The 144,179-nt window shown below is 42.9% G+C and overlaps 11 protein-coding genes across 12 annotated transcripts; 2 read left to right on the forward strand and 9 right to left on the reverse strand.

The window, feature by feature from the left end:
• Window positions 1-31,184: 31,184 nt before the first annotated feature.
• Window positions 31,185-32,048, reverse strand: LOC128405316 (taste receptor type 2 member 40-like). The gene has a single exon (XM_053371841.1). It carries the CDS (start codon window positions 32,046-32,048, stop codon window positions 31,185-31,187), a length of 864 nt encoding a protein of 287 aa, XP_053227816.1.
• A 3,895-nt stretch (window positions 32,049-35,943) lies between these two features.
• Window positions 35,944-40,120, reverse strand: LOC128405317 (taste receptor type 2 member 1-like). Its single transcript, XM_053371842.1, has 3 exons — window positions 39,913-40,120; window positions 36,094-36,436; window positions 35,944-35,999 (listed from the first exon to the last, which is right to left on the reverse strand). The coding sequence occupies exons 1-3, from the start codon at window positions 40,114-40,116 to the stop codon at window positions 35,944-35,946; spliced, it is 603 nt and encodes a 200-aa protein (XP_053227817.1). The 5' UTR covers window positions 40,117-40,120.
• Window positions 40,121-55,139: 15,019 nt separating this feature from the next.
• On the reverse strand, window positions 55,140-56,051 carry LOC128405318 (taste receptor type 2 member 8-like). Its single transcript, XM_053371843.1, has one exon. It carries the CDS (start codon window positions 56,049-56,051, stop codon window positions 55,140-55,142), a length of 912 nt encoding a protein of 303 aa, XP_053227818.1.
• A 6,731-nt stretch (window positions 56,052-62,782) lies between these two features.
• LOC128405319 (taste receptor type 2 member 8-like) lies at window positions 62,783-63,715 on the reverse strand. The gene has a single exon (XM_053371844.1). It carries the CDS (start codon window positions 63,713-63,715, stop codon window positions 62,783-62,785), a length of 933 nt encoding a protein of 310 aa, XP_053227819.1.
• Window positions 63,716-67,845: 4,130 nt separating this feature from the next.
• LOC128405320 (taste receptor type 2 member 8-like) lies at window positions 67,846-68,757 on the reverse strand. The gene has a single exon (XM_053371845.1). The coding sequence runs from the start codon at window positions 68,755-68,757 to the stop codon at window positions 67,846-67,848; it is 912 nt and encodes a 303-aa protein (XP_053227820.1).
• A 3,989-nt stretch (window positions 68,758-72,746) lies between these two features.
• On the reverse strand, window positions 72,747-73,651 carry LOC128405321 (taste receptor type 2 member 41-like). The gene is made up of 2 exons (XM_053371846.1): window positions 72,940-73,651; window positions 72,747-72,817 (listed from the first exon to the last, which is right to left on the reverse strand). Exons 1-2 carry the CDS (start codon window positions 73,649-73,651, stop codon window positions 72,747-72,749), a joined length of 783 nt encoding a protein of 260 aa, XP_053227821.1.
• A 5,627-nt stretch (window positions 73,652-79,278) lies between these two features.
• Window positions 79,279-80,190, reverse strand: LOC128405322 (taste receptor type 2 member 8-like). The gene has a single exon (XM_053371847.1). The coding sequence runs from the start codon at window positions 80,188-80,190 to the stop codon at window positions 79,279-79,281; it is 912 nt and encodes a 303-aa protein (XP_053227822.1).
• A 13,989-nt stretch (window positions 80,191-94,179) lies between these two features.
• Window positions 94,180-95,031, reverse strand: LOC128405323 (taste receptor type 2 member 8-like). The gene has a single exon (XM_053371849.1). It carries the CDS (start codon window positions 95,029-95,031, stop codon window positions 94,180-94,182), a length of 852 nt encoding a protein of 283 aa, XP_053227824.1.
• A 16,962-nt stretch (window positions 95,032-111,993) lies between these two features.
• Window positions 111,994-112,932, reverse strand: LOC128405324 (olfactory receptor 2A12-like). Its single transcript, XM_053371850.1, has one exon. It carries the CDS (start codon window positions 112,930-112,932, stop codon window positions 111,994-111,996), a length of 939 nt encoding a protein of 312 aa, XP_053227825.1.
• A 7,375-nt stretch (window positions 112,933-120,307) lies between these two features.
• LOC128405077 (olfactory receptor 2A5-like) lies at window positions 120,308-129,681 on the forward strand. Of its 2 annotated transcripts, none has more exons than XM_053371266.1 (2): window positions 120,308-120,318; window positions 128,727-129,681. In XM_053371266.1, exons 1-2 carry the CDS (start codon window positions 120,308-120,310, stop codon window positions 129,649-129,651), a joined length of 936 nt encoding a protein of 311 aa, XP_053227241.1. In that variant the 3' UTR covers window positions 129,652-129,681. The 2 variants fall into 2 exon arrangements, with proteins under 2 accessions (XP_053227241.1, XP_053227242.1); XM_053371267.1 differs by lacking the exon at window positions 120,308-120,318 and adding an exon at window positions 122,515-122,530 and having other exon boundaries at window positions 128,717-129,681.
• Window positions 129,682-135,727: 6,046 nt separating this feature from the next.
• On the forward strand, window positions 135,728-136,660 carry LOC128405325 (olfactory receptor 2A5-like). The gene has a single exon (XM_053371851.1). The coding sequence runs from the start codon at window positions 135,728-135,730 to the stop codon at window positions 136,658-136,660; it is 933 nt and encodes a 310-aa protein (XP_053227826.1).
• The last annotated feature ends 7,519 nt before the right edge of the window (window positions 136,661-144,179 follow it).

Below are 144,179 nucleotides of genomic sequence, written 5' to 3' on the forward strand. Positions count from 1 at the left end.
CAGAGACATGTTGCAGAGGTGGCTTTTGTATCGAGTTTCCTTGCACTGAAGTGAATGGGGCAGAATAACGTAATGTCCTTTGGGAGGAAGAGTGGCATAGAAACAGAATACCTAATAACTTTTTAAAAAGAATACTTCTGTAAGATGTTGTACCACCTGAAATAACAGCATCAAATTGTGCAGGGGGCCGGGGAGAGAGAGCCTGCTGAGAAACATATTAACCTCTGCCTTTTGTGAGACGAGAGTTCAGACTTTCCTACTTGAAAAGGCAACGGCATGACCACACACTTCACAGTTGCAGCATTCCTAGGCAGGCCTTTGTAGATGCCAAGAGGCCCGGTCTGTGCTGAGACGCCACCTACTTTGGATGCAGACAGAGGACCCTGGACCACTGAGCTAGTGGTTTTTCAAGGGAGAAGCCAGAGCCAAGAATCATTGCTCAGAAGTTGTGCACAGGATTTTGCAAGAATATGGGCTCGTGTTCAAACTCTTAAAACACAAAACTCACATTGTATTTTCCCAATGGTGTTCTTGGAAAGAAGGTGACACAGGCATTGCTTAATCTTGGTTGTTGTTTTTTTTAAAAGAAAAAAAATGCCAACACAGACATATCAAAAACACAATGTACTGTTAATGGCAATCGCATGAGAAAACGATTAGAGTAAATCATATGGATAATATAAATATCTAGTCCATTTAATCAAATCTTCAATATTTTAGCTTATGATGACAAGCAATTAACATTACATTCTGGCAAAGCAATAACGTAGCTATAATGTTAATATCTAGTCTCCCAAAGTTCCATAAAAAGTTGTCAATCCATCATAAATTCCACTTCCTGCTTTCTCCCATCTGTCAGTCTTATTTCACTTAATTCAATCAACAGAATGGCCTACTAAACTTCATCCCTTCCCTGTAGTTTTGATCTCCTGAGTTTGTTAGCAATAACAAATTTGAGGACATTGCTCAGTCTGTATACCGTATTTTTCGCCCCATAGGACGCACTTTTCCCCCTCCAAAAATGAAGGGGAAATGTGTGTGCGTCCTATGGGGCGAATGCAGGCTTTCGCTGAAGCCTGGAGAGTGAGAGGGGTCGGTGCGCACCGACCCCTCTTGCTCTCCAGGCTTCGCGCAGATCTTCGCAAGGCACGGGAGCCCAGCGCTTGTCCCCCGCGCCTTCCGGAGAGTTGCCTGCATGCCGAAGGCTGGGCGTGCTGAACTCAGCACACCCAGGCTTCGCGCAGCTCTCCGCAAGGGCTCCCACGCCTTGCGGAGAGTTGCCTGTTCTGGGGGCTGGGGTCGGGGGAAACTCGGGCTTCCCCCGCTCCAGCCCCGCGCCTGGGGAAAAAATAATTCCCCCCCTTTATTCCCCCCCCAAAAAACTAGGTGCGCCTTATGGGACGGTGCGTCCTGTAGGGTGAAAAATACGGTATTTATTTTATTAATTTCTAAAAGCCCTTTTTTGTTCCATCAGTAATACTCCATTCTCTACATGTCTCTTCTAATTTATTTTGGGGTGGATGTTCACTCCAGCTTCTTCTTGAAGCTGCTCATTCAACTTGCTTTTGAACTCTCACTGGAAGAAGGAGCTGGGAATTTCAGCCTCATCTTTTGCCTGGCAATAGAGCTAACCCACCTGGTTGCTCGGAAACCCAAATGAAGGACAGGAAGTGAGAAGCTTCTTTCAGCAGCTACTGTTTGCAGAGTTCCCATTTAGGGTTTCAGAGATCTAGGGCATGGGAACTCCCCAGCAGCACACAACTGTCTCAGCTCTCTTTCTCGTGATCCTAACCATTTGAGAAGCGTACACAAACATTAAAAAGAAGAAGCACAGATTTCCACCAAATGACTCACAAATGGTCCTTTGGCAAATGACACAGAGAGCAGCTTTCGCCTGTGACAGAGTTCTCAATATGTGTCAGCGAGTGCGTGATATGCATGCTGCTGTCATAACTATAAAAGCGCCGTAATGGTTCACCCAACAGAGGTCATCATAACAGCGCTTGAAAAGCGGACCAAAATTCTAAGCAGCTGGCAATGAACTGGGCTTGTGGTGAGTGCAAACTACAAATGGCGTGCAAACCGCCCATGATATTTACCCCAGTCTCTCATCTCTTGAGCGAGGTTCTTTTGCCTTCCATAGCTGACATGAAGGGAGAATTTCAGCAGTTGCAACTTCTCTCATATCCATACCAGCCAAAGATAACCTGCATTTGTCCAAATTCAGCCATGCTGGCAATTATTGGATGTCATATGACCCCAGTGCCATGCAGAATAATAATAATAATAATAATAATAATAATAATAATAATAATAATAATAATAATTATATCCCACCCATCTGGCTGGGTTTCCCCAGCCACTCTGGGTGGCTCCCAACAGAATATTAAAAACACAATAAAACATCTAACATAAAAAACTTCCCTAAACAGGGCTGCCTTCAGATGTCTTCTAAAAGTCAGATAGTTGTTTATTTCCTCGACATCCTTCAGATTTGAATTGTGCTCATCAAACAAGTCTAGGTCCTGGAGGCCATCTGGAGAGATTCATATTTAATCCCATTTCCAGCTTCTTGCACAGTGGCGTATAGGAACACTCCCTGAACATATGGCTGTGCATTGTCGTGCTCCTGTGCAGCTTCAACTCACTGCATGAGATTTGTGCAGGAGAGCGGTCTGCTCACACGCACTAACTTAAAAGGAGAATTGGGTGGGAGCTGTTGTCCCACATGTGTGCGACATCACATAAGCAATGCTTGGTGTGCACCGAGCACCCCAAACAACATGTGCTGAGTGCCCCGAGCTTGCGCTCCAGGAAGGTTGCTCCGGTGTTGCTAGTGAAGTGGTTTGGCTTCACCCTTGGTGGCGCACTCCGTTGTCTCTCGAGGCAAACAGATGCCAACAGCAATAGCTCCCATCGCCCCTAACCACCAGCCATGTTAGCTGGGGTCAACGGGAGTTGGAGTCCAATAGTATCTTAAGGGCCACAGCTTGCCTGCCTGGAATACAGGACGGAGGATATACAGTCATACCTCTGGTTACAGACGCTTCAGGTTGTGTTTTTTTGGGTTGCGGACCGCCGAAACCCGGAAGTACCGAAATGGGTTACTTCTGGGTTTCGGCAGTCGCACATGTGCAGAAGCGCCAAATCACAACCTGTGCCCCACTGTGGAATGCACCACAGACGCGCCACTGTCGATTGCGAATGCTGCAGGTTGCGAATGTGCATCCCGCATGGATCACGTTCGCAACCCAAGCGTCCACTGTACAGTCGTACCTTGGATCCCAAACGCCTCGAGAGTCGAATGTTTTGGCTCCCAAACGCTGCAAATCTGGAAGTTAGTGTTCTGGTTTGCAAACGTTCTTCGGAACCCAAACATCCGCAGCGGCCTCTGCAGCTTCCAATTGGCTGCAGGAGCTTCCTGCAGCCAACTGGAAGCTGTGCCTTGGTTTCCGAACGTTTTGGAAGTTGAATACACTTCCAGAATGGATTCCGTTCAACTTCCAAGGTACCGCTGTACTTGCATTAGAGATATAAGCAGGCACATTTTTATTTATTTGCACCCCTACCTCTCTTCTAATAACAAGCAAAATTACATGCCCTCCAGCATTTCTCCAATGAAGATAGGGATGCCTTCTGTATTCCGGGACTGTCCCTGGAACATCAGAACATTTGGAGGGCATGAAATTAAAATGTATATGTTCGTAAAGGAAACATTTTCTCAGAAAGCAGACTTGAGGTCACAGAAAACCATACAGTACTTTTTTTTTAAGAGCTCAGAATGGCAACACTGCCACCTGCTGAGAATGAGTGAAATTAACAATGGAATTTCATGCAGCCTTTGCATTTTTTTCAATTACTTACAAGCAACTTTGAGAATCTTTCATGCTGTTCAATGAGGTGCTTTTAGTGTTGTTTGAAAAAGCTTGTTTGCAGAGGCATGTGGTGCCAAAGACTGTGAAGATACCTGCAGTTGATATGTATATCTTAAAGGTAAAGGTAAAGGAACCCCTGACCATTTGGTCCAGTCATGACCGACTCTGGGGTTGCGGCGCTCATCTCGCTTTACTGGCCAAGGGAGCCGGCGTACAGCTTCCGGGTCATGTGGCCAGCATGACTAAGCCGCTTCTGGCAAACCAGAGCATGGAAACGCCGTTTACCTTCCCGCTGGAGTGGTACCTATTTATCTACTTGCACTTTGACGTGCTTTTGAACTGCTAGGTTGGCAGGAGCAGGGACCGAGGAATGGGAGCTCACCCCGTCGCGGTATTCAAACCACCGACCTTCTGGTCGGCAAGTCCTAGGCTCTGTGGTTTAACCCACAGCACCACCTGCGTCCCTAGCATGCAGTAGGCCACCTAAAATATATAATTTGGTATTTGAATGATTGGTATTAGTAATCGTATTATACCCACGTCCCAAGTATAACTTAGGCTAGAATAAAAATCTCGTCAGCCTATTTTCTTTTTATATGTCTCTGAGATGATCAGTGGCTTGCAAATCAGTGAGTTCTATCTGGGAAAAAAAATCACTTGCCTCTTCTGGCAACACTTCAAGTGGATTGTGAAACATTCTTATTTCTTTCCTATGCATATGGCACAGGTCAGTTCTGTGTCCAGGGCAGCTGTCTACCAGCTCCATCTGGCACGCAGGCTGATGCCCTACCTGCCCGCGGACTGTCTTGCCAGAGTGGTGCCTGCTCTGGTTATCTCCCACTTGGACTTCTGCAATGTGCTCTACATGGGGCTACCTTTGAAGGTGACCTGGAAACTGCAATTAATCTAGAATGCAGCACTTAGACTGGGAATGGCAGCTGAGACCATATAACACCAGCACAATTCAAAGTGTTGGTGCTGACCTTGAAAGCCCTAAACGGCCTCGGTCCAGTATACCTGAAGGAGCGTCTCCACCTCCATCGTTCTGCCCGGACACTGAGGTCCAGCGCCGAGGGCCTTCTGGCGATTCCCTCACTGTGAGAAGTGAGGTTACAGGGAACCAGGCAAGAGGACCTTCTCGGCAGTGGCACCCACCCTGTGGAACACCCTCCCATCAGGTGTCAAGGAAATCAACAACTATCTGACTTTTAGAAGACATCTGAAAGCACCCCTGTTTCGGGAAGTTTTTAATGTTTGATCTTTTATCGTGTTTTTAATATTCTGTTGGGAGCCGCCCAGAGTAGTTGGGGAAACCCAGCCAGGTGGGCGGGGTATAAATAATAAATTATTACTATTATTTTAATAATAATAAAGGAATCTGCTCTGGAATTCCTTCTGCAATAGTTTTAGTGCCTATTCTTTTCCTTCTCAAATTTTAGTTCATTGCAGCATGAAAAGTTTAACTTTTAAAGCATTAACTTGCTTTACAAACTGTGTAGGTTTGCTTCAAAAGCTTTCAGCTCAGAATAAATGCCAGCTTTCATTTCCTGTGCAACCGTAGATTCAAAGTTATCAGATGCTCTTCAAGATAACTTAAGAAAGTCAAATTAAAAACTCCTTTCAGGTCAGAAAGTACTTCTTGGCCTCTTCATCATGAAGTTGATGTCTTTCTCATGGAGGACCTCAAAAACCATTTGAGGACTTTGCTTCTCCTAAACCACCTGGCTTCTGCATCATATAACACATGGTACAGGTGAAAGGAGCATTCAAAGAAAGAGACGCAGCCTTCTTGGTGGCTGCCCCCAGACTTTGGAACTCCCTCTCTAGAGAAGTTAGACTGGCTTCCTCCTGGCTATCCTTTTACCAGCAGGTGAACACTTTCTTGTTGCAGAAAAAGACTATGGACATTTCTATGCACAAAGATGGAAAGACTTATCGTTACCAACAATGGAGGAATGATTTTTAAAATTATTAGAAATAGCTGAAATGGCAAAATTGACATGTTTAATCAGAGAAAAGTCATTGTTAACATTTACTAAAGATTGGAAACCTTTCATAGAAAAAGAAATAATGACATTTGGGTTTGAAGGCTGAATATAGCATTGGTTTGTAAAAAGTGGTTGTGCTGGGTGCTATATTGGAGTGGATGTGTTGAGTAATTTTTATATATAACTGACAGATGAAGAATTGGAAGTTCTTTAGTTTCTTAACTTTCTCTCTCTCTTTCTCTCAATCCTTCTTTTCTTTATTCCTTCCTCCCTTCTTTTTTCCTTCTTCTCTAGATCTATGATTTAATTTTCTCTAGATTAATGTTTTAGTTTGCACAAAAAATATATTTGATAATCATCTTTGTATCTCTTTTTCTAAAACCTAATAAGATTTTTTTTTTAAAAAAACCCTCTTGTTCCAACAGACCTTCGGTGGGGTATTAACAACAACAACAACAACAACATTTCTACAGCTCTGTTTACTCATACAGCTGTCTCCTCCCAATGCTATCGAAGTCATTTGGAGAAATTTAATATGGATGTCTGAAAGCAAAGTACAGAACTGAGAGGAAAACTTGTTTGGCTGGGCAATTGCTGTTCAGTATCAACATAATAGTGAATTATTAAGCAAATAGAGCATATGCAGTATCAAATCAAATGCAGAATTCCTTTTTTAAAAAACATGTTTATTAAGTTTTGAGAATAAAGCCGCAAAAAGTCAAGATGCACAATTCAATCAAAGGAGAACAAAGAAGCATAACTAACATGACTGTGACTAAGTGTATTACAGAGGTTGTTTACATCATATTCAGCTTCAATATTAAGAAATAAATATGGAGTGATGGGTTGGAATGAAATGAGATCAAAAGCATCATCATCAACAACAGCAAAAATGATCAAATGGTTAGGGAAGAGTACAGTAGTAAACATGTCTAGTGCAGGCAAAAGGAGAATCTGTTGGCGGGAAGACAAATGCCCTCTTCATAGCCATGCATGAGTTTTTGGAAGTTTGTATAATACACTGCCCCTTCATGGATCACTGCCTTGCTTAAAGAAATGGGAGTGCCTGATCACCTCATTTGTCTCCTGAGAAATCTCTATGTGGGACAAGAAGCTACAGTTAGAACTGGATATGGAACAACTGATTGGTTCAAAACTGGGAAAGGAGTACGACAAGGCTGTATATTGTCTCCCTGCTTATTTAACTTATATGCAGAATTCATCATGCGAAAGGCTGGGCTGGATGAATCCCAAGCCGGAATTAAGATTGCCGGAAGAAATATCAACAACCTCAGATATGCAGATGACACAACCTTGATGGCAGGAAGTGAGGAGTGTTAAGTTGTGGGTGAACATATCAGACGACACAGCGATTCTTCCAAGCAGCTCTTTATTTGTAAGCTGGAACAGAACTGAACTGAGGAGCTCAGTCAGCCTGCTTATATAGAGCTCCAGAACAGCGTAACTGTTGCAACTTTCTAAAACTATCCAATCACTGAACGTCACTTTCAATCCTTCATTTGCATACAAACTATCCAATCACTGAACGTCACTTTTGATCCTTCATTTGCATAACTATCTACAGTATCCCCCTGCTGGCCCAGGGTGAGAACTTCAGTACATAACACCCCTCCCCACCGAGATAAGGCGTGAGTTACAATCGTAATGGTTTCCTTATATACAGCACTACACGTAATGGTTCAATTAGGCACAAAAGCATATCGGTTACATTTCACAACAGTGATACATGTCCAACAACATAGTCCTTTAAATAAGTTGGGCGCTTGGAAACTCTGCCAGACCTCCGGGGACTGGTAGCCAAGTCCGGGGGGGGCCACCCAATTCTTGCTGAGGCTGTGGCGCGACCCTAGGTGGTGTTGAAACCAAGTCCCCTGGATCCGCTGCTGTGGGTGGAACCTCCGCAAGTGGAGTTGGCGGAATGTCAGGCACGGCAGTGCTCTGAGTCTGTGGTAAGTCTGGCAGACCCTCTGAAGTGGCTTGGTTCGGATCCACGCCGGCAGTTTGCGAGAGGGGTAGGTGGAGCCTCACCATCTGTAAGTGCCTGTTCTGGAGCCACGAGCGCAGTTGGGGGCACCACGGTAGTGTCCAAGTCCCCAACCCTGCGCCTAAGCTGGTCTATGTGCCGGCGCCACAAGCGTCCATCTTCGAGTGCCACCTGGTACGAGCGAGGTCCAGTGACTCCCACTACTGTGGCTGGCTCCCAAGGAATGTCCCCCACAAAGTTCCGGGCAAAGACCTGGTTTCCTGGAACAAATGACCGTGGCACGTTGGCACAGCCTGGGGGTTCGGCCATGGCAAAGTCTGGGTGCAGCCGGTCGAGCAGGGACCTGAGGCGGCGGCCCATAAGCAGTTCGTCAGGACTCCGCCCTGTGGCTGCATGAGGGGTGATGTGTTGTACGAACAAGTATTCGGCGACCCACTCGTGCCAGTCTCCCTGGTCCAGGCTTGCCAGTGCCTCTTTTGGCGAGCGCACCATTCTCTCTGCTTGCCCGTTGCTGGATGGATGAAATGGTGCCGTTAGGGCATGGTGGATGGCCAGTCCCAAAAGATACCGCTCAAAAGTGCCTGACGTGAACTGTGGTCCATTGTCGGAGACCAGGACATCAGGACACCCATGCGTCGCAAACAGGCCTCGCAGCACCCGGATGACGGCCTCAGTAGTGGTGGAGGGCATCAGGGCCACCTCCAGGAGTCCACCACTACCATAAAGGTCCGGCCGTGAAAGGGGCCGGCCAGATTGATGTGCACCCCCAACCAGGGTGTCTTGGGTGTCTCCCACGTGTCACCCTTAGCTGCCGGTGGTGCAGGCCTTGATTCTTAACAGGATGGGCTAAATCTGTTAAATGTACAAGAGTCCAGTGTTCAACACACATGACCCTGCTCTATGGCAAACAATTAGTAGGGAACAGCCATCAGGGATCTGTCCTCCGGTGGCTTTGAAGACCCTGTTACCAGGAGAACAAAGATAATAAGGACAGTGGGTGAGAACAGGTTTCTCGATAGCTAGGTGCTTTTGGTAAGAACATAAAGGACCATAAAGAAGGCTGATCGCCGAAGAATTGATGCTTTTGAATGATGGTGCTGGAGGAGACTCTTGAGAGTTCCATGGACTGCAAGAAGATGAAACCTATCCATTCTGAAGGAAATCAGCCCTGAGTGCTCACTGGAAGGACAGATCCTGAAGCTGAGGCTCCAATACTTTGGCCACCTCACAAGAAGAGAAGACTCCCTGGAAAAGACCCTGATGTTGGGAAAGGTGGAGGGCACAAGGAGAAGGGGACAACAGAGGACGAGATGGTGGGACAGTGTTCTCGAAGCTACCAGCATGAGTTTGACCAAACTGCGGGAGGCAGTGGAAGACAGGAGTGCCTGGTGTGCCCTGGTTCATAGGGTCACAAAGAGTCGGACACGACTAAACGACTAAACAACAACAACAAATAATACACTACTACAGAATTAGAGAGCATACCCAGCAGAAAGTTCTTATGTGCAAACCTCCTTGTGATAGCTGGGCATTTTTGTGCAGGAGAACCTCTCCTAAGTTGTGTCCTCAGAGCATGTGGGCACCTGCAAACCCACAGACAGACAATATTGTACAATATTCTCCTATGCAAACCACTCTGCAGTCGTTGGTCAGTCTTTTGCAGGAGAACTTCTTCTAGGCGGTTCTCAGACAGAAAGTTTGGTATCTGCAAAAGAGAATGACAATTCCATAATGTCTTGATGGCCTTTAAGATGGTGTCTTCATGCAGCTTTTTAGCTGATGTAGAATCCTTACCGATTCCTTTTTTTGTTTGGGATTAATGAGGAGCAGGATAACGGCATGGCCAGAGGAACAAGCAGCAATCACATTATAAAAAATTATTTTTACCCAAAGGTCCACAGTGTCCATCCAGGCCAGGATAGCTTCCAAAATTCCAACAAAAAAGTTAGATCCGTAGAGAATGGAGAAAGAAGCCAGAGCTTTGATGGCATTCAGGTGAACTTCTGTGCTGACATCCCTCGCAGTGTTTCGTAGAAGAGTTTTGTGCCTCCACAGAGAAGTTAGTAGTAAGATGGATGAGGAGAAAAATATCATGAAGGGAAAGAAATCTGGAACAACAAAGAGAACGATGGAATGCTTACAAAAGTCAGATGTCTTAATTCCTGAGTCAGTGTTATTGCTTAGAAGTGATTCAATTGTCTTGCATTCAGACATGAGTCTACTGCCCGTTATTGCCTTGATGGTGGAGATGATTGCAGAGAAGACCACTGTCCCCAGAAGCAGCCAAGGCACCAGCCCATGGAATCTCCGCTTCATTTGCAGGAAGAGAGGGTGGGAGAAGTTAGCAATTTTTACACAGTACAAGACACTGAGCCAAGCGGCAAACCAAAGTTCAGTAGTATTAGCAAAAAACCACGAGGCATTGTATACAGTGCTTAGGTCCCTATTCTGAAAAGTGTCCTTGAAAAAGAGGGTAAGAATTGCAATCTGTATCACAACGGCAAGAAATGCAAATCTGAACAAGCTAAGACAACTCAGGATCATGTCAGCTGGGGATAGTTTTCTGCTTCAAAACCAGTCAATGCAGTTAACGATAGCAATAAATCCATTTCCTGCCAATCCTGTGAGGGTCACAACCACCAGAAGAATGAAGCAGAACAATTCAATTAAAGTAGGCATCTTTCTGAGCGTGAAGGAGGATGTCAACTCTGTTGTAATGTGTAATATTTGCACCATCTGCTGCCACCACCGCACTTTATGTATATGAGTTGTGTGGAGCACGATACCTCTGCCTTTTATCTAGAACAGAAAAGGTTTTAGAGAGCTGAGGAGTTATTTTCATTTGTTGATTCTGTTCAGATGCAAATCAATCCTGGAAGGATTCTATTACTAAATCGATATTGCCTCTTCTGATGTCATGTGTGCAAATTCCATAGACATTTTGATTACTGTATTTGAATCTGGCTTAACAAAGTGATATATATTTATATATAGAGAGAAAGTATTTGTTTATTTTGATTCATCTTTGTCCACCCACATTGCTATTATTCTTATTAATAAATTTGAAAACATATGTCTTTATCAAATGGGTATTTGTTCTAATTAGTTGGGTAATTGAAGTGGGGTGTTAATAATAATAATAATAATAATAATAATAATAATAATAATAATATTTTTTTAAATTATTATTTATATACCACCCTCACCAGCTGAAGCTGTGCTCAGAGCAGCTAACAACAGTAAAAGTAATACAGCATTTTAAAATCAATTCATTCTAAAATCAATTCAAAATCAAATTAATGGCAACCATTGGGTTCTGTGGGTATTACCAAAGAAGGGGGTCAGGCTGTGCCTTGGCCAAAGGCCTGGTGGAGCAGCTCTGTCTTGCAGGCCCTGAGGAAAGATGTCAAGTCCCGCAGGGCCCTAGTCTCTTGTGACAGAGTGTTCCACCAGGTCGGAGCCACAGCCGAAAAAGCCCTGGCTCTGGGTGAGGCTAGCCTAACCTCCCTGTAGCCTGGGACCTCCAAGATGTTTTTGTTTGAAGACCATAAGGTCCTCCGTGGTACATATCAGGAGAGGGAGTCCCGTAGAGCTATTATGCAGACCAATAGATTGGCATTCCATAAAAAGGCAGAAGTTAGAAGAATTAAAAACCAGGAAGCTGATTGTGTACATTCAACATAATATTTAGTTAATGAAATTAAAACAGTTTCTCCAGGTTTTCTGCTTCTATAGAGAAATTTTGCAACTCAGTCAGATGGGAGGCATATAAAAAATGTTGTTGGTGTCCCCCCAAATGACTTTAACCTCCTACTCCCTGCACCTGCTCCCTGACCTGAATTGTGATGCGTCTGTTATAGTGTGGCACAGCCCGGCCACCAGCCTAGGGGGAGATGTCTCAGCTTCTACCTTTCGTCGTGGGATTCAAACCACGTTAACCGAAGAGAATGCTAACATGTGGACAGCCAGATTTGGAGCTGTCAGTCTTTATACAAATCTTTATACAAATCCCTTGCCTGCAGCCTCCTCTTTTCAGAACAATACTTACACTTTCCGTAGTCATTCTCTGCTACCTACCTTCATAATGTGTACAAATATATACTTTTATGAAAGTAACATCCAGCATTCCAACTGCTTCAACTCGTTTAGCAGATCCCACTCTTAAAAATCGAAGGAGATAATTAGCGCAACCTCAACCTCACAACAATATAACCAGGGCAGGAGCGAAGACAGCCAGACTCTCCAAATTCAGGCAGAAGATTCCCACCACAATGGCTGGTGCCCCTACTTTCAGCTTACTCTATTTCTATGCATTCCCATTTTAATGCTGCTTGCTCTGTCCGAGGCACATACTGTACAGGTGAATTGTGCATTCAAGGAAAGAGAGACAACCATTAAGAAACACCAATATTTCTAAAGCTCTGATTCCTCATACACCTGTCACCTCACAAGGTTGTGTAAATACTTTGGAGAAACTGAATATGGCTCTACGAAAACGAAGCCCAGAATTGTGGAGGAACCCGAATTGCTAAATAATTCTGTTTGCAGTGGATGAATTGTTAAGCGAATAAATACGGTTTCAAAACAAATGAAGACTTCATGGGCATATCCAGCAGGACATTCTCCTGTGCAAACAAGTCTGCAGTGATTGGGCAGTCTTGTGCAGGAGAACATCTTCTAGGCGGTTCTCAGGAAGATAGTTTTGTTCTTGCAAAAGAGGAAGGCACTTCCATAAGATCTTGGTAGCCTGTAAGATGGTGGCTTCGTTCAGCATTTTAGCCAATGTAGCAACCTTACGGATTCCTGTTTCAGTTTGGGATTCATGAAGATCAGGATAATGGCATGGCCAGAGGAATATGCAACTATCACATTAAAAGCAATTACGTATATCCAAGCGCATTTAATGTCCCTCTAGAACATGAATGTATCTAAAATCTCAACACAAAAATGAGATATTAGAGAATGCAGAAAGAAGCCAGAATTTTGATGGCGTTCAGGTGAGCCTCTGTGCTAACATCCCTCACACTGTTTTGTTGAAGATTTTTGTGCCTCCTCAGAGAAGTTAGCAAAAAGATGGAAGAGGAGAAAAATACCACAAAGGGAAAGAAATTTGGAAGAAGATAAAAAAGTAGAACATACTTATAGGAATGGGATGTTTTCATTCCTGAGTCACTGCCATTGCTTAGAATTGGTGCAAATATATTATAATTTAGACATAACGCTACTGCCTATTAATGCCACAATGGTGGTGATTGCAGAGGAGACCATTGTCCCCAGAAGCAGTCAGGTGAAACAAATTTTGGCTGGCTGGATCAGCGTTGCTTTTCCTGGTTGGTCCCACTGAGAATCCCAGTTAATGCCAGGATCTGGGTCTGCTGGGGGATAGGTTGTTCCCCATTGCAATTGGCTGGGTGCATGCTGGGCAACCAGTCCCTCAGCACCCCAAACCCCAGAAAAACTGATTCTCCTGGCTGTCTCGCCAAATTGTTATGAGCGGAAATTCCCTTTAATATAGTCCAATTTCTTTGAGGAATGGAACACTGTGCAGAGTGCATTTGAGGCTCTTACCGGTCGGGAGTAACAGAGACCAAAACAGTAATATTAAAGCAAAGCAGCTAGTAAGCCTGATCTTTATTAAACTGTTGCTCACCCCTCACGCAGGAGGGAGGAGGAACCCAGAACATTGGTATGCAAGCACTTATATAGACTTTTGAAATTGCCTACCCTGTAGCTCAAAGGGACGCGGTTGGCGCTGTGGGTTAAACCACAGAACCTAGGACTTGCCAATCCGAAGGTCGGCGGTTCGAATCCCCGCGACAGGGTGTGCTCCCGTTGCTCAGTCCCTGCTCCTGCCAACCTAGCAGTTCAAAAGCACGTCAAAGTGTAAGTAGATAAATAGGTACCACTCCGGCGGGAAGGTAAACTGCGTTTCCGTGCGCTGCTCTGGTTCACCAGAAGCGGCTTAGTCATGCTGGCCACATGACCTGGAAGCTGTACGCCGGCTCCCTCAGCCAATAAAGCGAGATGAGCGCCGCAACCCCAGAGTCGGTCACGACTGGACCTAATGGTCAGGGGTCCCTTTACCTTTACCTTACCCTGTAGCTCAAGACCACCCCCCCAAAACAACATACATACATCACAGAAAGAGGTGGTCCAAAGATAATTGGAAAGCTTTCCCCATTTCCTTCCTCCTTGCAGAGAAATATTTGAGGTCAATTTGGGAGAGTCAAAATGGCTTCAGGATTGTTCTCCTATACTATTTCCTCCACGGGGTTTATATACTTACGTATGTGTTTGCCTTGTAGATTTATGAACATTTATTATATATATATATAAGACCTTAGAATTTGTTTAACAGATTCAAACAACTGTGGTGGGAGTGCACTAAAATTAGAGCTGGGGGAAATGGTAATGTGTACACAGCCTGACTCAAAACTGTTGGGCTTTTGTTATTTATACAGATCCCTTGCTTGCAGCACCTGCTTTTCTTTTCTTTCTTTTTGATAATAATTTTTATTAGTTTTCAATTACAGTCCAATAATAGCCTAATTATAACAATGCCAAATTAAAAAAAATGTTGAAAAATACATTTGTTAAGAAACCAGAAGCCTTTCTACTTGGAATAATAGGATTGGAATTGCCCAAAAAAGATGTTAGATTGTTTTTGTATGCCACTCCAGCGGCAAGACTGCCATTAGCTAAAAACTGGAAATCTCAAGAAATACCAACTGTAGAAGAATGGCAGATGAAGATGTTGGTCTTTTTGGAGCTGGCCACCTGACTGGAAGAATCCACGATCAGAAGGAAGAGGAATACCAAGAAGATTGGAAGAAATTTAAAGATTATTTAGCTAAATATTGCAACATAAGATAATTAGAAGTCAATTGAAAGTATCAAATAGGCTTAGGATTAGAATAAGAATGAATTCTAAAGCATTATGATTTTAGACTATTAAGAAAAGATAAGAAGATAGTAAATTGAAGTAGTTAATTTTATTAGAAAGATGATTTTGCAAAACTGTTACAAGGTGATACAAAGAAATGTGGAAAATCAATAAAAAATTTGGAAAAAATAATAATGCCAAATTATAATACAATTACTAATACCAATAATTCAAATACCAAATGATATAATTTAGGTGGCCTACTGCATGCTAGAATTGATGGTTTGATGATTTTCTTTATTTCTGCCTTCCAAAATATTATTAATTTCCATTACATTCCAATCACAATAATAATCCCATATACAACTACTGCAGTACTGTAATAATAACTTCTATTCATGTTGATACATTAAATGATTTATGAAACTACAAGTGAGGCACTCAAACTATATCCTTGTTCTTCCTGTGTGTGACAATTATTCTGTCCGTGATGTTTCTTCCTGTCCTTGTAAAATGTTATGTCTATATTCTCCCGGTTGTTGCTGTTCTCCCTCATGCCTTGGGTGGAGCTAATATCCTATTGTTGCTTCAGAAATTTCTCCATTGCTCCATCCCATGCTTCGTTGTTGTGCAACTATGACAACAGTTGCAAAAATCACACTGTCCCAGTAATGAACCTTATCAGTTCCTTGGCAAGTTTGCAGATTCCTTTCATCCTTCTGTCTGGCTGGAGATAACTGAGCAGTTGTACTTCGAATTATATTGAATTCCAAGTCCTTTTAACATTATTCAGTTATTCCGTAAATAATAAAGGTTTGGGAAGAGTCAGCTCTAAGCTTCCATCATAAACCTCTTGCAACATAGAGCTTCCCTCCCTTTTTCCTTGTTTTTTTTTTTACACACACAGTTCCATTTAATGTTATATTCCATATCTACAATCCAGTTTCATCCATCCTCACTTGCACATATACAATCTGAACTAGCATTCAAGGGAGGGTTCCCAAATCATAAATGTAGAGAAGAAAACTTCATATAAATAAGCCATAGGCTCGCCTCTCCCGACCGCCTTTTGTACTGAATGACATCTTCTCTCAAGTTCAGACCTTAAAGACCTTGCAGCTGGTTCAGTTCCGCAGTTTATGAGATCATCTCTTCTCGCATGCACATGTACATTAATCCAAATTAAGCTCTAATTAACAGGAGAACCTCTGTTTCTTAATGGCGGCGTAGGAGGGTTATTGGCAGGCGAAGTGCTTTCGCACTCAGTGTCTCTGTGTCTCCCACAATCCATGCTGGAGCAAGAGCCAGGTACCAAGACAAGCCAAGTACCGAGATTAGCCCATTCCCCCGTCTCTGGTTTTCAGCCATTAAGAAAAAAATAAATCTTCAGAACTCTGATTAACCATATACCAGACACCTCACAAAGTTGTGTAATAATGTTGAGGAAGTTAAAATGGATATCTGAAAGGAAACACAGAACTAAGAAGGAACCTACATTGGTAGAACACTTGCTTTTCAGTTTTGACACGATAGTGCATTCATTTATTCAATATTTCGTTCAGTATTTTAGTTGATGTAGCATCTTGATTGATTCCTGTTTCAGTTTGGGATTCATGAAGATCAGGATAATGGCATGACCAGAGGAATACGCGGCAATCACATTAAAAAGAATTAAATGCACCCCATTGTCGTTAATGCCCTTCCAAAACAAAACTATTGACAAGATTTCCACAAAAACGTCAGTTACATAGAGAATGGAGAAAGAAGCCAGGGCTTTGATGGCATTCAGGTGAACTTCTGTGCTGACATCCCTCGCACTGTTTTGTAACAGATTTTTGTGCCTCCACAGAGAAGTTAGTAATAAAATGGATGAGAACAAAAATATCATGAAAGGAGGGAAATTCGGGGGGAAATATAGTAGGGTAAGAAACTTACAGGAACTGGTCGTGTTAACTGCTGAGTCATTGTTATTGTTTAGATGTGATTCAAATGGATTACATTTAGACATAATGATACTGCCTGTTATTGCCACAGTGGTGGTGATTGCAGAGAAGACCACAGTCCCCAGAAGCAGCCAAGGCACCAGCCCAGGGAATCTCCACTTCATTTGCAGGAAGAGAGGGTGGGAGAAGTTAGCAATTTTTACACAGTACAAAACACTGAGCCAAGCGGCAAACCAAAGGCTAGCCGTATTAAGATATAGCCACAAGGCATTGTATGCAATATATACATTCCTTTTCTGAAAGGTGTCCACGAAAAAGATGTTTATTATTGCAACCCGTATCAAAACGGCATGAAATGCAAATCTGAACAAGCCAAGCAAACTCAGGATCATGTCAACCGGGGATAGTTTTCGGCTTCTAAACCAGTCAATGCAGTTAACAATAGCAATGAATCCATTTCCCACCATTCCTGTGAGGGTTTCAATGACCAGAAGAACGAAGCCAAACAATTCAAATAAGGTAGGCATCTTTCTGAGCATGAAATAGAAGCGTTTCTTCCAGTGTAATGCGGAATATTAGCACAGGCTGCTGCTGCTGCTGCTCTTTATATGACCAGTGGGGAGCAGAATACTTCTGCCTTCTTTCCAGAATAGAGAAACTTGCAGGGAGAGGAGCGAACTATTTTCATTTGATGATTCTGTGCAAATGCACATCTGGAAGATTCCATTACTAAATCTATATCATATATTCTGCTGTCATTTTTGCAAATTTGACAGTGGTGCTAAATAGCATCTTTGCATCTGGCTTAACAAACAGTGATACATGATTCTTTTAGGATTTGTTTATCTTGATTAATGTTTGTTCACCAGTATGATTATTTTTAATCCCTCTGAAAACAGAGATGTCTATCAAATGATTTCATAAATTTATCGTGTTTGTGAGGAACGTGGTTCTAATTGGTCAGAGAAATAAAGCAGGGTGTGCAATTGTGCAGGCCAGTAGAAGAATTTTTAAAAATAACTTATTCATTGTTTTCTATGTTCTTGCCCCTCTTTAAGCAATCAATGGATTTGACGCTCAGGTTTTGACCTCTTAAGGGACACCCAGCAGGGCTGCCCTCTGTCGCCATTGCTGTTTGCATTGTTCATGCAGGTACTAGGCATCCAACTATACAAAGAGGCCTTCTACAGAGGGTGTCATTGTGCAGGATGAGGTAACACAAAGTGAGTATGTTTGCAGATGACACCCTCTTATCTTTGCAAAATCCAATAACAGTCTTTAGCCACCTAAGCGGCAATTAGAAATGTATCACAGGGTAGCAGGATTGCAAATCAGCTACTCTAAATCTGTGCTCCTTCCTATCAATTTAGAAACACTACAAGAGGCTGGTTACTAGCTAACTCTCCATTTCCCATAGCGCATGGAGGATTTAAGTAGTTAGGTATAAAGCTCACTGCAGGTAAAAGGTAAAGGACCAATGGACAGTTAAGTTCAGTTAAAGGCCACTATGGGGTTGCAGCACTCATCTCGCTTTCAGGCTGAGGGAGCCAGCGTTTGTCCACAGACAGTTTTCCGGGTCATGTGGCCAGCATGATTAAACCGCTTCTGGCACAACGGAACACCGTGACGTAAACCAGAGAACACGGAAATGCCATTTAGTTTGTTGGCTCTCATCCAGTCCATTACTGAGGTAAGACATTGGTCCAGCACTTCCACCGCCTCACCTGCAGATGTGAAGGAGAAATAGAGTTGAGTGTCATCAGCATACTGATGACATACTCCTACCCTCCGGATAATCCCACCCAGCAGTTTCATATAGATGTTAAATAACATGGAGGATAGAATTGAGCCCTACGGAACCCCACATTGAAGGTACCTATTTATGTACTTGCACTGGTGTTCTTTTGAACAGTTAGGTTAGCAGGAGCTGGGACAGAGCAACGGGAGCTCACCCTGTTGCAGGGATTCGAACAGCCACCTTCTGATCAGCAAGCCCAAGGGGCTCAGTGGTTTAGATCACAGTGCCACTCACGTTCCTGCCTCACTGCATACATGGCTTCCAGTTCCGGCTGCCTTATGGGAGACAGCTCCCATGACAACACCATTGTTGGTGAAGGAAAAAACCAAGGATGATTGAGGGTAATTATCCTTGCAAGTTCCCCCCAGGGCCAGGGGGGAATAAGCTTTATTTGCAGATCATCTCGGTACCTGGCTTTCATTCCGATATGGAATGTGGGAGGCAGGGAGGTGCTGAGTGCAAAACCGCTTTGCCTGTTGGTAACCCTTCTATGCTGTAATTAAGAAGCAGAGGTTCTTCTGTTCAGTAACAGCTTAATTAGGATTAATGTATAGATGCATGCTGGAAAAGTCAGGACAAGATTACAAACTGCTGAATTGAAACAGCTGCAAGGTTGTTAAGATTTGAATGAGAAAGAAGACTTCATTCGGTGCAAATGACGGTATGGGGCGGGGGAGCTTAAAAAATGGATTCTTTATATTTTTTCTATTTACATAACTGACTCAGCAAACCCCCTAGAAGCCAAATTAATATTTTAAAGCAACAAGCAGAGTGGGAGCGAACTAGATTATAGGTATGGTTTACAAATAAAAAAAATGAACTGTGTGTATGGAATATAAAACAAAGAGAATAATTTTAAATGGACGTGGAATTAACAAGCTAATCTGAGTCAATTATTACTTTGTGAGAAAAAAGGGGGTTGTTATCTTGGACGGCAAGACAAGATGGGAGTTTGGAGACATGGTAAGGCTTTGGCAAGGCTGGACGGACAAAGGAAGAGAAATTGGAGACCTGCCAGGACTTTGGCGGGGTGCCAGTTAACTCTTTCCCTAGACTGATGTATTTCTATTGCAACTACAATTGCAAATCTACATCAGATAGAAATGAGATCAAAAGCATCGTCAACAACAGCTAAAATGTTCAGTTGGTTAGGGAGGAGAACAATATTAAACATGTCAAGTGCAGGCAAAAGGAGAATCTGTTGGCGGGAAGACAAATGCCCTCTTCATAGTCATGCATGAGTCTTTGGAGGTTTGTATAATACACTACTATTCAAGGGCAAACCCAGAAGAAAGTTCTTCTGTGCAACCCTCCTTGCGATAGCTGGGCATTTTTGTGCAGGATAACCTCCCCTAAGTTGTGTCCTCAGAGCATGTGGGCACCTGCAAACCCACAGGCAGACAATATTGTACAATATTCTCCTATGCAAACTACTCTGCAGTGGTTGGGCAGTCTTGTGCAGGAGAACTTCTTCTAGGTGGTTCTCAGACAGAAAGTTTTGTACCTGCAAAAGAGGATGACACTTCCATGATGACTTGATGGCCTTTAAGATGGTGTCTTCATCCAGCATTTTAGTTGATGTAGCATCTTGACTGATTCCTGTTTTAGTCTGGGATTAATGAAGATCAGGATGATGGCATGGCCAGAGGAATATGCAGCAATCACATTAAAAAATAATATTGTTACCCAAAGGTCCCCAGTGTCCATCCAGGACAGGACAGAATCCAAAATTTCCACAAAAAAGCTAGATACGTAGAGAATGCAGAAAGAAGCCAGAGCTTTGATGGCATTCAGGTGAGCTTCTGTGCTGACATCCCTTGCAGTGTTTCGTAGAAGATTTTTGTGCCTCCACAGGGAAGTTAGTAGTAAGATGGATGAGAACAAAAATATCATGAAGGGGAAAAAATCTGGAACAACATATAGAAAGATGAAATACTTACAAAAGTCATATGTCTTAATTCCTGAGTCAGTGTTATTGCTTAGAAGTGATTCATATGAACTACATTCAGATATGAGTGTCATGTCCATTGTTCCCACAATGGTGCCAAGTGCCGAGTAGACTACTGTCCCCAGAAGCAGCCAAGGCACCAGCCCAGGGAATCTCCACTTCATTTGCAGGAAGAGAGAGTGGGAGAAGTTAGCAATTTTTACACAGTACAAAATACTGAGCAAAGCGGCAAAACAAAGTTCAGCAGTATTTACAAATAGCCATGAGGCATCATATGCAGTGCTTAGGTCCCTCTTCTGAAAAGTGTCCTCGAAAAAGAGGATAATAATTGCAGTCTGTATCACAATGGCAAGAAATACAAATCTGAACAAGCTAAGACAACTCAGGATCATGTCAGCTGGGGATAGTTTTCTGCTTCGAAACCAGTCAATGCAGTTAACGATAGCAATAAATCCATTTCCTGCCAATCCTGTGAGGGTCACAACCACCAGAAGAATGAAGCCGAACAATTCAAATAAGGTAGACATCTTTCTGAGCGTGAAGGAGAATGTTCAACTCTGTTGTAATGTGTAATATTTGCACCATCTGCTCCATCTGCTGCTGCCACCACCCTGTATGCATTTGAGTTGTGTGGAGCACAATACTTCTGCCTTTTATCTAGGACAGAAAAGATTTTAGAGAGCTGAGGAGTTATTTTCATTTGTTGATTCTGTTCAGATGCAAATCAATCCTGGAAGGATTCTATTACTAAATTGATATTGCCTCTTCTGATGTCATGTGTGCAAATTCCACAGACATTTTGATTATTGTATTTGAATCTGGCTACACACACACACACAATTTGCTGATTTTGATTAATCTTTGTCCACCAGTGTTACTATTATTATTAATCAATTTGAAAACATATGTCTTTATCAAATGGGTATTTGTTCTAATTAGCTGGATAATTAAAGTGGGATGTTACATTATGTAGACCAATAGAGTGGCATTCCATAAAAAAGTAGAAGCTAGAGGAATTAAAACCCCCGAAGCTGATTGTGTACATTCAACATAATATATGGTTAATGAAATTAAAATACTTTATCCAGGTTTTCTGCTTTTATAGAGAAATCTTGCAACCCAGTCAAATGGGAGGCATATAAAAATTGTTGTTGTTGTTATAATATATTTATACCCTGCCCATCTGGCTGGGTTTCCCCAGCCACTCTGGGCAGCTTCCAACAAAATATTAAAATACGATAGTTCTTCAGACATTAAAAGCTTCCCTAAACAGGGAACAACAATTGTTGTTGTCCCCCCAAATGATTTCCCCCTTCCACTCCCTGTACCTGCTCCCTGACCTGAATTGTGATGTGTCTGTTGCAGTGTGGCACAGCCCGGCCACCATCCTTGAGCACCCAACGGCTGGGGGAGATGTCTCAGCCTCTACCTTTGGTTGTGGGATTCAAACCACGTTAACCAGAGTGAATGCTAACGTATTGGCAGCTAGATTTGGAACTGTCAGTCTATTATTCTATATACAAACCCCTTGTCTGCAGTGTCCTCTTTTCAGAACAGTATTTGCGTGTGAAGACCCCCAGGAGCCGCCTCAATAAATAAATTTACGCATGACAAGGAATTTAGTTTTAGGTTATTGGCATAATTTTGGCCACAACTTAATTGATTACAGAAAGTGAATGGTTTGTTTAGGCATTGGTTCGATGAGGCTGGCAGAGTTGGTGGGGATTTTAACATCCTCAACCAGAGCACCATCTTTGCACTCCTGAGTTGCCCCGTGAATTGGCCCTGCAGTCCCAGGCCCATTTTGGGAGGCCAGGAAGGGCCTTTCCACAGCCCCAAGAGAAATTCATGGAGGCTTCTCCCTCCCCCTCAGTGCTCAAGGAAGATGTGAAAAAAGAGGTTTCCCCATCTTGATTCCCCATCAATCCTGGCACGCTTTTTTGAATGCTTCCTCTGGTGATGCTCCCCCACAGTGGAAGGCCACTGAGAAATCGGCAAACTGTCTTCCTCAGATGAAGCCAGAGGGGGTGCCTGGACGGAAGATCCAGCCATTGTCTGCAAAGAACTATAAGAGCATGTGACTGACTGGCCCTGCCCCAGCAGAATTCCCAGCCTCCGAAGACCTGGATCGGGGGACAGATACAGGAGGGCAACTCAGACCCCTCATCCCACCGCTGTCTGGGGACATCCAGGCTCCTAAGGCTCCTGCGTAAAGCGGAAGGCACTGGGATATGTGAAAATTGAGACTCCTTAAATAGAGCACTGGATGGCGGAAATCCCTCCTCTTCCTCACTGGAATCAGAAGGACCATGGGCCTCAAGGACCGTAGATGAGGAAGGCCCTGGGTAAGAATCACCAGCAGAACTAAAACGCTGCAGTAGGCCATCGAATTCTGCAGAAAAACATGACAAGGTCCGAGGGTCCCCAGCCAAGCCTGACATAATGGACTCTAGTCGGCTAGACACCTGGCTAGGTGGTAAGGATGACCGATCCGATCTCAAGGATTGCAAAGGCCCTCTAATGGCTCTTTTAGGAGGCAAGGCAACATCAGCGGACGCTGAAATCCTCTTAGGAGGCATTAAGCTTAAGCAATTGAGGAGGGGCTGGTAGTAAGGCAATGAAGCTAAAATTCCAAGGCCCCCAAGATGGCGACTGCTGCCTAAAGGGGATTCAAAATGGGACTTGAGCCAAAACTAGAAGCACACAAAATGGCATCTGTCACTCTCAAGCAATCCAAGATGGTGCTCCTGCCAAAATCAGGGGTCCCCACAAACGGTATCTGCCACTTTGTGCAAGATATAGGCGTTCCAATTAAAGTTAAGGCACTAAACAGGCACCCCACCCTCCTTAGAGGATGGGTAAAATAAATGCATGCACCCAGAAAAATGCTCCTGGGCTAAGGAAGAATGTCCATTAACAACCAGGCCAGCCAAATCCTCCTGAGAAGGGAAAGCCCCATAAAAAACCCCCATGTTGCCAAGGAAAACAAGCTGGGTGCAGCCCTCCTAAAAGGGGGAATTAAAACAATGGGCTCCCAGCCACAGAAAAGCCTCTGTTACAGGAGCAATCTGCTCTGGAGGGGCAAGGCAACAGGTGATCCCAGGGTGGCTCTAAAATGGGGGAGAATTAAGAAATAGGGGAGAGGGGAAGGGGAAGGGGGGAGAAAGAGGTTTAAAGGGGGGAAGGAAGGAAAGAGGGGAAAGGGCAAAGAAAGCCTCTGAGCTAAGAACGGGGGTAATAAAAGGAAAATATTCAACCAGTTTTTAAGACACTTTCTCTCTCGTTGAGCTCCATCTCAGGTCCAGTGCACAAAGCAAAAAAGAGGAAGCTCAATGCAACGTGCAGCGGTATATAAAAAGTCCCTGGTTATTTCAGAGAAATCCCATTGGCCAGATCTGCATAGCAACCTGGGACTTCCAGTTGGGTCGTTGTGGCTGCCCAATCGTTCCCAACCACAACGGTGAGGTCAGTCCTGATGATCTCACCACAACATGTGCCCTCTGGGAGGAGGACCTGATTTACACATTCCTTAGTCATTCTCTGCTACCTACCTGCAAACTGTATACAAAAGGGATACTTCTATGAAAGTAACATCCAGCATTCCGACTGCTTCAACTGGTTTAGCAGATCCCACTCTTAAAAATCAAAGGAGATCATCTAGCACAACCTCAACCCCATAAGAATATAACCAGGGCAGGATTGAAGACAACCAAGACAACACCTGGAAATATTCTATTACTAAATCAATATCATGTGTTCTGATGTCATAGTTGCAATATCCACATAGGTGCTAAATATCATCTTTGGGAGCACTGTGTTTTGTTCCATTTTTGTTGTGGGTGGCGGTGTATGGATTCCAGAAGGTGGCCTTCGAGGTCCTTGCCCTATAGCATCATCTAGGGATGTGAAGTTTCATGTTACCTATGACAGCACAGGCAGTAGCCTGCACCATGAGAGACAGGATAGGGGAGAAAAATCACTTACACCCTTCTTGGGGAGGTTAATGGTTGTGACCTGGGATGGCTTCTTGGGTTTGGGGGGTGGGAAGGTGTGGGAATGTTCAAGGAGGCAGGAGAGGATATATTGATCAATTATACCCTTCCCAACTTGTGTTAACAAGTTCTATAATTAAGCAGAGTAACATTCCCCCTTTTTAAACGTGCACAGCAGATAATGTCTTTGCCAGGCTTGTATATGCTTCTAAAATAATTTTCCTGGTAATTCCCCTTTATTCCCTCCTCAAGAGGAATAGACACGACACAGTCTTGTATAAAAGTATATAAAATAGTTTACTCACATTCTGTTAACAGAAGGATCTCAGAAGGCAGGCTTAAGTTACAAAATATATACACCTGGAATCTATTCCATAAGGGGATAGTTCCTTTGTCCTGTCTTGGCTGGAAGCCAAGAGAGCATCTCAGGCTGATTCTTCTTCGATGAAAGCAAAATGGAGAAGAAGGAGATGTACTGGCCAGTCCTGTACTTTTGTTACCTGCACAGGTGAGGTCACGCCCACCTCTGGCCACATGTGGAGGAAGTTTGTCCCAGCCCGGGAGGAAACAGTAAGTTTATCTACTGGCTGAACAAACATCCCTCCCCATGTCTAAACATGTCCACTCTAGTAATGTTGTATTTGACTGCTCTGTGTTTCACACCCCACAGAAGGTGGCCCCTCCGTATTTGTGGCTGGCTGTTTCTTGAAGCGCCAGCCTGCCGCTGAGGATGACAGGATACGCTGCCAAAATATAAGATTTAAACTGTCCAGTGAGGGGGCAACATGAGAGGCAGGGCTTCAGAGGCCAACCGGAGGGAGCAAGTCTTCACTCTGGTCCACTAATGGGGTATTTAGGCTGGACACCCGCAGTGCAGTCAGCAGCAGGTCAACGCGCCCGCCCACCTTGTACACGGGCTGTGCCGTCTGGCTCTGTAGGTTGCTTGTCTTAAAGACCTTGCTGTGGAGATCATTGGTCACCATATTAGGGGCCGTGAAGGAATTGCGCCTGCAGAATTGTGACTCTGCCACCATTAAGAAGCAGAGGTTCTTCCGCTCATTAAAAGTTTAATTATTCGAATCTCAGTGGCTTTGGCACAGAGAATCAATAATAGCCAGAGACAGAGGAGATCCAACAAACACTCGTTTATTTAGCTGAGCAAAAGAGAGGGCAGAACACATCCAAAACAAAGGAATGGAAGTGCCGCACTGAGGAGATGATTCTTATTTCTTTATAAGCTCTTTCTTTCCCCCCTTCCCTCTTTCCCCCTCTCTTTCAGGGCCTCCTGGCTGTAATCAGACCAGCCTAACTAGAGACCTTGAGCAAGCTGACCAGACACAGGAAGGAAACTCCTCAACGCCTGTTTCAATACTATTATTCTATCCTAACATAGGCACCTTCTCTGTTCCATTCTTCAGCAAGTACGAAAGCTGATAATAATAATAATAATAATAATTTATTATTTGTACCCCGCCCATCTGGCTGGGTTTCCCCAGCCACTCTGGGCGGCTTCCATAGAAAACCAAAAATACACTAAAATATCACAGATTAAAAACTTCCCTGAACAGGGCTGCCTTAAGATGTCTTCTGAATGTCAGGTAGTTATTTATCACTTTGACATCCGATGGGAGGGCGTTCCACAGGGCAGGCGCCACTACCGAGAAGGCCCTCTGCCTGGTTCCCTGTAACTTTGCTTCTCGCAATGAGGGAACCGCCAGAAGGCCCTCGGCGCTGGACCTCAGCATCCGGGCAGAACGATGGGGGTGGATACGCTCCTTCCTGATACAGTGGTACCTCTAGTTATGAACTTAATTCATTCCGGAGGTCCGTTCTTAACCTGAAACTGTTCTTAACTAGAGGCGTGCTTTCACTAATGGGGCCTCTTGCTAAGCCAGAAATAGTACCTCGGGTTAAGAACTTTCCTTCAGGATGAGAACAGAAATCGTGCGGCGGCAGTGGGAGGCCCCATTAGCTGAAGTGGTACCTCCGGTTAAGAACAGTTTCAGGTTAAGAACGGACCTCTGGAACAAATTAAGTTCTTAACCCGAGGTACCAATTTATATTCCTTAGCCATTCTCTGTTATCTACCTGCAAACATTGTAACAAACGACGCGTCTACGAAAGTAATCTTCAACATTCTACCTAGTTAGACTGGTTTTAGCAGATCCCACATTTAAAATTACAGGATTGGAAAGTGTCCCAGAAGATTATCTCCTACTTCAGGCAGAAGATTCTCCCCAGAAAGGCTGGATCCTTTATTTTAAGCTTATTTCATCTCTGTTCATTCCCATTTCAATGCTGCTTGCTCTCTCTGAGGCACATAACATACAGGTGAATTGACCATTCAAGGAAAGAGCTGCAGCCATTAAGAAAAAAACAGCATCTTCAGAGCTCTGATTAAGCATATACTAGCCACGACACAATGCTGTGTAAATAACGGGGAGGAAGTTAATATGTATATATGAAAGTAAAGCACAGAACTAAGAAGGAACCTACATTGGTAGAACACTTGCTTTTCAGTTTTGACATGATAGTGCATTCATTTATTCAATACTTCATTCAGTATTTTAGTTGATGTACCATCTTGATTAATTCCTGTTTCAGTTTTGGACTCATGAAGATTAGGATAATGGCATGACCAGAGGAATATGCAGCAATCACATTAAAAAGAATTAAATGCACCCGATTGTCATTAATGCCCATCCAAAAGAAAACTATTGACAAGATTTCCACAAAAACATTAGTTACATAGAGAATGGAGAAAGAAGCCAGGGCTTTGATGGCATTCAGGTGAACTTCTGTGCTGACATCCCTTGCACTGTTTTGTAACAGATTTTTGTGCCTCCACAGAGAAGTTAGTAATAAAATGGATGAGATAAAAAATATCATGAAAGGAAGGAAATTTGATAAAATATCAAGTAGGATAAAAAACGCACAGGAATTGGTCATGTTAATTGCTGAGGCATTGTTATTGTTTAGATGTGATTCAAATAGATTATGATTACATTTAGTCATAATAATGCCTGTTATTGTCACAGTGGTGGTGATTGCAGAGAAGACCACTGTCCCCAGAAGCAGCCAAGGCACCAGCCCAGGGAATCTCCGCTTCATTTGCAGGAAGAGAGGGTGGGAAAAGTTAGCGATTTTTATACAGTACAAAACACTGAGCCAAGCGGCAAACCAAAGGCTAGCTGTATTTAGAAACATCCATGAGGAATCAGATGAAATGTTTATCTTCGGCATCAGAAAAGGGTCCACGAAAAAGAGGTTGGATATTTCAGCCTGTATCAAAACGGCATGAAATGCAAATCTGAACAAGCTAAGACAACTCAGGATCATGTCAGCCGGGGATAGTTTTCGTCTTCTAAACCAGTCAATGCAGTTAATGATAGCAATGAATCCATTTCCCACCATTCCTGTGAGGGTTTCAATCACCAGAAGAACGAAGCCAAACAATTCAAATAAGGTGGGCATCTTTCTGAGCATGAAATAGAAGCGTTTCTTCCAGTGTAATGCGTAATATTAGCATAGGCTTATGCTGATGCTGCTCTTTATATTACCAGTGGGGAGCAGATACTTCTGCCTTCTTTCCAGAATAGAGAAACTTGCAGGCAGGGGAGTGAGCTATTTTCATTTGTTGATTCTGTTTGGATGCAAATCACATCTGAAGATTCCATTACTAAATCTATATCATATATTCTGCTGTCATTTTTGCTAATTCGACAGTGGTGCTAAATATCATCTTTGCATCTGGCTTGACAAGCAGTGATACATGATTCTTTTAGGATTTGTTTATTTTGATTAATGTTGGTTCACCAATATGATTATTTTTAATCCATCTGAAAACAGAGATTTCTATCAAATGATTTCATAAATTTATTGTGTTTGTGAGGAACATGGTTCTAAATGGTCAGAGAAATAAACCAAGGTGTTTAATTGTGCATGCCAATAGAAGAATTTTTAAAAGAATTGATTCATTGTTTTCTGTGTTCTTGCCCCTCTTTAAGCAATCAATGGATTTGACGCTCAGGTTATCAACCTCTTAACGGACACCTAGCAGGGCTGCCCTCTGTTGCCATTGCTGTTCGCATTGGATAGAAATAATAGTAATAAAACAACAACAACCCTCACCCCCAAAAAACAACCACCACTAGGAACTTAGTGATTTTGCAATAGCTAGTTAAACCACAGAGCCTAGGACTTGCTGATCAGAAGGTCAGCGGTTCAAATCCCCATGACGGGGTGAGCTCCCGTTGCTCAGTCCCTGCTCATGCCAACCTAGCAGTTCGAAAGCACGTCAAAGTGCAAGTGGATAAATAGGTACCGCTCCTGCAGGAAGGTAAACGACGTTTCTGTGCGCTGCTCTGGTTCACCAGAAGCAGCTTAGTCATGCTGGCCACATAACCTGGAAGTTGTCTGCGGACAAACGCCTGCTCCCTCGGCCTATAGAGCGAGATGAGCGCCGCAACCCCAGAGTCGTCCACGACTGGACCTAATGGTCAGGGGTCCCTTTACCTTTACCTTATACTGTTAAGAACACATAAAGTCTCTAAGCAGTGAGAAGTTTCAGACATTTTGTTTCCTTTGGAATAGGCTTAGAGGGATGCTTGATGGCATTTTGAAATAGTTGTGCTTACTTAGAAATATACAAATAGAAGACAGGTGAAAATTTAGCATTAAGCACTCCAACAGATGTCTAATAGCTCTCGGCTCCCCAGTCAGATTTTCAGAGAGACAGCCAGCACCATCTGATCCTTTTAGAAATCAATTCAGCACTCTCTCGCTCTCATTTCCTAGAGCTCGGTATAAATTAGTGGTTTGTCCCTCACTCGCACTGCTACATCTCAAATCAAAAGCGGGTGGGGATGTCTTTCAACCGTTTTGCATTACCTGATTTGTTTTCCTGCACCTGCGTCGCCCCCAACTCCAATTCAGTGGGGTGTCGTGTGTATGCTGAAGAGCTGTTCGAAAAATATACATCTCAGCTTAGCTGCCTCTTCCAGGAGAACCAAAGTGGATCATGCTGTCATCATCCGAGGCCCTTATTTGTGTTTCTCCTCCATGGGAAATTTGGAGGGTGGTGACATGAGAAAAGGCCTTCTCAGTGGTGGCCCCTCACTTGTGGAATGCTCTTCCCAGGGAGGCAGGCCTGCCGCCACCACCACCATCCAGTTTTAGCCCCCAAGTACAGTGGTACCTCGGGTTACATATGCTTCAGGTTGCAGACCCCGCTAACCCAGAAATATTACCTTGGGTTAAGAACTTTGCTTCAGGATGAGAACAGAAATCATGCAGCGGTGGCACAGCGGCAGCAGGAGGCCCCATTAGTTAAAGTGGTGCTTCAGGTTAAGAACCGTTTCAGGTTAAGAACAGACCTCCATACGAATTAAGTTCTTAACCCAAGGTACCACTGTAAAGTCTTTTCTTTACGCCTGGGCTTTAGTTTAAGTTTTTTTTTAGTGTAAGTCTCTCTGAATTACTTGGTAAGGAAACGGACTAGCAAACATAATAGCTGAATAAAATTTAAAAAGATACCGCAACTTATAGCTTTCTATCAGATGGAAGCTGGTTTGAGGGGAAAGACATTGAACACCAGCATTTCTCAAGATGCTGCAGGACACATAAGGATTGTGGCTTAAGTCACGTGTGCTTGGATTCAAACACAAGTGGTGGGAGTGCGCTAGAATTAGAGCTGGGGGAAAATGGAAATGCGTACACAGCCTGACTCAAAACTGTCAGGCTTTTGTTATTTATACAAATCCCTTGCTTGCAGGACTTGCTTTTCAGGAACAATATCTGTATATTCTTTAGTCACTCTCTATCATCTACCTGCAAACATTTGAAGAAATGATATGTCTATGAAAGTAATCTTCAACGTTCCTCCTAGTTAAAGCGGTTTAGCGGATGTAATGGTTCTAGGGGTTGCTCGTGCGCAAATCGGCGCCACACCTGGCTGGGTTGCTTGAGTGAACCCTTTCTGTCCGGACAGCCACTCGCCTGTGGCTGTCTCAATCGCTGGCAGAATCCGTCAGTGGGCGTTTCTTGAACTTCTTCCAGCAAAGAAGCTCTTTGACGCCTAGTCTCCGCCTACTCTCCCTGCGCGGAAGCCTTCTGCGCAGGGAGGGCGTGGGCAGCGGAGGACCCGTGCTCTCCCCGCTGGTCCCTGGCGAGGAGTCATGGAGCCACCTCGCCAATTCCCCCATCTGCCCCCCTTCTCCACTGGTGCTACGCTGATTTCCTTCCCCAGAAGATGTGCTGCTTCTCTCCCTCCCGGGACAGTCTCCGGAATCCCTCTGGAGCCCTCCCTCTCCCTCTGGCTCCGATGGCAGTTCCGTGACAGCAGATCCCAGACTTAAAACCACAGAATTGGAAAGTGCCGCAGGAGATTATCTCATACTTCAGGCAGAAGAGTCCCCCTACAAAAACTGGATCCTCTACTTTCGGCTTACTTTTATTCATTCTCAAGTCTCTGTTCATTCCCATTGCAGTCCTGCTTGCTCTTTCTGAGGCACATAACATACAGGAGAATCGACCATTCATGGAAAGAGCTGCAGCCATTAAGGAAAAAACCAGCATCTTCAGAGCTCTGATTAAGCATATACCAGCCACCTCACAATGCTGTGTAAATAATTTGGAGGAAGTTAATATGGACATATGAAAGGAAAGCACAGAACTAAGAAGGAACCTATATTGGTAGAACACTTGCTGTTCAGTCTTGACACGATAGTGCATTCATTCATTCATTCATTCATTCAATGCTTCATACAGCATTTTAGCTGATGTAGCATCTTGATTGATTCCTGTTTCAGTTTAGGACTCATGAAGATCAGGCTAACGGCATGACCAATGGAATAAGCAGCAATCACATTATAAACAATTAAATGCACCCCATTGTCGTTAATGCCCTTCCAAAACAAAACTATCGACAAGATTTCCACAAAAACGTTAGTTACGTAGAGAATGGAGAAAGAAGCCAGGGCTTTGATGGCATTCAGGTGAGCTTCTGTGCTGACATCCCTTGCACTGTTTTGTAACAGATTTTTGTGCCTCCATAGAGAAGTTAGTAATAAAATGGATGAGAACAAAAACATCGTGAAGGGAAAGAGATACGGAAAAATATATAGTAGGATAAGAAACTCACAGGAATTGGATGTGTTAATTGCTGAGTCATTGTTCTTGTTTAGATGTGATTCAAATAGATTACATTTAGAAAAAATGTTGTTGCCTGTTAATGCCACAGTGGTGGTGATTGCAGAGAAGACCACAGTCCCCAGAAGCAGCCAAGGCACCAACCCAGGGAATCTCCGCTTCATTTGCAGGAAGAGAGGGTGGGAGAAGCTAGCGATTTTTACACAGTACAAGACATTGAGCCAAGTGGCAAACCAAAGGCTAGCCGTATTAAGAAATAGCCATGAGGAATCATATGCAATGTTTATCTTCAGCATCAGAACAGGGTCCACAAAAAAGAGGTTGAATATTGCAACCTGTATCGTAACGGCATGAAATGCAAATCTGAACAAGGTGAGACAAATCAGGATCATGTCCGCCGGTGATAGTTTTCGGCTTCTAAACCAGTCAATGCAGTTGATGATAGCAATGAATCCATTTCCCACCATTCCTGTGAGGGTTTCAATGACCAGAAGAACGAAGCAAAACAATTCAAATAAGGTAGGCATCTTTCTGAGCATGAAATAGAAACGTTTCTTTCAGTGTAATGTGTAATATTAGCATAGGCTGATGCTGATGCTGCCCTTTATATTACCAGTGGAGAACAGAATACTTCTGCCTTCTTTCCAGAATAGAGAAACTTGCAGGGAGGGGAGCAAGCTATTTTCATTTGTTGATTCTGTGCAAATGCAAATCACATCTGGAAGATTCCATTACTAAATCTATATCATATATTCTGCTGTCATATTTGCAAATTTGACAGTGGTGCTAAATATCATCTTTGCATCTGGCTTGACGAACAGGGATACATGATTCTTTTAGGATTTGTTTATTTTGATTAATGTTTGTTCACCAGTATTATTATTCTTAATCCATCTGAAAACAGAGATGTCTATCAAATAATTTCATAAATTTATTGTGTTTGTGAGGAACGTGGTTCTAATTGGTCAGAGAAATAAAACAGGGTGTTCAATTGTGCATGCCAATAGAAGATTTTTTTTAAGAATTGATTCATTGTTTTTGTAGTACTTGCCCCTCTTTAAGCAATCAATGGATTTGACGCTCAGGTTTTGACCTCTTAAGGGACACCCAGCTGGGCTGCCCTCTGTTGCCATTGCTGTTTGCATTGTTCATGGAGGTACTAGGCATCCAACTATACAAAGAGGCGTTCTACAGAGGGTGTCATTGTGCAGGATGTGGTACACAAAGTGAGTATGTTGGCAGATGACACCCTCTTATCTTTGCAAAATCCAATAACAGCCCTTTAACCACTTAAGTGGCAGCGATAAATGTATCACAGGGTAGCAGGATTGCAAATCAACTACTCTAAATCTGTGCTTCTTCGTATCAATTTAGAAACACTACAAGAGGCTGGTTACTAGTTAACTCTCCATTTGCCATAGCACATGGAGAATTTAAGTAGTTCAGTATTAACTTCACTGTAGACACGACTTCCAGTTCTGGCTGCCTTAATGGAGACAGCTCCCATGACAATGGGAGATCGTTGGCGAAGGAGAAAACAAGGATGATTGAGGGTAATTATCCTTGCAAGGTCCCCCCAGCGCCAGGGGGGAACAGACTTCACTTGCAGATCGTCTTGGTACCTGGCTTTTGCTCCAATATGGAATACGGGAGGCAGGGAGATGCTGAGTGCAAAACCACTTTGCCTGTTGGTAACACTCCTACACCATCATTAAGAAGCAGGGATTCTTCCGCTCATTAAAAGTTTAATTAGGAGTAATGTATAGATGCATGCTAGAAGAGTTGGGAGAAGCTTACAAACTGCTGAATTGAAACAGCTGCAAGGTTGTTAAGATGTGAATTAAAAAGAAGACTTCATTCAGTGCAAAAGTCAGTATGTGGAGGGGGGGACCCTAAAAATGTATTCTTCATATTTTTTTAAATTTTCATAACTGACTCAGGAAACCCCCCTAGAAGCCAAATTAATATTTTAAAGCAACAAGAAGAGTGGGAGCGAACTAGATTATAGATATGGTTTACAAATAAAAAAAAGAAACTGTTGTTGACTCCGCTATTCGAATCTCAGCCGTCTTTGGCACAGAGAATCAATAATAGCCAGAGACAGAGGAGATCCAACAAACACTTGTTTATTCAGCTAAGCAAAAGAGTGGGCAGAAACTGTTCTTAAATACAGGCGTGCTTTCGCTAATGGGGCCTCTTCCTGCCGCTGTGCCGCCAGCACACGATTTCCGTTCTCATCCTGGGGCAAAGTTCTCAACTCAAGGTAACTCTTCCAGGTTAGTGGAGTTTGTAACCTGAGGCATTTGTAACTTGAGGTACAATTAAGACTATCCACCACTAGCAGGCTTTCGCAGGAAACAGAGCAGAGACCAGACTTTTCTTTCTTTCTTTTTAATAATAATTTTAATTAGTTTTCAATTATAGTCCAATAATAGTCTCATTATAACAATGCCAAATTATAATATAATGACTAATACCAATCATTCAAATACCAAATTATAGAATTTAGGTGCCCCCCCCATGCTAGAATTGATGGTTTGATGATTTTCTTTATTTCTGCCTTCCAAGATGTTATTAATTTCAATTACATTCTAATCAAAATAATAATGCAAGAGCTGCAGTATTAATTATTTCTATTCATGTTGACACATAAATGATTTATGAAACTACAAGTGAGGCACTCAAACTATATCCTTGTTCTTCCTGTGTGTGACAATTATTCTGTCCGTGATGTTTCTTCCTTTCCTTGTAAAATGTTATGTCTTTTCCCGGTTGTTGCTGTTCTCCCTCATGCCTTGGGTGGAGCAAATATCCTATTGTTGCTTCAGAAATTTCTCCATTGCTCCATCCCGTGCTTCGTTGTTGTGCAAATATGACAACAGCTGCAAAAATCACACTGTCCCAGTAATGAACCTTATCAGTTCCTTGGCAAGTTTGCAGATTCCTTTCATCTATCAGCCAGGCTGGAGATAACTGAGCGGTTGTACTTCAAATTATATTGAATTCCAAGTCCTTTTAACATTATTCAGTTCAGTCCCTAAATAATAAAGGATGGGGAAGTGTCAGCTCTAAGTTTCCATCGCAAATTTCCAGAGCTTCCCCCCCTTTCCCCCCTTTTTTTACACACACAGTTCCATTTAATGTTATATTCCATATCTACAATCCAGTTTCATCCCTCCTCACTTGCACATATACAATCTGAACTAGCATTCAAGGGAGGGTTGCCGAATCATAAACGTAGAGAAGAAAACTTCATATAAAGCCGCCATAGGCTCCCCTTCCCCCACCTTTTGTACTGAATGACATCATCTCTCAAGTTCAGACCTTAAAGACCTCGCAGCTGGTTGAGTTCCGCAGTTTATGTTCTCATCTATTCTTGCATGCGCATGTACATTAGTCCAAATTAAGCTCTAATTAACAGGAGAACTTCTGTTTCTTAATGGCAACAGGGGAGGATTATCAGCAGGCAAAGTGCTTTTGCACTTAGCATCTCCCTGCCTCCCACAATCCATACCGGAGCGAGAGCCAGGTACTTAGACGAGCTGCGAGTGATGTGCATTCCCACCTGTCCCTGGTTTTTAGATACAATATCTGTATATTCCTTAGTCATTCTCTGCTATCTAGCTGCAAAGATTGTAACAAACGATACGTCTACGAATGTAATCTTCAACATTCTACCTAGTTAGACTGGTTTTAGCAGATCCCACATTTCAAATTGCAGGATTGGAAAGTGTCCCAGAAGATTATCTCCTACTTCAGGCAGAAGATTCTCCCCAGAAAGGCTGGATCCTCTACTTTCAGCTTATTTTGTCTCTGTTCATTCCCATTTCAATGCTGCTTGCTCTCTCTGAGGCACATAACATACAGGTGAATTGCGCATTCAAGGAAAGAGCTGCAGCCATTAATAAAAAATCAGCATCTTCAGAGCTCTGATTAAGCATATACCAGCCACCTCACAATGCTGTGTAAATAACGGAGAGGAAGTTAATATGTATATATGAAAGTACAGCACAGAACTAAGAAGGAACCTATACTGGTAGAACACTTGATGTTCAGTCTTGACACAATAGTGCATTCATTCATTCATTCATTCAATCAATCAATCAATCAATCAATCAATGAATCAATGCTTCGTTCAGCATTTTAGTTGATGTAACATCCTTACTGATTCCTGTTTCAATTTCGGACTGATGAAGATCAGGATAAGAGCATGACCAGAGGAATATGCAGCAATCACATTTAAAAAAATGAAATGCACTCCAATGTCATAAATGCCCATCCGAGACAAAACTATTGACAAATTTCCCACAAAAACGTTAGTTACGTACAGAATGGAGAAAGAAGCCAGGGCTTTGATGGCATTCAGGTGAACTTCTCTGCTGGCATCGCTCGCACTGTTTCGTAGAAGATTTTTGTGCCTCCACAGAGAAGTTAGCAATAAAATGGATGAGAACAAAAATATCGTGAAGGGAAAGAGATTTGGAAAAATATATAGTAGGATAAGAAACTCACAGGAATTGGATGTGTTGATTCCTGAGTCACTGCTATTGTTTAGATGTGATTCAAAAGGATTACATTTAGACACAATGATACTGCCTGTTATTGCCACAGTGGTGGTGATTGCAGAGAAGACCACAGTCCCCAGAAGCAGCCAAGGCACCAACCCAGGGAATTTCCGCTTCATTTGCAGGAATACAGGGTGGGAGAAGTTAGCAATTTTTACACAGTACAAGACACTGAGCCAAGCGGCAAACCAAAGCCTAGATGTATTAAGAAATAGCCATGAGGAATCATATGCAATGTTTATCTTCAGCATCAGAAAAGGGTCCACGAAAAAGAGCTTGAATATTGCAACCTGTATCGTAACGGCATGAAATGCAAATCTGAACAAGCTAAGACAACTCAGGATCATGTCAGCCGGGGATAGTTTTCGGCTTCTAAACCAGTCAATGCAGTTGATGATAGCAATGAATCCATTTCCCACCATTCCTGTGAGGGTTTCAATCACCAGAAGAACGAAGCCAAACAATTCAAATAAGGTAGGCATCTTTCTGAGCATGAAATAGAAGTGTTTCTTTCAGTGTAATGTGTAATATTAGTATAGGCTGATGCTGATGCTGCCCTTTATATGACCAGTGGGGAGCAGATACTTCTGCCTTCTTTCCAGAATAGAGAAACTTGCAGGGAGGGGAGCGAGCTATTTTCATTTGTTGATTCTGTGCAAATGCAAATCACATCTGGAAGATTCCATTACTAAACCTATATCATATATTCTGCTGTCATTTTTGCAAATTTGACAGTGGTGCTAAATATCATCTTTGCATCTGGCTTGATAAACAGGGATACATGATTCTTTTAGGATTTGTTTATTTTGATTAATGTTTGTTCACAAGCATTATTTTTAATCCACCTGAAAACAGAGATGTCTATCAAATGATTTCTAAATTTATTGTGTTTGTGAGGGATGTGGATCAAATTGGGCAGAGAAATAAAACAGGGTGTTTAATTGTGTCTATTAAATTAAATAATTGATTCATTTTTTTCTAAGTACTTGCACCTCTTTAAGCGATCAATGGATTTGATGCTCAGGTTATCAACCTCTTAAGGGACACTAGCAGGGCCTTAGTGAACAGCCGTGGTAAAAATGTAAATGTTACCTAAGTTCTTGCATTTTTTCAAGTTCTGCCTATCCCTATCCCTCCTCTTTAGCTAAAGAGATGGCAAAACAAACTCAAGGTAACTCTTCCAGGTTAGTGGAGTTTGTAACCTGAGGCATTTGTAACTTGAGGTACAATTAAGACTATCCACCACTAGCAGGCTTTCGCAGGAAACAGAGCAGAGACCAGACTTTTCTTTCTTTCTTTTTAATAATAATTTTAATTAGTTTTCAATTATAGTCCAATAATAGTCTCATTATAACAATGCCAAATTATAATATAATGACTAATACCAATCATTCAAATACCAAATTATAGAATTTAGGTGCCCCCCCCATGCTAGAATTGATGGTTTGATGATTTTCTTTATTTCTGCCTTCCAAGATGTTATTAATTTCAATTACATTCTAATCAAAATAATAATGCAAGAGCTGCAGTATTAATTATTTCTATTCATGTTGACACATAAATGATTTATGAAACTACAAGTGAGGCACTCAAACTATATCCTTGTTCTTCCTGTGTGTGACAATTATTCTGTCCGTGATGTTTCTTCCTTTCCTTGTAAAATGTTATGTCTTTTCCCGGTTGTTGCTGTTCTCCCTCATGCCTTGGGTGGAGCAAATATCCTATTGTTGCTTCAGAAATTTCTCCATTGCTCCATCCCGTGCTTCGTTGTTGTGCAAATATGACAACAGCTGCAAAAATCACACTGTCCCAGTAATGAACCTTATCAGTTCCTTGGCAAGTTTGCAGATTCCTTTCATCTATCAGCCAGGCTGGAGATAACTGAGCGGTTGTACTTCAAATTATATTGAATTCCAAGTCCTTTTAACATTATTCAGTTCAGTCCCTAAATAATAAAGGATGGGGAAGTGTCAGCTCTAAGTTTCCATCGCAAATTTCCAGAGCTTCCCCCCCTTTCCCCCCTTTTTTTACACACACAGTTCCATTTAATGTTATATTCCATATCTACAATCCAGTTTCATCCCTCCTCACTTGCACATATACAATCTGAACTAGCATTCAAGGGAGGGTTGCCGAATCATAAACGTAGAGAAGAAAACTTCATATAAAGCCGCCATAGGCTCCCCTTCCCCCACCTTTTGTACTGAATGACATCATCTCTCAAGTTCAGACCTTAAAGACCTCGCAGCTGGTTGAGTTCCGCAGTTTATGTTCTCATCTATTCTTGCATGCGCATGTACATTAGTCCAAATTAAGCTCTAATTAACAGGAGAACTTCTGTTTCTTAATGGCAACAGGGGAGGATTATCAGCAGGCAAAGTGCTTTTGCACTTAGCATCTCCCTGCCTCCCACAATCCATACCGGAGCGAGAGCCAGGTACTTAGACGAGCTGCGAGTGATGTGCATTCCCACCTGTCCCTGGTTTTTAGATACAATATCTGTATATTCCTTAGTCATTCTCTGCTATCTAGCTGCAAAGATTGTAACAAACGATACGTCTACGAATGTAATCTTCAACATTCTACCTAGTTAGACTGGTTTTAGCAGATCCCACATTTCAAATTGCAGGATTGGAAAGTGTCCCAGAAGATTATCTCCTACTTCAGGCAGAAGATTCTCCCCAGAAAGGCTGGATCCTCTACTTTCAGCTTATTTTGTCTCTGTTCATTCCCATTTCAATGCTGCTTGCTCTCTCTGAGGCACATAACATACAGGTGAATTGCGCATTCAAGGAAAGAGCTGCAGCCATTAATAAAAAATCAGCATCTTCAGAGCTCTGATTAAGCATATACCAGCCACCTCACAATGCTGTGTAAATAACGGAGAGGAAGTTAATATGTATATATGAAAGTACAGCACAGAACTAAGAAGGAACCTATACTGGTAGAACACTTGATGTTCAGTCTTGACACAATAGTGCATTCATTCATTCATTCATTCAATCAATCAATCAATCAATCAATCAATCAATGAATCAATGCTTCGTTCAGCATTTTAGTTGATGTAACATCCTTACTGATTCCTGTTTCAATTTCGGACTGATGAAGATCAGGATAAGAGCATGACCAGAGGAATATGCAGCAATCACATTTAAAAAAATGAAATGCACTCCAATGTCATAAATGCCCATCCGAGACAAAACTATTGACAAATTTCCCACAAAAACGTTAGTTACGTACAGAATGGAGAAAGAAGCCAGGGCTTTGATGGCATTCAGGTGAACTTCTCTGCTGGCATCGCTCGCACTGTTTCGTAGAAGATTTTTGTGCCTCCACAGAGAAGTTAGCAATAAAATGGATGAGAACAAAAATATCGTGAAGGGAAAGAGATTTGGAAAAATATATAGTAGGATAAGAAACTCACAGGAATTGGATGTGTTGATTCCTGAGTCCTGCTATTGTTTAGATGTGATTCAAAAGGATTACATTTAGACACAATGATACTGCCTGTTATTGCCACAGTGGTGGTGATTGCAGAGAAGACCACAGTCCCCAGAAGCAGCCAAGGCACCAACCCAGGGAATTTCCGCTTCATTTGCAGGAATACAGGGTGGGAGAAGTTAGCAATTTTTACACAGTACAAGACACTGAGCCAAGCGGCAAACCAAAGCCTAGATGTATTAAGAAATAGCCATGAGGAATCATATGCAATGTTTATCTTCAGCATCAGAAAAGGGTCCACGAAAAAGAGCTTGAATATTGCAACCTGTATCGTAACGGCATGAAATGCAAATCTGAACAAGCTAAGACAACTCAGGATCATGTCAGCCGGGGATAGTTTTCGGCTTCTAAACCAGTCAATGCAGTTGATGATAGCAATGAATCCATTTCCCACCATTCCTGTGAGGGTTTCAATCACCAGAAGAACGAAGCCAAACAATTCAAATAAGGTAGGCATCTTTCTGAGCATGAAATAGAAGTGTTTCTTTCAGTGTAATGTGTAATATTAGTATAGGCTGATGCTGATGCTGCCCTTTATATGACCAGTGGGGAGCAGATACTTCTGCCTTCTTTCCAGAATAGAGAAACTTGCAGGGAGGGGAGCGAGCTATTTTCATTTGTTGATTCTGTGCAAATGCAAATCACATCTGGAAGATTCCATTACTAAATCTATATCATATATTCTGCTGTCATATTTGCAAATTTGACAGTGGTACTAGATATCATCTTTGCATCGGGCTTGACAAACAGGGCTACATTATTCTTTTAGGATTTGTTTATTTTGATTAATGTTTGTTCACCAGTATTATTATTCTTAATCCAACTGAAAACAGAGATGTCTATCAAATGATTTCATAAATTTATTGTGTTTGTGAGGAACGTGGTTCTAATTGGTCAGAGAAATAAAACAGGGTGTTCAATTGTGCATGCCAATAGAATATTTTTTTTTTTAGAATTGATTCATTGTTTTAGTAGTACTTGCCCCTCTTTAAGCAATCAATGGATTTGACGCTCAAGTTTTGACCTCTTAAGGGACACCCAGCAGGGCTGCCCTCTGTTGCCATTGCTGTTTGCATTGTTCATGGAGGTACTAGGCATCCAACTATGCAAAGACGTATCTACAGACAGTGTTATTGTGCAGAATGAGGTACACAAAGTATGTTTGCAGATGACACCCTCTTATCTTTGCAAGATCCATTTACAGCCCTTCAACCACTTAAGTGGCAGCGATAAATGTATCACAGGGGAGCAAGATTGCAAATCAACTACTCTAAATCTGTGCTCCTTCCTATCAATTTAGAAACACTACAAGAAGCTGGTTACTAGCTAACTCTCCATTTGCCATAGCACATGGAGAATTTAAGTAGTTCGGTATTAACTTCACTGCAGACATTGCTTCCAGTTCTGGCTGCCTTAATGGAGACAGCGCCCATGACAATGGGAGATCGTTGGCGAAGGAGAAAACAAGGATGATGGAGGGTAATTATCCTTGCAAGGTCCCCCCAGCGCCAGGGGGGAACAGACTTTACTTGCAAATCATCTCGGTACCTGGCTTTCGCTCCAATATGGAATACGGGAGGCAGGGAGATGCTGAGTGCAAAACCACTTTGCCTGTTGGTAACCCTCCTACACCATCATTAAGAAGCAGGGATTCTTCCGCTCATTAAAAGTTTAATTAGGAGTAATGTATAGATGCATGCTAGAAGAGTTGGGAGAAGCTTACAAACTGCTGAATTGAAACAGCTGCAAGGTTGTTAAGATGTGAATTAGAAAGAAGACTTCATTCAGTGCAAAGGTCAGTATGTGGAGGGGGGACCCTAAAAATGGATTCTTCATATTTTTTTAAATTTTCATAACTGACTCAGCAAACCCCCCTAGAAGCCAAATTAATATTTTAAAGCAACAAGCAGAGTGGGAGCGAACGAAATTATAGATATGGTTTACAAATAAAAAAAGAAACAGTTCTTGCCTCCGCTATTCAAATCTCAGCCGTTTTTGGCACAGAGAATCAATAATAGCCAGAGACAGAGGAGATCCAACAAACACTCATTTAGTCAGCAGAACAAAAGAGAGGGCAGAACACGTCCAAAACAAAGGAATGGAAGTCCCACGCCAAGGAGATGATTCATTTCTTCATTTGCCCTTTCTTCCCCCCCTCCCCTCTTTCCCCTTCCCCCTCCCCTCTCTTTCAGGGCCTCCTGGCTGTAATCAGACCAGCCTAACTAGAGACCTTGAGCAAGCTGACCAGACACAGGAAGGAAACTCCTTAATGCCTGTTTCAATACTATTATTCTGTCCTAACATAGGCATCTTCTCTGTTCCGTTCTTCAGCAAATGCGAAAACTGATACAGTGGTACCTCTAGTTACGTACTTAATTTGTTCCAGAGGTCCGTTCTTAAACTGAAACTGTTCTTAACTAGAGGCGTGCTTTTGCTATTGGGGCCTCTTTCTGCCACTGTGCCGCCGGCACACGATTTCCGTTCTCATCCTGGGGCAAAGATCTCAACTCAAGGTAACTCTTCCAGGTTAGTGGAGTTTGTAACCTGAGGCATTTGTAACTTGAGGTACAATTAAGACTATCCACCACTAGCAGGCTTTCGCAGGAAACAGAGCAGAGACCAGACTTTTCTTTCTTTCTTTTTGATAATAACTTTAATTAGTTTTCAATTATAGTCCAATAATAGTCTCATTATAACAATGCCAATTATAATACAGAGTAATACCAATCATTCAAATACCAAATTATATAATTTGGTGCCCCCCCCCGCATGCTAGAATTGATGGTATGAAGAGTTTCTTTATTTATGCCTTCCAAAATGTTATTAATTTCAATTACATTCCAATCAAAATAATAATACAAGAGCTGAAATATTAATAATTTCTATTCATGTTGACACATTAAATGATTCATGAAACTACAAGTGAGGCACTCAAACTATATCCTTGATCTTCCTGTGTGTGACAATTATTCTGTCCGTGATGTTTCTTCCTGTCCTTGTAAAATGTTATGTCTCTCTTTTCCCGGTTGTTGCTGTTCTCCCTCATGCCTTGGGTGGAGCTAATATCCCATTGTTGTTTCAGAAATTTCTCCATTGCTCCGTCCCGTGCTTCGTTGTTTTGCAACTTTGACAACAGCTGCAAAAATCACACTGTCCCAGTAATGAACCTTATCAGTTCCTTGGCAAGTTCACAGATTCCTTTCATCCTTCCATCCAGCTGGAGATAACGGAACGGTTGTACTTCGAATTATATTGAATTCCAAGTCCTTTTAACATTATTCCGTTCAGTCTGTAAATAATAAAGGATGGGGAAGAGTCAGCTCTAAGCTTCCATCGCAAACCTCTTGCAACATTGAGCTTCCCTCCCTTTTTCCTTGGTGTTTTTTTTACACACACAGTTCCATTTAATGTTATATTCCATATGTACAATCCAGTTTCATCCCTCCTCACTTGCACATATACAATCTGAACTAGCATTCAAGGGAGGGTTGCCGAATCATAAACGTAGAGAAGAAAACTTCATATAAAGCCGCCATAGGCTCCCCTTCCCCCACCTTTTGTACTGAATGACATCATCTCTCAAGTTCAGACCTTAAAGACCTCGCAGCTGGTTGAGTTCCGCAGTTTATGCTCTCATCTATTCTCGCATGCGCATGTACATTAGTCCAAATTAAGCTCTAATTAACAGGAGAACTTCTGTTTCTTAATGGCAACAGGGGAGGATTATCAGCAGGCAAAGTGCTTTTGCACTTAGCATCTCCCTGCCTCCCACAATCCATACCGGAGCGAGAGCCAGGTACTTAGACGAGCTGCGAGTGATGTGCATTCCCACCTGTCCCTGGTTTTTAGATACAATATCTGTATATTCCTTAGTCATTCTCTGCTATCTACCTGCAAACATTGTAACAAACGATACGTCTACGAAAGTAATCTTCAACATTCTACCTAGTTAGACTGGTTTTAGCAGATACCACATTTAAAATTGCAGGATTGGAAAGTGTCCCAGAAGATTATCTCCTACTTCAGGCAGAAGATTCCCCCCAGAAAGGCTGGATCCTCTACTTTCAGCTTATTTCGTCCCTGTTCATTCCCATTTCAATGCTGCTTGCTCTCTCTGAGGCACATAACATACAGGTGAATTGCGCATTCAAGGAAAGAGCTGCAGCCATTAATAAAAAATCAGCATCTTCAGAGCTCTGATTAACCATATACAGGCCACCTCACAATGCTGTGTAAATAATGGGGAGGAAGTTAATATGTATATATGAAAGTAAAGCACAGAACTAAGAAGGAACCTATATTGGTAGAACACTTGCTGTTCAGTCTTGACACGATAGTGCATTCATTCATTCATTCATTCATTCATTCAATGCTTCGTTCAGCATCTTAGTTGATGTAACATCCTTACTGATTCCTGTTTCAGTTTGGGACTGATGAAGATCAGGATAAGAGCATGACCAGAGGAATATGCAGCAAGCACATTTAAAAAAATGAAATGCACTCCAATGTCATAAATGCCCATCCGAGAAAAAACTATTGACAAATTTCCCACAAAAACGTTAGTTACGTAGAGAATGGAGAAAGAAGCCAGGGCTTTGATGGCATTCAGGTGAACTTCTCTGCTGGCATCACTCGCACTGTTTCGTAGAAGATTTTTGTGCCTCCACAGAGAAGTTAGCAATAAAATGGATGAGAACAAAAATATCGTGAAGGGAAAGAGATTTGGAAGAATATATAGTAGGATAAGAAACTCACAGGAATTGGATGTGTTAATTCCTGAGTCACTGCTATTGTTTATATGTGATTCAAAAGGATTACATTTAGACACAATGATACTGCCTGTTATTGCCACAGTGGTGGTGATTGCAGAGAAGACCACAGTCCCCAGAAGCAGCCAAGGCACCAACCCAGGGAATTTCCGCTTCATTTGCAGGAATACAGGGTGAGAGAAGTTAGCAATTTTTACACAGTACAAGACACTGAGCCAAGCGGCAAACCAAAGGCTAGCCGTATTAAGATATACCGATGAGGAATCATATGCAATGTTTATCTTCAGCATCAGAACAGGGTTCACGAGAAAGAGGTTGAATATTGCAACCTGTATCATAACAGCATGAAATGCAAATCTGGACAAGCTAAGACAACTCAGGATCATGTCAGCTGGAGATATTTTTCGGCTTCTAAACCAGTCAATGCAGTTAACGATAGCAATGAATCCATTTCCCACCATTCCTGTGAGGGTTTCAATCACCAGAAGAACGAAGCCAAACAATTCAAATAAGGTAGCCATCTTTCTGAGCATGAAATAGAAGCGTTTCTTCCAGTGTAATGTGTAATATTAGCACAGGCTGATGCTGATGCTGCCCTTTATATGACCAGTGGAGAGCAGAATACTTCTGCCTTCTTTCCAGAATAGAGAAACTTGCAGGGAGGGGAGCAAGCTATTTTCATTTGTTGATTCTGTGCAAATGCAAATCACATCTGGAAGATTCCATTACTAAACCTATATCATATATACTGCTGTCATATTCGCAAATTTGACAGTGGTGCTAAATATCATCTTTGCATCTGGCTTGACAAGCAGTGATACATGATTCTTTTAGGATTTGTTTATCTTGATTAATGTTTGTTCACTAGTATGATTATTTTTAATCCATCTGAAAACAGACATGTCTATCAAATGATTTCATAAATTTATTGTGTTTGTGAGGGACGTGGTTCTAATTGGTCAGAGAAATAAAACAGGGTGTTCAATTGTGCATGCCAATAGAATATTTTTTTTAAAGAATTGATTCATTGTTTTAGTAGTACTTGCCCCTCTTTAAGCAATCAATGGATTTGACACTCAGGTTTTGACCTCTTAAGGGACACCCAGCAGGGCTGCCCTCTGTTGCCATTGCTGTTTGTATTGTTCATGGAGGTACTAGGCATCCAACTATACAAAGACGCATCTACAGACAGTTATTGTGCAGAATGAGGTACACAAAGTATGTTTGCAGATGACACCCTCTTATCTTTGCAAACTCCATTTACAGCCCTTCAACCACTTAAGTGGCAGTGAGAAATGTATCACAGGGGAGCAGGATTGCAAATCAACCAATCTAAATCTGTGCTCCTTCCTATCAGTTTAGAAACACTACAAGAAGCACTATGGCACTCTCCATTTGCCATAGCGCATGGAGACGCATCTACAGACAGTTATTGTGCAGAATGAGGTACACAAAGTATGTTTGCAGATGACACCCTCTTATCTTTGCAAACTCCATTTACAGCCCTTCAACCACTTAAGTGGCAGTGAGAAATGTATCACAGGGGAGCAGGATGATTGAGGGTAATTATCCTTGCAAGTCCTGTCGTCCCCCCTCACTTTTCCTGATTGTTCTCCCTCATGCCTTGGGTGGAGCTAATATCCCATAGTTGTTTCAGAAATTTCTCCATTGCTCCGTCTCGTGCTTTGTTGTTTTGCAACTTTGACAACAGCTGCAAAAATCACACTGTCCCAGTAATGAACTTTATCAGTTCCTTGGCAAGTTTGCAGATTCCTTTCATCCTTTCGTCTGGCTGAAGATAACTGAGCAGTTGTACTTTGAATTATATTGAATTCCAAGTCCTTTTAACAGCATTCAGTTCATTCCATAAATAATAAAGGTTGGGGAAAAGTCAGCTGTAAGCTTCCATCACAAACCTCTTGCAACATAGAGTTTCCCTCGCTTTTTCCTTGTTGTTGTTTTTTTACACACACAGTTCCATTTAATGTTATATTCCATATCGACAATCCAGTTTCATCCCTCCTCACTTGCACATATACAATCTGAACTAGCATTCAAGGGAGGGTTGCCAAATCATAAATGTAGAGAAGAAAACTTCATATAAAGAAGCCATAGGCTCCCCTCCCTGAACTGCCTTTTGTACTGAATGACGTCTTCTCTCAAGTTCAGACCTTAAAGAACTTGCAGCTGGTTCAGTTCCGCAGTTTATGATCTCATCTCTTCTCGCATGCACATGTACATGTACATTAGTCCAAATTAAGTTCTAATTAACCAGAGAACCTCTGTTTCTTAATGGCAGCATGGGAGGATTATCGGCAGGCAAAGTGCTTTTGCACTTAGCATCTCCCTGCCTCCCACAATCCATACCGGAGCGAGAGCCAGGTACTTAGACGAGCTGCGAGTGATGTGCATTCCCGCCTGTCCCTGGTTTTCAGGTACAATATCTGTATATTCCTTAGTCATTCTCTGCTATCTACTTGCAAACATTGTAAGAAACGATACGTCTACGAAAGTAATCTTCAACATTCTACCTAGTTAGACTAGTTTTAGCAGATCCCACATTTAAAATTACAGGATTGGAAAGTGTCCCAGAAGATTATCTCCTACTTCAGGCAGAAGATTCCCCCCAGAAAGGCTGGATATTCTACTTTCAGCTGATTTTGTCTCTGTTCATTCCCATTTCAATGCTGCTTGCTCTCTCTGAGGCACATAACATACAGGTGAATTGACCATTCATGGAAGGAGCTGCAGCCATTAAGAAAAAATCAGCATCTTCAGAGCTCTGATTAACCATATACCAGCCACCTCACAATGCTGTGTAAATAACGGGGAGGAAGTTAATATGTATATATGAAAGTAAAGCACAGAACTAAGAAGGAACCTACATTGGTAGAACACTTGCTGTTCAGTCTTGACACGATAGTGCATTCATTCATTCATTCATTCATTCAATACTTCCTTCAGCATCTTAGTTGATGTAACATCCTTACTGATTCCTGTTTCAATTTGGGACTGATGAAAATCAGGATAATGGCATGACCGGAGGAATATGCAGCAATCACATTTATAAAAATGAAATGCACTCCAATGTCATTAATGCCCATCCGAGACAAAACTATTGACAAATTTCCCACAAAAACGTTAGTTACGTAGAGAATGGAGAAAGAAGCCAGGGCTTTGATGGCATTCAGGTGAACTTCTCTGCTGGCATCGCTCGCACTGTTTCGTAGAAGATTTTTGTGCCTCCACAGAGAAGTTAGCAATAAAATGGATGAGAACAAAAATATCGTGAAGGGAAAGAGATTTGGAAAAACATATAGTAGGATAAGAAACTCTCAGGAATTGGATGTGTTGATTCCTGAGTCACTGCTATTGTTTAGATGTGATTCAAAAGGATTACATTTAGACACAATGATACTGCCTGTTATTGCCACAGTGGTGGTGATTGCAGAGAAGACCACAGTCCCCAGAAGCAGCCAAGGCACCAACCCAGGGAATTTCCGCTTCATTTGCAGGAATACAGGGTGGGAGAAGTTAGCAATTTTTACACAGTACAAGACACTGAGCCAAGCGGCAAACCAAAGGCTAGATGTATTAAGAAATAGCCATGAGGAATCATATGCAATGTTTATCTTCAGCATCAGAAAAGGGTCCACGAAAAAGAGCTTGAATATTGCAACCTGTATCGTAACGGCATGAAATGCAAATCTGAACAAGCTAAGACAACTCAGGATCATGTCAGCCGGGGATAGTTTTCGGCTTCTAAACCAGTCAATGCAGTTGATGATAGCAATGAATCCATTTCCCACCATTCCTGTGAGGGTTTCAATCACCAGAAGAACGAAGCCAAACAATTCAAATAAGGTAGCCATCTTTCTGAGCATGAAATAGAAGCGTTTCTTCCAGTGTAATGTGTAATATTAGCATAGGCTGCTGCTGCTGCTCTTTATATGACCAGTGGGGAGCAGAATACTTCTGCCTTCCTTCCAGAATAGAGAAACACGCAGGGAGGGGAGCGAGCTATTTTCATTTGTTGATTCTGTGCAAATGCAAATCACATCTGGAAGATTCCATTACTAAACCTATATCATATATTCTGCTGTCATTTTTGCAAATTTGACAGTGGTGCTAAATATCATCTTTGCATCTGGCTTGATAAACAGGGATACATGATTCTTTTAGGATTTGTTTATTTTGATTAATGTTTGTTCACAAGCATTATTTTTAATCCACCTGAAAACAGAGATGTCTATCAAATGATTTCTAAATTTATTGTGTTTGTGAGGGATGTGGATCAAATTGGGCAGAGAAATAAAACAGGGTGTTTAATTGTGTCTATTAAATTAAATAATTGATTCATTTTTTTCTAAGTACTTGCACCTCTTTAAGCGATCAATGGATTTGATGCTCAGGTTATCAACCTCTTAAGGGACACTAGCAGGGCCTTAGTGAACAGCCGTGGTAAAAATGTAAATGTTACCTAAGTTCTTGCATTTTTTCAAGTTCTGCCTATCCCTATCCCTCCTCTTTAGCTAAAGAGATGGCAAAACAAACTCATTGCATTTGTGTTGGGATGCAAAAATCTAGGATAAGCAAGAAAAGAAGGAATGGGAATTGCCTAAGTTAATGTCATACTATGATGCTTTTCAAATCAAATCCTTGATCCCATTGCTCAGGGGAAGAACAGAGGACCCTCCGGTCCAACTCGAGATGGGCCCTTCCATGCTTTGTATAAGAGGCCACCCTTTCTTACCTTTGTCCTTGAAGGAGGTAAGGAAAATGGACAATCCGTTTACAAGATCAGAACCGATGGCATGGAGAACGTGGAGCAAAACATTGGCCTCTTACCCTTCACCACCATTCCTGTTCCGGGATCATCCAGCTTTCAAACACAGAGATAAATGTCAACAGTTCAAGGATTGGGACGATGTAGGTATTTATACAATCCACATGACCTGCTTCCCAGAGAGAAAACAATTTCCCAAGAGGAACTGCAAGGTAAATTAACAGGCATTCGTACTACCTGGTTTCAGGTAGCTCAGGCTCATTCTTTTGCACTTTGTTTGGAGCACAGGGGAGCGGCCCTACGCAGGTTTACCTTGTTTGAATCCTTATACAACAGGCCAGCATATGACCTGAAGGGTCTCCTTCCCTAATATAGAGCAATCTATTGTGGTTTCCAATTAGGGGTCCAGGGGCCACTGGTGGTCTGTGCAACGCACACTGGGGGTTCATGGCCCCATCCCTTGCCTCCCCACACCTTTTTTGGGGTCATTTTTGCATTGTAATATCACAAATTTTATGATCTGTTTTGTTGTTGTTGTTTAGTCATTTAGTCGTGTCCGCCTCTTCGTGACCCCCTGGACCAGAGCATGCCAGGTACTCCTGTCTTCCACTGCCTCCCGCAGTTTGGTCAAACTCATGCTAGTAGCTTTGAGAACAGGCATATGGTCTGTTTTAGCACCATGCAATTTTGCAAGATATTGGCCAAAATTGGTTTTGAAATCACACCACAATAGCAATTTTGACCCGGCAATATGCAGCAATATATCGCTCCTCACGCGAGGGAGAGCAGGGCAGCCGGATATTCCACTGTGATCTCAGCCAATAACACTGCTGATCTGAGCTGCCTTCCCTCACGCTGAGGGAAAACAGGGCAGCTGATTGCCCTCACTTCAAGGCACCATGGCACTACCTTCCCCTGGCACTTGTGGGATGTGAAACTGCAGACAAGTACAACAGTCCCACAGTGGACATGTTAGGGGATGTTTTGTACCACTCAGGAGCATAGCTGTCAACTTTTCCCTTTTCTTGTGAGGAATCCTATTCGGAATAAGGGAATTTCCTTTAAAAAAAGGAAAACGTTGACAGCTATGCTCAGGAGAAGACTTCCTGTTTCCTGCTGAGCTGGGACAGACTTCCACTACATGTGACTTGAAGAGGGTCTGGTCTGTCGTACTAGCATGGAGGAGCACACGGCCTCCATGTTCTGATCAATGTGTCTTCTCCATTTTGTATGTTGCTGTGTGTTTGGAGAAGTGACTGTTTAGTCGCAGTCACTTGGGACTAACTTCTTCATGGAATAGTTCTAGCTGTTATGTAACCCAAGCCTGCCTTCAGGGATATGTCTGCGAACCTGAATGAATCGGTGAGTAAACTACTTTTATATTAACGTTAATCAGATTCTTGTGTTTATTCTTTTTAAAAGGGATTAGAAGGGATTTTACCAGGAAGGAACCTTTTATAGTATGAGTCAGCAACAAGCTGATCATTGCGTAATTTAAAAAGGGGGATGTTTGGAACTCTGCTAGAATATGGAACTTGAAAGCGCAAGCTGGGAAGGATATCATTAAATAATATATCCTCTCCTGCCTCCCTAATCATCCCCACAGCACTGAGGCAGAGCAGCTTTTCTCAGTCAGCAGAAAAGCAGCAGCAGCCACAGTGGACGTGCATTTTCGCTGGCTGCCACCTCTGGCTGCTCCACTGACAGCGGTGTGATGCATCCCCCATCCCCTTCCATTCAAACAATGTGGTGGAGGTGACTCCGCTTCCTCTCTACCCTCCACCTATCCAATCTCTGTGACTGATCCATCCCTCATCCCCATGCCTGATCTCCGATTTCAGACATTGTGATACAGTGGTACCTTGTCGAGCGTCCGGGATCTGTTCCAGAGCCCTGGACGGTCAGTGAAAGAGACACTCGACAGAGCGTCGCTCTGCATCTGGAGCGGTTTAGCGCTTCTGAGCATATGCGAAGCACGATTTAGCGCTTCTGGGCATGCGCGAAGCAGCAAACCTGGAAGTAACCCGTTCCGGTACTTCCGGATTTGCCGCGGACGTCCGCCAAAATGGATGATCGAGGGGGCAGACGTTCAAAGAGGTATGATTGTATATCAGAATATTGTGATGTTTAGCTGCTGAGTTATAATTGCAGCTGTGTAGCTGAGTCCAACAGACTGAAGCACCACCCTGCACCACAGAGAATTAGTAAGCTTCATTGATTGCAGCACGATTAGCGATAGCTTAGCAGTGGAAGAACCAGACTGAAACAACTCAGAACGTATGGAAAATAATATCTGGATGTCTCACAAGACACGGGGGGGGGGGCAATTAAAGGCATATACCTGAATATATATACCTGTATACCTGAAGGAGCGTCTCCACCCCCATCGTTCAGCCCGGACACTGAGATCCAGGGCCGAGGGCCTTCTGGCGGTTCCCTCATTGCGAGAAGTGAGGCTACAGGGAACCAGGCAGAGGGCCTTCTCGGTAGTGGCGCCCGCCCTGTGGAACGCCCTCCCATCAGATGTCAAAGAGATAAACAACTACCTGACATTCAGAAGACATCTTAAGGCAGCCCTGTTTAGGGAAGTTTTTAATATGTAACACTGTACTGTTTTTAACACTTGATTGGGAGCCGCCCAGAGTGGCTGGGGAGGCTCAGCCAGATGGGCAGGGTATAAATAATAATAATAATAAATAATAATAATAATAATAATAATAATAATAATAATAATAATAATTAGAAAGAGACACCTTCCAAGAAACATGGACCCCATTCTTTAATTATTTTAATGACCAAAATGGGTCAACTTTGTGAGCATGAAATAAAAGTGTTTCATTCACTGTAATATGTAATATTTGCACTGTTTGCTGCCACTGACACACTTTATTTATATGAGAAGTGCAGAGTACAATACTTCTGCCTTCTCCTTAGAACAGAAGTGGAGTGGAGGGAGCTATTTTCATTTGTTGATTTCTGTTCTGATGCAAATCACACCTGGAAGCACTCTATAGCTTAATCTATAATATCTGTTCTGACATCAGATTTGCAAATTTTACAGAGGTGCTAAATATCATCTTTGCATCTGGTGTAACAAACAGGGACCTGTGATTCTTTCAGGATTTGTTTATTTTGATTAATGTCCCCACCCCAGTATTAGTAGTTTCAATCCATCCCAAAACATAGCTCTTTATCAAATGATAAGTTTATTGCATTTGTGAGTGGTTCTAATTAGTTGTATAACTAAAAGATTAACTAGTTGGATAATAAAAATGTTAATTTGTGCATGCCAGTAGGACGGGTGTTTATAATTACACTTCCTAGAAAAGGAGGAATTGGAGGAATTAAGCATCAGGAAGTGTAAATCCAACATAATTCTTTCTCCAAGTTTTCTGCCTTTATAGAGAGATTTTACAGAAGCATACAGGTGATGCCCCTGCCCTGGGAATTGTAGTACATTCAGGGTGCTAGGTTAGACCAAGGATAGGGAACATCAGTCTCAGGGACCCAATGCAGCTGTCCAAGCCTCTTTCTCAGGCCACCCCTCTCTACTTCTGATTTTCACTATCCGTTCATTCTTTTTAAGGGTTTTTTTATGTGCCTTTGGATGGAGAGAAAGTACAAAGGTGGTGGGACAGCACTCATCTCAGCCCTTCTTCCTTGCCCCCTCCCCAATATGCCTCCTCTTTCCATTTTGCAGACTGACCTCTCTCTCGCATTTGCACCATGGCTTACTGGCTGAAGACTAAAGTGACTTCCTTACAAAGCTGGGACTTCCTTTCAAAGCTCGGAGACAGATTCAGACTAACATAACCTTTAAATACGCATTTGGGAAAGTGAAATAAACCAAAATATAATTAAATGTGTTTCAATCAGTGGTCCATCAAACATGTATACAATATATAAGATATGCAAAGAACATACCGTATTTTTCGCTCTATAGGACGCACCTGACCATAGGATGCACCTTGTTTTAGAGGGGGAGAACAAGAAAAAGAAATTCTCCCTCTCTCTGCGCAGCGCCCCTTCAGTGAAGCAGCAGGAGAAATGGAGCCCCTTCCATTTCTCCCCCCGCTTCGCTGAAGGGGTGCTGCCCAGCTCTCCCTCTCCCACATTGCCTTCGTCTTCATTGAAGGCAACCCGAAGCCTCCGGAGCGCAGCGGGAGTTCCCGCTGCGCTCTGGAGGCTTTGGGTTCCTTTCGCTGAAGCCAGGAGATCAAGACTCTCCCGCTGCACCCCGAGCTTGTGGGGCAAGGTCGGGGCTGGTGGGGGAAGCCCGGGTTCCCCTCCCAGCCCCAGGGACCACACATTCACTCCATAAGACGCACAGACATTTCCCCTTAGATTTTAAGAGGAAAAAAGTTCGTCTTATGGAGCGAAAAATACGGTACCTATTCAAAACAAAAATTATTAAAATGCTATTAAATAACAAAAAAATTACTTAAACAGGCATTAGCCCTCCGTCTCCCTTTGCTATTCCCTCTATTTTGTTTTAAATCTTCATTTTAAAAAAATATGCTTAAAACTGCTGACATATTTATAGACTGTGACCTTTTATTGTGCATGAAAATGGAGTCTACTATTCACTGTGTGAATACAGTGTGGTAAATGCTGAATACGGTGTGAATAGTGTGTGAGTAAAAAGAGAGAAAAGCAAAGTGACTTTGCAATAGCTATTTTATTTAGACATATAAGGTTAAAAACACATGAAGTATCCAAGCAGTGAGTCGTTTCAGAGGTTCTAGTGCTTTCCTGGTTTGATACCTTTGTAATGAAGTCAGTCGGGGCTTGCTAGTATTTTATTATTTAGAAAGATGGAGGCAGAAGACAGGTGAAAGCTTAGCATTAAACACCCTAACGTGTCTCATAACTCTTGGCTCCCCAATCAGACTTTCAGAGAGACGGCCAGCACCATCAGCTGCTTTCAGAGAGCAGCTATCTGTCCACTCTCTGTTTCTCTCCCAGCCCCAGCCCATTTCAAAGAGTTGGGCTACATACACATTCACGGTTTAAAATGCAGCAAGGTTATTCCCGCCTCCCACTGCATTTCAAGCCACATTTTTCTGTTGCAGCACATATCCCAAAGATGTGGGCACAGGGTGAAGCCCTCCCCCCAATCTTGAGGGGCCAGGCCTCCCCAGGCATCCCCAGGGTGGCGTTGAGCCTCATAGCGCCCTCACGGTCTCCTCCTGACACATGTGATGTCACACACACACGCCAGAGGCTCCCGATGTCAGGCGGAACTCAGCATCTCTACCAACTGGGTGCAGGGGCCCTGCCAGATGCACTATTTATTCCCCTGGTGCAGACCCAAGCAATGCCTGCCGACGTAGCTGGACCCTTCCCTGGAGAGGCTCTGTTTGTCAACCTCCCTGTGATGGGCCATTTTACAGGCAAGGTTGCGATCTGGAAATTCCTTTGGCATAATAATAGGTGTTCAGTTTTGACATAATAGAGAATCATTAAGCAAACAGAGTACATATAGTATCATAAAATGCAGACTTCGAGGGCATACGCAGCAGGAAGTTCTCCTGTGCAAACTTCCTTCCAATGGCTTGCCAGTCTTGACCAGGAAAGCATCTGGTAGACTGTCCTCAGTGTATATGTGCACATGCACACCAACAGAGAAACAGGCAGTACAGCGGTACCCCGGGTTAAGAACTTAATTCGTTCTGGAGGTCTGTTCTTAACCTGAAGCTGTTCTTAGCCTGAGGTACCACTTTAGCTAAAGGGGCCTCGTGCTGCTGCCGCGCGACTTCTGTTCTCATCCTGAAGTAAACTTCTTAATCCGAGGTACTATTTCTGGGTTAGTGGAGACTGTAACCTGAAGCGTCTGTAACCTGAAGCATCTGTAACCCGAGGTACCACTGTATTGTTCTTCCAAATGAGGATGCCATTTCCATAAGGTCCTGGTAGCCTTTAAGATGGTGGCTTCAATTAGCATTGCAGTTGATGTAGCATCTTGATTGATTCCTGTTTCAGTTTAGGATTCACGAAGATCAAGATAACGGCATGGCCAGAGGAATATGCAGCAACCACATTAAACAAACTTATTCTTACCCAATCATCTTTAATGTCCATCAAGGACAGGACTATGTCCAAAAACTCCATACAAAAACTGGATACATAGAGAATGGAGAAAGAAGCCAGAGCTTTGATGGCATTCAGGTGAACTTCTGTGCTGACATCCCTTGCAGTGTTTTGTAGAAGATTTTTGTGCCTCCACAGGGAAGTTAGCACTAAGACAGATGAGGACAAAAATACCACAAAGGAAAAGAAATCTGGAACAATATAAAGATGGATGAGATACTTACAGAAGTCAGACATTACATTTCCTGAATTACTGTTATTGCTTAGATGTGATTCAAATAATCTACATTTAAATATGACAGTACTGCCTGTTATTGTGACGGTGGTGACAATTGCAGAGAAGCCCACAGTCCCCAGAAGCAGCCAAGGCACCAGCCCAGGGAATCTCCGCTTCATTTGCAGGAAGAGAGGGTGGGAGAAGTTTGTAATTTTTACGCAGTACAAAACACTGAGCCAAGTGGCAAACCAAAGGTCAGCAGTATTAACAAACAGCCATGAAGCATCAAATGCAATAAATACGTCCCTCTTCTGAAAAGTGTCCTTGAAAAAGAGGATAAGAATAGCAGTCTGTATCACAATGGCAAGAAATGCAAATCTGAACAAGCCAAGACAACTCAGGATCATGTCGGCTGGGGATAGTTTTCGGCTTCTAAACCAGTCAATGAAGTTAACAATAGCAATAAATCCGTTTCCCACCATTCCTGTGAAGGTCACAATAATGAGAAGGACAAAGCTGAACAATTCAAGTAAGGTAGACATCTTTGTACAAAATAACAGTGTTTTTCCCCACTGTAATGTGTTGTATTTGCACCGTCTGTTACAGATGCTGCCCTTTATTTATTTGAGCAAAGTAGAAACTTTCTGTGTAGATCGGGAAGCTGAAGAAGAAGAAGAACAAGAAGAGTCTCAAAGCTGCCGAAGAAGAACAAAAAGAGTCTCAAAGCGAAGGAGTCTCAAAGCGGCTAACAATCTCCTTTCCCTTCCTCCCCCACAACAAACACTCTGTGAGGTGAGTGGGGCTGAGAGACTTCAAAGAAGTGTGACTAGCCCAAGGTCACCCAGCAGCTGCATGTGGAGGAGCGGAGACGCGAACCCGGTTCCCCAGATTACGAGTCCACTGCTCTTAACCACTACACCACACTGGTAGAGAGTGAAGGGAGCTATTTTTATTTGTTGATTCTGTTCAGATGCAAATCACACCTGGAAGCATTCTTGGTAATTCAATATCATCTCTTCTGACATTTGCAAAATCCACAGTGGTGCTAAATATCATATTGGCATCTGGCTTAACAAAGAATGATATCATTCTTTGTTAAGCCTTTTGTAAACAGGAACCGTTCCCTTTCCCTTATGGGGTACAGTGGTACCTTTGGTTACGTACTTAATTCGTTCTGGAGGTCCGTTCTTAACCTGAAACTGTTCTTAACCTGAAGCACAACTTTAGCTAATGGGGCCTCCTGCTGCTGTTGCGCCGCCACCACACAATTTCTGTTCTCATCCTGAAGCAAAGTTCTTAACCCGAAATAATATTTCTGGGTTAGCGGAGTTTGTAACCTGAAGCGTATATAACCCAAGGTACCACTGTACACAAGAGCCCTTATAGAGTCCTTTGTAGTTTCTCCATCGGTAGGAGAAAATAACATAGGCCAACCAGAGAATATTGAGAAGCAAAGCAGCTAGTAAGCCTGATCTTTATTAAACTGTTGCAACAGGGTCTCCCCCCACACGCAGGACAGAGGAGGACACCAAACCATGCGTGCAAGCCCTTATATAGATTTTCCAACTGCCCACCCTGGAGCCCAAGACCACCCCTCCATACATCATACATACATCACAGAAGGGGTGTAGCCCAAGACCAACCCCCCAGTACATCAGAAATATATTTATTGAAATTTTCAAAAAATAAAAAAAGAAAGACGAAAAAGAGAAAAGAGAAAAAAAGAAAAAGAAAAAGAAAAAAAGGAACAATTAAAAAGGTTTACATTGCTTACTTTCCATAACCAATTTCCTTGACTTCCCCACACCTCCCCTTCTTGTATTCCAATTCCAATTTTTAGCTCAGCAAATTCTTGTCCCCACACTTTACCTTATTTTCTCTAATTCATTTTAATTAACCAATTTTAACTTATAAACCTCAATTTTTATATATCAATACTTATTCTTAAAAAACTTTTCCTAAATTCACCCCATCAATTTAATTAACCAATTTTAACTTAAAAGCCTCAATCTTTATACGTCAACACTTATTCTTAACAATCTTTTTCTAAGGTCGGCCCCAATTCCCTTCCCCGAAATCCCCATTTTTATGTTAGTGGCAAAACCAACTTAATTAAAACAAAATATATTTATACACCCTTTGGATTCCCAAAGCCCCACCACCCCCTTTCCCGGTTTCGAACCCCAACCAAAGTCCATCAGTCCATATGCAGTCAGCCTGGCGACCTCACGTCTGAGGCTCTCAACTCTCTCTCAATTCCTCTCTGCCAGTTTTTTTTGATAGTCCTTTATTTTAAATTCCAAATCTCGAAGAAGCTCTGTTCCAATAAGGTCCATATTTCTTCCAGCCAGGCCTCCATATTTAAAAATGGAGCCAAGATCTTGTTTCTTACTTCTCTTAAGTCCAAATGTCCCAAAGGCTCCAATTTCCACATTAGCCAAGTTTGTGTTCCATATGTCTTCAGATCTCCATATAGGGAGATCTCTCCATTTTCCATTCTTCAATTCAAACCAAATTTCCGTCATCCTGATCTTGTTTTCCTTTATATCCATCTTAATCGGCCTCTGGCTCTCCTCAACCATCTGTGGCATTATAGCTCCTCCTTCCTTTTCCTTCAGATCATCATGTTCCTCTTTAATCACATTCTCAGATTTCTCAAATTTCTTTTCTTGTTCGGCTGTAAGGATTTTTAGATCAACAACAACGCATCCCTGTTCATCTGCAAGAACTTGAGTCAAGCCCCTTCCAGACTCAGCAACTTTATTTACTGTTCCCTTCAGTATTGTGACGTTTATAGTCAAAACACCCGTCTGTTCCTGCAGTTTTCCCAGGAGAGAGAAGGTCTTCTCCAGTTCAGCCAGTATTTTTCCACTTACAGCCATTTTTGTAATGTCCTGCAACCCCCCAGTACATCAGAGAAGGGGTGGACTACAACAGAAATCTGAGTGCGTTTTTATCCTGTCTGCCAGGTTACCTGATTGATTTACCTGGGCATCCTGGCCTCTCTATTGTTATGATAACTACTCAAATTCTGAATCCAGGTCACAGGCTTACCCTATTCATGTCTTAACTGTGCCCTTGAGACAGGATTTATGAGCAAAGAGACGATGGGGAAGTTCCCCATTTCCTTTGACCTTGCAGAGAAATATTTGAGGACAATTTGGAAGAGACATATGGTTTCAGGACTTTTTCTGTGGGTCTCAGACATGTGGTCTATACATTTATGTATGTGCTTGCTTAGTACATTTATGAACATTTACTATATATTTATATCTATCTTAAAATTCTTATAACAAGCCAGATGCCAATATGATATCTGGCATCCGAAGAAAACCGGGGTGTTCAAGTTGAAGATCCACCACACACAAAGGCTGGATTTCCCACTTTCAGCTCACTCTTTCCATTCTCATTTCAATGTTGCTTGCTCTCTTTGAGGCATATATTCCACAAGTGAATTGACCATTTAAGGAAAGGGTCATAGACATTAAGAAACGCCAACAATTTTACAGCTCTGATTATTCATACACCAGCCACCTCAAAATGTATAAATAATTTGGAGAACGTTAATATGGCTATCTGATAGCAAAAGATGGAACTGAGGTGGAACTTTAACTGCTGGAATGATTGCTGTTCAGTTTCCACAAAAATCATTAAGCAAACATAGTAAACACCAGTGCTTTTTTCTGGGGGGCAAACAAAGGGGGTGCTGGGGGCCCATACACCCACAACATTTTTTTGGTTGGTGCTCAGCACCCAAACCGTGGGGCCTTTGATGCAACTTTTGATGCTTTGTGGGGGTCTCGAAAGGCAAATCAGAGGCCTCACAGGGCCTTGGAGATATTGTCTGAAGCTTCACGGGGCCTCCAATGCGACTTTCGGGAGAAACTGGAAGTTGTGTCCAAAATTTGCATCGAAGGCCTTGTGGGACCTCAGAGATCGTGTCTGAGACCTCGCAAGGCCTCCGGCATGGTTTCTGGTTTCCCCCAGAAGAAACTTTGGACACAACTTCCAGGGGTCTCAGGTGCCGCTATGGCGCACATGACGTAATGTGACACCATGGCGTCATGTTGTAACATGAAATTATGATGTCATGTTGCATCACATGCACCGCTGGGCACACATAATTTGGGGCATAAGAGGGTGCCCCTACTCAAGGGTACGCGGTGCCAGAACCTTTGCAACAGAGTATAAAAACAAATGGAGACTTCAAGGGCATACCCCGCAGAATGACACAATGGGTCAGTGAGTCCAATCGGTGAGTGCATCTGGCTGTTAACCAGGAGGTTGGTGGTTCGAACCCACCCAGGGACAGCTGTGGTCAAGATGAGCTTTGGGGTCCCTTCCAACTCTACAATTCTAGGATTCTAGGATTCTATGTCTGCAAGGGCTTCGCAATCTTATGCAGCAGAACTTCTGCTAAACTATGTCCTCAGCACATGCATGAACCTGCACACCCACAGGCAGACAATATAGTTCTTGCAAAAGAGAAGGCAGAATTGGTAGCGAACAGAGAGACAGGCAGCATTGATCTTGCAAATGAGGATGTCACTTCCATAAGGTCTTGGTAGCCTTTGAGATGGTGGCGTCATTCAGCATTTTAGTTGATGTAGCATCTTGACCGATTCCTGTTTCAGTTTGGGATTAATGACGATCAGGATAATGGCATGGCCAGAGGAATACGCAACAACCACATTAGTAAGCAAAAGGTGCATCCCAATGCCTTGCATGCCATTCCAAGAGAAGAGCACTGCCATTCTTTCCACAAAAAAGCTAGATACATAGAGAACGGAGAAAGAAGCCAGAGCTTTGATGGCATTCAGGTGAACTTCTGTGCTGACATCCCTTGCAGTGTTTTGTAGAAGATTTTTGTGCCTCCACAGAGAAGTTAGTAGTAAGATGGATGAGAACAAAAATATAATGAAGGGAAAGAACTCTGGAACAACAAAGAGAATGATGGAATGCTTACAAAAGTCAGATGTCTTCATTCCTGAATCAGTGTTATTGCTAAGAAGTGCTTCAATTGTCTTGCATTCAGACATTAATCTACTGCCCATTATTGCCTTGATGGTGGAGATGATTGCAGAGAAGACCACAGTCCCCAGAAGCAGCCAAGGCACCAGCCCATGGAATCTCTGCTTCATTTGCAGGAAGAGAGGGTGGGAGAAGTTGGCAATCTTTACACAGTACAAAACACTGAGCAAAGCGGCAAAACAAAGGTTAGCAGTATTAACAAATGTCCATGAGGCATTGTATGCAAAATGTACGCTCATCATCTGAAAAATATCTTTGAAAAAAAGGAGAAGAATTGCATTCTGTATCGCGAATGCATGAAATGCAAATCTGAACAAGCTAAGACAACTCAGGATCATGTCGGCTGGGGATAGTTTTCTGCTGCTAAACCAGTCAATGAAGTTAATGATAGCAATAAATCCATTTCCCACCATTCCTATGAGTGTTTCAATAACAAGAAGAGCAAAGCCGAACAATTGAAACATGGTAGACATCCTTCTGAGCTCGAAGTAAAAGTGTTTCTTCCAGTGTAATATTAGCACAGTCTGCTGCTTATGCTGCCTTTATATGAGCAGTGGAGAGCAGAATACGTCTGCCTTCTTTCAAGACCAGAACAATTTGCAGGGAGAGGAGTGAGCTATTTTCAGTGGTCGATTTTGTTCAGATGCAAATCACACCTGGAAAGATTCTCTCCCTAAATCTATATCATATTATCTGCTGTCATATTTGCAAATTCGACAGTGGTGCTAAATATCCTCTTTGCATCTGGCTTAACAAACAATGATAGATGATTGTATTATGATTTCTATATTTTGATTATTGTTTGTTCACCACTATTTAACATCTCAAGATTGTCCTCCTCAATATTGGATTCAGAGCACCACCCACATGTGTAACAGCCTGCTCCAGCCAGCCAGCATGGCGGCTGCCCTTCAGTCCCCACCTGGAGTTCTCCTCACTTCCTGATTCTTCTTCCCAGAAACCCCTGCTCTCAAAACCTCTCTTGTAAGACCCCTCTTTCTGTGGTGACATCATGCACCACTCTTACCCTGGTAACCTCCCTCTGTGTCTGGCTGAGCTTTCTGTCTGATTGATGCCTTCCATTGAGTGACTAATGGCTGACCATCAGCTTCAATGTTTCTTCAATGTCCCAGCATCACCAGGCTGGCCCCATGAGAAAGATAGCTGGTGTTATTCCTTGCTTAGTCTAGGAATCCATGAACACTGACTGTGCTGGTCCCGTGGGTTACCCGAGAGGTGAGGTCCAAGTCCGGTTCATGGTCAAAGGTGCAATGAGGAGGCAGTCCATAGTAGCTGAAGCTGGGTGAAGTCAGGAACAGGCTTGCAAGCAGGGAGCAAGGGCGGGTCAGGAGCTCAGGCAGGAAAGCAGGACAGGGTTCAGGCAGGAACTAGTAACCAACAGTGTTGCTCCCACAACTTGGAACTGGGGCTGGCTGGCTTTTATCTGCCCTGAGGCATAGGACGGCCCCAATCCTCTGGTGACTCGCCTCTCCTGGCCTGGAGGCAAGCACTCCTCCTGCGGGAACTTAGTTCCCTCCGACACTCTGCCCTAAGCCTCTACAGCTCAGTAGAGGCTGGAGGGTTACCGGACCCAGAGGCAACCTCAGCTTCCTCTGACGGGGCTGAGAATGGAGCAACTGCAGGCAATGGGTCCTCCATCACCTCCGGAGCCAGAGCAGACTCAGTTGATGCCTGCACCTGAGGATCCAGCACAGGTGAGGACCCTTCAGGCTCATGCACCTGCCCCGGCTCAGCTGGTTCTGGAGGCGGGGAATCCAGTGCAGGCTGGGATCCCTCAGGTTCAGCATCCGAGTCCGAATCCCAGCCCATCACATCGACCCTTCACTGAATGTAGAGATTATTAGGAGCCCCACTCCCATTTATAACATAATTTAAAATCTTCAAAGAATTTCCTTAAAACTACCAACCTAACTTCAAGGGCATACCCAGCAAAATGGCATAGTCCGCAGAATGACACAATGGGTCAAGGGGGCAATGGGTGAATGCATCTGGCTGTTAGCCAGAAGGCTGGTGGTTCGAACCCAACCAGGGACAGCTGTGGCCAAGATGAGCTTCGGGGTCCCTTCCAACTCTAGGATTCTAGGATTCTATGTCTGCAAGGGCTTGGCAGTCTTGTGCAGCAGAACTTCTGCAAAACTGTGTCCTCAGCACATGTGTGCACCTGCACACCCACAGGCAGACAATATCGTTCTTGCAAAAGAGTTGGCAGAATTGGTAGCCTTTAAGATAGTGGCTTCATCCAGCATTTTAGCTGACGTAGCATCTTGAGTGATTCGTGTTTCAGTTTGGGATTAAGGAAGATCAGGATAATGGCATGGACAGAGGAATATGCAACAACCACATTAGTAAACAAAAATTCCATCCCAGTGACTTTCATGCCCATCCAAAACGAGAACATTGCCAATGTTTCCACAAAAAAGCTAGATATGTAGAGAATGGAGAAAGAAGCCAGAGCTTTGATGGCATTCATGTGAGCTTCTGTGCTGACATCCCTTGCAGTGTTTTGTAGAAGATTTTTGTGCCTCCACAGAGAAGTTAGTAATAAGATGGATGAGAACAAAAATATCATGAAGGGAAAGAAATCTGGAACAACATATAGAAGCATGGAATACTTACAAAAGTCAGATGTCTTCATTCCTGAATCAGTGTTATTGCTTAGAAGTGATTCAAATGTCTTGCATTCAGACGTGAGTCTAATGGTCATTATTGCCTCGATGGTGGTGATGATTGCAGAGAAGACCACTGTCCCCAGAAGCAGCCAAGGCACCAGCCCAGGGAATCTCTGCTTCATTTGCAGGAAGAGAGGGTGGGAGAAGTTGGCAATCTTTACACAGTACAAAACACTGAGCAAAGCGGCAAACCAAAGGTTAGCAGTGTTAACAAATGTCCATGATGCACTGTTTGCAATATATACGTTCCTCATCAGAAATTTATCTATGAAAAAGTGAAGAAGAATTTCATTCTGTATCCCAATTGCATGAAATGCAAATCTGAACAAGCTAAGACAACTCAGGATCATGTCAGCTGGGGATAGTTTTCTGCTGCTAAACCAGTCAATGAAGTTAATGATAGCAATAAATCCATTTCCCACCATTCCTATGAGGGTTTCAATAATCAGAAGAACGAAGCCAAACCATTGAAATAAGGTAGACATCCTTCTGAGACCGAAGTACCAGTGTTTTCTCAAGGTAATGGGTAATATTAGCACAGTCTGCTACTTATGCTGCCTTTTATATGAGCAGTGAAGAGCAGAATACTTTGCCTTCTTTTGAGACCAGAACAATTTGCTTGGGAGAGGAACGAGCTATATTCAGTTGTTGATTTTGCTCAGATGCAAATCACACATGGAAAGATTCTATTCCTAAATCTATATCATATTATCTGCTGTCATATTTGCAAATTCAACAGTGGTCCTAATATCTTCTTTGCATCTGGCTTAACAAAGAATGATAGATGATTCTGTTACCATTTCTATATTTTGATTAATGTTTGTTCACCAGTATTTTTATTTTTAATCCATCTGAAAACAGAGATGTTTATCAAATGATTTAATAAAATTTATTGTGTTTGTGAGGAACATTGTTCTAATTGGTTAAAGAGATAAAGCAGGGTGTTTAATTATGCAGGCCAATAGGTGAAATATTTAGAGTTGTACATTTTCTTTAAAAAGTGGAAACCAGAGGAATTAAGAACAAGGAAGCTGTGCAATTGTATGTGGCAATATGGACTTTTTCTGTGGTTTATTTCTGAAGATCATGACGTCAATAAAGTGAGATGGTGATGACAGCAACATTTGGTGGAAAACTCGGAATGAATCTGACTAAACACCGGCTAGATCCTCTTTGAAGACCTATTCTGTGGCAGTGAGGGAAGAAAAATCTTTTTTCTCTGCCTCCATTGCGTCAGGAACGAGGAGTCATCCCTGAAGGTCACTGGATCCACCTATCACTGATTTATAACAGCTGGCCTTGACACCAGACTTTTGGGTGGGGTGGAGAGGTTCAAAGGAGAAAAATAAAATGGTTTGATGTGAATGATTTTTGGACTAGGGGGAGCTGAGGGCTTAGTTATTTTGTTTATTTGTTAAGTAGGGAATTTGAGTATCGTTTTGTTTATTATTAGAGTTTTTATATATATAAATGATATATGAAATGTTAATGTATAATATTATTCCCCCCACTTTCCACCCTATAGTAATGTGTGTGTGTGTGTGTGTTGCTGTAAGTCACTTGGAGACCTTTGGATGAGAAGTGACTAACGTCTAATAAATGAATGAAATGAATTAATGGTTCGAGGGGTCAGGGGCCTTTTAACCTCTGGCCCATACGAGGAGAATTTAGACTAAACGATGGCCCACAGTGAACAATTTTCTCAGCGCTTCACTGACAGAATCACTCAGATCTGTTCTGACTTGGATGCTATTGTGGAGATTATGTTTAATGTTACATTAAATGCAAAATATGGTTTGAAGCTCAACAACAAAAATCGAAGATCATGGCCACTGGTCCCATCACCTCCTGGCAAATAGAAGGGGAAGAAATGGAGGCAGTGAGAGATTTTACTTTCTTGGGCTCCATGATCACTGCAGATGGTGACAGCAGCCATGAAATTAAAAGACGCCTGCTTCTTGGGAGAAAAGCAATGACAAACTTAGACAGCATCTTAAAAAGCAGAGACATCACCTTGCTGACAAAGGTCCGTATAGTTAAAGCTATGGTTTTCCCAGTAGTGATGTATGGAAGTGAGAGCTGGACCATAAAGAAGGCTGATCGCCGAAGAATTGATGCTTTTGAATTATGGTGCTGGAGGAGACTCTTGAGAGTCCCATGGACTGCAGGAAGATCAAACCTATCCATTCTTAAGGAAATCAGCCCTGAATGCTCACTGGAAGGACAGATCCTGAAGCTGAGACTCCAATACTTTGGCCACCTCATGAGAAGAGAAGACTCCCTGGAAAAGACCCTGATGTTGGGAAAGATGGAGGGCACAAGGAGAAGGGGATGACAGAGGACAAGATGGTTGGACAGTGTTCTTGAAGCTACCAGCATGAGTTTGACCAAACTGCGGGAGGCAGTGGAAGACAGGAGTGCCTGGCGTGCTCTGGTCCGTGGGGTCATGAAGAGTTGGACACGACTAAATGACTAAACAACAACAACAACAATAACAATAACAAAATGCTATATTTTAGTTGCAAAGTATTCAAGAATGTAGGCAGTATTTTCCCAGATGGCTGGTGTTTGTCCACTCAAGGCTTGTTGTATGTCTGGATCACGAGTTATATCACAAGGCAGTGGTGAGAGAAGCTATATGTCTTTGCTAACGTTTATATATACAGATGAAGCTGCTTGCATTACACACACACATAGAATGGCGCGTGGTGGTTGGTCATTGAGTGTTGGCCGGTATGCGGCAAGAGGAAGAGGGAGAAATAATATTTTGATTTTTTTTTAAGTTGGAAAGCTACTTTTTAGTAAAAGAGGTTTAAAGGCTCACACTGGCACCAGAGGGAGGCAGTTTGTGAGACAGAAACCAATGTCTTTTGTAATGTAAACATTTAAAACTAAGTCCTGCAAGTAAAGCCTTATTATTACTTGTGTTAAATAAGTTTGATTAATATTTCTTTAACACTTGTAATTGGCTCTTCAATTCTTAATACCAAGTCATCGGCAAAGGCTTTCACTTTATATTCATTCAACCGACTGAAATTCTTTTTATTAACTCATTCTTCCTTATTGATCTTAAGAAGACTTCCAGTACCGATATGAATAATAATGGTGATAAAGGACACCCTTCTCTTGTGCCTTTGGTAATTTCAATGTTTTCTATTACTATATTATTCACAATCAATTTTGCTCTCTGTTCCGAATATATCACTTTTATTCCATTTAGGAAGAATTGACCCGTATCCATTAATTCCAATTTTTTTAGCAAAAATTCCCAGGATGAGGAGCAAGCTATTTTCAATTGTTTATTGCGTTCAGATACAAATCATATCTGGAAAGATTGTATTATTAAACTGATATCATAAGATATACAAAGATATATAAGATATACAAGATACACATATATATGAAAGATATACAAGGAATACACCCGTTCAAAACCATCCAAATAATTAAAAAAAAGAAAAGTGATTACAACATTATTAAACAACTAAAATGTTAAAGCAGGCATTGGTCATCCACCTCATTTTGCTATTACTTTAATTTTATTGTTATGGGCCACCCCAATCTCTGCTGAGCTGTAGCAAGAGATTTCAGGGGTCTTGGCAATTAACCAGTGTTTGTGTTTTCTTGGGGGTAGGGAAAGGGCTCAGGGGAGTCAGCAGTCTCTTATAAATATGGTTTATTCGCACATGTTTACACCTGAAGTCTTCAATGGAAGTGGAGTTCATAGCATTAATACCTCAAGAGGGCCATGTCCTTCTCAGCATTGGATTCAGAGGCATCCAAAGTACCACCCACATGTGTAACAGCCTGCTCCAGCCAGCCAACATGGCAGCTGCCCTACAGTCCCCACCTGGAGTTCTCCTCACTTCCTGATTCTTCTTCCCAGAAACCCCTGCTCTCAAAACCTCTCTTGTAAGACCCCTCTTCCTGTGGTGACATCATGCACCACTCTTACCCTGGTAACCTCCCTCTGTGTCTGGCTGAGCCTTCTGTCTGATTGATGCCTTCCCTTGAGTGACTAATGGCTGACCATCAGCTGCATTGTTTCTTCAATGTCCCGCCATCACCAGGCTGGCCCCATGAGAAAGTTAGCCGGTGCTATTCCTTGCTTAGTCCAGGAGTCCATGAACACTGACCCTTCACTGAATGTAGAGATTATGAGGAGGGCCCGCCCCATTTATAACATTATTTTAAATCTTCATTTTTTAATAAAGAATTTCCTTAAAACTACCAACCTAACTTCAAGGGCATACCCAGCAGAATGACAAAATGGGTCAAGGGAGCAATGGGTGAGTGCATCTGGCTGTTAGCCAGAAGGCTGGTGGTTTGAACCCACCCAGGGACAGCTTTGGCCAAGACGAGCTTTGGGGTCCCTTCCAACTCTACAATTCTAGGATTCTATGTCTGCAAGGGCTTGGCTGTCTTGTGCAGCAGAACTTCTGCTAAACTGTGTCCTCAGCACATGTGTGCACCTGCACACCCACAGGCAGACAATATAGTTCTTGCAAAAGAGAAGGCAGAATTGGTAGCGAACAGACAGATAGGCAGCATTGTTCTTGCAAATGAGGATGTCACTTCCATAAAGTCTTGGTAGTCTTTGAGATGGTGGCGTCATTCAGCATTTTAGCTGATGTAGCATCTTGAGTGATTCCTGTTTCAGTTTGGGATTAATGACGATCAGGATAATGGCATGGCCAGAGGAATATGCAGCAGTAACATCAGTAAACCAAATATTCATCCCAATGCCTGACATGCCCATCCAAGAGAAGTACGACTGCAATATATCCAAAAAAAAGCTAGATATGTAGAGAATGGAGAAAGAAGCTAGAGCTTTGATGGCATTCAGGTGAACTTCTGTGCTTACATCCCTTGTACTGTTTTGTAGAAGATTTTTGTGCCGCCACAGAGAAGTTAGTAGTAAGATGGATGAGAACAAAAAGATAATGAAGGGAAAGAACTCTGGAACAACAAAGAGAAGCGTGGAATACTTACAAAAGTTAAATGTCTTCATTCCTGAGTCAGTGTTATTGCTTAGAAGTGATTCAATTGTCTTGCATTCAGACGTGAGTCTAATGGTTATTATTTCCTTGATGGTGGTGATGATTGCAGAGAAGACCACTGTCCCCAGAAGCAGCCAAGGCACCAGCCCAGGGAATCTCTGTTTCATATGCAGGAAGAGAGGGTGGGAGAAAGTGGCAATCTTTACACAATACAAAACACTGAGCCAAGTGGCAAACCAAAGGTTAGCAGTATTAACAAATAGCCATGAGGCATTGTATGCAATATGTACGTTCTTCAGAAAAGTATCTATGAAAAAGAGGAGAAAAATTGCATTCTGTATCGCGAATGCATGAAATGCAAATCTGAACAAGCTAAGACAACTCAGGATCATGTCAGCTGGGGACAGTTTTCTGCTTCTATGCCAGTCAATGAAGTTAACGATAGCAATAAATCCATTTCCCACCATTCCTATGAGGGTTTCAATAACGAGAAGAATGAAGCCAAACAATTCAAATAAGGTAGACATCCTTCTGAGCCCAAAGTAAAAGTGTTTCTTCCAGTGTAATATTAGCACAGTGTGCTGCTTATGCTGCCTTGTATATGAGCAGTGGAGAGCAGAATATGTCTGCCTTCTTTCAAGACCAGAACAATTTGCAGGGAGAGGAGTGAGCTATTTTCAGTGGTCGATTTTGCTCAGATGCAAATCACACCTGGAAAGATTCTCTTCCTAAATCCATATCATCTGTTCTGTTGTCATATTTGCAAATTCGACAGTGGTGCTAAATATCCTCTTTGCATCTGGCTTAACAAACAATGATAGATGATTCTTTTATGATTTCTATATTTTGATTAAAGTTTGTTCACCAGTATTTAACATCTCAAGATTGTCCTCCTCAACATTGGATTCAGAGGTACCACCCACATGTGTAACAGCCTGCTCCAACCAGCCAGCATGGCAGCTGCCCTTCAGTCCCCACCTGGAGTTCTCCCCACTTCCTGATTCTTCTTCCCAGAAACCCCTGCTCTCAAAACCTCTCTTGTAAGACAACAACCCCTCTTCCTGTGGTTACCCTGGTAACCTCCCTCTGTGCCTGGCAGAGCCTTCTCTCTGGTTGATGCCTTCCCTTGAAGGACTAATGGCTGACCATCAGCTGCATTGTTTCTTCAATGTCCCACCATCACCAGGCTAGCCCCATAAGAAAGGTTGCTGGTGTTATTCCCAGCCCTTGCTTAGTCCAGGAATCCATGAACACTGACCCTTCATTGAATGTAGATATTTTGAGGAGTTCCTCCCCCCTCCAATTCATAACATTGTTTTAAATTCATTAAAACTACCAACAGATTGATATATTGTGACTAATTGCACATGAAAAATGAGGTCCTTGTATGCGCCCCACTTTCCTCACTCTGAGAGCCCCGTGGATTTGGTAAATAAGGAAAGAAAAGCACTAGGGATTTAAAATTGCTATTTGATTTGGAAATATGCTGTTAAAAACACACAAAATACCCAAGCATGAGACATTTCAGAGGTTCTGGTGTTTTCTTGGTTGAGTTCCTTTGGAATGAAGTCAGTGGGGGCTTGCTGGTATTTTCTGATTTAGAAGCATACAGGTAGGAGACAGGTGAAAGCTAATCTTTAAACATTCTAACATGTCTCATATCTCTTGGCTCCCCCACCAGATTTTCAGAGAGAAAGCCAGCACCACCTTTCAGAGATCCACTCAGCGCTCTCCTATTACACGTAGAACATCACACAAAAAGGCTGGATCCTCCACTTTTAGCTCACTCTGTCCTTTCCCATTTCAATGCAGCTTGCTCTCTCTGAGACACATATTTCACAGGTGAACTGACCATTCAAGGAAATAGACACAGCCATTAAGAAACACCAACATCTTCACAGCTCTGATGTCTCAAACAGGAGCCAAGTCACAATTCTGTGTAAAGAGTAGGTTAATATGGATATATGAAAGCAAAACACAGAAATGGGAAGGAAATTCCTTTGACAGAATAATTGCTGTTCCATTAAGCAAACAGAGTGAATGTGGTATCAAAAAACTCCAGAAAAGGGCACAAGCAGCAGAAAATTCTCCTGTGCAAACCTGTATACAATGGCTTGGCAGACTTGCGCAGAGGAACATCTGCTAGACTGTCCTCAGTGCATGTGTGTCACACGCAGACAGGCAGGAACCAATCTTCTTGCAAAAGAAGAAGCCACTTCCATACAGTCTTCTGGGAGACTCTTCTGGGAAGAGAGGGTGGGAGAAGTTAGCGATTTTTACACAGTACAAGACATTGAGCCAAGTGGCAAACCAAAGGTCAGTAGTAGTAACAAATGTCCAGCTGCTGTAGCCTGCCATTTTTACGTCCGTTAATCGAACAGCATCCTTGAAAAAGAGGCTGAATATTGCCGACTGTATCAAAACTGCATGAAATGCAAATCTGAACAAGCCAAGAAAACTCAGGATCATGTCAGCTGGGGAAAGTTTTCTGCTTCTATGCCAGTCAATGAAGTTAACGATAGCGATAAATCCATTTCCCACCATTCCTATGAGGGTTTCAATAAGAAGAAGAATGAAGCCGAACAATTCATATGAGGTTGGCATATTTCTTAGCACGTAATAAGAGCATTTCTTCCACTATAATGTTGAATATTAGCCCTGTCTGCTGCTGATGCTTCCCTTTATATGACCAGTGTAGAGCTCAATCTTTCCGCCTTCTATCTATAACAAAAATGCTTGTAGAGAGAGGAAGGAGCTATTTTCAGTTGTTGATTCTCTTCAGATGCAAATCACACCTGGAAAGATTCTATTACTAAATCTGTATCATCTGTCCTGCTGTCATATTTGCAAATTCCACAGAGGTGCTAAATATCACCTTTGCATCTGGCTTAGCAAACAATGATGCATGACTTTTTTGATTTGTTGGTTTTGAAGAATGTTCAACAGTATTACTATTCTTTATCCAGCTGAAAACATATTTATCTAATGATTTAATAAGTTTTTTGTGTTTGCGAAGGAAGTTGTTTTGATTAATTGGATAATTAAAGCAGGGTGTTTAATTAGCTGGCCAATAGCAGGAATGTCTAGAATTACATTTCCTAAGGAAAATGGAAACTAGGGGAATTAAACATCAGGAAGCTGAGTATTGGTATTTGTCAGTCTGGACTTTTTCTACAGCTTATTTCTGTAGATGATGATATTCATAAAGTTGGGATAAGTTGATGGAAAAAGAGATTCCAATTTTGACACCACATTTCTCAGAATTGGGTTATGACATACACATTAGTGGCTTGAAATGCAGCGAGGTCATTCTCGCCACTGCCTTTCAAGTCACATTTTTCTGCTGATGCACAGACCAGAGAGGGGACAGAGATATTTCCAAGTGATGCACTTTGTCACTCCACACCGGCAACCCTCACAACTCTAATTCAATGGCTGCCATTTGTGCATGTACAACAGCATGCACACCTCACATTAACGGTGTCTTCAGATATGAAGAAACTCCTCTCCCTGTGCCACCTCCTCCATTTGACTTTTGGGGAGGGGAGACACAAGAGCTGTGTGTCTCAATGCTATTCTCTCACTTAAAGAATGCTCTCCCCAGAGTGGCATGCCAGGCACCAGCTTGTTGGGGTCCGTGTGTTTTTTCCTGCTGTAAATCTTGTTATCTTTGTATGCCCCACAGATGCTTCAGTCAAGTGGTTAAACTCACCAACAGAAAACAGTTGTTTAAGGAAAGTTGTTTTACTTTGTGCACACAAAACACACAATCTATTTATACATATACACTTTATAAAGGTTACATGATGCCTTCTCTCTCTGAGCCCAGAGAGGGCCTTTTGCTTCAAAGTCCTTGCTGTGTTAAGGTTCACAGCTAAGTCCAAATTCAGTTTTTTCAGAGCCTTGCAACTGATGGAGTTTTCTGAGTTCTGATGTCTGACGGTTTTCCAAGTTCTTTCTTAGGCGATCTCTTCAGAAAGTGGCAGGGGCTGGGTCCCCCATTTTTAGCTTACTTGGTCCATTCCCATTTCAATGCCGCTTGCTCTCTCTGAGGCACTTACTCCACTGGTGAACTGAGCGTTGAAACAAAGAGGTAGAAGCAACTTCTCCACAGCACTGTTGGCTCATACAGCAGCCACCCTACAATTCTGTGTAAATAATTAGGACAAGGTTGATATCGATATCTGAAATCAAAGCAAAGAACAGCGAAGGAACCTCCTTTGGCAGAACACTCGTCGTCCAGTTTTGACATAAGAATAAATCATTAAGGAAACAGAGTGAATATAGTATCAAAAAATGCAGAAAAGGGCACACCAAGATGGAAGTTCTACTGTGCAAACCTCTATACAATGGCTTGGCTGTCTTGTGCAGAGGAACATCTGCAAGACCGTCCTCAGTGCATATGTGTCACATGTACACCCACAGGCAGGCAGGCAGGCAGGCAGGCAGCATTGTCATTGCAGAAGAAGAAGCCACTTCCATACAGTCTTTGTAGACTTTGAGACGGTGGCTTCAATTAGCATTTTAGTTGATGTAGCATCTTGATTGATTCTTGTTTCAGTTTGGGATTAATGAAGAGCAGGATAACTGCATGGCCAGAGGAATATGCAATAATCAAATTGAAAAGAAAAAATTGCTTACCAATGCCATTCATGCCCATCCGAAATTTGCCAAAATTTCCACAAAAAAGCTAGCTATGTAGAGAATGCAGAAAGAAGCCAGAGCTTTGATGGCATTCCGGTGAGCTTCTGTGCTGACATCCTTTGCATTGTTTTGTAGTAACTTTTTGTGGCACCACAGAGAAGTGAGTAGTAAGATGGACGAGGACAAAAATATCATGAAGGGAAGGAAATTCGGAACAACATATAGAAGGAGAAGATACTTACAGGAGTTGAAAATTTCATTTCCCGAGTGACTATTATTGGTCAGAAGTGATTCAAAAGAATTGCATTTAGAAACATTGGCATTGGATGTACCTGTGGCAATGGTGATGATTGCAGAGAAGACCACTGTTCCTAGCAGCAGCCAAGGCAGCAGCCCAGGGAATCTCCGCTTCATTTGGAGGAAGAGAGGGTGGGAGAGGTTAGCGATTTTTACACAGTACAAGACACTGAGCCAAGTGCCAAGCCAAAGAACAGCTGTATTGATAAATGACCATGAGATGTAATGTGCCACTTTTAGGTGCTTGAATTGATCAGTCTTCATGAAAAAGAGGATAGAAATTGCATAGTGTATGACAACTGCATGAAATAGAAATCTGAAGAAGCCAAGACAGCTCAGGATCATGTCAGCTGGGGATAGTTTTCTGCTTCTAAACCAGTCGACGCAGTTCACGATAACAATAAATCCATTTCCCATCATTCCTATGAGAGTTTCAATAACAAGAAGAACAAAGATGAACGATTGAAGTAAGGTAGGCATCTTTCTGAGCCTGCAATGAAAGTGTTTCCTCCACCGTAATGTGAAATATCTGCAAGGTCTACTCCTGCCTTCTCCCTACAACAGAAAAACTTGTAGAGAGAGGAGGGAGATATTTTCATTTGTTGATTCTGTTCAGATGCAAATTACACCTGGAAGGAGTCAAATGCTGAATCTGTAATATCTCTTATGGTATCATATTTGCAAATTCTACAGAGGTGCTAAATATCATCTTTGCATCTGGCTTAACAAACAAGGATATGTGATTCTTTTACAATTTGTTTATTTTGATTAATGGTTGTTCACCAGTATCAACATTTCCAATCCATCCAAAAACATACTTTTCTTCTTCTTCAAAGGTTCAATAAGTTGACTTAGTTTCTATGTCAAGTTGTTCTAACTGGTTGAATAATTAAAGCAGGGAGTTATATTTGTCAGGTCAACGGAGAAATGTTTACAATTACACTCCCTGGTAAACAGGAATTGGTGGAATTAAACATGAGGAAGTGTAGAGCGATTTTACAGAAGTGTAAAGGAGAGGGGATACAGTTTGCCCAATACAGTTTGCTACCTGAGGTCAAAAAGAAAATGCCTCCCCTGCCCTGGTAATTGTAAGATGATACCCAGCTCTACCTCTCTTTCAAATCAGAACCAGTGAAGGCAGTGAAGGTCCTGTGTGAGTGCTTGGAGGCGGTTGGAGGATGGATGGCGGTTAATGGATTGAGGTTGAATCCTGACAAGACAGAAGTACTGCTTTTGGGGGACAGGGGGCGGGCTGGTGTGGAGGACTCCCTGGTCCTGAATGGGGTAACGGTGCCCCTGAAGGACCAGGTGCGCAGCCTGGGAGTCATTTTGGACTCACAGCTGTCCATGGAGGTCCAGGTCCATTCTGTATCCAGGGCAGCTGTCTACCAACTCCACCTGGTACACAGGCTGAGACCCTACCTGCCCATGGACTGTCTTGCCAGAGTGGTGCATGCTCTAGTTATCTCCCGCTTGGACTACTGCAATGCGCTCTACGTGGGGCTACCTTTGAAGGTGACCCGGAAACTACAACTAATCCAGAATGCGGCAGCTAGACTGGTGACTGGGGGCGGCCGCCGAGACCACGTAACACCGGTCTTGAAAGACCTACATTGGCTCCCAGTACATTTCCGAGCACAATTCAAAGTGCTGGTGTTGACCTTCAAAGCCCTAAACAGCCTCGGTCCAGTATACCTGAAGGAGCGTCTCCACCCCCATCGTTCTGCCCGGACGCTGAGGTCCAGTGCCGACGGCCTTCTGGCTGTTCCCTCATTGCGAGAAGCAAAGCTACAGGGAACCAGGCAGAGGGCCTTCTCGGTAGTGGCGCCCGCCCTGTGGAATGCCCTCCCTTCAGATGTCAAAGTGATAAACAACTACCTGACATTCAGAAGACATCTTAAGGCAGCCCTGTTCAGGGAAGTTTTTAATGTGTGATATTTTAGTGTATTTTTGGTTTCTGTGGAAGCCGCCCAGAGTGGCTGGGGAAACCCAGCCAGATGGGCGGGGTACAAATAATAAATTATTATTATTATTATTATTATTAATTAATTAATTAATTAATTAATTAAGGGTGCTGGGTTAGACCATGGATAAGGAATATCAGACCCAGGGACTAAATGTAGCCCTCCCAGGCTCTCTGTTGGGATTCAGGCCACCCCTCTTCAGTCTTGATATGCACTCTCCTTGAATTTCCTTAAAACTATTGACGTATTGATATATCTCGGCTACGAGTCTTGGGAGACCTGCTCCCGGCCTTGCGGGCCTCTTCCACCTGGCCTAGCAAGGTGGGCCCACACTGACTACAGCTTTGAAAGCTGAGGCAGCTGAATAGACATCTGGGTTGGGACATGATTCAGCTGGTTTCAGGTTTGTTATTATTGTTCCCATTGCCCAAAATGTTTTAAAATTTTTAAACTGGTTTTAACTAATAGATAATTAAATTGGAGGGCAGTTGTGGGGATGTGTGGCAAGAGAGGAGCTGGGGAGAAGAAGGGGGACCTAATCACAGTGGTTTGGGATAGGGGGAGGTATGGTGTGGAAAGTGGGGCAGGCTGGGTAAGGGGCACACAGCACAGGCAGTTGGTGTCTGTGATGGATGCCAGCCCCTCTTCCAGCTTGCAGAATGCCTTGCCTCGGGTCTGTAGCTGTTGCTCCTAAATTCCAGCTTGGCAGAAAATTGGCTTCCAGGTGGAAAAAATCTAAGTTAGAAACAGAAGTGCTAGAACCAAAAACTAAGATCTTGTCAAAAATGTATAACTTGCTGTTGCAGTGGAATACGCAGGATGAAACGGTTAAATCTGCAATGATTAAATGGGCACAGGACATTGGTCATAACATTATGTTTGCTGACTGGGAACAGTTGTGGACCACCGGTATGAAATTTACGGCATGTAATGCCTTAAGAGAGAATATTATGAAAATGATATATAGGTGGTACATGACACCAGTCAAGCTCGCTAAAATTTATCACTTGCCCGATAATAAATGTTGGAAATGTAAGGAGACTGAAGGTACATTCTTTCACCTTTGGTGGATGTGCCCAAAGATTAAGGCTTTCTGGGAAATGATATATAATGAAATGAAAAAGGTATTTAAATATACCTTTCTGAAGAAACCAGAGGCCTTTCTCCTGGGCATAGTCGGCCAACTGGTGCCAAAGAAGGATAGAACTTTTTTTATGTATGCAACAACAGCAGCAAGAATACTCATAGCAAAGCACTCGAAGACACAAGACCTACCCACTCTGGAAGAATGGCAGATGAAGCTGATTGACTGTATGGGATTGGCAGAAATGACTGGCAGAATCCGCGACCAGGGAGAAGAGTCGGCAGAAGAAGATTGGAAGAAATTTAAGGACTATTTAAAGAAATACTGTAATATTACTGAATCTTGAAGGGGGTTGGATTGAAACTAAGTGGTTTTTAGCTGTTATGGTAAAAGAATATGGAAGAAATGTTTTTCTTTTTTCTTTTGTTTGAATAATGTTTAAGTCATAATAATTTAAGAAGTTGAATAGAAAATAAGGTGTTAACTAACTGTGAAGCTAGGAGATTAGGATTTGCTGGATAAATAATTTGAACTAGAAAACAAGAAGGGGAGGTATGAGGAAGTCAAGGAACTATGGTTTTGAAATTAGGTTTTGAAAATTATGTGTTTTTAATATTTTCTTTTTTCTTTGTGTCTTCTTCTTTTTTTTGTTTGTATAAAATGAAAAACTTTAATAAATATTTTATAAAATAATAATAATAAATAAATTCCAGGTTGGCTAGGAGTAAGACCTTGGAGGAAGGCCTTAAATGTCTCAGGGGTGTAATACTTCAAGGATCGCCGCTCCTCATGTGAACCGACCTAAACTTTGTGATCACCACGTAATGCCCATCTTCATGTGCCTCAACAAGAGGTCTGGAGGGTGGGAAAACAGGAATGGGCCTTTTCTGTGGTGGCTCCCTGTTTGTGAAATGCCCTCCTATGGGAGGCTCTCCTGGTGCCTTCAAAATCTTAATACGCCAGGAGAAAGTGTTTCTCACCAACCAGGCATTTGGCTGATGAACATTCTGTGGCCCTTAAATGTGCCAGTGGAAGGAGGGTATTGGTATGTTTTGTTTTATTATGTATTTTGTGTTTCCATTTTGTATTTTTATGTTGTGAACTGCCCTGTGATCTTCGGATGAAGGGCGATATACAAATGAGGATGATGATGATAATTATAATAGTAACCTTTTATTGTGCATGATATTGAGGTCTAGTATTTATTTTGTGTTTTCCCCATTTCTCATTCTGAGAGCCCCATGGGTTCAGTTTTGTTTGGGGAAAAGAGAGAGAGAGTGAGTGAGAAAGCACCAGGGATTTGCAATGACTTTGCAATAGATATTTTAATCAGAAATATACTGTTAAAAACACACAAAGTATCCAAGCAGTTAGACACTTCAGAGGCTCCAGTGATTTGGTAGTTCAGCTCCAAAATTAAGTCATTGGGGGCTTGCTGGTATTTTCTTATTTGGAAATATACAGCAGAAGACAGGTGAGAGTTTAACATTAAACACCACAATATGTCTCTTAGCTCTTGGTTCCCCAACAGATTTTTATAGAGAGAGGCAGCACTATAAGTTCCTGTCAGAGATCGACTCATTGCTCTCCCTCTCCCTCGCCTTTTCCCCACCACATTTATCAGAGTTGGGTTATGACATACACATCAGTGGCTTGAAATGCAGCAAGGCCATTCTCCTCCCTGCATGTCAAGGCACATTTTTCTGTTGATGCACAGACCAGAGAAGGGACAGGGATGTTTTTATTTGTTGTTTGGGGAGGGGAGAAACAAGAGCGGTGTGTCTCAGTGCTGCTGTCTCATTTAAAGAATGCTCTCTTGTTGGGGTGGGGTGTTTATCTTCCTCACATTAACGGTGTCTCCAGACATGAAGCAAACTCCTCTCCTTGTGCCACCTCCTCCATTTGTCGTTTGGGGAGGGGAGACACAAGAGCAGTGTGTCTCAGTGCTGCTCTCTCACTTAAATAATGCTCTTCCCAGGAAGGCATGCCTGGCACCAGCTTGTGGAGTGTGTGTGTTTTTCTTCCTCCTGTAAAGCTTGTTATCTTTCTATGCCCCACAGATGCTTCAGTCAAGTAGTTAAGCTCACAAACACAAAACAATTGTTTTAAGCAAAGTTGCTTTACTTGGTGCACACAAAACACACACTCTATTTATACACTTTATACAGGTTACACGATGCCTTCTCTCTCTGAGTCCAGAGAGGGCATTTTGCTTCAAAGTCCTTGCTGTGTTAAGGTTCACAGCTAAGTCCAAATTCAGTTTTTTAAGAGCCTTGCAACTGATAAGAGTTTTCTGAGTTCTGATATTTGACAGTTTCCCAACTTCTTTCTTAGACGCTCTCTTCAAAAGGGCTTCCCTAAAATCCACAGTTCCAAAAGATAGCCTTCAACAATTCCAGTTATCATGACCCATACAATAAGGTGTAAAATGAGCCCTTTCATACAGAAAGTTAATTACCAAATGTGCCCAGTAACTCAGATGTGCCCATTTGACTCATAGAGAATTAACCCATTAACTGCCTTCCTTAACACACCTTTATCCAATTTTAGGTGCCAGGTGCTCGGTCCCCCAATTTTATCTTACACGGTCCATTCCCATTTAATGCTGCTTGCTCTCTGTGAGGCATTCACTCCCCTGGTGAACTGAGCATTCAAAAAAAGAGGTAGAACCAACTTTTCCACAGCACTGTTGGCTCATACAGCAGCCACCCAACGCTGCTGTAGAAATAATTAGGAGAAGGTTAATATTGATATCTGAAATCAAAGCACAGAACAGGGAAGGAACTCCCTTTGACAGAAGAATCGTTGTTAAATTTTGACATAATAATAAATCATTAAGCAAACAGAGTAAAATGCAGAACAGGGCATACCCAGAAGGAGGTTCTCCTGTGCAAACTTCCTTTCAATGGCCAGGCAGTCTTGTGCGGGAGAATGTCTGGTAGACTGTATCCTCAGTGCATACATATGCACACACACACACACTTACACAGATGGTATTGTTCTTGCAAGGGGATGTCACTTCCATAAGGTCTTGGTGACCCTTAAGATGATGGCTTCATTCAACATTTTAGTTGATGTAGTATCCTTATTGATTTCTGTTTCAGTCTGGGATTCATGAAGATCAGGATAACAGCATGGCCAGAGGAATATGAAGCCAACACATTTAAAATAAGTATGTGTACCCAAGCGTCTGTAATGCCCACCCAGTAGTTGAGTATGCTCAAAATTTCCATGAGAAAGCTAGATATGTAGAGAATGAGGAAAGAAGCCAGGGCTTTGATGGCATTCAGGTGAACCTCTGTGCTGGCATCCCTAGCACTGCTTTGTAGATGATTTTTGTGTCTCCACAGAGAAGTTAGTAATAAGATGGACGAGGACAAAAATATCATGAAGGGAAGGAAATTTGGAGCGGTATATAGAAGGGCAACATACCAACAGTCGTTAGACATTTTAATTCCCGAGTCACTGTTATTGCTTGGGAATGATTCAAATAGATTACATTTAGTCATTTTGCTACTGCCTATTACTGCCACAGTGGTGGTGATTGCAGAGAAGACCACAGTCCCCAGAAGCAGCCAAGGCACCAGCCCAGGGAATCTCCGCTTCATTTGCAGGAATACAGGGTGGGAGAAGTTAGCAATTTTTACACAGTACAAGACACTGAGCCAAGTGGCAAACCAAAGGTCAGTAGTAGTAACAAATGTCCAGCTGCTGTAGCCTGCCATTTTTACGTCCGTTAATTGAACAGCATCCTTGAGAAAGAGGTTGAATATTGCCGAATGTATCACAACTTCATGAAATAGAAATCTGAACAAGCCAAGAAAACTCAGGATCATGTCAGCTGGGGAAAGTTTTCTGCTTCTATGCCAGTCAATGAAGTTAACGATAGCGATAAATCCATTTCCCACCATTCCTATGAGGGTTTCAATAACAAGAAGTATGAAGCCGAACAATTCATATGAGGTTGGCATATTTCTGAGCACGTAATAAAGGCGTTTCATCCACTATAATGTTGACTATTAGCCCTGTCTGCTGCTGATGCTTCCCTTTATAAGACCAGTGTAGAGCTCAATCTTTCCGCCTTCTATCTATAACAAAAATGCTTGTAGAGAGAGGAAGGAGCTATTTTCAGTTGTTGATTCTCTTCAGATGCAAATCACACCTGGAAAGGTTCTATTACTAAATCTGTATCATCTGTCCTGTTGTCATATTTGCAAATTCTACAGAGGTGCTAAATATCATCTTTGCATCTGGCTTAGCAAACAATGATGCATGACTCTTTTTTGATGTGTCGATTTTGAAGAAAGTTTGTTTGATAGTGTTACTATTTTTAATCCAGCTGAAAACATATTTATCTAATAATTTAGTATGTTTATTGTGTTTGTGTGGGAAGTTGATTAGATTATTTGGATAATTAAAGCAGGGTGCTTAATTAGCCGGCCAATAGCAGGAATGTCTAGAATTACATTTCCTAAGGAAAATGGAGACTAGGGGAATTAAACATCAGGAAGCTGAGTATTGGTATTTGTCAGTCTGGACTTTTTCTACAGCTTATTTCTGTAGATGATGATATTTAATAAAGTTGGGATAAGTTGATGGAAAAAGAGATTCCAATTTCGACACCACATTTCTCAGACTTGGGTTTTGAGATAAACATTAGTGGCTTGAAATGCAACGAGGTCATTCTTGCCACTGCCTTTCAAGTCACATTTTTCTGCAGATGCACAGAATAGAGAGGGGACAGAGATATTTCCAAGTGACGCACTTTGTCGCTCCACACCGGCAACCCTCACAACTCTAATTCAATGGCTGCCATTTGTGCATGTACAACAGCATGCACACCTCACATTAACGGTGTCTCCAGGTAAGAAGCAAACTCCTCTACCTGTGCCACCTCCTCCATTTGTCATTTGGGGAGGGGAGACACAAGAGCAGTGTGTCTCAGTGCTGCTCTCTCACTTAAAGAATGCTCTCCCCAGGGAGGCATGCCTGGAACCAGCTTGTTGGGGGGCGTGTTTTTTTCCTGCTGTAAATCTTGCTATCTTTGTATGCCCCACAGATGCTTCAGTCAAGTGGTTAAAGTCACTAACACAAAACAGTTGTTTAAGGAAAGTTGTTTTACTTGGTACACACAAAACACACAATCTATTTATACAGATACACTTTATTAAGGTTACATGATGCCTTCTCTCTCTGAGCCCACAGAGGGCATTTTGCTTCAAAGTCCTTGCTGTGTTAAGGTTCACAGCGAAGTCCAAATTCAGTTTTTTAAGAGCCTAGCAACTGATGGAGTTTTCTGAGTTCTGATGTCTGACGGTTTTCCAAGTTCTTTCTTAGACGATCCCTTCAAAAAGTCTTCACTCAAATCCACAGTTCCAACAGATAGCTTTCAACAACTCCTGCAATCTCCTACCAGGACCCACACAGCATTTTGTAAACCGAGTACTTTTATACAGACAGTTAATCGCCAAATGTGCCCAGTAACAAAGATAAGAGAGTTACAAAATGCCTACAGCTGCATTGTGGGGCATGAGTAATCTTGACTGTCTCATAGATAATTAACCCATTAATTGCCTTCCTTAACACATCTTTATCCAATTTTAGGTGCCAGGTGCTGGGTCCCCTATTTTTAGCTTACTTGGTTCATTCCCATTTCAATGCTGCTTGCTCTCTCTGAGGCATTTACTCCACTGGTGGGGGAATGGTGAAGGAACCCCCTTTGGCAGAACAATCATCGTTAAATTTTGACATAGTAAGAAATCATTAAGCAAACAGAGTAAAATTCAGAAAAGGGCATACCTAGCTGGGAGTTCTCCTCTGCAAACTTCCTTTCAATGGCCAGGCAGTTGTGCAGGAAAATGTCTGGTAGACTGTATCCTCAGTGCATATGTATGTGCGTGCACACACACACACAGAAACACACTTACAAAGATAGTATTGTTCTTGCGAGGGGATGTCACTGTTGGGATACTGCCAGGGAGACAAAGGCCATCATGCCTCCACATCGATTCCGGATGGTCCATCGATCTCCCATAGATACAGTATCAGTCAATTAGCGACACAAGCCTCAGAAATAGCTTGCCACATTCCAGGACTTGTGCATGCTCTTTCAGCAGAGTTTGCACAGCGAAAGATGCACTCAGGAGAGCATTATTTACAACTTTGTTCAGCGTTGGTCAGAACAAAGAAAAAAACATGACTGCCTGCTTCGGTGTCCAGGCGCAGAGAGAGAAAACAAAAGCTATATACAAAAACAGAAACATCCCGTGAACAGGAAATACGCAGGCTGTGACACAACAACCTGCTCCCTTCTTAAGGTGGAACGGAAATATCCTAACATCCTACCCCTTTCCGTGTAACCTGTAGTACCTGTGGTTCAACCCAATTGCAACCTCTGTACGTAAACCTTAAGTTGTTCTCTGTTAACAACCTCAGACAACAGATCAGCAGGAATTTCATTTCCTGGCATGTAGGACACCTGAATGAGTCCTTTCTGAATACACTCTCTTGCACGATGTAGCTTAATCTGCAAGTATTTGGTTCTTTGCTTGCAACTCTCTGAGTTCAGCAAAGCCAAACAGGATCTATTGTCTTGATACACTTGTATAGGACATTTCACAGAAACTCCGATGTCCTGAAACAGTTGCATCAACCGTTCACAATCCATGAGTGAAAATGACAGAGCATTGAGTTCTGCTTCACAGGAACTTAGGCTTACTGTCATTTGCTTCTTGCACAGCCAGTCAAACAGACAGTGGTTGTACATGTAACATACTCCAGAAGTGCTTGTACCATCCGTGGTGTCACTTCCAAAACTAGCATCTGCAAAGATTTCAAGACCTCCAGTCTTCTGACTGGTGAACCTCAGCCTGTAGTGCAAAGTCCCTTTCAAATAGCGGGCTATGCACTTCAGAGCTTTCCAGTCCTGAACAGTAGGATTGTTAGCATGTCTGCTGAGCAGGTTAGTGCTTACAGCTATGTCAGGTTTTGAGCATCTAGCAATGAAATTCAGCTTGCCTAGAATGCATCTGTACAGCGCAGTGTCAGAAAACACTTCAGCAGTACTATCTACCTGGTAACCTGTCACCATCGGTGTGTCTGCTGGGTTTGCATCAACCAAATTCAACCTGGTTAATACATCAGCAATTTTCTGTGTTTGGTGTACCAGAAAATTACCTGCTTGGTCCCTCTCCACCTGCAGAGAAAGATAGTTGGATACCTCACCAAGATCCTTCATGTCAAAGTGCTCCTTCAGCTGAGCTAGGGTGCTTTGCTACAAAGCCTGATTCTTCCAAAGCATAATAATAATAATAATAATAATAATAATAATAATAATAATAATAATAAATTATTATTATTTATACCCCACCCATCTGGCTGGGCCTCCCCAGCCACTCTGGGCGGCTTCCATAAAAACCAAGAATACAGTAAAATATCACACGTTAAAAACTTCCCTGAACAGGGCTGCCTTAAGATGTCTTCTGAATGTCAGGTAGTTGTTTATCTCTTTGACATCTGCTGGAAGGGCGTTCCACAGGGCGGGCGCCACTACCGAGAAGGCCCTCTGCCTGGTTCCTTGTAGCTTTGCTTCTCGCAATGAGGGAACTGCCAGAAGGCCCTCAGCGCTGGACTTCAGCGTCCGGGCAGAATGATGGGGGTGGAGACGCTCCTTCAGGTATACTGGACCGAGGCCGTTTAGGGCTTTAAAGGTCAGCACCAACACTTTGAATTGTGCTCGGAAACGTACTGGGAGCCAATGTAGGTCTTTCAAGACCGGTGTTATATGGTCTCGGCGGCTGCTCCCAGTCACCAGTCTAGCTGCCGCATTCTGGATTAGTTGTAGTTTCCGAGTCACCTTCAAAGGTAGCCCCACGTAGAGCGCATTGCAGTAATCCAAGCGGGAGATAACCAGAGCATGCACCACTCTGGCGAGACAGTCCGCAGGCAGATAGGGTCTCAGCCTACGTACCAGATGGAGCTGGTAAACAGCTGCCCTGGACACAGATTTGACCTGTGCCTCCATGGACAGCTGTGAGTCCAAAATGACTCCCAGGCTGCGCACCTGGTCCTTCAGGGGCACAGTTACCCCATTCAGGACCAGGGAATCCTGCACACCTGCCCGCCTCCTGTCCCCCAAAAACAGTACTTCTGTCTTGACAGGATTCAACCTCAATCTGTTAGCCGCCATCCATCCTCCAACCGCCTCCAGACACTCACACAGGACCTTCACCGCCCTCACTGGTTCTGATTTAAAAGAGAGGTAGAGCTGGGTATCATCCGCATACTGATGAACACCCAGCCCAAACCTCCTGATGATCTCTCCCAGCGGCTGCATGTAAATGTTGAAAAGCATGGGGGAGAGGACAGAACCCTGAGGCACCCCACAAGTGAGAGCCCAGGGGTCTGAACACTCATCCCCCACCACCACTTTCTGGACACGGCCCAGGAGGAAGGAGCGGAACCACTGTATGACAGTGCCCCCAGCTCCCAGCCCCTCAAGACGGTCCAGAAGGATGTTATGGTCGATGGTATCAAACGCCGCTGAGAGATCCAGCAGAACTAGGAAACAGCTCTCACCTTTGTCCCTAGCCCGCCGGAGATCATCAACCAGTGCGACCAAGGCAGTTTCAGTCCCATGATGAGGCCTGAATCCCGACTGGAAGGGATCCAAATGGTCCGCTTCTTCCAGGCATGCCTGGAGTTGTTCGGCAACCGCTCGCTCAATCACCTTGCCCAAGAATGGAAGATATGAGACTGCATCAGAAGATCATCAACAAAACATAAACAATACAGTTTGTTTTGCCCCTCCTCCTTGACAAACACACATGGATCAGCTTTGCCCTGGTGAAAACCTAGAGAAAACAATGTCTCAGTGAGTTTTGTGTTCCAACACCTGGCACTCTGCTTGAGACCATATAAGGATTTCCGAAGTTTACAGACCACTCCCTTCTGTATCTGCATCCCATCAGGTGGAATCATATACAGCTCCTCCCCCAAAACCCCGTACAAAGAAGCTGTATTAATGTCATGATGGGAAACATGCAGTTTCTCCTCCGCAGCGATCTTGAGCATCAGCCGAATGCTCTCATACTTGACGGTGGGTGAGTAGGTCTCGTGGTAATCCTGTCCTGGTACCTGTGAAAAACCTCTGGCAACCAATCTGGCTTTGTGTCTGACAACCTTGCCATTCTGGTCTGTCTTAGCCTTGAAGATCCATTTGCTGCCAACCAGTCTCATTCCTGGGACTACCGGTACCAGCTCCCAAGTTTGGTTCCTATTCAAGGAATCAACTTCAGCCTTCATGGCATTAAGCCAAGGCTCAGCATCTTTAGAGGTTAACTCCTGAACCTCTTTGAAGCTTGAAGATTCCCACACCTTTTCTGAGCTACTAAGAACAGCAGTTGCCGTCTTAGCAAACTCATCAGCAAATCTCTTTGGAGGTTTGCCTTTTGTCGCCCTTTCAGATCTGCGTACTAGATCTGCGTACAGATCTCCTCCTTCTTAGGAGAAAAGTGACCAATGGTGAACAGTGGTTCTTCCAGTTCATTGTCAGACGCGTCAGATGGTCTGACTGAGGCCTTTGCGCTCTTGTAGTCTGCTGAGTCATCACTGTCGCTGACACCATCAGCCACCCACTGAGCTGGAATCTGAACTCTGATCATCCTCATCCTCATCATCCTCTTCTACCTCAACATCATCTGCTTTTTTCACATCACCTTCATCTTCCTCTGGGTAACTCTGGAAAATTCCCACATTCCCCCCCCCCACTTAGGATTGTACTCAACACTCTTTGTGAACTTAATGGACTTAGAGTCAGTCATCCATACCCTGTATGAACCTTTTTCGTACCCCATGAACAAACCATGTGCCTCACGCTTCCCAAGCTTGTTGCTCTGTGGGGTGTGAACCCACATGTCAGAACCAGAGATTCTCATGTGCTTGACATAAGGTTTCTTACCAAACATCTTCTCATAGGGAGTACAACCAATAGGTGATGACAGTCTCCTGTTATAGGAATAAACGAATGAGTTCAAAGCCTCCCCCAAAACTTCTCAGGGAGATTGGCATCATGCAACAAGGTTTTTAGGCCTTGAAGCAAAGTTTGGCTTGCTCGCTCAGCAAGTCCATTCATCCATGGCGATCTAGGCGTTGAGAGGTCATGCTGGATTCCCTTCTCGGTCAGGAAAGCTTCAAACTGCTGAGAAGTGAACTCCCCGCCTCGATCAGTAAAGAGACAGCTGATACGTTTACTGTGAACATTCTCCAACCAAGCACAGAATGCCTTGAACCTAGGAAACGCTTGCGATTTCTGCTTGAGCATAAACACATGAATGTACCTGGAAAAAGAATCAATTGGAACCATGAAGTACCTTGCTCCACCCAAAGAGGACTAGCTGGTAGGGTTTGGAAGCCTTTTGGAGCAACCTTCACCTTGTTCTCTGCACAAGATACACATTTCATGTGAAACTTACAGGGCTTGATGTTCAAACCCTGAACCAATTCAGGCGTCTTGGATAATGCCTGCCAAGACATGTGTCCAAATCTTCTGTGCGCCTCGTGAATACATCCTGCATGAAGAACTTTGTTAGTTTGTGCAACACAACAAGAATCAACACAGCAACAGCATTGTCATCATAAGTTATACAGAATAAGCCATCCATAAACTTTGCATGCAAAATGTCCTCTTTGCCTTTCCTGATGACACAGACGCTCCTCTTGAAGGAAATCTCAAAGCCACGCCCAGTCAGTTGTGGGACACTGAGCAAATTGTCTGCAGAATCTGGAACATAAAGTGCATCTCTGATGGTTGTGTGCAGACTTGCCAGTCTCACATTCCCGACTCCTGCAATTCGCAACGTCTTTCCATCAGCCTGGTGGATCTCTCCATCTTGAGGAGTGAAGGAGATAAACAGACGCTTGTTGTTGGCAATGTGCCTTGATGCGCCAGAATCCACAACAAATCTGGCTTTGGCCTTTGGAGCAGCTTTTCCAGCAAGCAAAACCTTGTCTTCCACTGGCTTGGGCTGCTGCTTGCCCCCTGCTCCTGGCCTTCAAATTTGCCTTTGGCCTTCGGTGAAGCAGTGCCAGCTAACAAAGCCTTGTTTTCCACTGGCGTGGGCTTTCCACCCCCCTTCTGCTTTGGGCCATCTGCAGGGTTCTGTCTCTGTTTACTTCTGGCCTTCCGGTATCTGTGAGGATGACCTTGGTTCTCACAGGACACAGAGCTCTCAGGTGCCGACTCCTTGGCTCCCCCTGGAGTCTGGAATGCTGCCTGAGATGACATCACAGTCAGCTCCCCCTGCAGCTTGCAACCGGTGCCCTCGGCATCCCTGCAATCACTCTCATTCTGGGAAACAGCCAGGACCTCCGATGCAGTCAAACTCTGGGCTGGGATGACCGGCAGATGGGCTACTTTCAAAGCATTCCACATCTGACGTGCTGTCGTGTTGCCAGCTAGTGTAGATATTTCCTCCAGAAAGACGGATAAGACTATTACGTCTATGGCCCTTGAATCTTGGGCCCTCCATCTATCTGTCAGAGGAACTGGAGGGGCTTCACACAAAGTATGCCACACTCCAAACTGTTGCAGCAAGCTCTCACAGCAACTTGCCCAGGTCTCATAATTGTGGGCATTCAACTTTGGGCACTCAGTGCCTTCAGAGGCTTGGAAAAACTCCATTCCAGGCTTTTACTTGAGCCTTGAGTCTTTATGCCTCCTTATCTCGGCGGCTCATAAATCTTGAGGCCTGTTTGGCTCGACTCCCAGGCCAATTAGCCGGCCGGACATCAAAGTCTCTCTGCCGCGGCAACAGAAAAGCCTTACTTTCGATTTTCCCCACATACCTCACAGCAGTCTGTCGCAGTCTTACTCTCCTGTAAGTGCCGTGAATCTGGGTCCATAACCTCTTGTTGGGATACTGCCAGGGAGACAAAGGCCATCATGCCTCCACATCGATTCCAGACGGTCCATCGATCTCCCGTAGATACAGTATCAGTCAATTAGCGACACAAGCCTCAGAAATAGCTTGCCACATTCCACGGCTTGCACATGCTCTTTCAGCAGAGTTCGCACAGCAAAAGATGCACTCAGGAGAGCATTATTTACAACTTTGTTCAGCGTTGGTCAGAAGAAAGAAAAAAACATGACTGCCTGCTTCGATGTCCAGGCGCAGAGAGAGAAAACAAAAGCTATATACAAAAACAGAAACATCCTGTGAACAGGAAATACGCAGGCTGTGACACAACAACCTGTTCCCTTCTTAAGGTGGAACGGAAATATCCTAACAGTCACTTCCATAAGGTCTTGGTGACCCTTAAGATGATGGCTTCATTCAACATTTTAGTTGATGTAGTATCCTTATTGATTTCTGTTTCAGTCTGGGATTCATGAAGATCAGGATAACAGCATGGCCAGAGGAATATGAAGCTAACACATTTAAAATAAGTATGATCCCCCAAGCATCTGCAATGCCTATCCAGTTGTTGAGTATGCCCAGAATTTCCATGAGAAAGCTAGATATGTAGAGAATGAAGAAAGAAGCCAGCGCTTTGATGGCATTCAGGTGAACTTCTGTGCTGGCATCCCTTGCACTGCTTTGTAGATGGTTTTTGTGCCTCCACAGAGAAGTTAGTAATAAGATGGACGAGGACAGAAATATCATGAAGGGAAGGGAATTTGGAGCGGTATATAGAAGGGCAACATACAAACAGTCAGGCATTTTAGTTCCTGAGTCACTGTTATTGCTTGGGAATGATTCAAACAGATTACATTTAGTCATTTTGCTACTGCCTATTACTGCCACAGTGGTGGTGATTGCAGAGAAGACCACAGTCCCCAGAAGCAGCCAAGGCACCAGCCCAGGGAATCTCCGCTTCATTTGCAGGAAGAGAGGGTGGGAGAAGTTTGCAATTTTTACACAGTACAAGACACTGAGCCAAGTGGCAAACCAAAGGTCAGTAGTAGTAACAAATATCCAGCTGCTGTAGCGTGCCATTTTTACTTCCGTTGGTTGAACAGCGTCCATGAAAAAGAGTTTGAATATTGCCGACTGTATCACAACTTCATGAAATAGAAATCTGAAAAAGCCAAGACAGCTCAGGATCATGTCAGCTGGGGAAAGTTTTCTGCTTCTATGCCAGTCAATGAAGTTAACGATAGCAATAAATCCATTTCCCACCATTCCTATGAGGGTCACAATAACCAGAAGAATGAAGGTGAACAATTCATATGAGGTCGGCATATTTCTGAGCACGTAATAAAAGCGTTTCGTCCGCTATAATGTTGTATATTAGCCCTGTCTGCTGCTGATGCTTCCCTTTATAAGACCAGTGTAGAGCTCAATCTTTCCGCCTTTTATCTATAACAGAAATGCTTGGAGAGAGAGGAAGAAGCTATTTTCAGCTGTTGATTCTCTTCAGATGCAAATCACACCTGGAAAGATTCTATTACTAAATCTGTATCATCTGTCCTATTGTCATATTTGCAAATTCTACAGAGGTGCTAAATATCATCTTTGCATCTGGCTTAGCAAACAATGATGCATGACTCTTTTTTGATTTGTTGATTTTGAAGAAAGTTTGTTCAATAGTGTTACTATTTTTAATCCAGCTGAAAACATATTTATCTAATAATTTAGTATGTTTATTGTGTATGTGTGGGAACTTGATTAGATTATTTGGATAATTAAAGCAGGGTGCTTAATTAGCTGGCCAAGAGCAGGAATGTCTAGAATTACATTTCCCAAGGAAAATGGAGACTAGGGGAATTAAACATCACGAAGCTGAGTATTGGTATTTGTCAGTCTGGACTTTTTCTACAGCTTATGTCTGTAGATGATGATATTCATAAAGTTGGGATAAGTTGATGGAAAAAGAGATTCCAATTTTGACACCACATTTCTCAGACTTAGGTTATGACATACACATTAGTGGCTTGAAATGCAGCGAGGTCATTCTCGCCACTGCCTTTCAAGTCACATTTTTCTGCAGATGCACAGAATAGAGAGGGGACAGAGATATTTCGAAGTGATGCACTTTGTCACTCCACACCGGCAACCCTCACAACTCTAATTCAATGGCTGCCATTTGTGCATGCACAACAGCATGCACACCTCACATTAACGGTGTCTCCAGGCATGAAGCAAACTCCTCTCCTTGTGCTGAAGGAATGGGTTTCCAAAACCCAAAAACTGACTGTGCAGGCAGTTTTAAACTGCACCAAAATTCCTATTTTTCCTTAGCTAAAATGCATAAACTCGAGCCGTTGAGTAAATCCATAACAAGAACAAAGCTCTCTCCCTTATCAGTCCATGGCGGCAATGAGTGACCTTGCCAAGTTCCAGTACAGCAGGGATGATGCGTGTGGGCCTTATCTTATGTGCTGACCACAAAGACGCGCAGACCCACGTCTGGGAATAACGCCAGAGTGTGTTCTCGGAAATGGTGACCTCTGCGTCCCAGATAAGAGTAGGAAGAAGAAGATCCTTTTATGGTCAGAAGTACAGGAAGGAAGATCCTTTTATGGTTCAGAGTACCAGAGCAGGAACATATGTGATGTCAACCTGTGTACGTAGGCTGACGTGGTTGGGCTCCTAGGGGAGGAGTGAGAGGGTGCCTAGAGGATATATAAACTGCATGAAACCTGTCATTTCTTTGTACTTGCTGTGGACTCACCACGCAGGTGCCTTCTGCTATCCGGAGAGCAGAATAAACTCTTTCTCTGAACCAACCTGGGTGTCATTTTGACTTCCTTCCTCCTGTCCTGGAGCAACGCAGACCCAATCGGTGAACTCCAATAAGGCTACAGTGCCACCTCCTCCATTTGTCATTTGGGGAGGGGAGACACAAGAGCAGTGTGTCTCAGTGCTGCTCTCTCACTTAAAGAATGCTCTCCCCAGTGAGCTGCCTGCCTGGCACCAGCTTGTTGGGGTGCGTGTGTTTTTTCCTGCTGTAAATCTTGCTATCTTTGTATGCCCCACAGATGCTTCAGTCAAGTGGTTAAACTCACCAAGACAAAAGAGTTGTTTAAGGAAAGTTGTTTTACTTGGTACACACAAAACACACAATCTATTTAGACATATACTCTTTATTAAGGTTACATGATGCCTTCTCTCTCTCTCTTTTTTATAAGATATTTATTAAAGTTTTCAATATTAATACAATAAGAAAAAAATAAAAAATAAAAAATAACAAAAATACAAAAATAAAAATAATTAAAAACACATAAAATTTCCATAACTTATTTTCCATTAACTTATTTCCCAGACCTCCTCCTACCTCCCTTTTTTGTATTCCAATTCAAATTGTTAATTCAACAAATCCTTGTCAATAAATTTTAACCTTCTTCTTTTTAATTCAACAAATCCTTATGTTCCAGTTCAAATTGTTAGTTCATCAAGTCCTTATCACCAAAACCTTAGTTTTACCATATTTTTCTTTATATAACCCGCTTTTTAACTTTATCCAAACTTAATTCTCATCCAAACCTATATGACAGTGCTTATTCTTAAAACATTTCCCTAAGGTCGAAAGAAGGTTCCCTTCCACAAATTTCCAGTTCTCCTAAAAATAAGACAAAAAAAAGATTAAACAGAAAAGCAACTTATATCATGTACCCTTCCCATTTTTCATTCTACCCACCCCCCTTCCCGGTTTCAGTCCCAACAAATCTCAAAATAAAACCATCAACCCGGTGACCTTATGTCCGAGGCTCTTAAGTCTCTCTCCTGACCCCTCTGCCAGTCTCTTTGATAGTCTTTAATATTCAAGACCAAATCTCGATGGGGCTCCCGCCTTGCAGCATCCAAGTTTCTTCCAGCCAGGCCTACGTGCTTGAAAGTAAGGCCTATAAGGTATTCCAGATCTTGTTTCATTCTCCTTAAAGTTCCAAATGTCCCTATAGCTCCAACTTCCAGCTGAATCAAATTTATAATCCAAGTGTCATATGATCTCCAGATAAGGAGATCTCTCCATTTTTCATTTTCCAATTCAGGCCAGGCTTCCATCTTCAAAGGTTTGTTTCTTCTTATTACCATCGTGTCAGGCCTCAGGTTACCGCTCACCTTTTGCATCTGCAGGGTTGGGTCACCCCCTTTTTTCTCTTCAATGGCAGCATTATTCTCCTTCTCAATTTCCTCTGTTTGTTCAGTTAAGTAAAAATCCTGTACCAAGTTCTTATCAAGTTCATTGCTAGAACTGGCTCTTGTGCCCAAGGTTATAACATTTGTAGTCAAAACATCTATTTGATCTTGCAACTTTCCCAAGAGAAAGTCTTGTTCAGTTCAGACTGTATCTCTTTACTCACGGCCATTCTTGCAATGTCCCAAAACTCCCTCTAGGGGGATTTAAGTTTCTTTTTACTCCTTTCAGCACAAAACCAAAAGTTCCATACGTTAAATTGTAGCAGTCCTTCCTTCTTTTAAAACATAAAAATGTAACCAATACTTACATTGTAGCCAATATAAGCAGCAGAGACAAAAACCTCTTTTTGTATCTTGACAGCTAACTTGACGGCTGTCAAATTATTCAATTACTCCTCAACCGGCTCTCACGGACCACTCCCGGGTCCAGGGGGGGTGGCACGTCGGTTTTTAAATTTAGTTCTTCTCCCACAGGTTCCCCTGCTTCCAAGTAAGTTTCCTTGTAATTTCAATCGGTAGAATTAAAATCTTTTATAAAAAGTAGAGTTCTCCACGACTTTAGTTGGAGGTTCTTTGCTTCAAAATATTTACAGAAAGGGGAGGCAGACTTCCTGGTTTTACCTTCCCCGATCAGTGCCGAATTTAAAAATATTTAAAGGATCCAATTTCCGTACTACTCACGGGTTGTTGTTTTAAAGTCCCAATTGTTCCAGGAAAAGGCAGCGCTCTCCGGCAACAGCAATGCGGTTTCGCTCCACGGAAATAGCCGATGACTCTCAGCACTGCGCCGCTTCCCCCTCTTCACTTCGGAGCCCGTTGGTGGGTTCCTTAGTGGGTTGGGGGGGTGCTAATGGTGCCCGCCGAGTCCCATGGTCACAGGCTTCATCCGCCTGTGATTTTTGAAAGGGTCCCCGATTCGCCGCAGTGGATACGACCCGTTTCGTGCGGAGCTGGTCCCTCCAGTTCAGAGGGAGGCAGCCATTGCCGAAGGCGCCACCCCGGAAGTCTCCATGATGCCTTCTCTCTCTGAGCCCAGAGAGGGCATTTTGCTTCAATGTCCTTGCTGTGTTAAGGTCCAAATTCAGTTTTTCTAAGAGCCTAGCAACTGATGGAGTTTTCTGAGTTCTGATCTCTGATGGTTTTCCAACTTCTTTCTTAGGCAATCTCTTCAAAAAGTCTTCACTCAAATCCACAGTTCCAAAAGATAGCCTTCAACAACTCCTGCAGTCTCCTACCAGGACCCACACATCATGGTGTAAACTGAGCCCTTTTATACAGACAGTAAATTGCCAAATGTGTCCAGTAACAAAGATAAGAGACTCACAAAATGCCTACAGCTGCATTGTGGGGCATGAGTAATCTCTACTGACTCATAGAAGATTAACCTATTAATTGCCTTCCTTAACACACCTTTATCCAATTTTAGGTGCTGGGTCCCCCATTTTTAGCTTACTCGGTTCATTCCCATTTCAATGCCGCTTGCTCTCTCTGAGGCACTTACTTCACTGGTGGGGGAATGGGGAAGGAACCCCCTTTGGCAGAACAATCATCGTTAAATTTTGACATAATAATAAATCATTAAGCAAACAGAGTAAAATGCAGAAAAGGGTATATCCAGCAGGAAGTTCTCCTGTGCAAACTTCCTTATAATGGCCAGGCAGTCTTGTGCAAGAGAATGTCTGGTAGACTGTATCCTCAGTGCATATGTATGCACACACACACACACACACACACACACACACACTTACACAGATAGTATTGTTCTTGCGAGGGGATGTCACTTCCATAAGGTCTTGGTGACCCTTAAGATGATGGCTTCATTCAACATTTTAGTTGATGTAGTATCCTTATTGATTTCTGTTTCAGTCTGGGATTCATGAAGATCAGGATAACAGCATGGCCAGAGGAATATGAAGATATCACATTTAAAATAAGTATGAGTGCCCAAACATCTGTAATGCCTATCCAGTAGAAGAGTATGCTCAAAATTTCCATGAGAAAGCTAGATACGTAGAGAATGAGGAAAGAAGCCAGCGCTTTGATGGCATTCAGGTGAACCTCTGTGCTGGCATCCCTAGTACTGCTTTGTAGAAGGTTTTTGTGTCTCCACAGAGAAGTTAGTAATAAGATGGACGAGGACAAAAATATCATGAAGGGAAGGAAATTTGGAGCGGTATATAGAAGGGAAACATACCAACAGTCGTTAGATATTTTAATTCTCGAGTCACTGCTATTGCTTTGGAATGATTCAAATAGATTACATTTAGTCATTTTGCTACTGCCTATTACTGCCACAGTGGTGGTGATTGCAGAGAAGACCACAGTCCCCAGAAGCAGCCAAGGCACCAGCCCAGGGAATCTCCGCTTCATTTGCAGGAATACAGGGTGGGAGAAGTTAGCAATTTTTACACAGTACAAGACACTGAGCCAAGTGGCAAACCAAAGGTCAGTAGTAGTAAGAAATGTCCAGCTGCTGTAGCCTGCCAACATTACGTTCATTAATCGAACAGCATCCTTGAAAAAGAGGTTGACTATTGCCGAATGTATCAAAACTGCATGAAAAGCAAATCTGAATAAGCTAAGGCAATTCAGGATCATGTCAGCTGGGGACACTTTTCTGCTTCCATGCCAGTCAATGAAGTTAACGATAGCGATAAATCCATTTCCCACCATTCCTATGAGGGTTTCAATAACAAGAAGAATGAAGCCGAACAATTCATATGAGGTTGGCATATTTCTGAGCACGTAATAAGAGCGTTTCTTCCACTATAATGTTGACTATTAGCCCTGTCTGCTGCTGCTGCTGCTTCCCTTTATATGACCAGTGTAGAGCTCAATCTTTCCGCCTTCTATCTATAACAAAAATGCTTGTAGAGAGAGGAAGGAGCTATTTTCAGTTGTTGATTCTCTTCAGATGCAAATCACACCTGGAAAGAATTTATTACTAAATCTGTATCATCTGTCCTGTTGTCATATTTGCAAATTCTACAGAGGTGCTAAATATCATCTTTGCATCTGGCTTAGCAAACAATGATGCATGACTCTTTTTTGATTTGTCGATTTTGAAGAAAGTTTGTTCAACAATATTACTATTTTTAATCCAGCTGAAAACATATTTATCTAATAATTTAGTATGTTTATTGTGTTTGTTGGCATATTGTGTTTGTGTGGCAAGTTGTTTTGATTATTTGGATAATTAAAGCAGGGTGTTTAATTAGCCGGCCAATAGCAGGAATGTCTAGAATTACATTTCCTAAGGAAAATGGAAACTAGGGGAATTAAACATCAGGAAGCTGAGTATTTGTATTTGTCAGTCTGGACTTTTTCTACAGCTTATTTCTGTAGATGATGAAATTAATAAAGTTGGGATAAGTTGATGGAAAAAGAGATCCCATTTTTGACATATTTTAATTTTTTTATCTTAAATGTGACCTTGAAGGCATGTGTGAAATATCTTCACTTCTTAGTACTTTAAAGAAAGATCAGCAGGCTAATCTGGTGTTACTATTGAACTATAATGATCACATCCTGTAAAAAAAAATGGGTTTCACATATACAATAGAATCAGGGCTTTTTCCCCCTGCCAGACTCAATTCTAAGAGAACAAGGGAGGTGTTAATGGTGAATTCTAGTACCCGTTTTTTTCTAGAAAAACAATGCTGGATAGAATCTTCTACCAAAGTTAACCTTAGGATTCAAGAAACAAACAAGATAACCACTTAGTCATTTCTCACTAGGTTTGTCCTTTCAACTACAAACTGGACAAGGTTAACAAAACAGCAAACAGACAGGAACTTGTAGGAAATAAACAATGGTACAAAGAACAAGACTATAATGGCAATCACTCATCCAAAAATACTCCCGTCGCTTTCCTAAAATATGCTGATATTTGTAACTTTGCTGTCTGAAAGCAGCACCTTCATTTCCAACGATATCTTTCCAGAAAAAGAGGTGCCGGAGCTCAACTTGAACTTCTCCCTTGTTCTCTTAGAATGGCAATGGCGTCCACCTGAGAGATGCTGGAGCATATAAACATATATTCGTAACAGACACATGTCTTAATTCCAGCAAAAGGTTCTAAACCTCCTGATAGTGTGTGTAGAAATACACGGGAGAGGTGGATACAAGTGGGTTCATGTTCACACCTTGTAAAAGCTGACAGTTTAACTTCAACATAGTAAAGGGAAAGGGACCCCTGACCATTAGGTCCAGTTGTAACTGACTCTGGGGTTGCGGCGCTCATCTCGCTTTATTGGCCGAGGGAGCCGGCGTACAGCTTCCGGGTCATGTGGCCAGCATGACTAAGCCACTTCTGGCAAACCAGAGCAGCGCACGGAAATGCCGTTTACCTTCCAGCTGGAGTGGTACCTATTTATCTACTTGCACTCTGAAGTGGTTTCAAACTGCGGCGCGTGCAGTTTGATCCATCTTTTAGATTTAGGGGAGCTAGTCTCAAACGTTTGTTGGGGGAGACCTAGGTTTTTTGGGGGCGGTTATTTGTCCTGTCTTCACGCTTTTTAAGATGGAGGACCACTGTAGCCACCCCCAACGACACGTTTTCAACGTGGAGGGTGAGGGAACAGCTGCAGTCGCCTGCGGTTCCTGCGCAATGTTTGCCATCTTGCCAAAGGTTGTAGGCAGCTTTACCTGCAGCAATTGTATGTTGATTGCCCTCTTAGAACACAAAGTCCAGCAACTGGAGGAACGTGTAGCTACGCTCCAAAGAATTAGAGAGCTAGAGCTCTTCTTGGAAGCAACAGAGAACACCGTCTTCACCAAGGAGGAGACAGGGGACACCCCTGAGAAGGAGGCTAGTTCACCAACACAGGTGCCAGATATATGGAGAAATGTGACTCAAAGAAGTAGGAGGCCCATGGTTCACTCTGATTGTTTAGAAATACACAATTGCTTTGAAGTCCTCTCCCCTAGCATGGAAGACGAAGAACAGACTCCATTTGAGGATCTCTCCCTCATTACAGTCGATCAGGTATATGAAGACGAGCGGCAAAGTCAGTCCTCAGGGAATGTGCAGGCGACCTTGGAATGGACAGCTCACGGAAGAACCCCAACCAAACCTAAGAGGAGGCGTGTAGTGGTGATAGGGGATTCCCTACTGAGGGGAACAGAAGCAGTGATCTGTGGGCCTGACAAGATGTCTCGGAGGTGTGCTGTCTCCCCGGGGTTAAGATCCAAGATGTAACTGAATGACTGCAAGGAATCATAAAACCCACTGACAAATACCCCTTCCTCTTGGTTCATGTGGGAACCAATGACACTGCAAGCAATAGCCTCCAGAAGATCAAAAGAGACTACGAGGCTCTGGGCAGGAAATTGAAGCAATTAAATGCACAAATTGTCGTCTCATCTGTCCTCCCAGTTGAACGACGTGGCCCAGGGAGAGAGGGAAAAATAGTGGAAGTGAACAGCTGGCTTCGCAAATGGTGTAAACAGGAACGGTTTGGATTCTTAGATCACGGACTGCAGTTTCTTGAAGATGGACTTCTGGCAAGCGATGGGCTGCACCTCACAATGGTTGGGAGGAATGTTTTTGCCAAAAATCTCAGAAACCTCATCAGGAGGGCTTTAAACTGACTAATGTGGGGGAGGGAGACAGTGCTCCTGAAGGTAGGAGTCTATCAATTGATGAAGATGATCATCCAAATATCATAGACCAAATGGAGCAAACAGCATGCAGACCTAGTGGTGGGAGGAAAAAAATCCTTAAATAAGAGACACGGGGGAATGATTAATGGACTTCAATGTCTGTACACTAATGCGCAAAGCATGGGAAATAAACAAGATGAGCTTGAGCTCTTGGTACAGCAAACTAAATATGACATAATAGGCATCACTGAAACCTGGTGGGATAAGTCCCACGATTGGAATGTAATAATGGAGGGATACAATCTATTTCAGAGAAACAGACCAGACAAGAAAGGAGGAGGATTGGCGTTATATGTCAGGGATGTGTATACCTGTGAAGAGATCCAAGATTTAGAACCTCAAAGCCAAAGTGAGAGCATTTGGGTCAAAATTAAGGGAGAGAAGAATAACAGAGACCTCATTGTGGGAGTTTACTATAGATCCCCAAGCCAAACGGAGGACATAGATGATGCCTTCCTGGAACAGATGGCCAAGCATGCAAAAGGAAGGGAGATAGTAGTAATGGGGGACTTCAATTACCCGGATATTTGTTGGATGTCAAACTCAGCCAAGAGCATAAGGTCAAACAGATTCCTCACTGGCCTTCTAGACAATTTCATTGTCCAGAAAGTGGGAGAAGCAACAAGAGGAACAGCCATTTTAGATCTGGTCCTAACCAATGTTGATGACCTGGTTAGAGGGGTAGAAGTGGAAGGATCATTAGGCACGAGTGATCATGCTCTTCTGAAGTTTACTATACAGCGGAAAGGAGCAGCCAAGCATACTAGGATTCAATTTCTTGACTTTAAGAAAGCCGACTTCATAAAACTTAGGGAAGTGCTGGGTGAGATCCCATGGACAGTAATACTAAAAGGAAAGGGAGTTCATGATGGCTGGGAGTTTGTTAAGAGGGAGATAGTAAAAGCACAACTTCAGGCAATACCAATGAGACGGAAACATGGAAGGTGCCTAAAGAAGCCAGGGTGGCTATCTAAAGAACTTTTAACTGAGTTAAGATTAAAAAAGGATGTGTACAAAAAATGGAAAAGGGGGGAAACCACCAAAGAGGAATTCAAACAAATAGCCAGCACGTGTAGACACAAAGTCAGAAAAGCTAAAGCACAGAATGAACTCAGGCTTGCTAGAGAGGTTAAAAGCAACAAAAAAGGCTTTTATGGGTATGTCCGTAGCAAAAGGAAGAACAAAGAAACAGTGGGGTCACTCAGAGGAGAAGATGGTGAAATGCAAACAGGGGACACAGAAAGGGCTGAACTCCTCAATGCTTTCTTTGCCTCAATCTTCTCTGATAAAGAAAACAATGCCCGACCTGAAGAATTTGGAGCAAATGATTCAGCAGAGGAAACACAGCCCAGAATAACTAAGGAGATAGTACAAGAATACTTGGCTAGTTTAGATGTATTCAAGTCTCCAGGGCCAGATGAACTGCATCCAAGAGTATTAAAAGAACTGGCAGATGTGATCTCAGAACCACTGGCAGTCATCTTTGAGAATTCCTGGAGAACAGGTGAAGTCCCGGCAGACTGGAGGAGGGCAAATGTTGTCCCTATTTTCAAAAAGGGGAAAAGAGAGGACCCAAATAATTACCACCCAGTCAGTCTGACATCAATACCAGGGAAGATTCTGGAGCAGATCATTAAGCAAACAGTCTGTGAGCACCTAGAAAGGAATGCTGTGATCACCAATAGTCAGCATGGATTTCTGAAAAATAAGTCATGTCAGACTAACCTGATCTCGTTTTTTGACAGAATTACAAGCCTGGTAGATGAAGGGAATGCAGTGGATGTAGCCTACCTTGATTTCAGCAAGGCATTTGACAAGGTGCCCCATGATATTCTTGTAAAGAAGCTGGTAAAATGCGGTCTTGACTATGCTACCACTCAGTGGATTTGTAACTGGCTGACTGACCGAACCCAAAGAGTGCTCATCAATGGTTCCTCTTCATCCTGGAGAAGAGTGACTAGTGGGGTGCCACAGGGTTCTGTCTTGGGCCCGGTCTTATTCAACATCTTTATCAACAACTTGGATGATGGACTCAAGGGCATCCTGATCAAATTTGCAGATGACACCAAATTGGGAGGGGTGGCTAACACCCCAGAGGACAGGATCACACTTCAAAATGACCTTGACAGATTAGAGAACTGGGCCAAAACAAATAAGATGAACTTTAACAGGGAGAAATGTAAAGTATTGCACTTGGGCAAAAAAAATGAGAGGCACAAATACAAGATGGGTGACACCTGGCTTGAGAGCAGTACATGTGAAAAGGATCTAGGAGTCTTGGTTGACCACAAACTTGACATAAGCCAACAGTGTGACGCGGCAGCTAAAAAAGCCAATGCAATTCTGGGCTGCATCAATAGGAGTATAGCATCTAGATCAAGGGAAGTAATAGTGCCACTGTATTCTGCTCTGGTCAGACCTCACCTGGAGTACTGTGTCCAGTTCTGGGCACCACAGTGCAAGAAGGACACTGACAAACTGGAACGTGTCCAGAGGAGGGCAACCAAAATGGTCAAAGGCCTGGAAACGATGCCTTATGAGGAACGGCTAAGGGAGCTGGGCATGTTTAGCCTGGAGAAGAGGAGGTTAAGGGGTGATATGATAGCCATGTTCAAATATATAAAAGGATGTCATATAGAGGAGGGAGAAAGGTTGTTTTCTGCTGCTCCAGAGAAGCGGACACGGAGCAATGGATCCAAACTACAAGAAAGAAGATTCCACCTAAACATTAGGAAGAACTTCCTAGGACTTCCAGGTTAGCGCCATCGGCTAATGGCGGATTCCCTCCGAGCTCCGGAGGGAATCGGCTCCGCAGGAACCGGGTCTTGCTGCTGCGGTGACGCGGGGACCCTCAGAAATCACAGGCACTGAAGCCTGTGAACTTGGTGACTCGGCGGGCACCATTTGCGCCCCCCCTGACCCGCGAAGGAGCCTTTTTAAAGGCTTCGGAACGGGGGACGGGGTGAGCGGCGCGGTGCTGAGAGTCGACTGCTTCTCCTGCGGAGTGAAGCCGCATGACGTGGTCGGAGAGCGCTGACTTCTTCTTGTGAACAATTGGACTCTAAAAGCAACAACCCGTGAGTAATACGGAAATTGGATTTGTAAAGAAATTTTTTTTTTAAAATTAGGCACGATCGGGGAAGGCGCAAACAGGAAGTCCGTCTCCCCGTCTTATAAATAATCTAAAGCAAGGACTAGCTAACTAAGGTCGAGAGAATTTCTTCTTCTTTATTGGGTAAAAGATATTAATTTCACGATTTGGCAGTATAAGTAATTTCACTGGAGGATAAGAGCTAATTTTGAGAGCTGAAGTGCCACCCCCCCGGACCCGGGAGTGATCCGCGAGAGAGCCTGTTGAGGAGATATAGAAGAGTTTGACAGCTGTCAAATTAGCTGTCAAGAAGGAAAAAGAGAACTTTGTTTCTGCTGTCTCTGCTGGATATATTTGCTACAATTTGGTTATATTTTGTTGAAAACAAGGAAGAACTGATACAAACTAACTTGATTTTTGGATTTGAACTGGAAGGAAGATAAAGTAACCAAAATCCCTCTAGAGGGGATTTTGGGACATTACAAGAATGGCTGAAGGAGGAAAAATTCAAGCTAAATTGGACAGAGTGTTTCTTCTCTTGGGAAAGTTACAAGGCCAAATTGATGTTTTGGCTACAAATGTTGCAACTCTGGACTTAATAGTAAACAAATTCATTGAATTTGATAAGGACTTGACTCATGAAGTCCATGCAGCTGGACAAGAAGAGAAACTTGAAAGATTTGAGAGTGTGGAGAAAGAGATATATGTTGTTTCTGAGGAAAAGGAAGGAGGAGATGTAATGTTGCAGATGACAAAGGAGAGCCAGAGGCCTGACATGATGGCTACAAAGGAAGATAAGTACTGGATGATGAAAATCTGTTTTGAATTGAAGATTGAAGAATGGAGAGATCTCCTTATGTGGAGATCTGAAGACCTATGCATTACAAATTTGATTAAGGTGAAAGTTGGAGCTTTTGGGACATTTGGACTTAAAAGGAGTAAGAAACAAGTTTCAGGCTCCACTTTTAAGTATGGAGGTCTGGCTGGAAGAAATATGGACCCTATCGGGACAGAGCTTCTCCGAGATCTGGTGTTTAATACTAAGGACTACCAAAAAAACTGGCAGAGAGGAATTGAGAGAGAATTAAGAGCCTCGGACGTGAGGTCTCCAGGCTGATAGTAGACTAAGACTAATGGACATTTGTTGGGGATTGAAACCGGGAAAGGGTGGGGTGGGGTTTGGGAATCCAAAGGGTGCAGAATTATAATCTGTTTTTTTTTTAATTTTGTTTTGTTATTAGTATGAAAATTGGGGAATTCGTGGAAGGGAATTTGGGTCAACTTTAGAAAAAAGTTTTAAGAATGAGCACTGATGTTTAAATACTGATGTTTATAAGTTAAAATTGTTTTTTTTAAAAATGAATTAAATATAAAAAGGTCAAAAATTGGGGACAAGAACTTGTTGAATTAACAATTTGAATTGGAATATAAGAAGGGGAGGTGTGGGGAAGTCAGGGAAATATGTTATTGAAAATAAGGATTGTAAACTTTATGTGTTTTTAACTTTTTTGTTTTTTCTTTTTTGATTTTTTAATGTATAAAGGTGGAAAAACTCAATAAATATCTTTTAAAAAAAAACATTAGGAAGAACTTCCTGACAGTAAGAGCTGTTTGACAGTGGAATTTGCTGCCAAGGAGTGTGGTGGAGTCTCCTTCTTTGGAGGTCTTTAAGCAGAGGCTTGACAACCATATGTCAGGAGTGCTCTGATGGTGTTTCCTGCTTGGCAGGGGGTTGGACTCGATGGCCCTTGTGGTCTCTTCCAACTCTATGATTCTATGATTCTAGGTTGGCAGGAGCAGGGACCGAGCAACGCGAGCTCACCCCGTCGCGGAGATTCAAACCGCCGACCTTCTGATCGGCAAGTCCTAGGCTCTGTGGTTTAACCCACAGCGCCACCCACGTCCCTAACTTCAACATACTCTAGGGTTAATGAAATTATTTTTCTGCTTTTGTGGAGAGGTTTTACAAGATGGTTGAAGTTGGGGAAAGTGCCGAAAACAGGGTTGCAGCTATAATGCAGGAAGAGAGTAAGGCTGAAAGATTAAAGAAGGAAATTTGACCAAAAGAAATGGCCACGCAGGTCGCGCTATCAGAACAGTGATACACAGGTCCTGCTATCGTTATTCGCAAATTCAGTTTTCCGAACACAAAGGATTATACCCAAACTTGGTTGGCTGCAACCATTTCAGGAAGAAATAATTGGGGTGGTTGGGGGAAAGAGAGAGATTTTGCCAAATCATGGATTAGAAATGTTTCCATTGGATATAATGGAAATTGCCAACCTGTGAGGTAAATGCTTGCCTAAGGTACCATTTCCTGGGAATGCATTGTGTTCTGTGATAGGAATTTTATGGTCTTAGATATATGGAAATGTTCATAAATGTACTAACCAAGCATGTACATAGATCAGCACAGGAAGACCAACCTGGAACCATTTTGATTCCTAAACTGAGCAAATGTTTTCTCTGCAAGGTCAAAGTGGGAAACCTCCCATTGTCTCTTTCCTCACAAATCCTGTCTTAAGGGCACATTTTAGATATGAATAGGGTGTGAGCCTGTGACCTGACCCAGGAACTAAGTATTTATCATTACAAAAGACTGGCCAGGCTCCCCAGGCAATCCAATCAAGTAGCCTGCCAGACAGGAGATAAACAACAACAAGAGAAAAACAATATTCAAATTTCTGTTTTAGACCGCCTTTTCTGTGATGTAGGTGTGATGTATCTGAGGGGTGGTCTTAGGTTACACCCCTTCTGTGATGTATGTATGATGTTTCTGGGGGTGGTCTTGATCTACAGGGTGGGAATTTCAAAAGTCTTTATAAGGCCTTGCACACCATTTTTCTGGGTTCCTCCTCTCTCCTGCGGATGAGGGGAGCACCCTGTTGCAACAGATCAATAAAGATCAAGCTTACTAGCTGCGTTGCTTCTCAATATTCTCTGGTTGGCCTCTGTTATTCTCTCCTACCAATAGGGAACCTATGTAAGGACTCTATATGGGGTCTTGGATACCCCATAAGGGAAAAGGGCAATTTTTGTTCACAACAGTTCAGCAAGCGGAACCTACATGCAGTTGTCACTTTATGCGTGTGACTATTAACTATTAACAAAGCAGAGTCTGTATTTAGCCCTTTACAGAGGTTCTAACTGGGCAGTCATTCAAGAAGAATTCCAAGCTGATCTATATTTGTTTATAAGGGCTTCTGTCCTTAATATCCTCAAGGCAGGGACAGCATTCCAGTATCACATCAAGAAGTTACATTTATTATGTACACAGCATGAGTGAATGACAGTATACAACAAAGCAGTACAAGGGCTGCCATATCCCGCTTTGTTTTTATTTCTCAGCCAGAAACACAAAATGGTTTCAAAGGCTAAGCAAAATAAATAGAAATCGGAACAGCTCAGATATTTGCATCTGTCGTGCTTCTGATGGAAATAAGTGCAACTTCTCTTCAAATATCTCCATCAACATTATTTGCTTCTTCGCTTGGACCCCCATTCAGCTGTCGCAGAATACTGGCAGTACAACTGGCATACTTGAAGGCACCAGGTAGAAGAGGACCAGTTACTCAAGTAAGGGGGCAAACATGCCGTCTGTCTCTGTCATTTTTCTCCTCATCATCTATGTGTGCCAGTTCCTTGTGGGAACAGCCGCCAGTGCGTTTATTGTAGCAGTGAATCTTGTCAGTTGGGCTAAAGGCATTGCCCTGACCCCTAATGATCAAATCCTGCTCTCACTCGGACTGTCCAGCCTCTGTGTACAGGGCACCTCAGCCACAGGCATGTTTTCATTTTTCTGCTTTGGGGAGCTCATCTTCACGGGGTTCTGCATGCTAGTGTTTTGGTTGTTTTTCCTCTTTGGCAACCATAGTAATTTCTGGATTACTTCTTCATTATTTGTATACTACAACCTGGAGATGATGAATACCCAACAGCCCTTCTTGCTGTGGATGAAGACGAAGAGCATTAAGTATACGTTTCAGCTAATATGCTTCAGTTTTGGGCTAACTTTTGGGTTTAGTCTGCTGGCAGTTTACCAAGTTTTCCATAACACGTTTCTTGAAACTTCAGCCAATCTCACCAGCAATCATTCGAAGTCCTTTTCCCGCCCCTACGACAACATTCCTGGGAAGCTGTTCTTAACTTTAATGGACACTACTTGGCCCCTTGTTGTCGCATCCATCCATTTTATACAACTTCTTCAGGGTATTTGGAAACACATCCAGAAAATGAAGAGGACCATGACAGGCTCTGGAGTACCCAATCTGAGTGCTCACAGAAACGCCAGCAAAACCTTGACGTGCCTCCTGATTCTCTATGTTTTATACTACGTCGCATGGTGTGTAATTAATTTTGATATTCCAATTTCCAGCACTGGTTTTTTCATGTGTGTGGCAGCATTCTCCATCTTATCTTCAGCACAAGCAGTCACCTTTATCGCAAGGAAACCTAAACTCAAGAAACAAGCACTGGGGGTCCTCCAAAATTTCAGATCGCCCGCAGGAAAAGCTCAGGGTCAGCCTACAGGTGACATTGCATGTGTGACTTCTCCCTAGTAAAATATGAGGTGATAGAATTTTTATCACTTCTCCATTAGGGATTTTCTACATAAAATGAGAGCTCCTCAGGAAGGTGTTCAAGAGGAAGGCTTTTTTCCCTGCTCCCTCCCCCCTTTCCAAGCTATAGAGAGGAGCTAAACTGAAATCTTGCATAAATTCAGCATTTGGGAACACTTCAGAATTAGAATTTGATACTGCTTCAGAAGTTCACATTTGATATAAACCGTTTTTTAAACAACAACGCCCTGTTCACATTTGTTGATGCATTTTAGGATAATAGCCTCAACTATCAATTAGCCAATTGCAATATTTTAAAAGTGTATTTTGTTGAGTTGTATTAAATTATCAAAGAATCTTAAAGCACCTTAATGGCTAATACATTTAATATGGCATTTGTTAGTCTTAGTTGTTTTGTTTTTGCTGCAAGAGACCAACATGGTTTACCTGTCTGGAAAATCTTATCAAATTATGTTATATAGTTTCAGTAATAAAGAAATGTCATATTTATTAATGTAGGTACTTTGTTTTGTCAACAATAAATAAAAGGCATCTAAACTGGAATAATCCTTTTGTATCTGTGTCTTCTCTCTGGAGTCTAATATAGTTGATCGGTTTGATTTTATGGCATTTCCATATAATCTGCTTTCTAGTTCAGTTACTGATGGCAGAGAGAGAAATATCAAATGCTTAACATAATTTATTTAGGCTGCAGTTTTAGAGATAGGTAGATATAGATATAATTAGTTTATGAAAACTGACACATCTTTTATATAGTTTTATATTTATAAAGGCTGTTTGGAGAATCAGTGGGTTTTCTTTGTCCTCTCTGAAGGCCATTTTCAATAGGAATGGCTTGGGAAAACAGGGTGTTTTTATTTTTCTGGAGAGTTATGGCAATGGGCCACAACAATACAAAAAGAATTATTTGGGGCACTGTTTTCTTCTTCCACTGCCATTGCTTTCTTATTATGGGCATTGTGGCCATTGGTGCAAATTGGGCATGAATGGAGAGGGCAAAGAACTGGTAGTGGTGACAGTAGAATAGAATTGGGACCAATTACCTTGCCCTTGTTCCCCACACCAAATGGGCACTGCACTCATGTGCTATGTTTTCGAAGTCATGCCCAAAGCCCATGGAGATAATAATATTCAAATCCTGCCTTTCCAAAATGAGATATTTAGGGCAGTTATAACATGAAGATAAAATAAAGAAAACAAGGACTCATTTTAGTGTAATTAGTCACAACACACACTGGTGATTTAACGAAAAAATAATTAATGGCTTGTCGATGAACAACTTCACTTACTCTCTGTTAACAAAGCCCACTGCAGCTTCTTATTACAGCTGGCTTCATAGCATTGTGGAAAAGTTGTTTCCTTAATTGAACCCTTTGTGACTTGTTACAAATATACCTGAGAAATTCTCTGTGCGACATTTGTGCTTAATGAAGTAAGATGTACTAATGAACTACATCAGAAGTTTAGGACTCAATAGTTTGAGAACTAAGATGGGTCACTCATAGACACATTTTGCCTTGAATATCTATTGTATACGGTTGCCATATTTCAAAAAGTAAGATTGCGTTATCAAGCGCTTTTTTTAGGAAGACCCCAAAAATGTTGAGCCATGTTATCTTCAGTTGTGTTCATGTAGAGTAATTCTGAAGCACCATCCCCATTCCTTCTTCATGCAGGGAAGCTCTCTTTGATGTAACTTGATGGTATTGATGTATATCATCATCTTCTCACAAATGGCTGACCTAAGGCATCATCAGTGTCGGTCCACTGCAATATTTGCCCCATATCACATTCAATCCATAATACAGTTCAATGCATTATACATAGTTCTCAGGGTCTACTTACTCTGCCTGGTGTTTAACACCCAACCGATACTGAATTGGATTAGGGTCATTAGTTATGAGCTTCCTTGGCAAATGTTAAAAAACAAAAGCAAATTAAAAATCTAAATAGTATTGCAAAATTTGGGTGCCTCCCCCTCTCTCTGCTGAGTGGTGGCACACCCCAGGTCTTTGTTCCTTTGGAGACATGGCGGAGACTGTCATAGTTTTAAGAAATATGGTTTATTCACCTATTTACACCTTCAGCCTACATGGAGGGAGTCCAGATCTTACAGCACAGTCATTTCAAGAGGGGCTTGTCTGCCACAGCAGTGCAGCCCGCCTTCAGCCAGCCAGCCCAAGATGGATCCCAGTCTTTTTCTTCCTTCTACTTCTTCCCAGCAACGTTTGCTCAACATCTTGTCACCACTCCTGATGCTGTGGCCCCTGACTGGCTGCTTGGGTGGCCACACACCTTACTTTATGGAGGACAGTCCTCTGTTTGAAAGGCTGATAAGTCTTCATCCAGTTAAAAGATGAAACCACAAGAAGGGAGAGCAAGGACAGCCCAACCATTAGGCAAAATGAGGACACCACCAGTGTCCAAGAAAGACTCATCTCAGCTACTGTACATGGAATGGGGGGAGAGCACAGTCTTGTCATTGGCCTCAGGCAGCAAAATGTCTTAGACCAGGCCTCAGCAGGGGCCTTGATGGAGTTGCCCACCAGCTGTTATTAGAGAGTGGACTGCCAGCTGGACCAAGCAGATGACTAATGCCTCTCTTAGAGCAGGAGTGCTCCCAGGCCATGTGAAAGAATCAGGCAGTAAGACCACTTCTTTAAAAAAATCCTTCTTGGACCAGAAGACTTGGCAGGGCAGGGGGGACACACTATAGTCTGGTTGCAAATGGTCCCAAGGTTCTTGAGTGACTAGTTGCCAACCAGCTCTTGACATTCTTGAATAAGACTGATTTTCTAAGCATTTTAATCAGCATACAGGTATGGTTGGTACAGAGACCGCCTTGGTCACCCTATATGATGAGCTATGTTGGGGGAGGAGTGTGTCTCTGGTGCCCCTCCCCCCAAAAAGCTCAACAACTTTTCTGTCTGGATTTCCACTGTATGAAATATGGCAACCCTATTCTGGGAGATAATCTGAGTTGGGAGTAGGAGATACGGCTTTGCAGTCACCTCCTGGAGGTGGTCCTTGAGAGATACTGCATGGCCCTGTGGAGCTCCAGTGTTATTCTCTGGGCTGTTTCACATGTACATGAAACCACTGACTAGGGTCATTTGACATTTGGGGGTGTGACATAGCAGCCAACTCCAGGCATTGTGGCGGTGGGCACCCACAATCCTGAGGGCGAGATGGTGCCCCTAGAGTTTGATGTTGACATGCAACTCTGCTTCTCCTTTACAGCTCAAGCAAGTATAGTGGTGGATGTTCCAGATTGGTGCCTGGTCTTGGTGATGGACTGGATGAGAGTCAACAAACTGGAGGTCAATCCAGATAAGACAAAGTCATTGTTACTGGTCAGTTCTGCTGTCCAGATGAGTGGATTGTGTCCAGTTCAGGATGGATTACACTCCTCTTGAAGGAGCACATTTAAAGCATGTTCATTCCCTCAATGAATTCTGGGCACTGAAGTTCAACCCTCAAAGAATTACATTTCCCAGAAATCCTTAACCAAGTGCCCAGAATTCTTTTAGGGAAGTAATGTGTTTTGAACGTGCGTTATAGGTATAGAGCAGAGCCACAAAACTACACACCACACAACTACACACTGTGGCCAACACACTAGCGTGTCACAACACACAGTTTGGAAAGCTCTGTTATAGAGTGTAGGCAGCTTAAATTACAAGCTATGTACAGTTTATGAATAGTTCTTTTAAAAAAACTACCCACAAATATTTTGAGGGGAAAACTATCTATTATCTATCATCTATCTATCTATCTATCTATCTATCTATCTATCTATCTATCATCTATCTATCCATCATCTATCTATCTATCTATCTATCTATCTATCTATCTATCTATCTATCTATATCTATCTATCTATCATCTATCTATCTATCTATCTATCTATCTATCTATCTATCTATCTATCATCTATCTATCTATCATCTATCATCTATCATCTATCATCTATATCTATCTATCATCTATCTATCTATCTATCTATCTATCTATCTATCATCTATTTATATCTATCATCTATCTATCTATCTATCATCTATCTATCATCTATCTATCTATCTATCTATCATCTATCTATCTATCTATCTATATCTATCTATCTATCTATCATCTATCTATCTATCTTTCTATCTATCTATCTATCTATCCACCCACCCCAAGGTTACTTTACACTTCCTCTTAGAACATAGTACATAGTACAGTGGTACCTCGGGTTACAGACGCTTCGGGTTACAGACTCCGCTAACCCAGAAATAGTACCTCGGGTTAAGAACAGAAAGCGTGCTCCGGTGGCACGGCGGCAGTGGGAGGCCCCATTAGCTAAAGTGGTTAAGAACAGTTTCAGGTTAAGAACGGACCTCCAAAAAGAGTTAAGTTCTTAACCTGAGGTACCACTGTACGCTCTTTTACTTTCACAAACGTATGAGGTAGGTTAGGTTGAAGAAGAGAAATTTAATGAAAGACTCTCCGTTAGTTTCATAGCTAAGTTAGCCATGAAACTAGCAGGGAGGTAAATAGAGAAGATGCTAAGTGCTTTTTATGTTTGTGTGTCAAGGACCCACCACCCGCTTAGAGAAAAAAAAATACAAGGAAACATGTATTTTAGGTTAATGGGCTAAATAAGGCCACAACTTTATTGGTTACAGCATGTGAGTGGTATTGTTGTTTTTGTTTTTTTGAAGATAATCTTTATTGATTTTATGATTACATACTATACATATACACATTAATTTACATTTACATTTACATTTACTCCTAAGAGTTGACTTCCCTCCTTTCTTCTTCTAGCTTTTTAATGTCGTCTCTAAGTTTTTCGCATTATCTTTATCGATTTTGTATATTGTTCTTCTTCTTTCAACTTTATCTGTACAGTGTCTATATACAAATAAATCTTTCTGTATGTACACGTCTTGTTTGTCTGTATTCAATTAGTTGCCTTGATTGTATTTTACGTTTTAATTCATATTGTCATTAACATCCAATAAAGTTTCTTTAAATTCCCATTATGAGGTTTACTTCCATTCTACTGATTTCACTATTTCCCCTTATCCTATGTATAACATAATTTTTTCCCATTCTTTTTGAAATGTTTCATCGCCCTGTTGTCAAATTTTCCCCGTTAATTTGGCTATTTCCACATATTCCATGACCTTGTACTGCCATTCTTCTACTGTTTGTAATTGTTGGCAGTACGCCCCCCCCTGCCGACACGGGTGCCAGATCCCACTCACAACTCCTCCCCTCTTACCATGTATCACACAAATCTCACCCATGCTTACAAATCAACACATAAAATAAACACTGTTAAGTGCTGAATGGCAACCCAGAAACTCCAAGACCACAGCAGTCTCCCCTCCACCCATCGATAGCAATGGGAACAAATATTTTCCACTTCTAGCAAGGTGAGCTTAGGCAAACCACGTTGAATGCCAACATATGCACCTGCCTTCTTAAGCCAAATATTGCTGAGAAGAAGACATAGCAGGACGAGTGACTCTAGCTCAGAACGTTTGCTGCAAAGGCATTTGTCCTTTTTTTCAAGCATTCATTGATTTATCTTTATAAACATTTATGCACAATGAATAGGTTACTTAATCTGTATTATAGCTTTTAGATAATCAAGCACTGATACAGAATTCTTTCCATTATGTAGACACCAGTCATGTCTAGCTGGAGTGTGAAAGATGATGTGGAATAAGGCCAGGATCACAGCAGCAAATCAGCAGATCTTTTCCTCCTTGGATGCTAAGATAAAGTAGAATGCATGCTCCTCTTAAACAGGGTTATAATGTAATCCTGTAGAGCAGGCATCCTCAAACTTGGCCTTCCAGATGTTTTGGGACTACAATTCCCATCATCCCTGACCACTGGTCCTGTTAGCTAAGGATGATGGGAGTTGTAGTCCCAAAACATCTGGAGGGCCGAGTTTGAGAATGCCTGCTGTAGAGAGACAGCATATGCATGACTTTACCCTACATTTACCTTTCCCTCTAGCCAGACTTTTCAGATATTTGTCCCTAAACTCTGTATTCTCATCTGTCCTTTTTCCATATTTTCAGCGCTTTTCCATCCAGCTGTCATTTTGTATACTCCAACTGGTGGGGCTGTGCAATCTGATTACACTTGCCCCCCTTGCATCTGGAGGGACCACCGTTGGCCACAGGCCATCTGCTCAAACATTATGGTTTACAAGCCGTTGAAATCCTCCAAGTAAAGTAATGCACAGAGCATCTCACACCTTGTCACCACGGACAACTAACCCTCACCCTCAATAACATGTCATGCTCCACGAGAGGGTTTGCACCTCTGTAGCGCTTTCACCAATGCCCCCTTTACTTCCTTATTCCTTAGACTATAAATCATGGGGTTGAACATGGGAGTGACAACACTATAGAACAAGGAGATCATTTTGTCGTGCTCTGCAGAGTGGCTTGAACCAGGCCTCATGTACATGAACATAGCAGTTCCATAAAACAGTGCCACCACAGCCATGTGGGATGCACATGTGGAGAAAGCCTTGCGCCTGCCTTCGGCAGAACGGATCTTCAAGATGGCTGCTAGGATGCGGACGTATGTGGTGAGTATGAAGGAGAAGGGGCACAGAAGAATGAGGACACCAACCACAAAGACAATGATTTCGTTGAGTCGAGTGTCAGCACAGACCAGTTTCAGCAGAGCCAATATGTCACAGTAGAAGTGGTCAATGACATTTGGGCCACAGTAAGGCATCTGTAGAGTCTGAACTGTGTGCACCATGGCAAGGAGGAAGCCACACATCCAAGCTGACACCGCCAACATGACACAGACTCTAGGGTTCATAATGAGTGTGTAGCGCAGAGGGTGACATATTGCTACAAACCTGTCATACGCCATCACGGCAAGGAGCACACATTCTGTGATGGCAAGGCCCAGGAAGAGGTAGATCTGAGCACCACAGCCAGCAAATGAGATGGTCTTCTTTGGGCTCCAGAGATTGGACAGCATCTGAGGAACAGTACTGGTTGTGTACCAGATGTCCACAAAAGAGAGGTGGCTCAAGAAGAAATACATGGGTGTGTGGAGTTGAGAATCCAGCCAAATAAGCATCAAGAAAATCCCATTGCCAGCTAGTGTTATGCTGTAGACCACAGAGAAAATCCCAAAGAGAACAATGCGCATCTTTGGGCTGCTGGAAAGACCCAAGAGGATAAATTCTGTCACTTCGGTTTGATTCCTCATCTTTTCCTGACACTGCAGAGGAGGAAACAGGCACCATGTAAAATATAACAGCGTACAGCAGGGGTCCCCAGCCCTTGCGGGCCTCAGGAAACATTTGGGAATCTAAGATGTCATTGTGGGCACTGCAAAATACAATTTCATTGAAGAAGAATTGGCCATGTTCAGACCCCCCACCCAAAACAGGCAAAAATATAAATAAATCCAGGACGGAAACCTAAGGAAAACAGAAACTGAACTCCAACCTGCGGGGGGTGGGGTGGGTCGAAATCCAAATAAATATGATCTAAACATGTTCTGGAGCATCACATCAACATACCGAATCATTGCTGTCTACCAGAAATAAATGAACTCAGCATGGAGTAATAATGCCTCCCTCATATTCCACCAGGCAAATGTATGGTCTGCCTCTACTCCAGGCTATACATCAAGTTAAAAGAAGATACCTCACTTACTCTTCCCCTTCATGGATCACTGCCTTGCCGTGGTGAAGGGGCTTGAATAACTCAGAGAAGCTATGAGCTATGCCGTGCAGGGCCACCCAAGATGAACAGGTCATAGTGGAGAGTTTTGACCAAACGTGATCCACCTGGAGCAGGAACCGGCAAGCCACTCCAGTATCCCTGCCAAGAAAACTCCATGGACAAAGACAACAGGCATATAAAAGTTATGACACTGGAAGATGAGCCCCTCAGGTTGGAAGGCGTCCAACATGCTACTGAGGAAGAGTGGAGGACAAGTATAAGTAGATTCAAAGCTGATGAAGCAGCTGGGCCAAAGCTGAAAGGTCGCTCAGTTGCGGATATGCCTGGTAGCGAAAGGAAAGTCCAACGCTGTAAAGAAAAATATTGCATAGGAACCTGGAATGTAAGAACCATGAACCTGGGTAAGTTGGATGTGGTCAAAAATGAGATGGCAAGGATGAATATTGACATCCTGGGCATCAGTGAACTAAAATGGATGGGAATGGGCGAATTCAGTTCAGATGACCATCATATCTACTACTGTGGGCAAGAATCCCGTAAAAGAAATGGAGTGGCCCTCATAGTCAACAAAAGTGTGGTGAAAGCTGTACTGGGATGCAATCTCAAAAATGATAGAATGATCTCGATACGAATCTAAGGCAGACCTTTTAACATCACAGTAATTCAACTTTATGCACCAACTAGTGGGGCTGAAGAAACTAAAATTGACCAATTCTATGAAGACTTACAACACCTTCTAGAACTGACACCAAAGAAGGATGTTCCTCTCATTATAGGGGATTGGAATGCTAAAGTAGGGAATCAAGAGCTAAAAGGAACAACTGGCAAGTTTGGCCTTGGAGATAAAAACGAAGCAGGGCAAAGGCTAATGGAGTTCTGTCAAGAGAACAAGCTGGTCATCATAAACATGCTTTTCCAAACAACACAAGAGACGACTCTACACATGGACATCACCAGATGGGCAGCATCGAAATCAGATTGATTATATTCTCTGTAGCCAAAGATGGAGAAGCTCTATACAGTCAGCAAAAACAAGACCTAGAGCTGACTGTGGCTCAGATCATCAGCTTCTTATAGCAAAATTCAAGCTTAAACTGAAGAAAGTAGGAAAAACCACTGGGCCGGTAAGATACAATCTAAATCAAATCCCTTATGAATACACAGTGGAAGTGAGGAACAGGTTTAAGGATTTAGATTTGCTGGACAGAGTGCCTGAAGAACTATGGATGGAGGCTCGCAACATTATACAGGAGGCAGCAACGAAAACCATCCCAATGAAAAGGAAATGCAAGAAAGCAAAGTGGCTGTCCAACGAGGCCTTACAAATAGCGGGGGAGAGAAGGCAAGCAAAATGTGAGGGAGATAGTGAAAGATACAGGAGATTGAAGATTTCCAAAAAATAGCAAGGAGAGACAAGAAGGCCTTCTTAAACGAGAAATGCAAAGAAATAGAGGAAAACAACAGAATGGGAAGAACCAGAGATCTGTTCAAGAAAATTCAAGATATGAAAGGAACATTTTGTACAAAGATTACCATTATAATGGACAAAAGTGGTAAGGACCTAAGAGAAGCAGAAGACATAAAGAAGAGGTGGTAAGAATACACAGAGGAATTATACCAGAAAGATATGGATGGCTCGTACACCCCAGGTAGCGTGGTTGCTGACCTTGAGCCAGACATCCTGGAGAGTGAAGTCAAATGGGCCTTAGAAAGCACTGCAAATAACAAGGCCAGTGGAAGTGATGGTATTCCAGCTGAACTATTTAAAATTATAAAAGATGATGCTGTTGAGGTGCTACACTCAATATGCCAGCAAGTTTGGAAAACTCAGCAGTGGCCAGAGGACTGGAGAAGATCAGTCTACATCCCAATTCCAAAGAAGGGCAGTGCCAAAGAATGCTCCAACTACCGCACAATTGCACTCATTTCACACACTAGCAAGGTTATGCTTAAAATTCTACAAAGAAGGCTCAAACAGTATGTGGACCAAGAACTCCCAGAAGTGCAAGCTGGATTTAGAAGAGGCAGAGGAAGCAGAGACCAAATTGCAAACATGTGCTGAATTATGGAGAAAGCTAGAAAGTTCCAGAAAGACATCTACTTCTGCTTCATTAACTATGCAAAAGCCTTTGACTGTGTCAACCACAGCAAACTATGGCAAGCTCTTAAAGAAATGGGAGTGCCTGATCACCTCATCTGGCTCCTGAGAAATCTCTGTGTGGGAGAAGAAGCTACAGTTAGAACTGGATGTGGAACAACTGATTGGTTCAAAATTGGGAAAGGAGCATGACAAGGCTGTATATAGTCTCCCTGCTTATTTAACTTATATGCAGAATTCATCATGCGAAAGGCTGGGCTGGATGAATCCCTAGCCAGAATTAAGATTGCCGGAAGAAATATCAACAAGCTCAGATATGCAGATGACACAACCTTGATGGCAGAAAGTGAGGAGGAATTAAAGAACCTTTTAATGAGGGTGAAAGAGGAGAGCACAAAATATGGTCTGAAGCTCAACATCAAAAAAAGAAGATCATGGCCACTGGTCCCATCACCTCCTGGCAAATAGAAGGGGAAGAAATGGAGGCAGTGAGAGATTTTACTTTCTTGGGCTCCATGATCACTGCAGATGGTGACAGCAGCCACGAAATTAAAAGACACCTGCTTCTTGGGAGAAAAGCAATGACAAACCTAGACAGCATCTTAAAAAGCAGAGACATCACCTTGCCAACAAAGGTCCGTATAGTTAAAGCTATGGTTTTCCCAGTAGTGATGTATGGAAGTGAGAGCTGGACCATAAAGAAGGCTGATAGCCGAAGAATTGATGCTTTTGAATTATGGTGCTGGAGGAGACTCTTGAGAGTCCCATGGACTGCAAGAAGATCAGACCTCTCCATTCTAAAGGAAATCAGCCCTGAGTGTTCACTGGAATGACAGATTGTGAAGCTGAGGCTCCAAGACTTTGGCCACCTCATGAGAAGAGAAGACTCCCTGGAAAAGACCCTGGTGTTGGGAAAGATGGAGGGCACAAGGAGAAGGGGACGACAGGACAAGATGGGTGGACAGTGTTCTCGAAGCTACCAGCATGAGTTTGACCAAACAGCGGAAGGCAGTGGAAGATAGGAGTGCCTGGCGTGCTCTGGTCCATGGGGTCACGAAGAGTCGGACACGACTAAATGACTAAACAACAACACTTACTCTTTTACAGACAGGAGTTGAGGTCTGTTTTAAGGCATATTGGTAGAGACATACAATAAAATTGACATAATCCAGAATTGTCTCTGGACAGAGGAGTTGTAGCTGAAACCAAATGGGAGCTGCAGAAGAATAAGATTCGTGTTAAAGTAACACTCACAAATTAGCAGCTGAGCTAAAATTGCTCAAGGCACTATCATTATACTGGAAAAGTAAAACACATACCGACTTGAATGAATGAGAAACAGCAATCCGCTAGCCTATCTAGTTCAAACAGCTACATCCTATTCTTGATTAGGTCGGTTTTGTAGAAGACCTTGGATGGGAAACTGAAAGCCATTGGTCTCAAGCCATCCGGAGGCTACAGTAAGTTTTATGGAGAATGCAGCACACAGAAAGAGGTGTTTTCAGTTATTCATATTTTTTAAATGAAATGTAAACTTTGGCTTTCTCATTACGTACCCAGATTACAGAGGCTTGAAAGAAATTGCCAAGTTGTTTCCCCTTCTTGGATTTGTACTATTGATGGCATCCATCTAGACCATAGAACGCCTCTGGCTCAAAATTACTCTGGCAATTATGAACCTAGAAAAGCATGTCAGCAGTGACTCCTAAAACAGTATGTACGTTTACATTTCCTTCTGGGCCCATCCAAATGGGGACTAGGAACAAATTAACAAATTAATCCCCAGGGGCAGGAAGAAGAACATGACTAGATTGCGTCTACAGAGGGCTTTGCCAACATTTCTGAGGGATTTCTTGTTCCTGATTTTTGATGTAAACATCCTACTGCTTTAAAGAAGCCTCAGAGATCCCATTCCAAACTAACTTTCTGATAAAACTTTCGAATTCACTGGGCATTGTGTAATAGACTTTAGTCTAACCTAAACCAACATTTGAGGCAACTGTGGAGGTAGCTGGTTGCCAACTGAGAAGTTAAGGAGTATTTGTTGTTGTTTAGTCGTCTTAGTGGTGTTTGACTCTCCGTGACCCCATGAACCCGAGCATACCTTGGAAACTCTCACTTTCTTCTCAAAGCTTCTCCTTTTTTTATGTCCATGGAGTTTTCTTGGCAAAATACTGGAGTGGTTTGCCAGTTCCTTCTCCAGGAGGGTCACATTTAGTCTAAACTCTTGGCTATGACCTGTCTGTCTTGGGTGGCCCTGCACGGCATAGCTCATAGCTCATTTGAAGGGCTGCTAAGTCTTCATCCAGTTAAAAGATGGACCACAAGAAGGGAAAGCAGGGCCAGCACAACCATTAGGCAGATGAGGACACCACCAGTGTTCAATAAAGACTCAACTCAGCTACTGTACATGGAATGGGGGGAGAGCACAGTCTTGTCATTGGCCTCAGGCAGCAAAATGTCTTAGACCAGGCCTCAGCAGGGGCCTTGATGGAGTTGCCCACCAGCTGTTATTAGAGAGTGGACTGCCAGCTGGACCAAGGAGATAACTAATGCTTCTCTTAGAGCAGGAGTGCTCCCAGGCCATGTGAAAGAATCAGGCAGTAAGACTACTTCTTTAAAAAAATCCTTCTTGGACCAGAAGACTTGGCAGGGGACATACACTATAGGCTGGTCGCAAATGGTCCCAAGGTTCTTGAGTGAGTAGTTGCCAACCAGCTCTTGACATTCTTGAATAAGACTGACTCATAGCTTCCTGGGGTTATTCAAGCCCCTTCGCCACGACAAGGGGCTTATCCATGAAGGGGTAAGGAGTATTAGAGATTCTTTAAAGTTTAAACCATCAGTTTATCATGTGGGGAAATTGCGCCTGGATTGTACCAACGGAGGCCACCTAGAGGAAGTTGTGTAACAGGCAAAATCAGGTAGCTACCATGTCAGAGTGAAGATTGTGTTATTCTTGTACTAATAACTTTCAGAATCCAGGAAGTCCATAAACATAAGATAAACTGTATTAACTGTTTACAGAATAAAGAGCCTCTGTTCAAGGAAGCCATAGCTTCTCTGTTGCTTAAACATTCCTCTACCCAGAGACCCCTTCCAGTCTCATTTTGTTCACTTAAGCAAAAACCACATAAAGTGAAAATGTGCTCACATCTTTCCCTCCCGCAAAAGAAAGGAGCATATCAACCAACAGTTCTCTATTAGCCTACGGGTTGGCTTCCTCAGCTTTATAGATCTACAAAGTATAGTTAGTATTTCCACTTCTTTTCTCTGAAAACCTGGACACAAAGGTTGTTGAGCTTTTTTTGGTGGAAACTCAACAACAAAAATGAGTTTTTGAGCTTTTAAAAAAATTAAAATCGCAAAAAACTGCACTACCAACATGGGCTGCCATACATCCAAATTTTCCAGGACATTTAAGTGATTTCCACCCGGAAGCTGCTTAAGGGACTGAATACCGGCTATGTCTGGAAAATTCTGGACGTATAGCACCCCTAACCAACTTTGTTTTGCCCCTGTTTAGGAATTAGTTGAACATTGTCTGTTTCTCCTATACGTTTGTCCTTCTTCAGCCATCACCTCACAAGATTGAGAAGCTATTTCTTGAGTGACTACAGCCCATTTCACCCACACTTCCCCATTTTATATATGTGCACTATCACTCGGTTGCAGAGATTTATGGTCACGTGAGTCTCTATCATAATTGAATTTATGTCTGCCTTTCTCTTTCCTTTTCCATGAAGAGGCTGACAAGGATGGAAGCAGGCCTTTTATATTCCTGGGGAGCGGACCCAAGCAAAGACTACTGGCTGAATTGGACCCACCCTCTAGGAATGGCCCACCCACCCCTCAGCTTGCCTGTGACTGGCCAAATTGCAGGCAGGTTTGAATCCACAAATTGGACTGCAAGGTAGGCTTGCCAGCCTCCCCTGCAGCCTCCCCTGGCAGGGCCACCCTCGGGGGGGGGGGGGAGAGCTCAAGGAGTCTTGATTTTTGTGTGTGTCCTGTTAGGATTCTTTTCCTGTGCTTGCAGTCATGGGATTGTTTTTAGCACATGACGGTGTATGTTTTCATTCCACATTGTGGGCAGTGATGGAGACAGAATGTTTGTATTACTGTATTTCCGTGATGCAGGACTTTTTGTCCTGTGTTCTTTCTCTTTGCTGTTTGAAGCTGAAGAGGAAGGAGCTGAGTTGCGGTGCTCCGAGTGTGTATATGTAAATAAACATAGTTTAGCCAAAATGCTGCGCTACTGAGTCTGTCACACTGACTGCCCATACTCTGCTGTTCCTGAAGTGTGCTGATGTCTCTGAGTAGCTGTGATGTTCGGGCTGGAGAAAGACTTTGCGTCTCCCAAACGACCGACTAGGAGAGAGAGAACATGCCAACTGGGCAGGTGTCTCTGTCAGGTTCCTACTCATGTGTAGTATGCTCCTGACAATTGGTTGTGGGCCCAGTATGCTTCCGCTGTACCAGTTCCAGGAGATTCCAACCAGGACAAAAACAGCTCCCGGACCTTTCTGCTGGCACTGAGCCTGCTGTCCTCTGTGGTCCCGATCCTCTGGGCCCATAACCAAATGTCGGATTCCTCCTCGTGTGTAGGACCTCCTGACATGTCCATGTCTAATTTTGCCCCTTTCTAAAAATTGTTTATTGCCGTGTGTTTTTCTTTTTGTAAATCTACCATGAAATAAAATCAGGATTAAATGGTTTTCTCAGGATGGCGGAGGGTGTGTGTGCTGTGTCCTGTTGGTGCGGTGGTGGTGGAAATGCTCTGCAGGAAGGGGGCAAAATGGGGGGGGGGTCAAGGATGGTCAGTTGGTAGGAAGTGAGAAATGTCTCTATTTTCATCTGAGGAATGTTGAAGGGCATGCCATGACTGACAGGGCGTGGGAGGATATTAAAGGAAATCCCTCCCCAGGATCCTCAGCACCAATCTCCCCCCCAATCAGGCAACAATCATCCAAGGTCACTTTTGCCTTCCCCAGGGTTTACTGCAACATCCACCCAGTGTTGTCCTGTCTTTGGCCAGCCCATGTTGCTACAAAAGTTCTATGGACCCCTGAATGTGTATGCACCCAGTTCATCTCGGCTTTTGGTGGAGAAAGGGGTTGGCATGTTAAGGCCAGTTGCAAATGTATTGAAGAGGAGCAGATTATATAATGCAGCAAGAAAAGGTGTGAATTGAAGCACCAGGGAGGAAGGGTGGGAAGTCAACTTATAAAAATTCATTTAAATTTGTATTAATTTTGAAGTTACATTGTTAAAAATAAATAATTGAAACTCAATAAAAATTAATTGGCAAAAAAGGAAAAGAAGAAAAAGGAGCAGATTGAGTAAGAATTAATGTTGTATTTTTGTATTTGTGTTTTTATTATTGGGATCACGTTGGAACAAAGGGTGTAAATCATAGAATCGTAGAGTTGGAAGGGACCCAAGGTGGTGTGGTGTAGTGGTTAAGAGCGGTAGTCTCCTAATCTGGTGAACCGGGTTCGCGTCTCCGCTCCTCCACATGCAGCTGCTGGGTGACCTTGGGCGAGTCACACTTCTTGAAGTCTCTCAGCCTCACTCACCTCACAGAGTGTTTGTTGTGGGGGAGGAAGGGAAAGGAGAATGTCAGCCACTTTGAGACTCCTTAGGGAAGTGATAAAGTGGGGTATCAAATCCAAACTCTTCTTCTTCATCATCTACTCCAACCCCCTGCAATGCAGGAATCTCAGCTAAAGCATCTGTTATGTACTGAGTTGAATAGGATCCAAAATGCAGCAGTCTGATTGGTCCTAGAACAATAGGATCCAAAATGCAGCAGTATGATTGGTCTGCAGGAGCCACCCAATCCAGCTCCAGGTGGATGTGAATCCACAACCTGATTGGCCTACAGGAGAATCCCGGAATTAGCCAATCACGTGCAGCCCATTGTGTAAAAAAATGTATATAAAGCAGATATTGTGGGGGAACTTTGATTCCTCCTCACCACTATGAGCTGAATAAAGAGCATGAAATCCACTCTCGACTCCGAGTATATTTCAGCATCCATGACAGATGGCCATCCAACCTCTGATTAAAAACCTCCAAGGAAGGAGAGTCCACACCCTCCTGAAGGAGACCGTTCCACTGTTGAACAGCTCTTACTCTCAGGAAGTCTCCTTTCATGTTGCTTGAAGCCATTGGTTTGAGTCCTACCCTCCAGAGCAGGAAGCTTGCTCCCTCTTCCATGTGACAACCCTTGAAATATTTGAAGATGGCTATCCTATCTCCTCTCAGTCTCCTCTTTTCCAGGGTAAACATACCCAGCTGCTTCAAGTGCTCCTAGTAAGGCTTAATATCCAGACCCTTGATCATCTTGGTTTCCCTCCTCTCCACACGTTCCAGCCTGTCAACATCCTTCTTAAATTGTGGTGCCCAGAATTGGATACGGTATTCCAAAAAACAAGAACAGATAATAAAAAAGTATTAAACATAGTATGTTCTCTTAGAATAATTTATTATATTATTATTACTAGTTTTCCTACCAGAAACCCACGTTAAAACAATAACATGAGAACCCACCTTTCATTTAACTAGCTTTGGACTATTCTTCTAGAAACCCTGTGCTGAATAATCACTTGACCAAACCCCAAATCTTGCTCATTTCTTGTAGCAATAAAGATTGGAAGCTTTGACCAAATTATTTGTTAAAAGCTCAAGGAACAGAAGACTACAAGGAGAACCAACGCTGACCATCCCAAAATTTTCTGAGCTTGTTAAGTGTCCAGATGACATCATGGACCTCCTAACGGTGCAGCAATAAAACGGCTAGCACATTTGCAAAGCCGTTTGCAAAGGTCCGGTATGGTTTCAAATCGGACGAGGGACCATGTATTGAAATGCCCGCACTGCAGGGAGGTGGGGTGGATCCTGGGATCCCTTCCAACTCTACAATTCTGTGATACTCCTCCCTATCTGATTACCTCCTTGATACTCAGACAAACAATATTGCACTAAGGAACATACATATCGTGGGATTTGGTGCTCAGTTCAAAAATACTTTAAAAGGGAGTTTGGGACAAGACCTCTGAGGAATTTTATAGCAAAAAGCTATTTCTGTTTCAAATAAACAGGTTCAATAAGCAATGGGTGTATATAGCATCTGCTACTTCATTTCCTGGAACATCCTGTGAGCTAAACTGACCTGATAAGAGCTGCACCTCAGATGATGTCTCTCACCCTGGAGTGGTGCCACCCTAGCATCATATGTCTGACATATCCAGGTAAACAACTTTCCTAGGACTAGTGCTTTTTCCCCTTAAAAAAATGTTTAGGGATACTCTCACTGAAATAGTAAAGGTAAAGGGAGCCCTGACCATTAGGTCTAGTTGTGACCGACTCTTCGATTGCAGCGCTCATCTCGCTTTATTGGCCGAGGGAGCCGGCGTACAGCTTCCGGGTCGTGACCAGCATGACTAAGCCGCTTTTGGCGAACCAGAGCAGCACACGGAAAAGCCGTTTACCTTCCCGCCAGAGTGGTACCTATTTATCTACTTGCACTTTGACGTGCTTTCGAACTGCTAGGTTGGCAGGAGCAGGGACTGAGCAACGGGAGCTCACCCCATCGCGGGGATTCGAATTGCCGACCTTCTGATCGGCAAGTCCTAGGCTCTGTGGTTTAACCCACAGCGCCGCCCGCGTCCCACTCTCATTGAAATACTGCCCCTCAATGAGGCCAAACTTAGACTCACAAAATGTTTAGGGGTATGTGTACCCCTGCGTCCCCCCAGAAAAATAAACACTGTCTAGGACCAAACACAGGCTGCCTGATTACCCATTTCATGAAATGCAGACAGGAAGAGGAAGTGGGACCAAAGGATCCTTGCGAACCAGCCAACGCTGTTTCCGCTTCCCCATCTCCAAATCCCTCCATAAGGCTGGGGGGGTTATTGGGAGTGAATTGAAGTGGCGGAATGATGGGCAGGGAAAAGGCTGGGCACTTCCATCCCCCCCCCATTGCTTCTCCGCTTCTGATTGTTCCCTTGTGCAGAGGTTCTTTCCTTTTTTTCAAAGGGAATGGACCAGGAAACTATTTAAACACAAACAATTTGCTGTTGGGCTGTTACTGCGAACCAGAAAGGCAAGAGGAAACATTTTGGTGGGATGCGATTTCCTTTTCTCTCTCGTTATTCTCTCTCTGCCTCTTTTGTCATTTAATACATCTCAAATATTACACGTAAGCTTTATACATAAAGTATATCCCACAAAAATTACCGGTGACATGTTAGACTATGGCAGCAACAGGGAAAACCTAAGGATCAAAAATAGCAATAACAGGAGATCCATGCAACACTGTGTTATATATGTTAGAATTTTGTATAAGAATGTCTAATTGTATGCATTTAAATAGTCTTAGACTAATAAACATTTGTCCCCATTTGACCTTTGCTCCAAGTTTCACGAAATGTTTCTGAACAGCTAATTCTAAAATTGATTCTATAATGGCTTTAGCTTTATCCCACATTCAGGGTGGTCTCACATGTACTGTGACCCTAACATCATGAGCATTATAACTTTCAAAGCAGAGTGATATACTCATTCTCTGTGTATGCTCGTGTATTTAATGTCATACGGCAGAGTTTTGTTTATACTATATTCTGTTCATGATATTTATATCCTGCTTACCAACAGCGTTGTTTTTCATCAACACAGTAGAGTTAACGCAGAGAGTTTTAGTAAAAAACCAATGTCTATTCCTCTTTGTTGCATGCCATGCAATTGTATACACAGTTACTGGAAAGCAAGTCCCACTGGGTCCAGTGAGACCCATTCATAAGTATCTGTGCATAACTGTGTATATTAAAATCCCTGTCTTATACTTGGGGTTTGTCCATATCAGAGTTTACTGCACAAAAACATAGTTTGCATGACATTACCCTCAAACACTGCACATCTTGATGCTCTCCCTCTATAAATTTGAGTTTACCTGATGCAGGAATAATCTGCTAAATTTGGGGAAAACCGGGGGAAATGTGCTCCGCTTGGGACCACAGATTTTGCTTCGCTGTTTCCATGTTGGTGTATCAATGGTAATTTTAGATACTGCACTTTCCAAGCCAACTGCTTCCTTCAGTGTTTTCGTTTCTTTTCTGGCTGTGCTTGTAACTTTCCCCAGTGTGCTCCTGAATGGAGTGTACACTTAAAAAAATATTTTTGATGGTTTTGCTTTAATATATAATGTTAATGAACCACAGAAAACTAATAAATTGTGTTTGCAATTCTGCATCTGAAATAATAGCAATTTAAAAGGCACAGATATGGGTGGCGCTGTGGTGTAAGCCACTGAGCCTTGGGCTTGCCGATTGGAAGGTCGACGGTTTGGATCACCGCGATGGGGTGAGCTCCCATTGTTCGGTCCCAGCTCCTGCCAACCTAGCAGTTTGAAAGCACACCAGTGCATGTAGATAAATAGGTACCGCTCCGGCGGGAAGGTAAATGGCATTTCCATGCACCGCTCTGGTTTCACCAGAAACGGCTTAGTCATGCTGGCCACATGACCCGGAAAAACTGTCGGCGGACAAACGTTTTTTGGCCAGTAATGCGAGATAAGCGCCACAACCCCAGAGTCATTCGCGACTGGACTTAACTGTCAGGGGTCCTTTACCTTTACCTTTTAAAAAGGTCTAAGTCATAAGCTGATTTGCAACAGGTTTAAGGCAGACACAAGAGCACATTTCTTTACAAAATAGATAATTGACTTAATTTACTGCCATGGGATGTGGTGATGACGGCAGCTGATGTAGACAACATTAAACCAGCTTTCACCAAACTGGAGTGCTTCAGATGTTGTTGGACTCCAACTCCCATCAGCCCTGACCATTACCCATGCTAGTTAGGGCTGAAGTGTTTGTAATCCAAAACATCTGAAGGGCACCAAGTTGGGGAAGACTGCTTTTAAGCAAATAGACAAATTCATGGTAGACAGTCCTATCAATATCTATGAGCCATTATACCTAAATGGACTTCTTCTATGGAAGCAGTGTTGGGAACAGACAGGGCTGGGCATCACTCTGCATTGCTTTTGAGAACCTGATAGTATCCGGCTTATGTTGGGAACAGAAAGTGAGGTCAGACACGTACATAGCCTAGTCCTTCAGAGCAGTTCTTATGATGGTATCAATAAAGGTGCCAAGAAAAGGTAGGTTCTTAAAAGGCTTCTACATTTGTCCTTCATGCTCTATAGTAGTAGTAGTAGTAGTAGTAGTAGTAATAATAATAATAATAATAATAATAATAATAATAATAATAATAATTTATTATTTGTACCCCGCCCATCTGGCTGGGTTTCCCCAGCCACTCTGCGTGGCTTCCAACAAAGATGAAAGATACACTAAAATGTCACATATTTAAAACTTCCCTGAACAGGGCTGCCTTCAGATGTCTTCTGAATGTCAGGTAGATGTTTATCGCTTTGACATCTGATGGGAGGGCGTTCCACAGGGCGGGCGCCACTACCAAGAAGGCCCTCTGCCTGGTTCCCTGTAACTTGGCCTCTCGCAGTGAGGGAACCGCCAGAAGGCCTTGGAGCTGGACCTCAGTGTCCGGGCAGAACGATGGGGGAGGAGACGCTCCTTCAGATATACTGGACCGAGGCCGTTTAGGGCTTTAAAGGTCAGCACCAACACTTTGAATTGTGCTCAGAAACGTACTGGGAGCCAATGTAGGTCTTTCAAGACCGGTGTTATATGGTCTCGGCGGCCGCTCCCAGTCACCAGTCTAGCTGCCGCATTCTGGATTAGTTGTAGTTTCCGGGTCACCTTCAAAGGTAGCCCCACGTAGAGCGCATTGCAGTAGTCCAAGCGGGAGATAACCAGAGCATGCACCACTCTGGCGAGACAGTCTGCAGGCAGATAGGGTCTCAGCCTACGTACCAGATAGAGCTGGTAAACAGCTGCCCTGGATACAGATTTGACCTGTGCCTCCATGGACAGCTGTGAGTCCAAAATGACTCCCAGGCTGCGCACCTGGTCCTTCAGGGGTACAGTTACCCCATTCAGGACCAGGGAATCCTCCACACCTGCCCGCCTCCTGTCCCCCAGAAACAGTACTTCTGTCTTGTCAGGATTCAACCTCAATCTGTTAGCCGCCATCCATCCTCCAACCGCTTCCAGACACTCACACAGGACCTTCACCGCCTTCACTGGTTCTGATTTAAAAGAGAGGTAGAGCTGGGTATCATCCGCATACTGATGAACACCCAGCCCAAACCTCCTGATGATCTCTCCCAGTGGCTGCATGTAAATGTTGAAAAGCATGGGGGAGAGGACAGAACCCTGAGGCACCCCACAAGTGAGAGCCCAGGGGTCTGAACACTCATCCCCCACCACCACTTTCTGAACACGGCCCAGGAGGAAGGAGCGGAACCACTGTATGACAGTGCCCCCACCTCCCAGCCCCTCAAGACAGTCCAGAAGGATGTTATGGTCGATGGTATCAAAGGCCGCTGAGAGGTCCAGCAAAACTAGGAAACAGCTCTCACCTTTGTCCCTAGCCCGCCGGAGATCATCGACCAGAGTGACCAAGGCAGTTTCAGTCCCATGATGAGGCCTGAATCCCGACTGGAAGGGATCCAAATGAGTGAGAATATAACAATTATATTCTCAAAATAATGAATGTTTTAATTCCTCCCCGCCCCCAAAAGTGTTCAGTGTCTGAACAAAGCCTACACACATACCATTTTACATGTCAGACCTCTTTCTGTGTGGTTGGGAAGCCTGCTTTTCCATCCAGCTCTGGATAACTATCAACCATGTCTACCTCTCTCATTCCAGAAATGAGAGCCAGGATAGGGGGTGCATTGCTTTGAAGCCCAGTTCAAATTAATCTCCAGCATCACCTGCTCTTGAAAGCACTAGGTGTAAACAGTGCTAACAGTGGATTATATTTTTGTCATTACAGGTGAACAAGCCAATCCTCCTTTGGGTATTGCAACTTGTACTGCATCCTATACCTTGTGTATGTTTACAATAGAGTAAAAGATCTCTTACAGGTATGATCCCTCTTCATTAGATGATCTCTGCATTTGCATTATTACATGTGCTGGAAGAAGTGAAGAAGTGCCTGCTGGTGCCATTCCTGAACTAACATGTTCCACTTGCCCCATATGTTCAGAATGGTGTATGCAAAGGGAAGCCTATGTGTGTATCTTCCATGCAGTTGGGAACTCTGATAATGCAGCGCTCCAAATAGCATGGAGCTAATTCTACCCATGTAGGCTCCCTTCTGCAGACACTTCACCTGATGCATGAAGCTCAAAGACCAGACATAGAGCATCTCACGCAGGGTTAGAGGTATGACTCTACCACCTCCTTAACATGTTCGTGCACCCATGGGGGAGGGCGATTGTCTCTTGATGATAAGCATGCCCAATACTTTTCATTCCCTTCATTTAAATGCAAGCATCATGCTATTCTTTTTGTTCAGAAATGAGACTGTAAGGGCATCATGCGAAATCCTTCTCATTTTTAGATGCGATTAAGAAAAGCCTAAGTAAAGGTAAAGGGACACCTGACCATTAGGTGCAGTCGTGACCGACTCTGGGGTTGCAGCACTCATCTGACTTTATTGGCCGAGGGAGCTGGCGTACAGCTTCCGAGTCATGTGGCCAGCATGACTAAGCCACTTCTGGCGAACCAGAGCAGTGCACAGAAACGCCGTTTACCTTCCCGCTGGAGTGGTACCTATTTATCTACTTGCACTTTGTGCTTTTGAACTGCTAGGCTGGCAGGAGCAGGGACAGAACAATGGGAGCTCATCCCGTCGCGGAGATTCGAACCGCCGACCTTCTGATCGGCAAGTCCTAGCCTCTGTGGTTTAACAGCGCCACCCGCGTACCTAGATGCTTATTGCCATGGTGAAGCTCTCCACATGCCAGAAAGAAATTTGCCCAATCCCAATGATCAGGGACACCCACCCCCCAAAAAAGAAAAATTGCTGGGGGGGACGACGACTGTCCCAACTCTATTATTAAGGGGGGGAAATAATGGTACATGTAGAAATAAATGATATTTTGTAAGTTTATTTAATCCAAACTAAGACAGAACAGGAATCATCTCAGATATTAACCCATTTCATGTTTATAGCACTGAGAGTGAATAGTATTCTCCACTTCAGACACACAAGCCAGGTGACAGGTTTCATCTCCTTCTTTTGTATAGGAAATGAGACTAGGAAGCTGCTATGAGGAACCAAACATTTGTGGCTGAATTCCTCCTTCTTGGTCTCTCTAAGAGCTTGAAGATCCGTCTTTTGTTGTTTGGGCTTTTTTCTGTGACCTACACCATCACTCTGGTGGGCAACTCTATCATACTGATGCTCATCTGGCTGGACCCCCGACTCCACACACCCATGTACTTCTTCCTGAGCCACCTTGCCTTTGTGGACATCTGCTATACATCCAGCACAGTCCCCCAGATGTTGGTGAACCTACAGAGCCCAAGACAAACCATCTCGTTGGTTGGCTGTGCCATTCAGATGCACATTTTTCTGACCCTGGCTATTACTGAGTGCATCCTCCTGGCAGTGATGGCGTATGACAGGTATGTGGCAATATGCCACCCACTGCACTACACGTTCCTCATGAACAAGAGAGTATGCATGAAGCTAGCCGTGGCAACCTGGATGAGTGGCCTTTTATTGCCAGTGGCACACACAGTCCTCACCTGGCGGTTGCCATTCTGTGGTCCCAATCTGATTGATCACTTCTTCTGTGAAATGCCAGCATTGCTGAAGTTGGCATGTGCTGATACCAAGATTGTTGAAAAGGTCACTTCGGTGGGATGCATCTTCACCTTGCTTATCCCCATCTCCTTTATCTTGATGACTTACATCCGCATCCTGGCTTCCATCTTGAAAATCCAATCTGCCCAAGGACAGCACAAAGCATTCTCTACATGTGTCTCTCACATATCAGTGGTGGTGCTTTTCTATGGCAGCGCCATATTTATGTACATGAGGCCAGAGTCTAGTCACTCCGCAGATTTGGACAAAATAGTCTCTCTCTTCTATAGCATATTCACCCCCATGTTCAATCCCATGATATACAGCCTGAGGAACAAAGACATGAAAGGGGCCTTGGTCAAAATTCTGTCACAGCACAAGCTTTGTTGATTGAGAAATTGATTCCAGAGTGGGCTACTTTTTTTAAGTTCATGCTGTTGTATGCTATTGTAACAAATATAAGTTGCTACAAAAGTAGATGTACTTTGCCATAATGTTATTTCTGCTACGGTTGTCAAGCAATTAAAGAAAATCTTGCATCAAGAGGTTTCATTTTATCTCTCTGGACTGCACTGCAACATTAAAAAATAATAATCAAGATTTTAGTGAATTTGTTTAAACCTAGCTAAAAGGGTGGGAAACAAATAATAATAATAATAATAATAATAATAATAATAATAATAATAAAAACATGTCACACCCTGGAAAGACAAAAGTACAAAGATACAGCATAGCTTAAAAGGGATGGTAAAGTATTAACTCATACAAAAATTCCCTTTAGAAATCATAAAGATATATAAAAACAAAAGTATTATCCACCTGTGAGTTCCATCACTATTGGGAATAAAGGTTCTATAAAGTCTTAAATTTGTCAGATGTTAGCATATGCTGTTGACACTGAATGACTGTGCACCTCAATATTCATTTAACAAATAAAATTATGCCATATGGGGGGGGGGGGTTACTCAGTCACTGTTTATTAGATACTTTTAGTTTATGAGAAATCTTTTCAAGGAGGGCAATTTGCCAAAGCCTGCAGTACCAGCAATCCAAATTGTTAAGATCACAGGTCTTCCAGGATTTGGCAATGGAGTCCTGGGCTGTTGTTAAATGATGGGAGTTAAATTATTTGCTTTTCAAATCCTCTTCTACTTCCATATACAGATTCAAAAGAACCAGGTGGAAAAGTGGAGTCACAGTATGTTTAGTTATCAAAGTGATATCAGTGAACAACTTATTCCAAAATTTAGTCACCTCTGAGCAGCCCCACCACATGTGCTTATATGTACCAACTCTGCAATTGACACATCACTTTTATTTTATTTTTACCATACTACACTTTAATTGTCTTAGTAATGCCAGGATGTCTGTGTTATTAGTTTTTGGTTTTGAGAATAGTTAGTGAGACAGTGCACCTTTCACCTCTTTCTGACCTTATCATTTATGCACACCTTCTCCCAATCATAATGTATATGTGCCTGCAACTCAGGACAACACTTTCTGCTGTGACAGATCTGCAGCTCGGGTTTCCGGGATGACTCATCAATTAGCCTAAAGACTGAGATGGAAATATTCAACCTCTCCTGCCACATTTGTCAGAGTGAAACATCCATGTCTAATGCAACCTTCTCTTTGCAAAATCTTTTCAAGCACAACACATACAAATATTACATTTTACGCATATTAAACATATCTTTAACACCCTACCTAAGACCTCATTCTCCTAGAGGGACTTAGAAACACTTTACAGACTTTATTCTCTGTCAGGTAAGCCCACCATTTTTCTCTCTTGGAAGAAATGTAGATTTAAGAGCAAGGGTCATTGCTGGCTTCCAGGATCTCCATGGATGAATGGACTTGCAGAGTGAGCAAACCAGGAGTGTTGGAAGGTTGCCAAGATAACTGTGTGTTTGAGGTGACAGGAAAAGGGAGTCTGGTAGCAAGGGGTTCTGTGATGAAAAAGGAGGAAGAGAGACTAGGATCCATCTTGGGCAGGCTGGCTGAAGGCTGGCCTGAGAGAGATGCCTTTGACTCCAGGGCTTCACTGCTGTGAGGGAAAAGTCCCTCTTGAAATGACCATGCTGTAAGATCTGTACTCCCTCCGTGCAGACCAAATGTGTAAATAGGTGAATAAACCATATTTTTTAAAGCTACGACAGTCTCCACTGTGTCTCAGTTCTCCAGAAGAACACAGACCCTGGGTGAGTGTCTGGAACCCCATGAATTCTTGCCACCGTTTGGCAGAGAGTGCGGGAGGCACCCCACTTTTGTAACAGTATATACAGTAGCTCAGGACTGAACTGTGGTTCTGACGGCAGACTCTTAATCTCAGAGTCGTGAGTTCAAACCCCATGTTGGGCAAATATTCCTGCATTGAGAGGGTTGGGCTAGATGGCCCCCATAGTCCCATGCAATTCTACAATTCTATGATTCTACCTTTCTCCCATGGGATGCGGGTGGCGCTGTGAGTTAAACCACAGAGCCTAGGACTTGCTGATTAGAAGGTCGGCGGTTCGAATCCCCGTGACGGGGTGAGCTCCCGTTGCTCAGTCCCTGCTCCTGCCAACCTAGCAGTTCGAAAGCATGTCAAAGTGCAAGTAGCTAAATAGGTACCGCTCCAGCGGGAAGGTAAACGGCGTTTCCGTGCGCTGCTCTGGTTTGCCAGAAGCGGCTTAGTCATGCTGGCCACATGAACCGGAAGCTGTATGCCGGCTCTCTCGGCCAATAAAGCGAGATGAGCGCCACAACCCCAGAGTCGGTCACGAATGGACCTAATGGTCAGAGGTCCCTTTACCTTTACCTTTACCTTTCTCCCATAGCTCAAAGACTGCTTGATATTCCATTCAAAATCAACCCAGAGGGAAAGAGCAGTAGAGAACGCTAAAGGAATCTATTAGGAAAGGGCTAAGCTCTTCCCATGGGACATAGGTGGCGCTGTGGGTTAAACCACAGAGTCTAGGACTTGCCAATCAGAAGGTGAGCGGTTCGAATCCCCGTGACGGGCTGAGCTCCCGTTGCTCAGTCCCTGCTCCTGCCAACCTAGCAGTTTGAAAGCACACCAGTTCAAGTAGATAAATAGGTACCGCTCCGGTGGGAAGGTAAACGGCGTTTCTGTGCATTGCTCTGATTTGCCAGAACCGGCTTAGTCATGCTGGCCACATGACCCAGAAGCTGTATGCCGGCTCTCTCGGCCAATAAAGCGAGATGAGCGCCGCAACCCCAGAGTCCACGACTGGACCTAATGGTCAGAGGTCCCTTTACCTTTACCTTTTAAGCTGTTCCTACCTACCTAGACTAGACAGCAGAAAATTCATTGAAATATAAAATGTTTCACAAAAGATATATTCTAGCCCCATATTATCTGCAAAAGCTTTCCCTAACTTGTCTTCCAAATGCTTTAGACTACAATTCCCATTCACTCCAGCCAGCATTGCAATGGTCAAGGGAGTTCAAGTTGGAAGCAGTGTATTCATTGAGTTCTTTTTAAGTGGAAATAGAACCTGGATCCTTCTGTACACAAATCATGTCTTCTCCCACTTGAGCTTCGGCACCTCCCCAGATCAACAAAGATTTAAAAGTGGGCAGTGTAACATCTAGTGATGCTTTATTTTTCTGAAGGGAGTAAGAGATTGTGTATGCAGAGGAGACTGAATAATCCTTACATCAATGCTGAAAATCAACAGATGAGTGAGTTTTAACACTGCTTGTTTGCTAAAATGGTGATTTGTTTATTTGCTAAACCATACAGGTCCTGATTTTCAACCAACATGTGATTGTGGCGATCAACTCGAATCACTAACTATAGACTGAATAAGCAGCAATAAAACATTCCAAAACTGGCAACAGATAAGCAAACTCTATGTGCTAAAGACACATAGCTATTATATAACAATAGCCAGTGCTTTTTTTTAATCTAAAAAAAATGTTTCGGGGTACTCTCATTTTCCCCCTACTCATATTGAAATACTGCCCCTCAATGAGGCCAAACTTAGATTCACAAAATGTTTAGGGGTATGTGCACCCCCGTGTCCCCCCAGAAAAAGCACTGACAATAGCTATATTAACAGAGCATGATCAAAATGTATTTTCATGTATATATGCTAGGTTGCAAGCATATAGTCACTTCCCTGTTTAAGAGGAACTTCCTTGAACTTAGTGCGACTTACTTTTGAGTATAGAATTGAACAGTAACTCTTCTGAAAGATGTAATATTTTATCTAAAAGATGCATGCCAGATATTTGTTCTCTCTCTTTTTACCAAATATTCCCCCCCACCCGCACACATTAATCATTGATAGAAAGTAGAAATAACCTATAAAACAGTGGTTCCCATATGCTCTCCCTTCCACGGACCATTTGAAAGTTGCTGAGGATCTTGATGATTTTGTTTTCTGCCGGTTGAAGCAGTTGCAATGAGACCAGTGCTAGATGCTGCATGCTATTTAATTGTATTATTTCTTACATTGTATTCTATTGTATTACCATCTGAATTCATGGACTTTTATATAATTCAAATGGTTCTTCACAGACCACTTGAATGAAGCTTGCAGACCACAGTATGGGAACTTCTGCTATGAAGAACATCTCTGGACCAAATCCTTCCCAATGTCCATAACTCTGATTAGGAGACAGCATCCAAAAGGAGACAAAAGCGGAAGCAATATGGAATGGTAATGCTATTTGTACTTCAACGCTTTCTCCAAAGGGCATATTTCATTAACATATTACTGCAGATCAGTGTCTTGAGTCTCTAGTCCACTGTATTAGAGTGTTCAGAGTTGAATAGATATCACAATAGCACCCACAACTAAGGATACAGAGAAGGGCTAAACAGTACAAACTTCAGTAATAAATTCTCTATCTATACAGAAAGAGCAGTGGTTCTCAAGTAGTTCAAATTTGCAGCCATTGCTACTAAACCTACAGATTAATTTATGCATGGTGTCAGAGAAGAAAGTGCTGCTTCACCTCCCTCTTAAAAAGGTCATCCAATTAAACTGAAATACAGGAGAATCAGAAGAAGAAAAGCTATGGATTTAGTGATGTCCCTGGAAACCTAATTGGGAATCAAGATCTACTGAAGTGTGAATGCTGTGAGTCCACTGTCTTATGTCCAGTGTGTAAATAAAACAATATTTCCTAAAGTTAGCACAGTTCCCACTTACCTTCATTCTAAGGAAACTGAACTCTGGGTAAGTACTGGAACCCCCAGAGACTAGAGACTGGGGTATGCACAACAATAGAATTATTATTGCCGTTGTTGTTGTTTCTTCTTCTTCTTCTTCTTCTTCTTCTTCTTCTTCTTCTTCTTCTTCTTCTTCTTCTTCTTCTTAACATGAATGAAGATTCTGGAGAGAAGGGGAGTGATAAATATGAATGGGTGATTAATAGCTCGCCCTAGAGGTTGGGGTTCTAGCCTAGACTTCTCCCTGACATGCAAGTTTTATTTGTGTGGGAATTTATTTACTAATAAATAAATAAATAAATAAATAAATACTATAGAGGAGCATTCAGTTATGCAAGCCCTCACCTGCTGTCTAAAATGCTACAGCTCAAACACAAGTTTACCAGCTCACTGAGAATGCATCAGATACATACAGGGGAGGATTAGGGGTGTGCTATGGGTCCCATCCTAGCAAGTGGGGGCTGTGGGAGGAGTGGAAGGGTAAGGTAACTCCATCAAGGTTTGAAAGCTAGAAGAGCAAATGGAATGGAAGGGGACACCAGTGTCTCAGAAATCATGATTTGTGTGTGTGTTGCCCTCCAAACATTTTAACAAAGTGTTTATTTAGGAGGCATGTGAAATGGATTTTAGTTGTAAGCCACACTTCTAGTGCATACTTAATATATTATTATTATTTTCCTTACCCATACATTCTTAATAGGTTTATTTTCTTCTGCTTCAGGGGTAAGGAAGTTTCTGTTGATTATAAAGGCATCTTCTCCCTTCTTGAGACCATTTATCCCAGTAAATGACGGTGGTGAGATATTCAGCTGCTTCTAGGTGGGTGGATTTCTGATATTTTGGTGGGGCAGTGGTGGTGGTGGGAGGGTTTGGTTTAATTTAGATGAGGAGACAAAAGTGGGGTTTCCTTGTCATTTTTAAATGTGATTAAGAAAAGCCTACCCAGATGCTTATTGTCATGGTGAGACTCTCCACAGAAAGAAATTTGCCCAATCCCAATGATCAGGGACACCCACCCCCCAAAAAAGAAAAATTGCTGGGGGGGGGACGACTGTCCCAACTCTATTATTAAGGGGGGGAAATAATGGTACATGTAGAAATAAATGATATTTTGTAAGTTTATTTAATCCAAACTAAGACAGAACAGGAATCATCTCAGATATTAACCCATTTCATGTTTATAGCACTGAGAGTGAGTAGTATTCTCCACTTCAGACACACAAGCCAGGTGACAGGTTTCATCTCTTTCTTTTGTATAGGAAATGAGACTAGGAAGCTGCTATGAGGAACCAAACATTTGTGGCTGAATTCCTCCTTCTTGGTCTCTCTAAGAGCCTGAAGAGCCGTCTTTTGTTGTTTGGGCTTTTTTCTGTGACCTACACCATCACTCTGGTGGGCAACTCAATGATACTGATGCTCATCTGGCTGGACCCCCGACTCCACACGCCCATGTACTTCTTCCTGAGCCACCTTGCCTTTGTGGACATCTGCTATACATCCAGCACAGTCCCCCAGATGTTGGTGAACCTCCAGAGCCCAAGACAAACCATCTCATTGGCTGGTTGTGCTATACAGATGTATGTCTTCCTGGTCTTGGCCACGACTGAGTGCATCCTCCTGGCAGTGATGGCGTATGATAGGTATGTGGCAATATGCCACCCACTGCACTACACGTTCCTCATGAACAAGAGAGTATGCATGAAGCTAGCCGTGGCAACCTGGATGAGTGGCCTTTTATTGCCAGTGGCACACACAGTCCTCACCTGGCGGTTGCCATTCTGTGGTCCCAATCTGATTGATCACTTCTTCTGTGAAATGCCAGCATTGCTGAAGTTGGCATGTGCTGATACCAAGATTGTTGAAAAGGTCACTTCGGTGGGATGCATCTTCACCTTGCTTATCCCCATCTCCTTTATCTTGATGACTTACACCCGCATCCTGGCTTCCATCTTGAAAATCCAATCTGCCCAAGGACAGCACAAAGCATTCTCTACATGTGTCTCTCACATATCAGTGGTGGTGCTTTTCTATGGCAGCGCCATATTTATGTACATGAGACTAGAGTCCAGCCACTCCCCTGGTCAGGACAAAATGATCTCTCTGTTTTATAGCATTGTCATTCCATTGTTTAATCCAATTATATACAGTCTGAAGAACAGAGATGTGAAAGTGGCTTTGATTAAAATTCTCCGAAGGTGCAGAGGACCTTGTTGATCCTCAGGCAAACATGAGATGCAAACCTAGTGCAAGTAGGAACCTATTTATCTACTTGTATGCCAGTGCAAGTAGATAAATAGGTACCGCTGTGGCGGGAAGGTAAACGGCGTTTCCATGCACTCTGGTTTCCGTCAGGTGTTCTGTTGTGCCAGAAGCAGTTTAGTCATGACTCAGAAAGCTGTCTATGGACAAAGGCTGGCTCCCCCGGCCTGAAAGAGAGATGAGCACCGCAACCCCATAGTCGCCACTGACTGGACTTACCAGGTCAGGGTCCCTGATCATTTTTAAACCTTATAGTAATAGTCTAGCAGGTCCACTGTGGTTGACTCTTTCTGGCAGTGTCTCTGCAAGGTTTCAGGCAAGGACTCTGCTATCTGTGATACTTTTGTTGTGGGTTTTGGCGTTTGTTTTATTGGTGATGATTGGAATTGAACCTGAGACCTTCCAAGGCCTTTTAAAAAAATGAGAGAAAAAATGTAGAACCTCTGATCAAAGTGCTGATTGTGGCTGATGGTACCACATAAAAAGGCAATTTACAGTCATTTTCTTCTCTTCTCTTCTCTTCTCTTTTCTTTATTTCTTATTTCTTTGCTTTCTTACCTGTCCTTCCCCACAAAGTCCAAAGCAGGTTACGATATACAGTCCACAGGCATAAGCCTATTGTTTGTTTGCATTCTGAGTTTTCACATCAGAGGTTCTTGTTTAAGTAACGTTTTGTGTCTTAAAGCTGTAAAAGAAGGCTTTTTTCTTTTCTTTTTTTACAATGCTTTGCTGCCTACATAAAATGATACAGTAACAACAACACACAAAAAATCCGGTACAGATCATTACACAGAATATGGCTCAGGTGATTTTCATAAAACATACATTTTAAATCTATTATCTGAGTCAGTAACCAGTGATCAGGGCTTGGTAAATCCCATTGTGACAGAAGGTGATAAATAATTACAGTCAATGACACCATGCAAATTGCAATATGGACCTTGGCATATACAGACAACATGATGCATGGCTGTGTCATTTGTAAGAGAAAGCTATTAAGATTTGCATCTCTCTTCCCCCCACCCAACCTCTCTTTTTGGAGGACAACCTATTATAAACCCACAGATTCCCTCTCAGGCAGATATTAGAAAACTAGTCTAATACCCTTATACCCCCCAAATTACACTACACCCGCCATACTATTTCTCTGATCATTTTTGGAACTGTGCACATTGACTTTCCTAGAGGAAATGGACTGAGCATAGTTGGGAACAACTGCAGCTGGCTTCGCACAAGGAAACTGTTTAATAGCTGAGGTTCCCAAATTTTGATCACAATCATAATTCAGAATCAGTTTGGGGAATTGCAGGCATAGCTATGTATCCTCAGGGCCAGCCCAGGACATTTTTGCATCTGAGGTGAACCACAACATGTGTCAGCATCGTCCTTGCCCCCCACACCATGCAAGCTGACTAGGACCTTTACCCCTTTTGTACACCAAGCACTCAACAGCCCCCAGTCAGCATGGCCAATGATCAGGGGTGACGTGACACCAAAGAGTCAATGTTGCGTAGTGGCTGGAGTGATGGGCCTGGAAGACCAGGGCTAAAATACTCACTCAGCCGTGAAGCTCATTGGGTGACCTTGGGATAATCTCTCTCTCTCTCTCTCTGCCTAAACCTACCTCACAGGAATGTTGTGGGAATTAAATGATAAGGGGTAGAAGATATGGACACCACCTTGAGCTCATGGGATTAACAGGTAGAGTATAAAGGCAATAGATAAATATGGATCCGAGTTGAGGAGGCACCAAAGGCAAAAATGAAGCAGCAGGTGGGTGGGGGGAGAAGGAAGGCAAACAAGCGAGTGAATGGGGGGCAAGGAAGGAGGAGGCGATGGGCAGGCAGAAGACCAAAAGGCTGCCCTGCAGATTATTTGCATGGTGGGGGTGCTGTCATTAGTAACAGAATCCTTCTGAGATTTGCATTTCTTTCTGCACCATGATTTCATCATTTTAAAAGCCCAAGTCTCCAGAGTTTCCACTGCTGGACATCCAAAAGAAACCAGGAGAATTACACTCTGATACTTCTTCCACTCAGGCATTTTTGGCAGAAAATAACAACAATGGGCATAACTACTCCATTTGGTATCTTTTTCCAGACCTTTTTTGCAATTGAGTCCGCTGTTGCCTTTTTAGCAAATGGATTTATCCTAGTTGTGAAAGGACACCAATGGCTCCAAAACTGGAAGATGGCCCCTTGCGACTTCCTCTTGACCAGTTTGAGCACCTCCAGAATTGTGTTGCAGCTGAGCATGATGATAAATAATATTCTGTACAACAGGCTTCCAGAGAACTATACAGGTACTTTTACACAGGAGATTGGCACATTTTTCTGGTTATTTTTCAGCAATGTTAGCCTCTGGTGTGCCACATGGCTCAACATTTTCTACTGTGTGAAGGTCACCAACTTCCCCCATCACCTGTTCCTCTGGCTGAAACTAAGGATTAATGTACTTGCACCCAGACTGCTCGGAATTGTGATAATAGCTCTGATGCTCTTCTCTGTTCATCCAACCATTCTTTATTTTGAAAACAAGAAGGCCTGCAATCTCTCAGGAACTCTGGCATGGAATGCCAGTCTCAACAAGGTTTGCCACGACCCATACTTCGTTTTTAGAGCTCTACAAATATGCTTTTTATGCATGAGTTTCATCCTCAGTGTAGCGGCATCCATGGTTTTACTCATCTCCCTTTGGAGGCACAGAAGGAATCTCAGAAAGAGTGGCTCTGTCATTAAGGACCTCAGCACTCAGGTCTATCTCAACATCATGAAGTCTTTGTTGTTCTCTCTGCTCATTGACATTACGTATTTTGCTGCTGTAATCATTCCTACAACAAAATTGTACTGGTATGGCACAAATGTCCAATTAGCTTCTGATATTGTGCTGTCTGCAGTCCCTTCAGCACATACCATGATCCTAATATTGTCCAATCCCAAACTGAAAGAAATCTTAATGCACATTCTACACATCAGAGGGCAAAGGGCAACCTAAAGAGAAGAGGGCTGTGGACATGCATCCCTTGCATCCAAGAAGACAAGATTTTTCTCCCTCCCTCCCTATATAAAACTTGCCTCAGATGTACTGTCTGCTGTATTTCATAATACAATAACATGAAAATGGAATCTAAGTAAAAAGAAAAACAGAAAAATAAAGAAAAGAAAATGCAGAGTTCTCTCAAAAGTAGATCTTAACCCTTGTCTTAAACAGAGTGAAATGCCAGCATTGCTGAAGTTGGCCTGTGCCGATACCAAGGTAGTTGAAAAGGTCACTTCGGTGGGATGCATTTTCACTTTGCTTATCCCCATCTCCTTTATCTTGATGACTTACATCCACGTCCTGGCTTCTCAGGATCTGAGAAATTCAACCTGCCAAGGACAGCACAAAACATTCTCTACTTGTGTCTCTCATGTATCAGTGGTGGTGATTTTCTATGGTAGCGCCATATTAATGTACATGAGACCTGAGTTGAGCCACTCCCCTGGTCAGGACAAAGCGATCTCTCTGTTTTATAACATTGTCATTCGCTTGTTTAATCCAATTATATAGAGTCTGAAGAATAGAGATGTGAAAGAGGCCTTGATTAAAATTTTCCAAAGGTGCAGAAGACGTTGTTGATCCTCAGGCAAACATGAGATGCTACATTCTACTAATAGTCCAGCAGGTCTACCGTGGTTGACTCTTTCTGGCAGTGTCTCTGCAAGGTTTGAGGCAAAGGCTCTGCTATCTGTGAAGCTTGAGTTGTGGGTTTTTGTTTGTTTTTTACTGGTGATGATAGGGATTGAACCTGAGATCTTCCAAGTACAAAGCCAAGTAGAGAGCCAGTGTGGTGTAGTGGTTAAGAGCGGTAGTCTCGTAATCTGGGGAACCGGGTTCGCGTCTCCGCTCCTCCACATGCAGCTGCTGGGTGACCTTGGGCCAGTCACACTTCTTTGAAGTCTCTCAGCCCCACTCACCTCACAGAGTGTTTGTTGTGGGGGAGGAAGGGAAAGGAGAATGTTAGCCGCTTTGAGACTCCTTCGGGTAGTGATAAAGCGGGATATCAAATCCAAACTCTTCTTCTTCTTCTTCTTCATTCTCTGCCACTGAAATATGACCCTGTTATAGGTTTATGGATTTGGTAATGGTAAAGGTAATCAGGCCAATGGAGCTGGTGTTTGTCTGCAGAAAGCTTTTTCTGGGTCATGTGACCAGCATCACTAAACTGCTTCTGGTGCACGGAACACCATGATGAGTGCCAGAGCACACGGAAACACCACTTACTTTCCCACCGCAGTGGTACCTATTTATCTACTCACACTGGTATGCTTCCGAACTGCTAGGTTGGCAGCAGTTGGGACAGAGCAAGCGGAGCTCACCCCGTCATGCAGATTCAAACTGCCGACCTTATGGTCAACAAGTCCAAGAGGCTCAGTGGTTTAGACGACAGTGCTACCTACGTCCCTTTAAGTTTATGGGTTAAATGAAGTTTTGGGGCATCCAGGCTAATTTCCTTGGAGGTGATAGCTTGACTCATGTGTGTATTTAAGTCAGACCCAATGTGTATCTAAGCCATGTGCTGGACCTTGTTAATCCTTTATTTAACCAAGTGTAAAAGCTCATTAAGTTAGATAATTTTCATTTGATGTGTTAGTCTGGGGTAGAGCCATGTAAGCTACACAAAGAATAATAAAAAAATCCCATTTGCAAATGAGTGTGTTTAATAATAATAATAATAATAATAATAATAATAATAATAATACCCCGCCCATCTGACTGGGTTGCCCCAACCACTCTGGGAGGCTTTCAACATATACCCTCAATGAAGGGTTTTGTGTAAAAGACAACTCCAGTGTTTTAGTGTGTTAGGAAAGGTTAGAGTTTAGAATGGAAGTTAGCAATTAAGTAATAGAGTAGGAAGCAATGTGGGCGATAAGCAGAGAGAGAAATTAAGTGACAAGCAGAGTGCAGGAGGCAGAAGGTCTGGTTCCTTCCTAGGGTCTGGCTGAAATCAATGTTGTGCTCCTGGAGGAGGTAAGACACTCCTGGATTGTAATGCTGTGTATATATGTGTAAATAAACCATATATCATAAAGACACCACAGTCTCCGCTGTGCCTCATTCGAAAAGGAAACACAGACCTTGGGTTAAAGTGAACCTGGTACTTGGTTGAATGAATGAACGAAACTTTATTTGTGTCAGCCTTAGTCAGAAGTGGCAGGAGGAACTCACAGCCCACCGCTGAGCATCATTTCTCACTGGGGACTGAGGCTACCAGTCAAAGAATTTCTAGGAGAGAACTAATGCTATGTGTGCCAATAACTGCTAAAACTCCAGTGTTTTAGTGTGTTAGGAAAGGTTAGAGCTTAGAATGGAAGTTAGGAATTAAGTAATAGAGTTAGGAAGCAACGTGGGCGAGAAGCAGAGAGAGAAATTAAGTGACAAGCAGAGTGCAAGAGGCAGTGTAGCCTTATTAGACTTTACCGATTGGTGGGCTCTGCGTTGCTCCCGGACGGGAGGAAGGAAGTCAAATGACACCGAGGGTTGGTTCAGAGAAAGAGTTCTTCATTTCTGCTCTCTGGAGCAGCAGAAAGGCACTTGTGTGGTCAGTCCACAGCAAGTCCAAAGAAATGAGAGATTTCATGCAGTATATATATCCTCCAGGCACCCTCTCCCCCTTCCCCAGGAATCTAACCACGTCAGCTTATACACGCAGGTTGACATCACAGATGTTCCTGCTCCGGTACTCTTAACCATAAAAGGGTTTTCCTTCCTGTAATCCTGACCATAAAAGATTATTCCTCTTCCTATATTCTTATCTTGGAACAAGAGGTCACCAACTCCAAGAACATACTCTGGCGCTGTTCCCAGACTAGGTCTGTGCCTCAGAGTGTGGTCAGGACGTAAGATAAGACCTACACATGTCATCCCTGTTCCACTTTGGAATGGACAAGGCCATCCGTCATTACCAGCCTTCATGGACTGATAAGGGAGAGAGCTTTGAGCACTTGTTTATACAGCTGGGTTTTGGCTCAAGAGCTCAAGTTAAAGCATTTTAGAAATGCTCCCTTGGAAAAGGAAAAAAAGGTGGATTTGGGGTCCCGTTTCAAACTGACTGCACAGAAACCCATTCCTTCATTCCCTCCTCTTCTTTTGGACAGCCTTACAGCTCGTTCCAAGGCACTGGCCGGTATTCTCATGTCAGTGCTATAATCTGGGGCCGAATCATTCGTGACATCTTTTACGCATCATATTTTGCAGGCATTGCATTAAGCAGGGTATACGGGAGCAGAAAAGAAGCAAGATTAGCAAGGGGCCTATTAACATCATTAAAAGTCCTCTAAGCCACCCAAGGTTCGGAAGCCACTCAGTCAACCAAGACATGTCCCATCCGTTCCAGGTTGGGACAACAACATGGGCTACTTTTTCTATTTCTGCTGCCAGGTGTCGAATAGCTTCACCATGGTCAGAGATGTTAAAGCAGCAGGCTCCTCCCATCAAATGTAATGTGGCACAAAATCCGGCGGAACCCAAAATCGGGGCCGTAACTGAGGACTAATTCCAAGGCACAGGGAGGAGGGGTATTCCTCCCAAAGCATCTGTAGGTCCCAGAGTGCAGACCGTGCAATTGGTTCGGTTTGCAGAATAGGCTACCATTTCTGCCATTTGCAGCCATTTATTGTACGTGTTGCGGACACCCCATTCTCTCATTAGCCGCTGGGTTACCTTAAGTGGTGTGCCCCAAAACCTCCAACAACAACTGCTCTTGCTCTAGAGAGTCTGCAGAGCGCACCTGTCCCGGTCGCAGTAAAAACCGGAAGTCGAAGTCCCAGTTTCCAGTGGGAACAGACACTCTGCCAGGAGCTCAGAGTGATTTGTACCACATGCCACAGGGTAAGTTTCCTTGGCCTGGAGTAGGGGAAGCAAAAGGTTCCTTGGAGGCTTGCGAATATTCACTTTGAATGTTCATAAAGCCTTAACTATTTCAGGGTGTAGAAACAACCTTGATTTTAAAAGGGGGGGGGGGAGAATGTAGAACCTCTGATCCAAGTGCTGACTGTGGTTGATGGAACCACATAAGAAGACAATTCACAGTCATATTTTTTGTTTTTTGTTTTTTGTTTATTTTATTTCTTACTTCTTATCTTTCTTACCTATTCTTCACCACAAAGTCCCAAAGTAGGTTACGATATACAGTCCACAGGCATAAGTCTATTGTTTGTTTGCCTTCTGTGTCTTCACATCAAAGGTTCTTGTTTAAGTGAGGTGTTGTGTCTTAAAGCTGTAGAAGAGGGCTCACCCAAAACTGATAGAGAATGGTTGCTCATTGAAGTCTCGGTACGTGAACATCATGACACCTGGTTCTCTCATTAGTAACTGAATCCTACTGAGATTTGCATTTTTTCCACATCATGATTTTATCATTTTAAAAAGCCCAAGTCTCCAGAGTTTCCACTGCTGGACATCCGAAAGAAACCAGGAGAATTACACATTG

Source organism: Podarcis raffonei, chromosome 17, assembly GCF_027172205.1.
Source record: "Podarcis raffonei isolate rPodRaf1 chromosome 17, rPodRaf1.pri, whole genome shotgun sequence".
NCBI lineage: Eukaryota > Metazoa > Chordata > Lepidosauria > Squamata > Lacertidae > Podarcis > Podarcis raffonei.

Excerpts from the sequence above, each read along its gene's own strand:
- LOC128405316 (XM_053371841.1), bottom strand. The coding sequence starts at position 32,048 with ATGGTGGGAAATGGATTCATTGCTATCATCAACTGCATTGACTGGTTT.
- LOC128405317 (XM_053371842.1), bottom strand. The coding sequence starts at position 40,116 with ATGCTCAGAAAGATGCCTACCTTATTTGAATTGTTTGGCTTCGTTCTT. Across the intron at positions 36,437-39,912 it reads TTCATGCCGTTACGATACAG|GTTGCAATATTCAAGCTCTT; the intron begins GTTGCAATATTC and ends GTTACGATACAG. Across the intron at positions 36,000-36,093 it reads AATCAACACATCCAATTCCT|GCACAAAAATCTTCTACGAA; the intron begins GTGAGTTTCTTA and ends TTCTCTGTGGAG.
- LOC128405318 (XM_053371843.1), bottom strand. The coding sequence starts at position 56,051 with ATGTCTACCTTACTTGAATTGTTCAGCTTTGTCCTTCTCATTATTGTG.
- LOC128405319 (XM_053371844.1), bottom strand. The coding sequence starts at position 63,715 with ATGTCTACCTTATTTCAATGGTTTGGCTTCGTTCTTCTGATTATTGAA.
- LOC128405320 (XM_053371845.1), bottom strand. The coding sequence starts at position 68,757 with ATGTCTACCTTATTTGAATTGTTTGGCTTCATTCTTCTCGTTATTGAA.
- LOC128405321 (XM_053371846.1), bottom strand. The coding sequence starts at position 73,651 with ATGCCTACCTTACTTCAATCGTTCATCTTTGTTCTTCTTGTTATTGAA. Across the intron at positions 72,818-72,939 it reads CAAAGCTCTGGCTTCTTTCT|TTATCCTGCTCTTCATTAAT; the intron begins GCATTCTCTACA and ends CTGGCCATGCAG.
- LOC128405322 (XM_053371847.1), bottom strand. The coding sequence starts at position 80,190 with ATGCCAACCTCATATGAATTGTTCGGCTTCATACTTCTTGTTATTGAA.
- LOC128405323 (XM_053371849.1), bottom strand. The coding sequence starts at position 95,031 with ATGGTGGGAAATGGATTTATCGCTATCGTTAACTTCATTGACTGGCAT.
- LOC128405324 (XM_053371850.1), bottom strand. The coding sequence starts at position 112,932 with ATGAGGAATCAAACCGAAGTGACAGAATTTATCCTCTTGGGTCTTTCC.
- LOC128405325 (XM_053371851.1), top strand. The coding sequence starts at position 135,728 with ATGAGGAACCAAACATTTGTGGCTGAATTCCTCCTTCTTGGTCTCTCT.